The 144,179-nt window shown below is 44.5% G+C and overlaps 2 protein-coding genes across 3 annotated transcripts in view; one reads left to right on the top strand and one right to left on the bottom strand.

The window, feature by feature from the left end:
* Nucleotides 1–35,766: 35,766 nt before the first annotated feature.
* ARCN1 (archain 1) lies at nucleotides 35,767–104,018 on the bottom strand. The gene is made up of 10 exons (XM_073602511.1): nucleotides 103,869–104,018; nucleotides 72,171–72,434; nucleotides 66,442–66,621; nucleotides 61,085–61,296; nucleotides 56,435–56,599; nucleotides 56,114–56,279; nucleotides 55,413–55,560; nucleotides 54,005–54,113; nucleotides 39,219–39,423; nucleotides 35,767–36,443 (listed from the first exon to the last, which is right to left on the bottom strand). Exons 1-10 carry the CDS (start codon nucleotides 103,869–103,871, stop codon nucleotides 36,354–36,356), a joined length of 1,542 nt encoding a protein of 513 aa, XP_073458612.1. The 5' UTR covers nucleotides 103,872–104,018; the 3' UTR covers nucleotides 35,767–36,353.
* Nucleotides 104,019–125,355: 21,337 nt separating this feature from the next.
* Nucleotides 125,356–144,179, top strand: part of IFT46 (intraflagellar transport 46) — a 77,000-nt gene continuing 58,176 nt past the window's right edge. The window contains exon 1 of one of the 2 annotated variants that reach the window (XM_073602515.1): nucleotides 125,356–125,546. In XM_073602515.1, the coding sequence (XP_073458616.1) occupies nucleotides 125,517–125,546 (30 nt within the window). In that variant the 5' untranslated portion in view covers nucleotides 125,356–125,516. The remainder of the gene's footprint in view (nucleotides 125,547–144,179) is intronic. The other variant, XM_073602514.1, reaches the window with a different exon arrangement.

The following is a 144,179-nucleotide window of genomic DNA, read 5'->3' on the forward strand; positions in this document are numbered from 1 at the left end:
ATGGTGGGCACAGTACATGACATGGTGGGCAGTTACAGTAGATGACTTGGTGGGGACAGTACATGACATGGTGGACACAGTTACAGTACATGACATGGTGGTCACAGCACATTACACAGTGGGCACTATACAGCACATGACACAGTGGGCATAGCACAGCACATGACATGGTGGGCACAGCACATTTATACAGAGGGCACACCACTCCACATTACATGGTGGGCACAGCACATTACACGGTGGGCACTGTACAGCACATGACATGGTGGGCACAGCACATTACATAGAGAGCATACTACCCCGCATTACATGGTGGGCCATGTACAGCATAGCACATGACATGGTGGGAAGAGCACATTACACAGAGGGCACACTACTCCGCATTACATAGTGGGCACTGTACAGTACATGACATGGTGGGCACAGCACATTACATGGCGGGCACTGTATAGCACGACATGTTGGGCACACATGACATGGTGGGCACAGCACATTACATGGAGGGCACACCACTCCGCATTACATGGTGAGCACTGTACATTGCACGGTGGGCAGACCAAACCATATTACATATGAGTACACCCCACCACATGACATGCTGGGCACAGTACATGACACGGTGGGCACAGTTTCAGTACATGACATCATGAGCACAGTACATGACATGGTGGGCACAGTACATGACATAGTGGGCACTGCACTGCACATGACATGGGGGACCAGTAGTCTGTGTGTGTGTGCAGATCCTGTGATAGGAGACAGGCAACACTGACAGCTTTGGCGCCCCTCCTCTTCCTCTGCTTTTGGCGCCTGGTTGCAGTGCAGCCTGTGCACCTGCCCAGGATCGGCCCTACCTGTGTACCTGTGTATGACTCAGCTTGCCCTTGGACCTCACTTCTGCTCTTACCTTGCTCACCGGTAGTTATACTGCATCTGCAAGGTCTCTCTCAGGAAAAGACTTCAAAGCAGACTGGGTTTTGAAGATGTGCTGTTCAAGCTCTTTTGAAGAAGCACAAAGAAATGGGCAGTGTTGAGGACCATAGACGCAGTGATCTGCCGAGAAACTTAAAGTGGTTGTAAAGGCAGAAAGGCAGATTTTTTTTATCTTAACGCATTCTATGCATTAAGATAAAAAAAAACTTCAGTGTGCAGCAGCCCCCCTCAGCTCCCCTACTACTTACCTGAGCCCCCTCTCTATCCAGCGATATGCACAAGTGTTTCGGCCATCTGGAACTCTCCCTCCTGATTGGCTAAGACACAGCAGCGGCGCCATTGGATCCCGCTGCTGTCAATCAAAGTCAGTTAGCCAACCAGGAGTGAGGGGAGGACACACAGAGCTGTGGCTCAGCTTGGGTGCCTCCATAGCAAGCTGCTTGCTGTGGGGGCACTTGACAGGAGGGAGGGGCCAGGAGCACCAGCGAGGGAACTGAGAAGAGGAGGATCTGGGCTGCTCTGTGCAAAACCATTTCACCAAACAGGTAAGTATAACATGTTTGTTGTTTTTAAAGAAAAAAAAAAACAAGACTTTAGTATCACTTTAATGCAGCAGATGAAAGACACATCATGCTTACTTTCATTTGACATCAGAAGGTAACACCCATCTACTGTCTGGAGAAGTCTGGCCAGAATTGGTCGTCACTGAAGAATTGCGGCCAAAAAGTCATACCTCTGACCTGGAAAGAAAGTTAAGTGACTCAACTATGCAGGAAAACTGGGGCGCAGAAAAATGGCACCAGGTGCTCTGGACTGAAAAGTCAACATTTTAAATAATTTTTCTGTAGCAGAAAGCAGTTGGTTCACCGAAGGGCTGGAGAGCGGTATAATAAGGAGTGTCTGCAAGCAAAATTGAAGCATGGTAAAGGTTCCTTGGGACTGCATTTCTGCAAATGGAGTTGGCGATTTGGTAAGGATCAATGGTGTCCTCAATGCTGGGAAATACAGGCAGATACTTATTCATCATTCCATACCATCAGGGAGGTGTGTGATTGGCCCCAAATTATTTCTGCAGCATGTCATTAACCACTTAAAGGGGTTGTAAACCCTCAAGGTTTTTCACCTTAATGCATTCTATGCATTAAGGTGAAAAAGCCTTCTGTAGTGCAGCAGCCCCCCAGAGCCCCCCTTTTATTTACTTGAACCCGATCTTTCCAGCGATGAGAACAAGCCCAGCAGCTCCAGCCGCTGTCTTGGGTCCTCATTGGACAGATTGATAGCAGCAGGAGCCATTGGCTCCTGCTGCTGTCAATCAAATCCAGTAACACAGGGGGTGGGGGGGCGAGTTCTGCTGTCTGTGTCAATGGACACAGCAGCAGGACTCTGGAGCATGCCCACACAAGTGCCCCCTTGAAAAGCGGGTCTCCGAGGGGGCACTCGATGCGGGGAGGAGCCAGGAGCGCCGCTGGGGGACCCCAGAAGAGGAGGATTGGGGCCACTCTGTGCAAATTGCACAAAGGAGGTAAGTATACAATTTTTGTTATTTAACCAGTTCCCTACCGCCGTATAGTAAAATGACAGCGGCAGGAATCCTTCATCCCTCTGGGCGGGCGTCTTATGACGTCCTCGGCTTCCTGGCATTGTGGAGAGCCCGCGGGCCGCATCACTGGGGACCTGATGCTTGTGCCCGTCGGCCGCGATGTCTGCCGGGCACCGGTGATTGCTCATCACAGAGCAGCGACGTGGATCTGTGTGTGTAAACACACAGATCCACGTCCTGTCAGGGGAGAGGAGAACTGATCGTATGTTCCTTTTACAGAGGAACACCGATTGGTCTCCTCCCCTCATTAGTCTCCTCCCCCCACAGTTAGAATCACTCCCTAGGACACACATTTAACCCCTTCAGTGCCCCCTAGTGTTAACTCCTTCCCTGCCAGTCACATTTATACAGTAATCAGTGCATATTTACAGTACTGGTCGCTTTATAAATGTCAATGGTCCCAAAATAGTGACAAAAGTGTCCGATCTGTCCGCCGCAATGTCATAGTCACGATAAAAATCACAGATCACCGCCATTAGTAGTAAAAAAAAAAAATAATAATAATAAAAATGACAAATTTATCCCCTATTTTGTAGACGCTATAACTTTTGCGCAAACCAATCAATTTTTTACCAAAAATATGTAGAATACATATCAGCCTAAACTGAGGAATTTTTTTTTTTTTTTTTTTTTTTTTAAATGGGATATTTATTATAGCAAAAAGTAATAAATATTGTTTTTTTTCAAAATTGTCACTCTTTTTTTGTTTATAGAGCAAAAAATAAAAAACGCAGAGGTGATCAAATACCACCAAAAGAAAGCTCTATTTGTGGGGGAAAAAAAGATCAAAATTTAATTTGGGTACAACGTTGCAAGACCACGCAATTGTCATTCAAAATGTGACAGCGCTGAAAGCTGAAAATTGGCCTGGGCAGGAAGGGGGTGAAAATGCCCTGTATTGAAGTGGTTAAAAAAAAAAAAAAAAAGAACCTTTACAACCCCTTTAAGTTTTGGAGGATTTTACGCCTTTCATGACCAGGGCATTTTTTTCTATTCAGCACTGCTTTCCCGGCAATTGTGCAGTCATGCAACACTGCACCCAAATGAAATTTATACCTTTTTTTTACACAAATAAAGTCTTCTTTTGGTGGAATTTGATCAGCACTGTTTTTTTTTATTTCTTTTTTTTTTTTTTTTTTACCAAAAAGATTTTTATTTAAGAAAAGAACAATAACAATTCCAGCAGAAAGAGTCATCATACAATTGTCAAGGTATCATGGAACAATGATATTGGTATTAAGAACAGATGAGTCCAAGATAAGGTGGTTGTACAGGTCTCAAATGCATACATTTCAACACTTATAGAGTAGGTAAGAACCATATCTATTGGAGGAAGATAAACCCTGGGGATAATCTTAGGGAGCACGTTTCTATATATTGGAGCATATTATAATATTTTGAAGTATGTCTAGTGAGGAGAGGTTCCAGTCCTTGGGTTGGTTAAGTTTGTATGATAAGATATTCCATATAGGGTGTGCGGTTGTTATTCGGGTACTCATATTTGAGAACCCGAGCCGCGACGGATAGTAGGACGGGGTTTTAGTGGACTTCAGATACATGGGAATTGAGGAAAGATCAGAGTGTGAGAAAAAAGGGGGGGGTGGGGATGGAGACAAAGGAGGGAGGAAGGTAGGTAGCGGTATAGCGATTGTCTCCTCGATCTTGCAGCGTGGTTTCGATATGATGTTTTATGGTGAAGTAGGTTAAATATGTGGGACATTTCGTGTCGTGAAACTAAATAAGGAAGATGATGGTTTATGGAGGGAGAGAGGAAAAAAAAAAAAAAAGGGAGGGGGAGGTGTATGAGGGGGTGATCTGGAGAGATTGGTAGGAGTTTAACATATGTGTGTGCATCTTGGTCAGGGATTAGTTCAGTAGTGATAGATATCTGTCAGTTGTTCGAAAGTGAATCCAGCATGCCCAGGTCTTTGAAAATCTGGCTGGGGTGTCTCGTGAAATGGATATGAGTTCTTCCATTTCAACTATTTTGTTAATCTGTTCTGGTATAGTCGGTATGAGAGGGGAGCCCCAATGCCTCGGAATACACATTTTTGCTGCGTTGAGAAGGGGTAGGATCAATGTTTTACGATAGTGATGGGTAGGTACATCTGAATGATGGAAGATGCATTGGGCTGGTGAATGCTCTAAAGTGTAGGTGGATATTGATTCGGTGAGTTCTCGGACTTGGGTCCAGAATGGTTGAATTTTCGGACATGACCACATAATATGTAACAATGTGGCTGGTTCTTCGTCACACCTCCAGCATTTGTTGGGGTATGAGGGGTTAATTTTGTTCAGAATAGCTGGAGTTTTGTACCATCGTGTTAGGGTCTTGTAATTGTTTTCCTGGATAGATACGTTTAAGGAACCTTTGTGAGCAATCTTAAATATACGTTCCCATTGGTCTTCCGATAATTCTAGTTGTGTTTCTCTTTCCCATGTTTTGTAAGCTTTTCCGTCCTTAGGGGAAGTCCCCGCAAATAGCATGGTATATATATTGGAGATTGAGTGTTGTTGGGGATTGGTTTGGGAGCAGAGGTGTTCAAATGGAGTGAGTGACCTTTCGACGGAGGCATCGCGATTGATCTCCTGCAAGAAGTGGCGAATTTGAAAGTAGGTCCAGAGTGGGAGAGGGCTGTTTGTGGAGGTAGGTGTTAATGCTAGGCGTTCTAGGAGAGTCCCGTTGCGAAAGAAGTGGTGTGCTAATATGTCTGGGTGTTGCCATTGTTGTATTAGGAATTGTGTGGACATACCGGGAGGGAAGGCAGGATTGAGTCTTACGGGGGTTAAGGGTCCTGGACAGGAGGAGACGTGTAATTTTAGGCATGTTTCTCTGAAACATCGGAGTGTCGGTTCAATGAGAGGGTGTTTTCTAAGAGCGGGAGGGATGTGTTTAGGTAACAGCCAAGGTGTCATTCGTAGTGGTGAGGGGGATAATGAGTCTTCCAGTTTAACCCAATCCTTGTAATGACTATGTATTGACCAATCTACAATTCTATTAAGATGGCATGCCCAATAGTATTTTTGGAGATCTGGGAGACCTATACCCCCCTTCAATTTTGGTCGTGTTAGAAGGTTATATGAAATTCTCGGGCGTTTTTGTTTCCATAAAAATTCTGAGCACATCCTTCTGTAAGATAGGAAGAATGACAAGGGAAGTTTTATGGGAACAGTTTGTAGTATGTAGAGGATACGCGGAAGGATATTCATTTTGATAATTGCCGCACGACCGAACCACGAAAACTGTGGTTTGTTCCATTTTTTGAGGTCTTCAGATATGGTTTTGAGTATGGGTAAGTAATTTTTAGTGAAGAGGTCTGATAAGTTTGCTGTGAGATAGATCCCTAAGTATTTAATTGCGTCATGACGCCATTGGAAAGGGAAGTTATTTTCACATTGTGTAACTGTCTCTCGTGGGATGGTAACATTGAGGGCATGAGATTTAGCGAAATTGATTTTGAAATTAGAGAGGTGTTGGAAGAGTTCGAAGACTTTCAGTAGATTTGGGATTGAGATATGGGGTTTGCTAAGGGAAAGCAATATGTCGTCGGCAAAGGCTGTTAATTTATATGTATGACCTGCTATGGGTATGCCCTTAATATTTTCATTATTCCTGAGGCAGTTTAGAAGCGGTTCCAGGGTTAATACAAATAGGATGGGGGAGAGGGGGCATCCCTGTCTCGTCCCATCGGTTATGGAGAAGGCGCCCGACAGATGGCCATTCGTTCGAACTCTAGCAGTTGGTGTTGTGTATAGGGACATGATCGAGTTGAACATATAATCCTGAAGTCCTATGAGTCTTAGTACTGCTCCCATGTAATCCCAGGCCAATCTGTCGAACGCCTTCTCCGCATCCAACGACAGGAAGAATCCTTTATGTCCGCTGGTTGTCATCCAATGGTGAAGATTTATGGCTTTGATAGTGTTATCTCTTGCCTCTCTACCCAGAATAAAACCAACCTGGTCTAAACCTATTAGGGAGGGTAGAAGAGGAAGTAGGCGATTCGCGAGGATTTTGGCAAATAACTTTATGTCGACGTTTAGGAGGGAGATCGGCCTGTAATTGGTAACCAATGTCGTGTCCTTTCCTTCCTTTGGTATGACGGTAATGTGTGCTTCAAGAAGCCTGTGGGAAGGATGTGTGGCGGAAGACAGGGAGTTGAAAGCTTTGAGGAAGGAACTGGTAAGTACTTCTGTGAAGGTTTTGAAATAGGCGGCTGTGAGTCCATCTGGACCGAGGCTTTTGCCTGCTTTTAATTGTTTGATCGCAGTTTTTAGTTCCTCTTTGGAAAAGGGATTTTCTAATTGGTGGGCATCTTCTGTGTTGATGGGTTTGGGGCAATAGTCTTTCAAGAAGTTTTGAATAAGGGAGCGTCTAGTGTTGTCTGTAGTGGGGTTTTCTTTTTGCCTGTTCAGGTTGTATAGATTAGCGTAGTATGTTTCAAATTGGGAGGCTATATCTGGGGTATTGACTTTAGATCTGCCCTGGGAGTCTTTGATAGTGTGAATGTTGGTGTGAACTTTGTTCCTTTGAATGGCTTTGGCTAGGTATTTACCGCTTTTGTTTCCAAATTCATAAAATAATTTCTGTTGTAGGATAAATTTACGTTTTGTTTTGTGGGACAATTCTGCGCGTAGGAGTTCTCTAGTCTGCGTGAGATCTTGGTATGACTGCTGGGCGTGAGTTTGTTTATGTACTTGTTCTAGAGTTTTAATCTTGTGTATCAGATTTGTGATTTTGGCCTGGTGGGCCTTTTTCCGGGCCGTCTTAAGAGCAATGAATTTGCCTCTTAGGACACACTTATGAGCCTCCCATTGTATTAGTGGGGTTGTCTCTCCATTATCGTTATCTACAAAAAAGTTGTGTATGGTTTGCCTAATGTCTGTGATGTCTTCTTCCGAAGTCAATAAAGAGGAGTCCAATCGCCAAGTTTTCGAGACGGCGATGTGATCTGGGAAGGTCAATGTCATTGTGATTGGGTGGTGGTCGGATAGGAGCATCGGTTCAATTGTTGCGTGTGAAAGAAAAGGAAGATCAGTCTGCGAGAGGAAGAGGTAATCTATCCTCGAATATTTATTATGTGGGGCGGAGAAGAACGTGTAGTCTTTTTCATTTGGATGAAGAGTACGCCACGTGCCATGTAAGAGTAGTTCTTGAAATTGCATTTTGATATGGCGTAAGGTTCTGTAGGGTAATGATGTGGTGCCTGAGGACGTGTCCAGTAGTGGGTATAAAGCAACATTAAAGTCACCTCCGAGTATGGTTAGTCCTGTACAAAAACCTGCCAAGAGTTGGGATATTTGTTTGAAGAAGCTGGATTGTGCTGAGTTGGGGCTATAGATATTGGCCAAGGTTATGGGTCGACCGAGAGCTTTTCCTTTTAAGTAGATGTATCTGCCTTCCTTGTCGATAAGTGAGTCAGTGAGTTCCCAATTTAAGTTTTTGGAGATCAAAATTGATACTCCTTTAGTTTTAGCCTGTGTGTTTGTAGAGTGGTAAGAAATTCGGAACCATGGGTTAGTGAGTTTGGGAATTTTGTCAGTGCGGAAGTGCGTTTCTTGTAGGAAGGCTATATCGGTTTTCAGTTTGTGCATCTGTGAGAGAGTTTGGCTGCGTTTCTCTGGTATGTTGAGCCCTTTCACATTCAAGGATGTCACTTTCAACGTAGTATGTTTAGTGGTGTTTTTTATACGTGACATATTGATTGGTTGGGCCGGGTTTTGGCTAGGTGAGGGGGTCTTAACTTTTGGTCTGTAGGTACCCCTAAGTATTATACAGGGTGGGCTGTGGAACTTTGGTGTCTTTGTTGGAGCTATCGATATGAGAGTGGCGGAGACCGAGGAGGCGGGGTAGGAAAGAGAATCAGAAAGAAAGAAGGAGAATCAGAAAGAATGGGTATAGTAGGGGGGAGTGAAGGTGGTCAGGGAAGAGTACAGGGGGTATGAAGGGAGGTCAAAAGGGGAGGGGGAGCTTTTTCCTTTTTGGGGGGGGGGACGAACTAAGAAAAAGGAGGGGAAACGTTCCGGAGATAAGGAGGGATTCACGGACCCTCCTTACAGGGTGTTACGTATTCCGGTAGGGGTCGACAGGAAAGAAAGAATTCCTGTCTCGTGGAGAAGTGGGAGGCACCGGAGTGTCCTGAGTGTAATGGACTGTGGAGTCCTCTAGTCTTCAGAGGTGGAGGAATAATAGGGATGAGTAAGGAAGCCAGTAATTCATGTCTAAGCTCATTAGGACTATGGGTCGGCAGGGGGCAAGCTTATTCGTAACTTGTTAGGTAAATGTAAGATAGAATATCTAATGAGGTTGTAAGAGGGAGGAGGACATCTCAGTTTACTTTGTGGAATGTTGGAGTTGGTGTCATGGGGATAGTTACCAGTTGACTGTAAATACATTGTACATCTTACAGGAATTTATTGGCAACATGGGGGGATCCTGTGATAATAGGGATTGCTATGCTATACCGTCTGGGCAATCGGCTATAAGTGTGTATACCCTGTTGCAGCATCCAAACATTTCCTAGATGTACCTCTGGCGTGTGAGGCCGAGTCCCATTTGATTTTTGGATGAATTTTGAATGAGTTTCAGGGAGTTGATCTCAACAATGAACCAGCAGTAAACGCTTGGTTATATGTTTTGGATAAATGGTCCCCTGAGGTTCTGCTGTGTATTTGCTTAAGAAAAGTATCGTTAACCAAAAAAGAAAATTATTAAACAGATTAGTTGAGACCTTTTACAGAACAAGTAAACCATTTATGTCAGATAAAATATTCAGTGGATATCTGAGTACGGCAGGAGAGGGAGATACAACTTTCTCCATCAATACAAAACAACAAGAAACACCAAAAAATATAAAAAAGGGGAAACAATAGCAGAGAGTGCTACATCATGGTGTCCCTTCCTAGAATGTTCGGTTAGTCCGGGGGTTTTGTCTCACCTGGAGATCCTAGGTAGGTAACATGTGGAAACCAGTAACTAAGTACATATATACATTTGGCGACTCCGCATGGAACCCACATTTGCGTATGTATCTGTAATTAGAACATAGCTTTTTTATGGGATATGATATAGGTGTAGGAACCTCACGGTCTATACTCTTTTGTTGGTCAATTTTGGGGTGCGGTGGTAGTGAATTGATGAGCAGAGTGAGGGTCTCATTGTGAGGTTGCAGGGTTATTTGGGATTGAGCAATATAGGATAGGGTGGTAAAGGGAAATAATCTCGAGTTCCATGAGGAGTCGCCCCTCTGGAGGGAGGTCTGATTACATAGTATACATCTCTGGCATTCAGTCCTATAACAGATGGTTTCCGGCTGTAATGGGAGGACAAGGAGCCCTGTCTGGAGGGTCTTTTGTTTATGTTCCAGGGTGAGCAATAACCTTCTTACAGGGGGTAGAGTGGAGATTATAGGGAGTTAGATAAAGGGGTGTGGGGATGTGGAAGTAAAAGGGGTATGGGGATGTGGAAACTGAATATGGGCTGTTTGCAAGACTTAGGAATTTTTCCTCTCCTTGTAGTCGAGTAAATATACTTGCGTGATAATGTAATGTTCAGGCTGGCTGAAGTCTGTCGGCGATGTAAAGGTTACTGTTTGTTACCTTTGATGAGGGTGTTCGGTCGTCGTGAAGAATCTCATCGACTGGTTGCCTTTCATGTATCGAGTATGTGGAGGGCTTGAGGACTGGCTTTCGGTGAATCCTGGTGTCGAAGTGGGTGTCCACGGGTATATTCAGTATGAGAGGAAGCTGTGGATTGGTCATTTGAGATGGGATATGTATCCTCTCTGATGTTGAGGGCTCAAATGTGGATACCTTCTACACAATATCTTTGGGCGCAGAGCAGCTTTGTGGTTTATTTGTTGGGGGTTAGGTTTGGGGATTCCTGATGAAGAACAAAAAGGGGGGGTGAGCTGGTCTTTTATTCTGTATCACCATGTGAGTTGAGTTGGATCTGCGCCTTCTGATATGGAAGTCGTCACGTACTGGTATGGCATCCATTGAGGTAGATCTTCTGATCTGAGGGGTTCTGAGAGGTCTGTACCAGTCAGGTATATCAAAGCATGGTATATTCAATGTTTCGCAGAATGCGGGGAGATCTTCCGGGACCCTCAGATTTGCCGTGCGCCCTTGTGATGTGGCTGAGAGGCAGAAGGGGAATTTCCAACGGTATTGGATTCCGTTTGTGCGTAGTAGATCAAGGAGGGGGCGTAAGTCTCTTCTATTTTGGAGCGTAATGGGTGATAAATCTTGAAATATTTTAATCTCTGTGCCTTGAAACATTAGATTGCGGCGGTCTCTGGCCCTGCGCAGGATCTATTCTTTTAGTTTAAAGTTGACCAAGCAACATACTACATCCCTGGGAGGGTCAGTGTCTCTTCCCCTTGGCTTGAGGGCTCCGTGCAGGCGCTCGCAATCAATGGGGGTCTCTGGGGGTCTGCCTAAGAGATCGTTAAATACGGCTACGGTGGCCTGTGCAATTTGAGTGTGATCGATCGCATACCCCTTACTCACAAGTTATGACGCCTGCCGCGGTTGTCCAGGTCTTCCAGGTATCTGTGTAGGTCTCTGATCTGGGTATTTTGTGTCTGTGATGATAACTGGAGCTGTTGGATGTCATTTGCATTGCGGCCTGTTGTTTCTTCAATATCCTCCATGCGCACCGCCATAGATTGCATGTCCCTTCGGAGGTCCGTTATTGCTGTAGCAAGTGCAGCTTTTATGTCCTCTGCTACTGATCTCAGCTCCCCTATGTTAACAGGCTGTTGCACCGCTGTATCTGGCATGGAAGGCTGCTGAGGACTAGGCCCGAGATGAAGCCGGGGCCTCGCCTGGCTGTGTCCGGAAGATCTCCGGGATGCTGCGCGTTGGTTGCGAGTCGGGCCTCCTTGGGGATCGGGATGAGGATGTGTTCCCCTTCGTTTTCCCCATGTCTGCAGGTGTGTTTGGCTTCGCTCAGCTTCTGAAAAGACCTCTAAAGACCGGAGCACGGGGATTAGACGTCCATTAGAGTCCGGTGCCAGGCCACGCGCCCCTTTATTTCTTATTATAAAAACTAAAAAAGACAGAAATTTTTGGAAATATTTTTATTGACCATGTTTTAACCTACATATGAAATTGATGATCATTAGCACCTGCTTGGTATAATTGCCTTTGTCTTGCAGGTTTTTTTTTCTCCCCGTGGGTTTACAACAACTTTAAGTACCCATTACACTTTTAAGGATTTTTGCACCTATGTACTAGTAATCTATAAGCAAAGATCACAGTCTTATCCTGATCTTCTCATAACAGCTACATTTATTGTAAAGGATTTGGAACGTAACACATATCAGATAAACCCATACATAGTCATAACATACAAAAGTGATTAAAACTGATTGTATAAAAACAACAGTCCCACTCTCTAACTCAGAGCCTTAACGCATGAAAAGTGTAAAGTGGATCATCAGTATGATCTGAAACAAGTGTAAGTACAACCAGAATCTGCAAAACAATGAAATCATGTGATAATAAAGTCTGTAGTAGTAGTCACATTCAACTAGACTTGTTCTGTAATGTTAAACACATTTCATAGTTTATCCTAGCAACTTTGTCAGTTCCAGTGAGTGTCGAGGAGATACAGTGCATCGGAAAAGTATTCACAGTGCTTCATTTTTTCCACATTTTGTTATGTTACAGCCTTATTCCAAAATGCACTCAATTGATTATTTTCCTCAAAATTTTACAAACAATATCCCCTAATGACAACGTGAAAAAAGTTTGTTTTAAATTTTTGCAAATTTATTAAAAAATAAAAAACAAAAAAAATCCCATGTACATAAGTATTCACAGCCTTTGCTCAATATTTTGTTGAAGCACCTTTGGCACCAATTTCAGCCTCAAGTCTTTTTGGGTATGATGCTACAAGCTTGGCACACCTATTTCTGGGCAGTTTCTCTCATTCTCCTTTGCAGGACCTCTCAAGCTCCATCAGGTTGGATGGGGAGTGTCGGTGCATAGCCATTTTCAGATTTTTTCAGAGATGTTCAGTCGGGTTCAGGTCTGGGCTCTGGCTGGGCCACTCAAGGACATTCTCAGAGTTGTCCTGTAGCCACTCCTTTGTTATATTTGCTGTGTGCTTAGGATCATTGTCCTGTTGGAAGATGAACCTTCACCCTAGTCTGAGGTCCAGAGTACTCTGGAGCAGGTTTTCATCAAGGATGTCTCTGTACATTGCTGCATTAATCTTTCCCTTGATCCTGACTACTCTCCCAGTTCCTGACATTTAAAAACATCCCCAAAGCATGATGCTGCCACCACCATGCTTCACTGTAGGGATGGTACTGGCCAGGTGATGAGCGGTGCCTGGTTTCTTCCAGACATGATGCTTGCTATTCAGGCCAAAGAGTTCAATTTTTGTTTCATCAGACCAGAGAATTTTGTTTCTCTTGGTCTGAGAGTCCTTCAGGTGCCTTTTGGCAAACTCCAGGTGGGTTGTCATGTGCCTTTTACTGAGAAGTGGCATCCGCCTGGCCACTCCACCATACAGGCCTGATTGATAGAGTGCTGCAGAAATGTTTGTTCTTCTGGAACTTTCTCTTCTCTCCACAGAGAAATGCTGGAGGTCTGTCAGAGTGACTATTGGGTTCTTGGTCACCTCCCTGGCTAAGGCCCTTTTCCCCCGATCGCTCAGTTTGGCAGGGCGTCCTGCTCTAGGAGGAGTCCTGGTGGTTCCAAACTTCTTCCATTTACGGAATATGGAGGCTACTGTGCTCATTAGGACCTTCAATACTGCAGAAATTTTTCTGTACTCTTCCCCAGATCTGTGCCTCAATACAATCCTGTCTCTGTTGTCTACAGACAATTCCTTAGACTTCATTGGCTTGGTTTGTGCTCTTTAATGCACGGGTAACTGTAGGACCTTATATAGACAGGTGTGTGCCTTTCCAAATCATGTCCAATCATTTGAATATATCACAGGTGGACCAATCAAATTGTAGAAACATCTCAAGGATGATCAGTGGAAACAGGATGCACCTGAGCTCAATTTTTAGTGTCATGGCAAAGGTTGTTATGTATAAAAAGACAAAACCAGAACATTCCATAGCTCAACTAACCAACCAGTCTGCCAACCGACCAAATTAACCTGTCCAACAGTCTGCCTTAAAAACAGGGGTTTAGTTAGCACACATTTGCAAACGCTTGTGTAAGCCGCAAGGCTCTTCACAGCACCCTGTGTATGCTTGCAGTCCTAAATGCTACTGAATTTATGAGCATCTCCACAATAGGAGCACATGCGTTAAATCAGTGGTTCTCAACTCCAGTCCTCGGGACCCACCAACAGGTCAGATTTTAAGTATTACCTTGGGGAGTTGCAGAGTAGAATACTGCAATCACTGAGCAGCAAGTGATATCACCTGTGATGTATTTCAGCTATCTTGCAAACCTGGCCTGTTGGTGGGTCCTGAGGACTGGAGTTGAGAACCACTGCGTTAAATGGATAGATGAGGGGCAGGTGTGCCTAGAGGCAGCCCAATCCCTCTTAAAGGAACAGGAGCACACTGGACACCCAGGACGTAGCACAGTGGCAACGAAGGTGCCCAGTGTGTCCCCGGACCATATTTACACCAGTAACAAATGGCCCCTGCCCCCACCTATACTGGCCTTCACAGCAAGAAGCACATGGAAGGGCAAACGCATGAAAGACAAAAACAGAACATTTCATAGCTCAATACCTATGTACATGTTATTTTTTTTGTTTTTTATTTTTAATACATTTGCAAAGATTTCAAATAAACTTCTTTCATGCTGACATTATGGGGTATTGTTTGTAGAATTTTGAGGAAAGTAGTGAATTTAATCCATTTTGAAATAAGGCTGTAACATAATAAAATGTGGAAAAAGTGAAGCACCGTACCACAGCTATTATATCAACACAGGTAGTGTAGACATCTTAATCCAATCACCATTAATTGTGTCAAGGCAGATGTTGATTTATTTAAGAACAGAATGGGAAATGTAAAGCTGTGAAACCATTCTGTTCTAGCTACATAATCCCATCCTTGATGTCAGAAAGTCTGCAGAGGACTTAAAGTGATTGTAAAGTCTTGTTTTTTTGGTTAAAGATAACAAACATGTTATACTTACCTGCCCTGTGCAGTGATTTTGCACAGAGCAGCCTGGATCCTCCTCTTCTCGAGTCCCTCTTCTGCTCTTCTGGCACCAATGGAGCCACGTTGTCATCTCAGCCAATCAGGAGGGAGAATCTCGGGCAGAAAAGACACTCCTGCAAAATCGCTGGATAGAGATGGGCTCAGGTAAGTGTTAGGCGGGCTGGGGGGACTGCTGCACACAGAAGGCTTTTTAACGTAATGCATAGAGTGCATCTTCTTCTGCCTTTACAAATCACATAAAGCCTTCGATTCACATAGCTGAAGGTGTGAATTGTTGTCAGATTGCTGGGGTTCCATAGTCTCATATGGAAACTAAAAAAAAGTATATATATAATGACATCAACGGTAATTAGCTGTCTCTCTTCTGCTCTTCTGGCACCAATGGAGCCACGTTGTCATCTCAGCCAATCAGGAGGGAGAATCTTGGGCAGAAAAGACACTCCTGCAAAATCGCTGGATAGAGATGGGCTCAGGTAAGTGTTAGGCGGGCTGGGGGGACTGCTGCACACAGAAGGCTTTTTAACGTAATGCATAGAGTGCATCTTCTTCTGCCTTTACAAATCACATAAAGCCTTCGATTCACATAGCTGAAGGTGTGAATTGTTGTCAGATTGCTGGGGTTCCATAGTCTCATATGGAAACTAAAAAAAAGTATATATATAATGACATCAACGGTAATTAGCTGTACATATACAGAGGTTAAAGGGGTTGTAAAGGTAATTTTATTTTTTTTTTAAAATAACTAACATGTCATACTTACCTTCACTGTGCAGCTCGTTCTGCACAGAGTGGCCCCGAACCTGCTCTTCTGGGGTCCCTCGGCGGCTGTTTCAGCTCCTCCCCGCAAGAAATAACCACCTTAATGCGAGCTCCCTCGCATGGTGGTTAGTTGTTGCGGGCGCGCTCCTGTGATACAGCCGGCGGCTACAGCCGCTCGCTGTATCACTCGGCCCCGCCCCCCGGCGCGCCGCGTCATCGGATGTGATTGACAGCAGCGCGAGCCAATGGCTGCGCTGCTTTCAATCCATCCACTGCAGCCAATCAGCGACCAGGCTGAGCTGCAATAGAGATGACGAGAACGAGCAGCGGAGATTCGAGGTGTCAGGTAAGTAATACGGGGGGGCTGGGGGCGGCGGTATTGTCAAAAGTTTTTTCACCTTAATGCATGTAATGCATTAAGGTGAAAAAATTTTTACCTTTACAACCCCTTTAAAATACGTAGTCTGTAATGTACTGTACATTGCATATGGACATATGCATTTGCTGTAAGTTTGGACCCAGAGGTCCAAACTTACAGCAAAACTAGTTCATCCTAGATTGTAAGCTCTAACGAGCAGGGCCCTCTGATTCCTCCTGTATTGAATTGTATTGTACTTGTACTGTCTGCCCTAATGTTGTTGTAAAGCGCTGCGTAAACTGTCGGCGCTATATAAATCCTGTATAATAATAATAATAATAAATAATAGTTAAAAAAAATATTTTTCATTTATTATATAATCTGGCATATCAATAACATCAATGTTAGAGCCGACCTTTGAGCTATCTGAGCTGGGGCCATTTATGATATTACAGCACCATCTAGAGTATGGCAGCCAAACTATGACGTTAATACAAATACTGAAAGAGGATTGCTATTTATTTAGTTCAAGGTACTTGAGTGCTAGACTAAAATTTTAAGAAAAGTACTAGAAAGTGACCATGCATAGGGACTTCACCTAGAACAAAGTCCAACACCCTCAATGTGCTTGGACCAAAAACCATTCCTGTTACCTCTTATGTTCAGATTTGTGCTCACTGAAGGGATTATAGATTCAGCTGACAAAAGCTGAGTACTTTAGTTCACTGCTGTAAAAATTGCATATTTGCTATTATACAGTCAGGGTATCTAGCACAGATAGTATGTGTGTGTATTTTTTTTGTATTGCAAGTTTCTTGTAAAAGTAAGATTTGCACACAGTATTGTAAGGGTATATTAATGTCTTTTTTATGCTTCTTTGTGAAATGAATGTACAATTTAATGAACTGCTGTGCTGTGCCAAGCACTAGTTGGGAACTTGTAGTCTGGGATTGCACTCATTTCCAATGTGCTTAGTAAAAAAAATTTGCATAAACTGTTGGAAAAAAAAAAGGAGTCACCTAATAAAGAACAGGGAGCATCCAAGCTGCTTGCATGGGCCAATGGCTGTTTTAGTTAATGCATTTGCAAAAATTACATCTCTTTCAGTAGGACTTGGGGTGATTAGGACTGAGGTCAGGCTGTGGATATTGAAAGTTTCCATATATTTTTACCAATCAGTAAATAAACCTTAAAACAAGCCTGCCACTAGCCATTGTATCTGCTGTCTTCATCAAAGTAATACATAAAAAAATATTTTGAAAAATTACATTAGAATAACTTCTGTCCAGAATTTGACTTTATGATTTCATGTAACTTTTTGGAGTTCTATATACAGTATCTCACAAAAGTGAGTATACCCTTCACATTTTTGTAAATATTGTATTATAGCTTTTCATGTGACAACACTGAAGAAATGACACTTTGCTACAATGTAAAGTAGTGAGCGTACAGCTTGTATAACTTTGCACAGCTTTGAACAGCAGCTTGTATAACTAAATTGGCTGTCCCCTCAAAATAACTCAACACAGCCATTAATGTCTAAACCGCTGGCAACAAAAGTGAGTACACCCCTAAGTGAAAATGTCCAAATTGGGCCCAAAGTGTCAATATTTTGTGTGGCCACCATTATTTTCTAGCACTGCCTTAAAGGGGTTGTAAACCTTCAAGGTTTTTCACCTCACTGCATTCTATGTAATGCATTGAGGTGAAAAATGAATGACTCGGGAGCGCGCCCGCAAGGTAACCCCCCAGGAGAGCGCTTCTCCAAGGGGGTTTTCTAATGCGGGGAGGAGCCGTGAGAGCCGCCAAGGGACCCCAGAAGAGGATGTTCGGGGCCACTCTGTGCAAAACGAGCTGCACATTGGAGGCGAGTATGACATGTTTGTTATGTAAAAAAAAAAAAAAAAAAAAAGCTTTAGTGACACTTTAACCCTTTTGGGCATAAAGTTCACCAGAGCTTCACAGGTTGCCACTGAAGTCCTCTTCCACTCCTCCATGACTACTACATCACAGAGCTGGTGGATGTTAGAGACCTTGTACTCCTCCACCTTCCGTTTGAGGATGCCCCACAGATGCTCAATAGGGTTTAGGTCTGGAGACATGCTTGGCCAGTCCACCACCTTTACCCTCAGCTTCTTTAACAAGGCAGTAGTCGTCTTGGAGGTGTGTTTGGGGTCGTTATGTTGGAATTCTGCCCTACAGCCCAGTCTCTGAAGGGAGGGGATCATGCTCTGCTTTAGTATGACACAGTACATGTTGGCATTCATGGTTCCCTCAATGAACTGTAGCTCCCCAGTGCTGGCAGCACTCATGCAGCCCCAAACCACACACTCCCCCCACCATGCTTGACTGTAGGGCAAGACACACTTGTCTTTGTACTCCTCACCTGGTTGCCGCCACACATGCTTGACACCATCTGAACCAAATAAGTTTAACTTGGTCTCATCAGACCACAGGACATGGTTCTAGTAATCCATGTCCTTAGTCTGCTTGTCTTCAGCAAACTGTGGGCTTTCTTGTGCATCATCTTTAGAAGAGGCTTCCTTCTGGGATGACAGCCATGCAGACCAATTTGATGCAGTGTGCAGTGTAGGGTCTGAGCACTGACAGGCTGACCCCCCACCCCTTCAACCTCTGCAGCAATGCTAGCAGCATTCATACATCTATTTCCCAAAGACAATCTCTGGATTTGACGCTGAGCACGTCCACTCAACTTCTTTGGTCGACCACGGCGAGGCCTGTTCTGAGTGGAACCTGTCCTGTTAAACCGCTTTATGGTCTTGGCCACCGTGCTGCAGCTCAGTTTCAGGGTCTTGGCAATCTTCTTATAGCCTAGGTCATCTTTATGTAGAGCAATAATTCTTTTTTTTCAGCTCCTCAGTTCTTTGCCATGAGGTTGAACTTCCAGTGACCAGTATGAGAGCGATAACACCAAATTTAACAAACTTGCTCCCCATTCACACCTGAGACTTTCTAACACTGAGTCACATACCCCCAGGGAGGGAAAATGGCTAATTGGGCCCAATTTGGACCTTTTCACTAAGACCCCTTTCACACTGGAGGCGTTTTTCAGGCACTACAGCGCTAAAAATAGCGCCTGCATAGCGCCTGAAAAAAGCCTTGGCTGCAAACCCAGTGTGAAAGCCCGAGCGCTTTCACACTGGGGCGCTGCGCTGGCAGGGCGTCACAAAAAGTCCTGCCAGCAGCTTCTTTGCAGCGGTGGAGGAGCGGTGAATACACCGCTTCTCCACCGCTCCTGCCCATTAAAAACAATGGGGCAGCGCTGTGATACCGCCGGCAAAGCGCTGCTACAGTGGCGTTTTTCGGGCGGATTTAACCCCTTTTTGGCCGCTAGCAAAACCGCCCCGCTAGCGGCCGAACAGCACCGGTAAAAATAGCGCCACTGACGCCCGGTGTGACTCAGTGTGAAAAGGGTCTTAGGGGTGTACTCACTTTTGTTGCCAGTTGTTTAGACATTAATGGCTGTGTTGAGTTATTTTGAGGGGGCAGCAAATTTACACTGTTATACAAGCTGTACACTCACTACTTTACATTGTAGCAAAGTGTAATTTCTTCAGTGTTGTCACATAAAATGATATAATAAAATATTTACAAAAATGTGAGGGGTGTACTCCCTTTTGTGAGATACTGTACATTTCATTTTCAATGCTAAAGGGTATAAGATCAGGGCCAGCTCTACCTATAGGCAAGATAGGCGCCAGCCTAGAGCGCACATCGACCAGGAAGCGCCGCACTGGCAGGGACTGGGCCGGGGCTGACGGTAGGGTTGCCACTTGTCCGACTGTGACCTGGTCCTATCCATCAAGTTAATCTCTCCCGGGAATGGAGCTAGTGCCGGACCAAGTTCCGGCACTACACTCCACTCAACTCACCCTGTCGGCTACGCCTGCTTGTTTCTCTGCCCTTAGTTCTCCCCCCACCTGGTGTCTCTGTCTTTCCATGATGAACTTCTTTGCAGTCATTGGTTGCTGTCCTAGCAACCAATGACGCGCCTTCTCTGCTGTTCCTATCCTACGTTGCATAATGGGAGGAAAATAGCCCTAGAGCGGCTCCACCTCCGTGCCCCAGCTCAACCCTCACGCTTCCTTCCTTGCTTGCTTACAGCTGCTCCCAGGTCCCACTGGTAAGGAAATTTTGAATGGATATCTAAAGGGGGCAGGGGGTGCTGATATAAAAGAGGGGGTGTCTCTCTGATTTTTGGAGGTCTCTAAAGAGGGGGGAAGGGGCACTGATATAAGGGGACTATGAGCTAATGGGGGTCTCTAAAAGGGGTTGCTGACTGCTGATCTAATGCTTGATGATCAACCATTAGATCAGCAGCACCCCCCTTAGAGACCCCTATTCGCTCACAGTTCCCTTATATCAGTGCCCTCCTTCCTTATCAGTGATACCTATCAGTTCTGCCTATCAGTGCTCATCAGCATACATCAGTGAAGGAGAAAATGATTTATTACAAAATTTTATAACAGAAACGAAGCAAGCATTTTTTTTGCAAAAAAAATTGTACTTTTTTTTTATCTAGCAAAAAATAAAAACCCAGTGGTGATTAAATACCACCAAAAGCAAGCTCTATTTGTGTGAAAAAAAATAATGAAAATTGTCAAAGTTGTCAAAATTGTCAACAGCACTAAAAGCTGAAAATTGGCCTGGGCAGGAAGAGGGTGAAAGTACCCAGTAGGCAAGTGGTTATATTAGCATCCCCCCATTAGAGCAGAGTCCTCTTATATCAGTGACCCCCCTTACAGACTAATTGGTCTCTAAGGGGGGAGTGGGGGTCATCGATTCAACATTTCACTTCCTGCTTGTGTGATTGGCTCTCTTATTTTCCCAGAAGTCTGCACTAAGATACAAATCAGATTTTTGGCATCCCCTGCAACAAAATGTCAGTTTTGGTGAGATACTCTCAAATGGAAATCATATTTAAAGGGATGTAGGACCTTGCCAATTTCCTCATTAGAGCCCTACAGGTGCAGTAGCTGACTACTATAATATCACTCCAATACAGATTCACTTTGCACACTGGACACAGACAAACAGCTATTCCTTCAGAATAACAGAAGGTAGGAATCTGCAACAAAGTTTGTTAAAAACACTGCAATGTACATGGATAAGATCAAGTGTAGTATCTGTTCTTATCAGTATCCAGAGGAGGCGCTGTGCTACTCTCGTTGGGGAGGGCCAGCAAATCCAATAGCGTTATATTGCCTGGAAGGGCGGTTTCAGCAGGGACTATGCCGAGCTGCCCGACAGATATTGGGGGCCGGCTGATGGTTGAGTCTGAGCCGTCCGAAAGGGTGCTCCTGGTGAGGATGGGTGCTGCATCTGGGTCTGATCCAGAGGGTCGGGTCCCTGGCCTTCAGGCCTAGATTGGGGTAGTTCTAGCCCCGGACAGTTTTTCGGGAGGAAACGTCTGCTCGTCTATAGCACCGGGGTGGAGCGGTTAGTACTTCCCAAATGTAATTGGGTAGGAGTGATGGGAGCGAGGGTTGAGCTTGTTGAGGTCCGGGCTCTCCCCAAGCTACCAGAACTTCAGGCCTTCCTGCCTGGGGTGGAGGCTGCTGTGGTCTGGGTTGCTGGCCAGGGTTGATCACGAAAGCCTATGGTGTATGTGCCCCTGGAGTGGCAGTACAGGGGTACCTGAAGATCACTGTGAGTGAGGCTGTTTGATTTAAGGCACCATGGTCACTGCACCATTATACGCTTTTTTTGCACCTGCCTCCTAGGTCGGGACTTTTGGCTGGGGGAATTTTTTATTCCTGGCCATTGTATTGCACAATGGCCACCTTTTCACTCTCCCTTACTTCCTTCTCCCCCACTTTCTTTTAATTTATTCCCTTTGCGTGTCACTTTTTGTATTTTTGTGTTGTACACGTTTTGCACTGTGTGATGAGTAGGGTTGCAGGTACTCGGGCCTGCCCTGAAAGTCTTGGGAGGGGCTGGACATGGCCTTCTGGCTTGGTTCACCCTCTCTCATGGGGTCTCCCTTCGGGGGAGCCCCACCGAGTACTTGGGGGGGGGGTCTGTTTCGGCAGTCCCTCCAGAGAAAGGGGTCCGTCTGGTTTCAGCCAGATGGACCAAGTGTAAGTACCCTTGTCCTGTCAGGAGCCTAACTCCTTGGGGGATTCAGGGCAAGGCCCTCTGATTTTAGAGGGCTTGTGTACCCTTTGCACTTTTTGTGTTTCACTCTTTATGTGTGTGCACATTTGCTCCGCCCCCGACCATCCCACAGGACCACTTTAACTCTATAAATAAAAGAGTTGTTCCCCCCGCCGGTATTTTTTCTCTGTCCTCATTCCTGCAGAATCAACGATCAGCCCTGCCTCACTGCTTTATGGCGTGACCGTCGCAGGTTCATGCTCTCCTGCAGTATGGAGTCCCATTACTTGGGCTGCTAAAGGCACCAGATAAGTATGGGAGCCCGTTTTTCTGTGGATCTTTTTTTTGGGCCTTTATTAAGGGTTAACAGGAGCTTGTCATTCTCCTCTATGTTCCCTGACATATCTCTTATATACTTTTCATTTCACATAAGTAAGTTTCTACCTCCAGGAGCTCGGATGACCAGCAGCATTCCCTGCGTGTCTTCTTCTCCTTGCTTAAGGAGTGTGCGGCGCTCCATGCGCGCCGTGTAGCTCTGCTTTCCTGGCAGGGGGGCAGGGTCACGGGGCATGCTCAGTAGCACAGAGGCCATCGGCGGCCATCTTGGTACACCCAGGATGCTCTCAGAGATAAAAGAGAGCTTGATTTCATTAAGGGGCCAGCTACCAAAGAGAAGACATCTCTAATAAGGTGTCTTCTCTACCACTATTGTTTTTCCCTATATTATGGAGCCCAGCCAAGGTACTGGGGGGGGGGGGAGATTATATTTTATATATATATATATATATATATATATCTATATTCTTTTTTTTTGTGTGTGTATATGTATGTATGTATATATATATAATTTTTTTTTTTTAAACTTTTTTTTTTTGGGTCTTAAATGTAATTCCTAGTAGTCTAATGCCGCATCAAAAAGATCCTCAACATACCACTAGGTAAGGGCTGCAACAGTCAGGTAAGTTTAAAAACTGGTTGAAACATCTTTTTGTTTCTATTCTTTTTTTATTATAGCCCACATCATGGATCATCCCGCAGGTCGTCCCACAGAAACTCTCCAGCCAGGAGATCAAAGGGTCATAGGAGTTCGGGTCACTCTCACTCATCCTCGACCCATGCTTCCCGCAGTGGTCAGAGATCACCCCGACATACCGAAAGTAGACATGACTCCCAGCGCAGGCCTGTGTATCCAGGAGATAAAGCATGTTGGGTATGCGGGAAAACAAGCCCTACCTCATAAATTGGTATGTGGTCAGTGCGTTCTAGCAGCCTCAGGGGACAAGGAAAGAGATAAGCAAGAGTCCATGGAATCAATAAATAAAATATGATTAAGAATTCTATCCGGGAGTTGGCCTTATCCCAAGACCAAGTAACCCCACCCTCAGGCGAAACAACAGTAAACACACCCACCCCGCAACTTGATCTAGGTGCTGATACTGAAGACGAGACAGAAGTGGGGGAAAATGCTTCGGCATTCGACTATGCTTTAGTAGACCCTTTTATTATCACAGTAAAAGGATGCAATTCAATGGGAGGAAGAATCAGAGCCTCCATCCAAAAAGATTATTTTCCACACCTAAAGAAAAAATTATCAGCCTTCCCCTTGATGGAAGAAATCAAGGAAGTAGTGGCAGAAGGTAGACTTTAGGGCTGAAACAACTAATCGATTAATCGACAACTAATCGATTATAAAATTAATCGATTACTATTTTCATAATCGATTAATCGGCCAGTAACATAAGGGGGTTAAAAAAATAAAATGAGCCCTTTATAGTACAAAAAAAGCAAATAAACACTACTGTAAATATTACTTTTACTGTTCTACAGTACAAAAATGAACCCCTTACAGTAGCGATTATTTGCTTTTTTTGTACTATAAAGGGCTCATTTTAGTTTCTTTTAACCCCATTATGTTACTAAACGTCTTAGGCCTGGTTCACATCTTTGTGTTTTTTGGTACTTTTTGCAGAAACACACTGTAGTTCATTTAACATTCACATCTGTGCTTTTTTTCAGCCGCTGCGCATTTGGAAAGGGTCAAGGACTTTTTTTTTGTAACGCAAAACGGTGCTTTTTTGGTTCAATATACTTCAATAGAGAAGCTGCAGAAAAGCATGTAATGCGTTTTTGCAGCAATTTGTATTTTTTAATCTGCCCAACAACAAATTGGCCAAAAAAGAGTATTTGTCTTCTAATAGTATATACAGTATATCTCCTCTAATAGTGTATATACAGTATATCTCTTCTGTCTGTTATTCTCAGAGTGGATTCAATATTTTTCTCCCTAACCCTATAGTTGGTTGTTTATTCTTAAATATCTCTATGCAGTGGTAAATATAAATGGCCTTTTTTTTAAAACTTTACATATTAACTAAATTATACACCACATTTTTTTTTTAAGATTAACCGATTAATCGAAACAATAATCGGCCAACTAATCGATTATTAAAATAATCGTTAGTTTCAGCCCTAGTAGACTTATAACCGATTTCTCAAATTATACCCACTAGCAAAGGCAGATGCACAGCTCTTTAACTCTGTTCCGTCAGTGGATGCTTCAATTATGAGGTTAGCCTGAAATACAACACTACCTTTAGAAGACGCAGTCTCCTTTAAGGATGTCCTTCACCGAAAGATCGATTCAGATCCAAAGAAATATTATCACGCAGCAGGAGGGGCTTGTAAACCAGCGGTAGCTCTGACCTCGATCTCGAGGGCTACCAGGGTGTGGTCGGACAACATTGAATCAGCCCTCAGACAGGGTGTGGGCTCGGAGGAAATCATCAAGGCACTGGATGAACTGAAGATGGCCTCAGATTTCATGGCAGAAGCAGCCATTGATGTTTTAAAATGTTCCTCCAGAGCTATGCTGTATTCCATCACGGCCAGAAGGGCGTTATGGCTAAAGTCATGGTCGGCCAACCCAACATCAAAGCAATCATGGTGTCGTATTCCAAATAATGGAAAAGCTCAGCTTGGCGACAAAAACGGATGCAGCAATCACCAAAGTCACAGGGGGGAAAAGCAGCCTAATTCCCCAGGACAGAAGCAGGAGGAAGAAATTCGCTTCACGTCCAGCAGAGAACGAAGGATTCCAGAATGTACCGCCCAGGTAGGGAGTACAGAAGAGGCTGGAAAGGCTCGTAAGCCACTTTTTTGAAGGTGGGAAAACCTAAGGCCTCAACATCCATGGTTTGAAGGCCAGAAGTCCTTTTGACTCCCTATCCCCCTAAACCGGTCCAGTGGGAGCTCGACTCAGAGCGTTTGCCCAGGTTTGGGTGGAAAATTGCGTAGATCAGTGGGCAGTCTCCACTGTCCTTCAAGGGCATTTCTGGAAATTCAGAAGGTGCCCTCCACCCTTTTCCTTCCAGCCCACCAAAATTCCAACCTCCAAGGAGAAGAGGGAGGTCCTTCTTCAGTATGTGCAAATCCTTATTCTTCAACAAGCAGTAGTACTGGTTCCGGACTCGGAAAAACGCTCAGGATTTTATTCCCCAGTCTTTTTGGTCCCCAAGAAGTCAGGCGGTTGGAAGCCCGTACTGGACCTAAAGAGGTTGAACAGACACATTTGTGTAGAGCATTTCAAGATGGAATCATTAAACACAGTGATTCTATCGGTACAACCAGGGGAATGGATGGTCTCTATAGACCTCCAAGATGCATACCTTCATATACCTATCCAGCAGCAGTTTCAGCCATTCCTTCGATTCAAAATAGGCCACTTACATCTCCAATTCCAATGCCTTCCCTTCAGAATCTCAACAGCTCCCAGGATCTTCACCAAGGTGCTAGTAGCGATCTTAGCTCCTCTCAGAGAGAAAGGGATTCGAGTGCCACACTATTTAGACAACATTCTGATTTTATCCCAGCACAAAGTCTACAAATACATGTGCGATTGGTCCTAGACACACTGATCAGGTTCGGGTGGCTGATCAATTATTGCAAAAACCAACTCACACCTACGCAGAATATGACATATCTGGGCGCATTCTTCAACACTCCAAAGAAAGCAGTTTCACTCCCATCAGAGAAAATCCCTATTCTGATAGGGAAGGTGAAGAAAGTACTAGCGAGCCATTCCATGTCAGCATCAGACTGTCTGAGCCTGCTGGGATCCCTTTCTTCATGTATATCCATGGTAAAATGGGCCAGGTGGCATCGAGGGGGGTTCCAGCTGGGTTTCCTGTCTCAGTGGAGGAAGAAATCGCCTGGAACAGAGGATATTGATCACGCCCACAATGAAGTCCAGCCTCTGGAGGTGGACAAGACCATCCAACCTTCTGGTTCACTGTTCCCTGGGGCCCATCTCATGGACCATTCTTACGTCAGACACAGGCCGGTTGGGCTGGGGAGCACACTATCAAGACCAGTTAGTACAAGGAAGATGGCAATTCAATTCGAAGGAAGTAGTTTCAAATATCTTGGAACTAAGGGCAGCATGGATGGCAATCTTGCATCTAGCCACCTCCCACAGGGGCAAATCTATACTTCTTCAGATGGACAACAGAGCGGCAGTGGCCTATGTCCAGAACCAGGGGAGAACACACAGCAGGTCCCTATTCAGCGAAGTAACGCCCATTCTAACCTGGGCCGAGAGGAATTTGATCAATCTACGGGCCTCATATATCCCAGGGCCCGAGAATCAGTTAGCCGACCATCTGTCAAGATCATTCAGCAACAACGAATGGTCTCTGAATCCGAGGGTCTTCCTCTGGATATGCCAGCAATGGGGCAGTCCCCATATAGACCTTTTTGCATCCCCACTCAATGCAAAGACGCCTCTTTTCTTTTCAAGATTCCCTTCTCCGAGGTCAGGAGTGGATGCACTAGTCCAGCCATGGAATTTTCAGATGGGATATGCATTTCCTCCGACCCCTCTAATATTGAGGTTTCTCCAACGTCTGACAACAGAGAAAGTCACAATCTTGGCAGTGATCCCGTATTGGCCCAAAAGACTGTGGTTCATGCTCCTGGTCAGGTTGGCCCTGTGCAAGCTGCTTTCCCTTCCACGCATGGACAACTTCTCTTACCCACACCCGGAAATCCTAGACTTGAGCGGAAGAGGGTGGACGAGTTAGGATGTTCACATAGTGTTATCCAAACACTACTACAGGCAAGAAAGTCTTCCACTAATTCCACCTATTACAGGGTATGGAGAAAGTTTAGAGAGCTGGCAGAGGTTAACCATTTCGATCCCCTGGAACCTGGAGTTCAAAATATACTTCTTACAGAGTGGTTTGGACTTAGGTTTGGTGAAGGTCCAGGTATCAGCCCTTTCAGCTCTAACGCATACATGATGGGCATAAAACCCTCTGGTCGAACACTTTTTGAAGGCAGTCTTAAGATTACGACCTCCCAGGAAAACGTTATACCCCAAATGGGATTTGACTGTTGTACTTAATATCCTATCAAATCCTCCTTTTGCTCCCACAGAAGAGTGCACCTTGGAGGATATTTCCTTAAAGGCAGTGTTCCTGATCGCCATCACTTCGGGTCGCAGAGTGTCGGAGATCCAAGCTCTAGGATCACAGGAACCATACATCACCTTTTTCCCCAGACAGGGTGGTTTTGCAGCCTATCCATCAATTTGTTCCTAAAGTACCTTCGATCTCCCATCTCAACCAGGAATGGGTTCTTCCAGCATTCGGGGAGGACCCAGCCTCCTCAAGGCTACACGAGTTAGAGCTAGCTAGGTCCCTTAGGCACTATTTAAGTTCAACGCAACAATTCCGTAAAGCTCAACGACTGTTTATCATCCCAAAAGGCGCTAAAAAAGGAATGGCAGCATGAAAGACAACCTTGGCAAGCTGGATCGTGAAGTTAATCCAAAGAGCATATCGGGCTAGTGGTCTTCCAGTTCCAGATGCGATCATTGAGCATTTGACGCGGGGAATGGCCGCCTTGTGGGCAGCCTTGGCACGGGTCTCCCCTGAAACTATTTGCTGTGCGGCTAGTTGGTCATCCTTTAACACTTTCATGTTGCACTATAGTGTCAAGCCAGCTGTTCTTACTTCCCGAGAATTTGGGGAGAAGACCCTGCAGTTATTTGTACTGTAGTTTTCATTAAGTTTCTTATTGCAGTACCTTCCCTGTAAGCAAGTTATTTACCATTGGTATGCTGCCATGGAGGCACCAGGAAAACGGAAAATTGAATACTTACCTTTCCGTAATTTTCCTTTGCTGGTGCCTACCCATGACAGCATACACCCTCCCTTCAATAATCCTTAACGTTCTGAGGTCTAGTTACAAGAATACTGGCAGGGGGGAACTATTTTATTTATAGAGTTAAAGTGGTCCTGTGGGTTGGTCCGGGGAGGAGCAACCAACCACTGGTATGCTGCCATGGGTAGGCACCAGGAAAGGAAAAAAATTACGGAAAGGTAAGTATTCAATTCAGTTCTCAGTCTGTTGGCACTTATGCCTCGTACACAGGATTGGACTTTCCGCCAACAAAACCGTGGAGTTTTGTCCAAAGGGTATTGGCTCTAACTTGTCTTGCATACACACAAATGTTGGGCAACAATTACGAACGTAGTGACGTACTACGTGATTTTTCAGCTCTTTAGCGCCACCCTTTGGGCCCCTTCTGCTAATTTTGTGGTAGAAGTTTGGTGAGTGTTGATTCGCGCTTTTCTTTTCACGTTTTTCATTTAGAGCTTTTCAGTTCGTTTCTGAACGGCCGTTCGTCAACCAGCCATGTTGCTTCATAATTATTTCATAATTTGCCACATCACAAATGTTAATTCTCCATTACAAATGCTAGTTTACCGACCGACCGCTTCTGCTTCCGAGCATGTGTGTTTATACTTTGGACTTTTGTCCGACGGACTTGTGTACACGCGATCGGAAAATCCGACAACACACATTTGTTGGCGGAAAAGTTGAAGACATGCTAGCCAACATTTGTTGGTGGAAAGTCCAACAACAATTGTCCGATGGAGCATACACATGGTCGGATTTTCCGCCAACAGCCTGACATTCAACATTTCCAGTCGGAAAATCCGATCGTGTGTACAGGGCTTTAGATTATGGTCCCACAGGTTGGAAAATCTTTGTGCAGGGCGCAACTGAGAGAGTCATTGTTGCGCAAGTGACAGCGCGGGTGAGGTTGACCAGTCTTTTGTCTCAGGTTGGTGAGAAGGGCAGTGGTCTGGCCCCTGCGTTTCGTCACAGGGACATATGGACCCGTCTCTCAGGACCATGGCTTCAGCAGCCATGCTACTAAGGTCAGCAACTGAGAACCGTGATGGAACACTGGCCCTTGGGAACAAAGACCCAGACAATCCAGAAGAACCAATGTAGAGTCTGTCTTAGTATGTCCACATCCTTCTGGCCAAGTGTGAAGCAGTGAGAATCACTGGAATGTCTTGACTTGATCTTGCAGAGCAGGTAGAACAGAACCCACGTAGTCACCAGAGCATCCACTGTGAATGCCAGAGGGTCTCTGAATCTGGTGGTGTTTTTGAATCTGGATGCCAGGAGATCCACATCCAGCATTCCCCACTTGTGGCAAAGGGCTGGGAATACTTCCAGATGGGGCAACCATTGCCCCAAATCCAGACTCTGATGATTGAAAAAGTCCGCCTGCCAATTTTCCTTGCTTGGGATGTGGATGACAGACAGAGACAAACATGTAGGCAGAATCCGATAACCTAGACATCCTCCCTTCCCCCTCCCCCCATGCAATACCCTAAACAAGGGTGTAACATGTTACAAGAGGTGAACGTCTAATTAAGGAATACATGCCGGAGAACTTAAGGTGAGTCAACTTAGGATGCTCTAACACCAGGCATGAGCACACTGAAATGTGACTCACTTGCAGCCCCAGTGATCTACAGTCTCTAATAGGGCCAAAATTCTGCTCATAAAGTCAGACATGGTGGCTGAAATCTTCTCTCTAAATGGGTATGCGCCCGAGGAAGCAGCACAGTACCCAGAGGATTAGAGAAGAAAGGGCCAGGGCGATAGCGATCCCCCTTCAACAAAGCGGATAGCAACATCTGAGCTGGTGAGACCCTCTAACTCTTTGTCTCTGCATCTATTCTATGATCTGCAATGTGTGGTGTTAGGTGTCCCTGAAGAGATACACGCAGCCTTCACTTCTGTGGGGAGGGATGGACGAAGCCTTCTGTACTAGGCATTGCAGGATGTTGGAACCCAGGAAGAATCCCAGGATTGCTGTGCTTGTCTGTGGGAGCCACATTTGCTACTGGAGGGAGCATGCCAAGAAGAGAAAAATAGCACATGCAAGCACAGTAGGGTGAGGCTGCACAGATGCAAGTATGGCTCCCGTGAGACAGAAGGCCCAAAATGATGCCTAATTTAAAAGGCTGGCACTTACACTTTGTGGCTGCAACACTTCATTTAAATGTGCTGCAGCACAGGCCACGAGGGGATTAGGGCACATGCACACTGGGGAGCAGGAAGGGTGCCAAAACCACAGCTTACCACAGAAGCAGAATGTTGGGCATAAGCCATATTCTGGCTTTGACCTTCTTTATCGGCATACCATCAGAGGCATCTTTAGGGACAGGGCGCCACTGCTGATGGACCATGACCTGTATGGCATCTGGCTTCTTTATGTTGATGATGGCCAACAACAGGATTGAGTAATACCCACTTGTATCCCAGTTAGATGCAAGATCCAAAAGGATCCCCAAAAACAGCCAAACTGCTGCAGCCAGCCCAGGCGTTGGTCATTGACAGAAGACCAAAGGTTTTGGTGGTTTGATAAGGGACTCCAGAAGTAGTGTGTAATATTCAAAGGAATCTTTGTCTTTTGGGCTCTGACGTCTGGCCAGAGAGAGAGTGAAGATGTGATTGATCATCACTCCAAATCAGGACTAGCTTTGGGACCAGGTAACACTGGACAAAAGAAGAACTCCTAAAGTTACAGGCCTATCTGTGAGCTAAAACAGTTGAAGGATAGCTAAAATTCCTTAGTTTGTGTACAATATGGAGAACTCATGTGGTGTATAAATTTGCATAGGAAACTCCTATGAGAATTGTTTTGGACTGATACAGTCCTGAAATCAACAGGATGCACTGACCATGCTTTGTATGTCTATTCATTTGAGGCTGAACCACATACCAACAGGTTACACTTACCTGCTCTGTGCAATAGACTTGCACAGAGCAGCCCCGATCCTCCTCTTCTGGGGTCCCCCTTCAGCACTCCCGGCTTCGCCTCTTCTTGGTGTGTAACCATAGAAAGTCGCTTCCTTTTGTGGCACACCTGCGGGCTTGCGTCAAAGCTGTGCTGCCTGCATCCAGACACAGACCATGCAGCTCGGCCCCTACCCTCTGCTCCTTAGGCACAGGATTTGACTGACAGCAGCAGAAGCCAATGGCTCCCGCTGCCTCAGCAAAGCCTGTGAGAGCTGCTAAAGATGGGCACAGCACTGGATCAAGCGAGGGCTCAGGTAAGAATTGAGGGGGTGGATATATTAAAATCTAAACATTTACCTTAAGGCAGGAAATGCATTAAAGTGCTTTTTCTTTTTTTGGGGTTAACACATTCTGTAAAGCATGTTATACAGCACAGTACTTATGCTGTATAATTTGGCCCGTATTACCTGAAATACCTGGCTGACCCTACCTGGCTATGCCCCTCCCCCCTGTAAACTGACCAGGATATATCAGGGCTACTGAGCCCTGACATAGTGGTCAGTTTACATGATTTCGTCATACGCAACCCTGCTCTCCTGTGTCTCCTCCTCGCCCCCCTCTCTCCGCCTGTCTGCGTGGCAGCTGCTCTCTCATCCCATCCGTGCTGTAATATACCAATAAGTGTCCCTGTGCTTGTATTAAGTGTAAAAAAAAAAAAAAGAAAAAAAAAAAAGAAGGTCATTTGTATCAGCGTGGCTCCCAGCGATCAGCTGACGCGCGTGTCTCTCTCTCTTCTTACCAGCTGACGTCTGCAGGAGTGCTAGGCCCCGCCCACTGGAATGGAGAGCCGAAGAGTCAGCTGAGCGATTGGAACTGCGCTGATATAGATAAGCATATTTTTTACATCACATAGGCACAAGGACACTTATTGGTATATTACAGCATGCATGGGATGATTTTATATATGTGGGTTAACAACCACTTTAACACCAGGCACTTACACCCCCTTCCTGCCCAAGCCAATTTTTAGCTTTCAGCGCTGTCGCACTTTGAATGACAATTGCGCGATCATGCTACACTGTACCCAAACAAATTTTTTATAATTTTGTTCCCACAAATAGAGCTTTCTTTTGGTGGTATTTGATCACTGCCGGAGTTATTATTTGCACAACAAATAAAAAAACACTGAAAATGTTGAAGAAAAAAAAAGTTTTTCTCTTTTTGTAAATAAGTTTTCTCCTTCAATGAAGGGTACTGATAAGGCGGCACCAATGAGGTGGCACTGGTATGCAGCACTAATGGGCACTCATAGGCAGCACTGATGGGTACATATGGGTGGTACTGATGGGCATCACTGATCTGGCAGGCATTCATAATGGGCACTGACTGGCACCATTTGTGGGTATTGATTGGCATTATTGGGCACACCAGCATCCCTGGTGGCCATGGAGGACATGCTTGGCCATCCACGTGTTAGGGGCTTCGCTGATAAAGAAACAGCGCAGCCCCCCCACCAGGAGAGCCGCCGATCGGCACTCCTCACGTCTAAGACGCGAGTGAGGAAAAGACGGTTCTTTCTGTTCACATTGTGACCAGCAGTGATTGGACGCGGCTGATCACGTAGTAAAGAGCCTCCGGCCCAGTAAAAAGGTTTAGGTTTTAGAACCATTTTAAATAAAAATTCAGAAATTTAGAAAAGTTCACCTGCAATTTGTCATAAGGCATGTTGTGCTTTTATTCAAATGTGGCTTAATATATGTTCACAAAAACTATACAAAACCGTGAAGATTTCATTTTTTTCTCATAAATATGTGATTTTCAGTAAAATATTAGAACAGACGATCTAAACATTTTCATGAGGCTGGATATAATGCTGCTAAATTCCAGACAATCAACCAGAAAAAACAGTGACACAGGAAAGGAGATAGAAATAACCATCTGCCATTTAGGCAGGCCCAATAAATCAAGAGGTCTTGACAATACATTTGTGGGGCTCAAATAGGAAAAAAGGTTATTCCCTTTTCCAAATTACATGAATATATTGTATAGGAATACGGTGCTTGTCTTTTAGAAATAGAATACCAATCTGAGTTCTGTACATGTTATGCTGAACAAAATATATACACAAGAAAGTTTACATGTGTATTTTGTGATATTTGATAGAGGAAGTAGAAAATGTCCTTGTTAAGGATCTGAACTCTGAACTGAAAGCTGTGCCCAAAAAAGAAAGGCTGGAGTCAAATTACTATTTACCGATATTGGCTGTAGGCTCCCTGTGAATTAAGTCCCCCCACCCCTTGTACTTTGGATCTCACATTGCAGATATACAGCCATAAGGCTGTAGGCACACTTATGTACCAGGATGTGTACTGCAGTTTCTCAGAAGGAATGCAAGATACATCTTTCAGAGTCTAGCTTAGACACAAATTTACATTTTTGGATATTCCCTATAACAAAGCATGTCTTTACTTTTTCAGTTCAGGCCTGATTTAATAACATGCGGTTACAAATGGTTTTAAGCAAAAAGACGCAGATAACAGATTTTACGTTTATAAAATGGTTTTATTTTCAAAATGCTCTTCTCATTATTAAAAAAGGGTTGCAGAAAGGCGTAAAGAAAAATACTTAGCTATACTTCCCTAGTGTCAGAGAATTCCTGAAAGACGGCTGGCTCAAAGACATGTGCATGGTATTACTCATAGAACTGTGACCAGCCGCAAGCGTGTTCACAGTCCCTGTTGGTGCCAGACAGCCTTAAAAGGATGCTCTTATCCAGTGACAATGCTGACTGGTCTTCAGCTGTTCCTGTGTGCATCTTCAATTGCTGACCTGGCTTGTTTTTGACCCTGATCCTGGATTCTGCCCCTGGCTCTGCTTATGACCTTGATCCTGCCTACTCTTCTGTAGCTCATTGCACACCAGCTGCTGACCTCTGCTACCCATATTGACCACGCTCCTGTCTCTGATTCGGCTCTACGTTACTACCAAGTGCCTGACCTGGCTGTCACCTGCATCAACTATCACAGTGGGTTCATACCACAGGCTTGTTTTGGGAGCTCTGAGAAGCCACGCTTCTTGAACTTGCAGTGCAGATGGAGTTCCTCCCCAACTCAGGCTGGTCTGCCCTGCAGAATCTCTGTTACAGGCCTGATGTGCTCCCAGTTCGACCATCAAACTCTACTGGCACTTGTGTTTCTCCTGCCCCTTGGTACTGTTTTGCCCTCAGTGGGGCCTAGGCTGGAGAGGCAAAACTTGTCATCTCAGGCTTCTATCAGGTATACAACACCTAGCTGGAACAAAGCTACACCCCCCGAACTGGACTACATAATAGTTTATCATCAAGGTCAAATTCAGTGGAAAGTAAATGAGTTACTTGTATCACACTGTTTTGGAAGGAGATTGTATTGTTTAAGTAATGCACTGTAGTAAGTCAGGTTTGCTGTGATAAAGGAAAAATTTAAACATAATGCACGAGTGCTCCACTTATTCATAGAGCCCTAGTTTGCGGTCATGTGATATAGGAATCAGGATGGCCGATAAGAGTGGATTTTCAAGACCTCAGATAAAAAGGTTAGTTTGGTTGAGAAACAACTTAACGCTGCAGTTCCTCATTAGGTCCACATCCATGAAATGAGGAATATGGATTATTTGATACTTTAACTGCTGGTAGGTTATCCCAGGAATTAGGCTGATATAAGTATGCAACACTGGATGACGTTCTAAAAAAAAAAAGCAGTTTGCTGTGAGACATCACACACTTTCAGATTAGTTGTTAACACTAGAATTTACTAATGATTTTTTAAAATATCTATAATAAGGAGACAATGATACCTGCCTCCAGCTGTAATATGTAAAAGAGCAGTACTTTTTTTCAGAACCCCTTCCCATCTGTTCACTGCATTATCATACATTGGCAGTCAATTCTTAATAGGTTTCTTTATCCCAAAGCAACAGCCCAGAAAAAAAAAAAAATAAGGGGGCTTCCTTGCGTGCATCACTGTTTTTCACAGAAAAAGTTCTTAAATTCTAATCTGAAAGTTTTGGTATCTGGACAAAAATGATTAAGGGAAATATAAAGCGATCTATTTTTTACGTGGTCAGGATAAAGGTGTCTATAAATCTAAGATTATTATTGCCCAATCACACAGGGTATTATTTTGCCTAAGCTAAACATTTTAACCCTTCTATCACTGTTCGCTAACACAGCAAGCAATGAGTTTAAACATTAAATGCTCACATGAAATGCACTAATATTTTATGCACTATTCTGAGAAGAGATCATGAAAACATGACTGTTATTGGCCCCCAAGAACAGTTTTGAAAAGCACTGCTATTAACTTTTTTCACACCAAACACATCAATTAAACATGCTGTTCTGATGTGCATTGAACCCCAAATGCAGACTTCAAAAGAGCAGGCCAACACACCCAAAATGCAGATATTTTCCAAATGCAGGGCAACAAAATGGTAAAACAATGGATTTTCACGTCTTTGCATTTTCCTGGACTGGAAGTTACAGCAAAATGACAAGGAATCTGGTGTGATTGAGCCATGAATGAAAGTTTACACAACTACGGTTTGCTTCTACATAACAGTACAGTACTTAAGTAACAGAACTTCCTAAAAAGCTAAAATGATTAAGAATGGCCTTGCAACAAACTGGTTATTAGGAAGAAGTTGGAACAACAAATTTATAACCAATGTTTGGCAGAGATCACGGTATAAAAATAACACAACACACATTCCATCTCACCGCATTTATTTAATTACAGAACAGTATTTCAATGTGGTTTGGAATGTGTATATTCTCTATGAAGTTATACAGGGTTACAAAAGAAAAAAAAAATGTCCTGCCAATCCTTTGTCCCTGCTTTGGTTATCCACCCCTATATCATTTGGTAGGCTATGTCATCCTTTGCCTGCAAAAATCCTTCCTAAATTTTCCATCAAAATAAGCTATAGCATAAAAAAAAAAAAAAATCAAATATTCCAGAAAACAAAGACGCTTGTTGCTGACAACAGGACACAGGTGCATACATTTACTTTCTTTGAAATAGAAGCATCCCTCAAATATTTGGGTGCTTGAAGGAATATGGTCTTCATTCTTGCCAAAAGGAGAACATAAAATGTATTGCCCTAAAGTAAGGAATAAAAATATTAGAAATAACAAAATTCTGGATCCCCTTCTCTGGTAAAGGAGTGCACAGAATTTGCAGGATAGTTCGTATTTGGGATTTCTGCTCGCCTTCAAGACATACAGAAATATCCTATAGAAGCTTCTATCCAGAATCCTGAAGATAATTTGTGGAAAATACATACACCACCATCCTTACAGGATCTCATATTTGTCCACAAGGAAAGCCGTCTCAGTTGAAAACCTCACAGGACTGTTCCCATCCACATGAGTCACTTTGGCTACCTAAAAAATAAAAACAGAAAGTAACACTGTTTAAAAAAAAAATTGGGAAGATGCAAAAAAAAACAAAAACAAAAAAAACAAAAAACAAACAAACATTGATTAGCCATAAGAAATCCTAAAGTGTTACTAAACTCAGGACCCTGCATTCACTATCTTTCCAAATTCTTTATTTAAAATTATCCAACATACACAAACTGGCATGCCCATTTAATCCAATACATGAAAAGAGTGAACATGAAGCAAAACCTTTACAAGCCATATGTACAACCTCAATTATAATATAAAATGTATGGGCGACCATATCAGAGCACCCAATAATCATGAAATCTACCAGGCTTAACCTATTAAACAAGAAATCAACACTCTAGGTTCGAGTAATCATTGCTGCCATGTATGCAGAGATGAAGTATTTTTCTTTAACACCAGTAAAGTGAAAAGGTGGAACTAAAAAGTGTAAGAAGAAAAAAAAAAAGATACAGTGCAGGGTGGTGGTGGGGGGCTGGGGGAGATAGTGGGGAGGAAAGGTGTAGCCGCCGTCAGGGGGTTAGAGTTCCCCAGGGACATTCCCCTGCATTCACTATATCTGGTCTTCAACAGTACACAGAAATGCAAATATTTTAGTAAATATAAACTGCTAAATACAAATCTGCTATATACTGCTTATGAGAAAAGGTGACTTCCATCTGTCCGGCCGAGCACTGATTAAAGCTTGTAGGAGGAGTTTTCAGTCTCCTCCGACTGTCCTATGAGCCTGCATGATCCCTGACCTGTCTGAACAGTGCTGATTGACCATGTGCTGATGACATTGCGCCCTCCCAAAATAAACAAACACCACATTATCTAGCAATACACATCAACCTGAAAATGTGCAGAGTGCCTCCAAGGCTCTGTACTATCAGCAGATGGATTGGGGACTCTGGAAGAAGGGGAGGATCAGAGAAGACAGGATAAAACAGCCTTTTTACACAATGTGGAGGATTAACCACTTATGTTCCATTCTTGCATGTTTTAGATCTGTATTCTGTTTATTGCTTAATCATTTTAGCACAATAAATTAATCCACTTGTCTTACCTTGTGTTTTTATCATTACGGCTCATTGCTCTGTATTACCAATTCTAAAAATTAAAAACCTACCCAACAGGCTTGGGCTGCACACATTCTGCAAGCCACAGGCAAAAATTTCCACGCAAAATTAGAACTAGTGGCCAAAGGTTCTGAAATCAGTCCCATCAGTGAAAGCACCTGTACTGTACTATATTCTTTATGGGATAAACACAAACCACTGCATTAATATATAGACAATGTTTGGGGTTGACTTAATAAAAATAGAGACTGCACAAAATCTGGTGCAGCTCTGCATGGTAGCCAATCAGCTTCTTATTGCTGCTTGTTCAATAAAGCTTTGAGAGAAAAAAAAAAAATGGAAGCCGGTTGGTTTTTATGTAGAGCTGCACCAGATTTTGTACTCTGATTTTAGTAAAACAACCCCTTTGTGTCTATTTTAAAAGCCCAAATGCACGTTTTATACCCATATTTAGGGTGTAAAACATGGTCATGCACATCATCCCCAGAATCTACACTGCCCCCTTTACCTTAATTGCAGGAGAATCCAAATGTTTTTCTTCTTTTGGCACATGATATTACAAGTCCCAACTGCCATCATGGCAGAGGGAAGATATGCAGAGCATGCCAGCGATCGGTCCTCCCTCCCCACCATGAAGTTCAGCTTTGCTTCCTCCAACCAGGTCCATACCTCGCTACAGACCTGAGGCTGGAGGAAAGCTCTGCAAGAGCCTGTGCACTGAACTTGTGCTGCACTACTCACAGATGCAATACTCCGCAGGCTTCATAGCAAAATATTAGCAAATGCATTTTGGTTGCTGCATTACCTCCTACTTTGTAACGTTGATTAACAAAAACCAATTAGAAGATTTATAAATTCCTTGAACGCATTTTAATTTTTGTTTAATATGCTGCAGGTGTGATTTTGCATGCAATTTCTGTGTGCATTTTTCAGGTAGGGAACTTAGAGGGAACTTCCAGCTTTTCTTTCATTGCTTTGCACTGAAATGCATTGTTTATTTAAAAATGGGGTATATACATCTCGGAGAAGTCAGCATGATACACAGCAAAAATACTGGTGAGGAGTTTGCCGCTAAAAACAAGGACATACACTTTTTGTAGTTTGGATGGGGTTAAAGTAACTCGGTCGCTGAGCTACAAATATGTAACAAAGCAAAACATGCAAAAGAAGAGGCTCAACTGTCCTAGGCCTGTTTTCCTAACCATAGTCTCTAGAATTTCTCCACTGTGCACCGTTTTTTTCTTCTGCCAGCCCCTATGTCACTAGAGGATGTGTGGCACGGGAAACAGGCATTCAACACTCTCAGAAAGTGTTACATTTGAAGACTCTCCAGGTGGCTGGGGCTCCTCAACAGTATGAAGATCAGAGGAACAAGCCAGTGGACAGTCAAGTATAAGCCATCTACTTTTGCAACTAGTACTTTGCTGAGATGAAAAGAAGAGCACCTAAAATGTTGAAAAGCAAATGAGCGCTTGGACAAATATACAGTCATGTTTGGGGAAAAACTTTTCGTAAAAGAGATCCGACAGACATTTTTATAAATCTATTTCCCTTTTCAGACTTTGAGTACTCCAATGAACATCCTTACTCACCCGTAAAAATTTTAAGTCAGTGTCACAATATTAACATGCTTTCAAGAAGAATAAAAAAAAAAAAAAAAAAAAAAAAAAGCAGCGTGTGGAAATCTTACCTGTATGCTGCAGTAGTTTTTCTTGGACACAAAAGACACTGATACTGGGAAGAAATCATTAGGGTGACCAGCAATGCTGAATTCCAGACTTCCAGTTTTGTTTTTGCTGTCAATGACCGGAAGTGTCCACTCTAATATATTCCTTCGGTTGTCATGGTGGTAATCTCCATCTATGTCTCCAATCACTGGAGCCCCAACTCCTGACCTGCAATAAAGATAATAAATAACAAAAAAAAAAAAAAATTTAAACGGCTTCCCACCCGGCCTATTGTCAAATGACGTGAGAGCTCTCCCATCCTGTGTGGACATCATAACTTCCTCCCATAATTGCACCGCAGGAATCCACCGTACACAGCGGATGACTGATCACTGTACAGGCCAGTGACAGTACAGTGTGAGCACTGTGATTAATCACAGTGCTCACATGACAGTTGTACACAATGGCTTTCATTCATTGTGTACTGTTGCGTTGATCACTGTGATTGGTTGTAATTTGCCACGACTATTTGGGAAAAAGACTAAATAAAGTTTGTTATATACACTGTCACCGGAGCAGTACAGCATCACCATATGACTGGTGTGGCAGTGATGAAGGACACCGACTGGTGACAGTATGTGCTTGCCCAGCACAATGATCTGTTATGCGCTGTGTATGGTGGACACAGCAGTGACATTTTGTGCCACAGCGCAGCCCCTACAGCATGTGACTAGGATGATGTCATATGACGTCCACCCAGGATCGGAGAGCTCCTGCTTAGCAGCTATTTGGCTATAGGCAAGGCGGGAAACAGTTAATGACAAGACATTATAATTCAGGCTTTAATATACTAATATCTCTGTATTTTCAACATGTAGCCACTGGGGGCAGGCATAATGGAGTTAACGAAGTTTAGCTGAACTACGATAGTGATGGCAGAGCCTGTGGTGTAAATGGGTGGGGATGTTATTGTGCACTTCCTTGGCCAGGTTCAACTATCCATGTACAACATGCATATGGTCTCTTTTCTTTCTTACCTTGCTCCAGACATTCTTCTCAGACAGATTTCAAAAGGTATGCACTGCCCCTTTTTTTCCCACAGAGTAAAGCACAGATTTTAGACATGAGACTTGTTCAGCTAGTCACACAAGTCTAGATGATAACGTTTCTTTGCCATCAATGTTAGAAATATGCCAATACATTTAGTTTTAGAATTTTCCATCAAAAGATCTGGGCAGCACAACAAAGCTACCCTACTAGCCATTGCAGAACTAAAAGTTTTACCCTGGGTCATTCACTTTGCATAGGAAACATGTGCCACCATTTACTTCATGGAACATCAACAGTGACAGTGAGCTTATTTTGTGTCCTCATAGAACAGGTTAAAGCATGCCTTTTTAATATATAATTTTGCCTTTGTACTAGTACAAGTTCCATTCGGCCCCCCTGATATGGGTCTCATCTCTCTGAAACTAAAAGTCCCTATTTGCTTCAAAGGTCTCTTAAAGGATCTGTACAACTAGTCTGAGCATGTCTAACTTCAGACCATTTATGTCATAGTATGCTTCAATATCTCTCCTGTTTGTACAACAGCAAGTTTGTACATGCCTCACTGCTGTCTCTCCACTGTCTACAGAATTCTATGTTTTTAGCATACACACTGGTTACTCTTTTGGAGTTATTTATCAATATGCCCAGTAACGGCTAGTCATGCTCTGCAGTTCTACAATGTCTCATATCTCCCTTAAAAGTTTAGATTGTAAGCCCCATGCACACGAGACGCTGTTAAACGCGTGTTCAGAGGCAGTTGGGCACTTTTTTCAACTGCCCCTGAACTCAATTTTATCCTATGTGTCCATGTACACAGTCTCGTTTTTTGGCATTTTTAGGCAGTTGCATTTAACCTCGTTTTTTCCAGAAGCAAAAAAACGCGTTCAGATGCCAAATGTGGCTAAACGCCGGTACTGCTTTTATAAGCGTTTTTAAAAGGTGCCCTATTTTTTTACATTAAAAATCTCAAATAAGATGGCAAATGATGAAAAACCATTAAAAAAAATATTTTAAACAATTGTAATTGCTTGCAATGATTCATAGACCATTTATATACCCCGAGCCCTTGATCCAATCCAATACACCACTAGCATTTCTGTTATCAGAAGTATAATTGGAATTTCACCCATATGTTAGATTTGAACAAGCAACTTGTGGCAGGTGACGTGGCAAGTGGACAATCCACAACTTGTGGCAGGTGACGTGGCAAGTGGACAATCCACAACTTGTGGCAGGTGACGTGGCAAGTGGACAATCCACAACTTGTGGCAGGTGACGAGGCAAATGACAATCCAACTTGTGGCAGGTGACGTGGCAAGTGGACAATCCCCAACTTGTGGCAGGTGACGTGGGAAATGACAATCCCCAACTTGTGGCAGGTGACGTGGGAAATTACAATCCCCATCTTGTGGCAGGTGACGTGGCAAGTGACATGCTAAATACAAGTACACTGCTGCTCTCACAAAATGGCTGAAAGAGTTAAAGAATACTGTTTTTTGAGCTTGGAGAGGGTCTTGATGTTATCATAACTAAATGCTTCTAGACGCAAACGCGGTAAAATGCGGGCAAACGCAGCAAAACGGGTGTTTCTAAACGCTGGTTTCAGCTTTTAAAAACATGCTTTCAGCAGAGTTTGCACCAGCGTCTCGTGTGCATGGGGCCGTACTTGCAATACATCAAAGCTGAGAGCATAGGACTTGCATAGTGCAGGCTTCAGGATGCAGAAATCCATTCCACACGAGGAGCTCTATAATATCTGGCTGCAGTGGATTAGAGAAAGCTCCTTTTTTGGTAGGCTGTTTGTAGGACATTCTGACTTCAATATGGTATTGTCAATTATCTTTAGCAGGCATCTAACTAGTTGCATTTGCTGTCTGAAAGTTGCTCCTTAAGAGTTTATGCAGCAGTGTACTGTATAAGAAGTGTATATATAGTTATTTTTTCTCAGCTCTGGTCCTGTCACGTGATCTCACAGCTCCAGCTCCCCTATATGTCAGTGAAGGGTGGTTGCCACAGGGAAAAGGAGGGAGCACCGACAACGGCTGTGCCATGGAAGCCTATGAGTGACATCACAACTCCCAGAATTTACAGCTGTTGTCCAGCACTCCCTCTTCCTTTCAGCTGCCACTCACTGACACAGGGGATCATGTGAATGGACCAGACTAAAAATAGGCAAGTATAAACATCTATTTTACACAGGTTATGGGAGGATAGGTAGCAGGAGGGGGGGACATTTTTTAAGCATAGTTAGCGTTTGGCTGGAATTCTACTTTAAAGTGGATATAAACCCTCACATATACCCAGTGAAGTGAACAGCCTCAGATGATACACAGGGATTAAACAAATCTCCCTACATAAGTTTTAGATGTACAGTGCCTTGAAAAAGTACTCATACCCCTTGAAATTTCCCACATTTTGTCATGTTACAACCAAAAACAAATGTATTTTATTGGGATTTTATATGATAGACCAACAAAGTGGCAGAAAATAGTGAAGTGGAAGGAACTTTATAAATGGTTTTCAAATTTTTTTTACAAATAAATGTGAAAAAAGTGTGACGTGCATTTGTATTCACCCCCCCAAGTCAATACTTTGTAGAACCACCGTTCACTGCAATTACAGCTGCAAGTCTTTTTGGGGATGTCTCTACCAGTGTTGCACATCTAGAGTGACATTTTTGCCCATTCTTCTTTACAAAATAGCTCAAGCTCTGTCAGATTGGATGGCGAGTGTCTGAAGAGCAATTTCAAGTCTTGCCACAGATTCTCAACTGGATTTAGGTCTGGGCCATTCTAACCCATGAATATGCGTTGATCTAAACCATTCCATTGTAGCTCTGGCTGTATGTTTCAGGTCATTGTCCTACTGGAAGGTGAACCTCCGTCCCAGTCTCAAGTCTTTTGCAGACTCTTTACAGGTTTTCTTGTAAGATTGCCCTGTAATTGGTTCCATCCATCTTCCCATCAACTCTGACCAGCTTCCCTGTCCCTGCTGAAGAAAAGAATCTCCACAACATGATGCTGCCACCACCATGTTTCACAATGGGGATAGTGTGTTCAGGGTGATGTGCAGTATTAGTTTTCTGCCACACAGTTTTGCTTTTAGGCCAAAAAGTTAAATTTTGGTTTCATCTGACCAGAGCACCTTCTTCCACATGTTTGCTGTGCCCCCCACACATGGCTACTCGCAAACAGGACTTCTTATGGCTTGCTTCTTGCCACTCTTCCATGAAGGCCAGATTTGTGGAGTGCACGACTAATAGTTGTCCTGTGGACAGATTCTTCCACCTGAGCTGTGGATCACTGCAGCTCCTCCAGAGTTACCATGGGCCTCTTGGCTGCTTCTCTGATCAATGCTCTCCTTGCCCGGCCTGTCAGTTTAGGTGGATGCAACGTCTTGGTAGGTTTGCAGTTGTGCCATACTCTTTCCATTTTCGGATGATGAATTGAACAGTGCTCCGTGAGATGTTCAAAGCTTGGGATATTTTTCTTATAACTTAACCCTGCTTTATACTTCTCCACAACTTTATCCCCGGACCTGTCTGGTGTGTTCCTTGGCCTTCATGATTCAGTTTGTTCACCAAGGTTCTCTAACAAACCTCTGAGGGCTTTACAGAACAGCTGAATTTATACTGAGATTAAGTTACACACAGGTGGACGCTATTTACTAAATTAGGTGACTTCTGAAGGCAATTGGTTCCACTAGATTTTAGTTAAGGGTATCATCGTAAAGGGGGCTGAATAAAAATGCATGCCACACTTTTCAGATATTTATTTGTAAAAAAAATTGAAAACCATTTATCGTTTTCCTTTCACAATTATGTGCCACTTTGTGTTGGTCTATCACATAAAATCTCAATAAAATGCATTTACGTTTTTGGTTCCAACATGACAAAATATGACAAATGGAGTGAATACTTTTGCAAGGCACTATAAATCTGCTGTCTTCAGCTTATTCTTTAGATTAGATCACGTTAGATTTTCTCTTCCTGGTTAGCACTGCAGTGAAGCCTGGGGATACAGCCAAGACAGCTGATTGGAGGAAAGTAGGGATGCACCGAAAATTCAGCAGCTGTAACATATCGCCGAAAGAGAAATCACGCCGATAATGGCGCCGAAAATGGGGCGGGGCCTGGGCCCTGGTGCCACCCATTACGGAGGTGTCGTCAGGGCTGATTCTAGGCGGGTGCAGTCACACAGGCGCCACAGAGGTGGGGGCGCTAAAGCACCAGAGTGCTCCCCCTCCATCCTCCTCCTCCTCTCCTTGTCCGCGACAAAAGGCAGCTCTCCCAGCCGCTGCGTTTCCCAAGCCCGTCCCCCCTCTCTCCTCCAGTCAGAGGAGGAGAGCGAAGCAGCCTGAGATTGGAGCGGCTGTCTGTGTGGAGGGAGACTAGCCACGCAGTGACATCGCTGAGGGGGCGATCCGGGCCTGCAGTGACATGTGTTCTCCTGCTCCTCCTCTCTCTCAACTCCTGCCTGCTGCGATCTGTTCTCCACCCATTCTCCCATCTGTTTTTATGTACCATAATTGGGTGGGGGTATCCTGGGGGGGTCTGTACTAATGGAGGGGATGGTTTGTCCTGGGGGGTAATCGCTGGGTCAGATGAGAGGGCCGATTGGCCATTATCTAACGTCCATAGGAACGGCAGACTCTGACCATCTTCCTGTATGTACCATGTCCCCAGTCTCTGACCATCTTCCTGTACCATGTCCCCAGTCTCTGACCATCTTCCTGTACCATGTCCCCAGTCTCTGACCATCTCCTGTATAAAAATATTTTTTAAAAACAGTCATTTTTGGTATCGGTCAGTTTCGCCCTAGTGTATTTTTCATTTTTGGTATTGGTTTTGGCACCAAAAAACCCATTCAGTGCACACCTAGAGGAAAGGCACACACCCCCTCTCCCCATAGGTAGAGATTTTCAGCTCTGTTCGTTGAATCGTTCAGCACTCTGCTAATTTATAGCATCCTCCCCAACACAAAACTCAGGTTGCTTTCATCTCCTGTGACAGAATTGTCAGACCTTCTCATGCTGATAACCGAACTGGACAGGGAGACAGCTACGGGATATAGGGCTTTGACGAGAGATAAAACACTGCAATTATGTGTGCCCAGCTCAAATTTCATGAATCAGGTTTACATCCACTTTAATATAACCCAGTTACAGGGAATGGAAGAATGCAGCATTTGGTACTAGGGATTGACAGATTATCGGTACAGCTGATTATTGCGGGCCGATATGAGCATTTTTGATACATCAGTATCGGTTGCAAACAAACCGATATTGGTCTCCGCGGGCCGCGGCCATCTTTTTGGGGCCCAGAAGCCTGCAGGGGCCCATGGGACACGCACACGGCATCATTACGCTTCCGTGCACTGGACACACGTTCTGAGTCTGACAGGACGCCTCCTCCACACTTGGGGGGACACGCCAGTCACCCACCCACAGCAGGGTACCAACATTGTTTGTGCAACACATGCATAAACAATGTGAGCATGGAATCAACTGCAAAAACCAAAAATACGTCAAAATCTTTGGGCCCATCTAAGAGTTCATCATGTTGAATTATATAATAAAGCACAGAAAAAAAACTGAATCACAAAGTGAAATACCACAATCCCACCAAATAAAATAAAAGATATGTTTCAGAAAAAAGCTAAGTGGCTAAATTCAGATGCAAGATCCCAACAGCTGGACAAAACAATCACAGAGATGATGGTTACAAACAACCAGCCATTTACAAAGGTGTCTGACTCTGGATTTCAGCGGTTGATGTCCATAACTAAGCCAAGGTACCCACTGAAGTGTGAAAAGTATTATCGAACTGAAATGCCGGGAAAGATTCACCAAAAAGGTAGTTGAGAATGTAAAGGCCATGCTGCAACCAGAGAATGCTGGAAACTCACTCATTCACGACTGACTGCTGGTCAGGACCAAAAGAGTCACTAATGAGTCTTACATGCCACTTCATTGACAGCGGATGGACAAGGTGATGCAAGGATCCCACACTGGAGAGTATATTAAAGAAATGTTTGTAGGCATGCTTCAAGACTGGGGAATAAACAAAGACCGAGTGATGCTTGTGCTTTGTGACAGCGGCGCAAACATGGTGAAAGGAATGAGACTTGCTGAATTGTCCGACCTCAGTTGCATGGCACACACCCTGCAACTTGTGGTAAATGATGGCCTGTCAAGTCAGAGAGCTTTGATCGATCTAATCGGCATGCTGAGGAGGTGCGCAGGCCACATCCACCATTCAGTCCTTGCCAAGCAGCAACTGAGGTGCATTCAGGCAGACCTTGGCCTACCCAAAAACAGCCCAATTCAGGCTGTTCCAACACGATGGAATTCAACACTTCATATGCTGCAAAGAATGCTGGAACAGAAGCGAACTATGAGCATCTATTGAGGATATAGTTGTCCTACTGCTGATCAGTGGGACATTGTAGACAATGTCATTGAGACCCTCCTCCCCATAGAGGAAGTGACACTAGAGGTGAGTCATTACGACTCATCTGTGTCATCTGTCATCCCATGTGTGAGTGTGCTGAAGATGCTTCAAGAGAATGAAGGACCCAACACACATGGCATTAAAACATTCAAGCAGGTCATGAGGGACAGTCTCAAACCCTTAGAGAAGCATGAAGAAAATAAAAATGTTGTGCTGGCATGCCTTTTGGATCCTCGATACAATGCAAGCTCTCTCTTCTGATGAATAATTGGCCAAGGCAAAACAATGGCTGACAGAAGATCAACACGAGCTGCTGGAGGCTCCTGCAGAAAGGTCAAGTTTGGAAATGCATGTTACTAATCTGGAAGAGCAGGGGTATGGCTTGGTGCATGGAGGGATAGGACATGTCTCCTCTGAGCTCCCGCACCAGCCGTTATAATGGACATGGAAGCGTACATAAAAGCACTGCCTACTAAAAATGATATACAGTCCTATATCAACAGGCTGGAGAAATCAAACAAACAAGAGCTAAATGACCTCCACAGGGACATAGGTCACTACATTGAGGACATTGAACATACAGTGGAGGATTCAGTTGCACAAAATCGCTAAACACGAGGAGATTCTCCATGAACACACCATACAAATACAGCAACTGTTCTATGGACTGGACGACCAAGAGAGAGATGCAATAATATAAGAAACCGTGGTCTGCCAGAAACGGTGGAACCAAAAGACTTAGCAGTTGCAGTCACAGCCTTTTTCAACCAAATCCTTGTTAAACCTGGCTCCCCGATTGAAATTGATCGTGTCCACACATCACTGGGGCCTCGCAACCCAAATCCAGCCTACCCAAGGGACATTATTTGCAGGATCCATTTCTTCAACATCAAGGATGATATCATGCAAGCTGCATGCTCACAAGACTATTCTCTTTAATGACACTCCAGTCATGCTGCTGGCTGACCTGTCCAGGCAGACTCTGCTGATGAGAAAAGCCCTTAGACCCTTCACAGACGCACTGCAAGCTAAAAAAAAAAAAAAAAATATCAAGTACAGATGGGGATTTCCCTTGAGGCACAATGGTAAGACAGCTACCTTCTGCACACTTGGAGACCTGGCTAACTTCCTGGGAACTTTTGAACTCCTTCAAATCCACATTCCAGACTGGCCACTTGCAGGCAGCGACCCCTGGCCTGCCTCTTTCCACTGGATGGACAACCTTCACAAAGAAAACGCTCCCACGCATCCAAATCACCAGCAGCATGAACTCCTTCATCCCCCCCAGCGGCTGGTGGGAAATATTTTTCCTCTTCTCCTGACCCCAGGAGCCCCGACTAGGAGTGGCGACTCACGGTTGGTTGCTTGACCATAGTTGGACAAGGTCCCCTGGTATCTGCCGAGTGTGCTGCCAAGACAACCGTTATGTCTTATCTGCATTGTTACTAGTTGAAAACCATTTTTTAGCTATATGCCTTATTTAATAGATGCTTGTTATTGCGTTATCTCTGCAATGTCCTCCCATTAGGGGCCGCCCCTCCCGAGCCACTCGGGTTACCCCCAGGATGTCTCTTTTGGGCTCCTGGGGTCCCCACCGGTTTACCAGTTATCGTGTTTAAACTGTTTCTCATCTTTAGGCTGGGGCGGGTAGCCCCCCTAAATGCGCTGCCACGTCCTCCACATTAGGACTTGCAGAGTCTTCACTGACTGTTTTCAGTGCTTACTTTAGTTCTGCCATTTTCTAGAGACCTCTGTTATATCCCCCCTATGGCCGCTAGAGGGCGCTGTTTTACCACAAATAAGGGCTCAGTCCCCAGATCTCCAACAGTGTGGCAGAACCTGCTGCTCTCCCTCACCAGCTTGCTCAATCGGGACAGTAAACCTAAGAGAGCAGCTGCCCCATTACTGTTGGTAATCCCTATAATTTTCTATATCCTCTCTTCTCCCTCTTCCCTCCTTTCCCTTACCCTCCTATGTCTGATGTCTTATTTACAGATTTCGTGAAGTACAGTGGTCGATACTCTATCACAGCCTGCTACTCCACTCTCCCTGTCCCATAGCGTCCCCCTTAGCTCTTCAGATTTCCTCGCTTAACTGTCGAGGCTTCAACACCCCAGAGAAACGCAGACAGCTGCTATATCACTTCCACAAATCCCACACTCAGATACTTTTGCTCCAGGAAACTCACTTTCGATCATAGCAGGAATCCTTCCGCCAAAACGAAAAGAGTCTCAATTGCATTCCATAGCTCCTTCACCCCGGAGGTTCTTGACTCACGTGTTAATCCACTAGGGCGCTACTTATGCCTGAAGTTGAAACACATGCCAAACGGTATTTACACTGGCTAACATTTATCTCCCTAACAAGGATCAACTCACCTTCCTATCCTCTGACAGCACATCTAGAAACATTCGGGACCCTCAATTCGATCTTAAGGGGTGACCTAATCGTTCCATTGGTACCGAGACTAAGTCCCACATCTCACAGACTACATTAACTAAAATATGCTGCATGTTCACCAACCTATCCTTGGTGGATACCTGGAGAATACTCAATCCTACTGGTAAGGACTACACATTTCTCCTCGGCACATGGGTCCTACAGCAGAATAAATTACTTCCTGTTATCACAATCACTGTTAGACTTTGACTCCTCCTGTCATATTGGGATCAAGCTCTGGTCAGACCATGCCCCGGTACACCTCACCTTGGGCAGGCTTCACAGATTCACACACAGACACACATGGCGACTGAATGACAACTTACTATCTGACCTAGCGTGCAAGACGGCGATCTCTGATGCGATTAGAGACTTCACACACACTCATGTTAATGATGTGACATCTGCCATGAATAAATGGGAGACGTTGAAATGCATCCTATGGGGAATCTTTATCCAGCATGGCTCTAGACTAAAAAATCCCGCGTAGCAGACATTAAGCGTCTATTTGCTCTCATTGCTTCCCTTGAAGCAACACACAAAAACGCACACTGGAACCTAAGACCCTAGCGGAACTCTCCATTGCACGTCGTGACCACCTCCGCCTTTTCACAGAGCGATCCCTAACTGCCCGCCATAAAAAGGAAGACACTATTATGTTCAGGCCAACAAGTGTGGCAAACACCTAGCACAAACTCTTCACCCACAGCAGACAACATATCCCATACATCCTTGCACATCCTAACCGTAAGCTCCATAAGAACTCGGAGATTGTTTCCGAATTCCGAGATTATTACTCCTCACTATACAACCTACCCACCCGAAAAAGAATACACTCACCTGTCCAGACGATCCTGACATGTCCGCATACATCCAAGACACAGCCCTGCCCATGATCTCTGCCAGTGCTATTGAGGATCTTGAAGCACCCATTACTACAGTGGACTATTTACTGGCGATCAAGAGCCTCAAAAATGGCCTGACGGTTACAGACCACGCTTCTAGCAGACATTTGCTCCTCAGCTGGCCCCAATCATGGCACGGGCATTCGAGGAAGTAGACGACACCCCCCTATCCTCTCACTTACTTCAAGCCAAATAGTCGTAATTCCCAAACCATGGAAAGCTCACGCGACCTGCGGTAACTACAGACTCATATCGCTACTAAATGTTGACCTAAAAATTGTTTTCGAAGATCATTGCAAACCCGCTTGGCCCCATACTCTCCGATTTGATACACAGTGATCAGGTAGGCTTTATCCCGGACCGCGAGGCCAGGGATAACACTACGAAGACCCTTTATCTGATTTCCTATGCTCAGCGTAAGCATATCCCTGCCTGTCTGCTTGCATGCGACACGGAGAAAACATTCGATAGGGTCAGCTGACAATTCCTCCAACTATCACTACAGCAGATTGGATTTGGCTAAAATGATGTCCCTCTACTCTAAAACTTTGGCGAAAGTTACGGCTAACGGTGAACACTCGAAGACATTTGAGATTAACAATAGGACCAGACAGGGCTGCCCTCTATCCCCCCTCCTTTTTGCTATAACCATTGAACACCTAGCCCAGGCAATTTGTAACGACGAATGCATAAAGGGTATCCCCACCCCATCGGCCCACTGTAAGCTCTCCCTATATGCAGACAACCTACTACTGTACGTGACACAACCACACATTACCATCCCCTCCTTCATGAGCTTGATCGATTCGGCTCCCACAGAAAAACTTTAAATTAAACATAGCTAAAACTGAAGCCCTGAACATATCCTTACCCACCCATGTCCTAACAACAGTCCAATAAAACTGACTCCCTTTCATTGGCAGACTAAATCTATCAAATATCTGGGGACAGAGATCCCTCTGAATTTCCATGATGTATACCCCCTAAACGTCAGCCCTTTACTAACTAAAATCTGACAATCACTAGAATCCTGGCACCACCTTAAGTTGCCATGGCTTGGTCGCATAAATGTCCTTAAGATGGATATCCTCCCCAAACTGCTCTGCTTGTTCCAGGCCCTCCCATTTACCCTCCCGATGTCCTACTACCGAATGCTCTGCTCCCTAGTGATTAAATACGTATGTCAACACTATCCCTCCAGATTAAAACAAAAAACGTTATGCTCCCGCAAACACACCGGAGGCATTGGTCTCCCTGATTTCAAAATATATCATGCTTTGGCCATATTCTCCAGACTGCTTAAATGGTTCCCACGCCCGCTGACCAAACCATCAACGCTGATCGAACAAGATATGACGCAGGTAGACCTGCAGGCCCTGCTCTGGGGGTACAATCTCCAATTCCGCACCATGCCTATGCTTTCCCTATTGACTGAGGTGGCACTAGTTTTGTGGTACCGTCGACATACAGCATTTGCACTTTCTACTGACCTCAGCCCCTTAACCCCTTTGACAACCCAACACTTCCGGACTACGATGGGACGGGTGGGTGGCTATGAGAGAGCAGGCTGGCCAACGGCATGCTCATTTGTTCACACAACGGGCAGATTTATACCACTTGAGGGACACCAACCCCCCATGACAAACTGGTTATCCATGATGTCCTTGACAAAATTTTGCTCTACCCTTCACTTATCGGGCCGGATACATAGGGCCCCAACGACCTTTGAGGAAATGTGCGGTCTCTCCCAGGTCACTAGACACACGTTATCTTTAATATACAAAGAAATTCACACACATACACACCACCCTACCCACCTTTACACGAAAGTGGTCCAATGACCTAGAAACGGAAATCTCTCTGGGAGAATAGCAAACCACCTTCACATTTACCCACAAGTCTTCGATCTCCAGAACTACAAACTACTCTCTAGATGGTACAGAGATCCAGTCTTGGTCCACGGACTGTTCCCCAACCCTCAGATACCTGCTGGCGCTGTCACAGAGGAAGAGGAACATCTCCATATCTGGTGGGAGTGTGCTTGTGTCCGTCCCTTCTGGAAAGGAATATTTGAGGTATATAACGAAATGTATGATGACTCTCTCGCCCTCCCCCTAAGGTGGCCCTACTGTCCATCCTCCCGGGTTCATTCAGATCCCAGAAAAATAACCTCCTCAGGTTTTTTCTGTCAGCAGCCCATCAGCTGATTGCGAAATCCTGGAAATCAGAGGTAGTACCCCCCCCCCCCCCCTTCATAGGTGGGCTGATATCCTCAATGATGTCATGCTTATGGAGGAGATGCAGGCTAGAGAGGGAGACAACTAGGACTAACCACTAACTGTGGTAGGTTTGGGTTCACAATTCCGACTCAGATTGTTACACAGGCTAAATAGAGGATGAGCTGAGGGAAACCCTAGGTGTTCAATCCCGGAATATCACTGGGGAACGTGGTCCCAGTGAGTTGATGTCCACGCTCCAGTGAACGGCTTTCCAATCATTTTGTTTCAGTTACACTAAGAACGAATTATAAAACAGACACACTGTATGTATACCTTTACCTTCCCCCATACCCTATAATACCCCTTCTCTTCTCCCCCTCCCACCCGGTTTCATGGATACATATGTCCAACTATGAGGACACACAGAATGTTTATGACGCTGATTGCAACAAACTAATACTATGTACCGATTGTTTGGTGGTATCTGTTTACCACTACTCCCCACCCCCCTTTTTCTTTATTTTGTACCCTCTATTGCTCTACTTAGAAAATGTTTAAAACATATTCAACTGTAATCTGAAAGAACAGGATGCTGCAAAACGTCAAAAGAGACAACGAGCAGAAGAGAATCTTCATCATGGTTGAATTGATGCCACGTTCAGTATGTTATTGGGCCTCATGTGGAGTATTCTTCTGAATGTGCATCATTAATCAGCTTGGATGATGAACTTCATCTCTATTTGAAGGAACCAGTAATTGACAAGTGGTGATCCTCTTCAGTGGTGGAAAGAAAATGAGTCATGCTACAAAAGACTTGCCATTCACGTTAGAAGATACCTCTCTGCTCCTCCATTTGTACCAAGTGAGCATGTTTTCAGTGAAGTGGCAGCAATTTATGAAAAAAACAGAACCTGTTTAACAGGTGAACATGCTGAAATGTTATGCTCTTTGCACTATAATAGTGTCAGCGTGTCCTGTCCACTGTCTAGCTTTTTGCACTGCAGTAGTGATTTAAATTTAATCAGTGCAATGCACTAGTAACAGTTATACTTTTTCTATGTTTTGGGAAGCCATTTAAGAAGTTATTGTTTTTCAAGCACTTTATTTTTCCCAGTTGTTTACTTTTAGACCTCGTCCATCACACCATGGTGCACTGCAGACAGATGTCAGTTTTGAAATCTGTGTGTGTTTTTTTTCCCATCAGTTTTCATGTGAAGAACGAGCCCTTAATATTTAATTTTAATAAACATTAACATGTTCAGTTTATACCAGATATGTACATAAAATTGGTGTTATTTTTTGAAAAGTTCAAATAAAACAATAATCGGTCGATCCCTATTTGGTACTGCTTGAAATAATATGGTTACCAAACATCAACGATTGCAACACAGTTGTTTGCCAGTTTGATCATTCAAAATGCAAAGTTTAAAAGTTCATAAGTGTGGGGTGTATAACTTTTACCAGTCATGAAAGAGGTACAAAGCTGATGACAATTGCAAGGCTGTCCTTCTGACTCCAAATAAGTATGCATATATGTCAGAAGTTCCTATCTGAATACTTGTTCTGGGTCAGGGACTCCTAAGTTAAGCCAGAGGGTCAGCATAACATCCAGGCAAATAACATTTTAAATATGGGGGGGGCGGGGGGTCGGTTGTCAACAATGGCAGTATACATGTTCCTCTCACAACTGGTTGCTTTTGATCACTTAACAGATTGGACTTAAATTCATATGGTACATCACTTACGGCAGTGGGATTGTAATGACAACATCGTTCAGTTCTAGCTTGTCTTCCTGAAGTTCATATTCTATATTTACATCACAACCACTTCCACTTTCTGAAGGCCAACAGTTAACTGTTAAGGAAGACAAAAAACAAAAACAGTGTTTACATGAGGGGTACATTTTGTTAAAGGTGTTGTAAACCCTCATTTTTTTTTTACCTTAATGCATCGTATGGATTAAGATGAAAAAACACCTGGCAGTGACCAGCCCCCCCGTTTTACTTACCTGAGCCCCGTATTTCAATTGGCGAGGACGCACTGTCCCTCTCTCCACAGGGTCCTGACTCTTGATTGGATAGACTGATAGCAGCACAGCCATTGGCTCCCGCTGCTGTCTATGCCGAGCCAGGCATTCGTGTCTATGGACGCTAATGCTGAACTCAGGAGCGCGCCCGCAATGTAACCCCCCAGGATAGCACTTATCCTAGGGGGTTATCTGATGCGGGGAGGAGCCACAAGAGCCACCGAGGGACCCCAGAAATGGACGATCGGGGCCACTCTGTGCAAAACGAGCTGCACAGTGGAGGTATGTTTTTTTGTTTTTTTTTTTAAAACAAACAAGCCTTTACAATCAATCACTTTAAATTCAAACAGCATAGAATTCTGCCTAAAGTGGTTTGGTGAAAATAAATGATATTTTCTATATTTTTTCCATTTTAAAAAGAGCAGGTTGTCCTCATTTCTGCTTCACTACCTAGTCTAAGCTGGAATATGTAGGGTCCAGGTAAGGCAACAATTATCTAGGTAGGTAGCAGTTGTTTGTCACATTAAACCTGACTTGTTCTGTAATCTTATTAAAGCTTAGGAAGCAGCTGGATGAGTGTCAGGAACATACCCCAGCATTTAAAGCCACAAGGTTAACTCATTTGTCTTAATCTAACCACCATGGAAAGCGTCAATGTGGTGAGTGGTTAGAACAATGCTTGTATCAAAGTGACAAAGTTACAGGTGTGGCTTTAACTGTTAGGGAATGTTGTATATACCTGTAGCAGCCTCCAAACTTTCCCATCCTCTGCCATTCTGACAGTCAAAGCTTTAGCACTTCCTGATGCTGAAGTACCAAAGACTGTCCACTCACTGGCTGCTGCACAATGCCTTTTGGCAAGAGAGACATTCCATTACAGTTATGCTCAGGTCCAACCAAAATTGTTATTTTAGTCAAGGTGGTGTCAAGTTCTCATGCTAGAGTACCCAAGTTCAAAAGTCTGTACATCTGTAATGTGCATACTTATCACATATAACAAAAAACACTGGAAGAATACACATTTTAATTGAATCTTGTGGACTTTAGCATTGGACAAGTCTGTGAAAATAGTGGAAATAAAAAAAAATCTATATATAATCCATAAATAAATAATTCTACAATCTTACTGGTGAGAGGAATTGAGGCCTCATCTGTTGTCTGCAGTCGCCATTTTAAGACTCCAACATCATTATTAAGAGGGAAAGATTTTTCTGGGTTTTTCAGTCCAATAACAGAATCTGACGTAAAAAGTTTTTTGTCCACATTGGGATGGGTCTATGGAAAAAAAAAAAAAAAAAGTAATGGGTGAATTATTTGTTTAAAAATGTGTGTGTGTAATATATTATATATATATATATATATATATATATATATATATATATATATATAAGTTTTTTTTTTTACTTCGAGCTTGGCAAATCTTGCTATGAACAATGTTATGTGAATGAAAAAAAACACCTTTAACCTTGCCTGAGCCTGCGATATAATTTCTTTCTTTGCCTTGATGGCATATTTTTCAAGGTGCAAATTCTGGGGATCTTTACTCACTATAAACTTATCTGAGAAAAAAAAAAAAAGCCACATTACGCTTCCATGTTCAGGTATAAGAGATAAAAAGGACTCTTGGTAACCTATTCACAAGGTTAGACAAAGCTTTTCAAAACACCAATAGTAAAAAAATCACCCCAACAGGTTATTCGTTTCCTAGTGTAATGCACTAGGAAACGAATAACCGGCTGGGGTGATAAAAGACGAAAAAAAAAAAACCTACAACATCTCTTGGTGAGGTTCATTACTTCATTCAGAACAGTTCTTCCTCGAGACTTACCTGGAGCTGCACACCTTTCTTGTCCTCATTGTCCACATATACACGGATTCTTCCAAATTTATCATCAGCCACTCTAAGCATAATGAGACCGTGGACTTCCATATTTTGCAGACCACCATCCCTACTGCAGGTTAAGGTGATCTTCTCTTCAATCTTCAAATGAACGCTACAATTTAAGATCAATATATCTAGTAAATAAGACTGAATGTTCTGTGGTCTTGGATGTTTGGGCAAGTCAGTGAAAGCTGGTAACACAAGAAAAGACAAAGCTCTTCTATAAGTGAACAGAAACATGAAGGAAAGACTTTGCAAAGTACTGACCTATCTATGTGAGCTGGTGGAGGAAGGACTTTTGCTGCTTCGTGTTGTTTCTTTCCAGCAGATGAAGTAACAATAGTTTCTCCTTCGGATTTCAATTTGTCCACAAAGTTATCTACTTCTTTTCCTTTAGCTCCAAGTTTTAGTGCTTTGTTGGAACCAGATGGCCTAAAATGATACATCAACAAATGCAACTAATTCATTTTCAGAATACAAGTCCTTTGTATACCATTATTCACATACAGTATACTCAATGCAAAATATTAGATTGCAAATGCACCTGCACTGCAATTAGATGCGAGAACACCCAACATGTCCATTTAGAAATGAGTGGAAAAGTGTTAGCAACCCTGTCAGTTTTTATTGCTAAAGCACAAAATTTACCAGCACACCAGTAGGTAAAAATCTCAAATCAAAAGGTCTTAATTGTAATAACAGCATATTTAGCACCTGGAAGACATCAAAATACCAATGGTTTCAGAAAAACTATGGCCTACTTCCTTAAAGGTGACACATGAAGTATGCGGTTATTGCAAGTCTTTGTGACCACTGTCACCAGGACTTAAAATGAGAAAATCCAAAATCCAAAATGCAGAGTTGTCCCCAGAATAAGAATAAAGGGAAAGCTTTTCAGTGGTGACACTTGTTGCAGTAACCACCATCTAGGGGAGGATGTCTCTCACTTAGGAGAGATTTCCTTTTGCTTCCTGTCCCGTAGGCAAAACGGGAAGTGAAAGCAAATCTCTACCATGGCTTATTATGTTTATTACCAATTCTGATATACCATTACATCATTATAAAAAGTTCATTAACTATCCAGCTTCTCAATTCTGCCAAAACATTGATTCCTATACACTGGAAATAGAGTTCAATCCCCTAAGTAAAAGAGTTGTACAAAATTGATTCCATGTGTGTCATAGAAGAAACTACATTACAGCTTTGAAAACTTAGGTAAAGTGGTACCTATTCAAGGATTAACTTGGTATAAAGCACTTTATTCTGAACAGCTTTATCTATAGCTTATTTGTGATTGCCACCATGTTCTCCTATCTTTATTTTCTAACTCACTATATTTCTCGCTTCCTTTCTTACACACATCCTACTTTCTCTTTATTTTTGTAATTTATAAAATCTTCAGCTCTAAACCTGTGGCCTACATACACAATTAAAAACGAGCATTAAGAATACAGCACGAAATTTAGGTAAACAAGCTCTTTATTGTGGCAATTGTATGATAAACGAGCCTGGCCCTACAGATTGTGTGTTATTGCACAAATGCATTAGACAAAATTTATGACTATAATTTGTATTATATCATATCGATATGTAATCTTATTTAATGTCCACATTTTTTATACTGGATTTAGTTTTATTTTTTGTTAAATGTTTTACACCGGATCTTTCTTTGATAAAATTTTATAATATATCGATCACACTCACCAGCCACTTTATTAGGTACACCTGTTGAATTGCTTGGTAACAAAAACTGCTAATTAGCCAATCGCATGGCAGCAACTCAATGCATTTAGGCATCTAGATGTGGTGAAGACAACTTGAAGTTCAACCGAGCATCAGAATGGGGAAAAAAAGGGATTTAAGTGACTTTGAATGTGGCATAGTTGTTGGTGCCAGACAGGTTGGTTGAGCATTTCAAAAACTGCTGATCTACTGGGATTTTCACACACAACCATCTCTAGGGTTTACAGAGACTGGTACAAAAAATAGAAAATATCCAGTGAGCAGCAGTTGTGTGGATGAAAGTGCCTTGTTGATGTCAGAGGAGAATGGGCAGATTGGTCCAAGATGATAAAAAAGTAACAGTAAATAAAAATATGCAGAACACCATCTCTGAATGCACAACACCTTGAAGCAGATGGGCTACAGCAGCAGAAGACCACATCGGGTGCTATTCCTGTCAGCTAAGACCAGGAAACTGAGGCTACAATTCGCACAGGCTCACCAAAATTGGACAATAAAAGATTGGAAAAACGTTGCTTGGTCTGATTTGTCTCGATTTCAGCTGCGACATTCAGATGTTAGGGTCAGAATTTAACGTAAACAGCATGAAAGCATAGATTCTTCCTGCCTTGCATCAATGATTCAGGTTGGTGGTGGTATAATGGTGTGGGGGGATATTTTCTTAGCACACTTTGGGCCCCTTAGTACCAATATGGCATTGTTTAAACACCACGGCCTACCTGAGTATTGTTGCCGACCATGTTCATCCCTTTATGACTACAGTGTACCCATCTTCTTAAGGCTACTTCCAGCAGGATAATGCACCATGTCACAAAGCTCAAATAATCTCACCACTGGTTTCTTGAACATGACACAGTCACCAGATCTCAATCCAATAGATAATCTTTGGGATGTGGTGTAACAGGAGATTTGCATCATGGAGGTGCAGTCGACAAATCAGCAGCAACTGTGTGATGCCATCATGTAAATATGGACCAAAATCTGAGGCATGTGTCCAACACCTTTTTGAATCTATGCCACGAAGAACTAAGGCAGTTCTGAAGGCAAAAGGGCGTCCAACCCAGTACTAGCAAGGTGTACCTAATAAAGTGCCGGATATATACAGTATCTCACAAAAGTGAATGAGTACACCCCTCACATTTTTGTAAATATTTTATTATATCTTTTCATGTGACAACGCTGAAGAGATAACACTTTGGTACAATGTAAAGTAGTGAGTGTACAGCTTGAATAATGGTGTAAATTTGCTGTCCCCTCAAAATAACTCAACACAGCCATTAATGTCTAAACCGCTGGCAAAATAAGCGAGTACACCCCTAAGTGAAAAATGTCCAAATTGGGCCCAATTAGCCATTTTTCCTCTCTGGTGTCATGTGACTCGTTAGTGTTACAAGGTCTCAGGTATGAATAGGGAGCAGGTGTGTTAAATTTGGTGTTATTGTTCTCACCGGAAGTTCAACATGGCACCTCATGGCAAAGAACTCTCTAAGGATCTGAGAAAAAGAATTGTTGGTCTACATGAAGATGGCCTAGGCTATAAGATTTCCAAGACCCTAAGGCTGAACTGCAACACGGTGGCCAAGACCATACATACAGCGGGTTACCTGGACAGGTTCCACTCAGAACAGGTCTCGCCATGGTCGACCAAAGTTGAGTGCACATGCTCAGCGTCCTATCCAGAGGTTGTCATTGGGAAATAGACAAATGAGTGCTGCCAGCAATGCTGCAGAGGTTGAAGGGTCAGCTTGTCAGTGCTCAGACCATACGCCACACACTGCATCAAATTGGTCTGCATGGCTGTCATCCCAGAAGGAAGCCTCTTCTAAAGCTGATGCACAAGAAAGCCTGCAAACAGTTTGCTGAAGACAAGCAGTTTAAGGACATGGATTACTGGAACCATGTCCTGTGGTCTGATGAGACCAAGATAAACTTATTTGGTTCAGATGGTGTTAAGCGTGTGTGGCGGCAACCAGGTGAGGAGTACAAAGACAAGTGTGTCTTGCCTACAGTCAAGCATGGTGGGAGTGTCATGGTCAGGGGCTGCTGGCACTGGGGAGCTACAGTTCATTGAGGGAACCATGAATGCCAACATCTACTGCGACATACTGAAGCAGAGCATGATCCCCTCCCTTCGGAGACTGGGCTGTAGGACAGTATTCCAACATGATAACGACCCCAAAACACACCTCCAAGAGGACCACTGCCTTGCTAAAGAAGACAAGGGTAAAAAGGTGATGGACTGGCCAAGCATGTCTCCAGGCCTAAACCCTATTGAGTGGAAGGTCTCCAACATCCATCAGCTCCGTGATGTCGTCATGGAGGAGTGGAAGAGGACCCCAGTGGCAACCTGTGAAGCTCTGGTAAACTCCATTCCCAATAGGGTTAGGGCAGTACTGGAAACTAATGGAGGCCATACAAAACACTTTGGGCCCAATTTGGACATTTTCACTTAGGGGTGTACTCACTTTTGTTGCCAGCAGTTTAGACATTAATGGCTGTGTGTTGAGTTATTTTGAGGGGACAGTAAATTTACACTGTTATACAAGCTGTACACTCACTACTTTACATTGTAGCAAAGTATAATTTCTTCAGTGTTGTCACATGAAAAGATAATATATTTACAAAAATGTGAGGGGTGTACTCACTTTTGTGAGATCATTTTGTTTAGATGCATTACACGCAGAGCGATATTTTTCAAACATTTTTCTTTTAAGTTTTTTTTATTTATCCCCAACGGGACACAGACAGCAAAAAACACCTGACAGGTGTTTTAGCCCTTCCCTATGGTCCCATTGAAACCTGAGTGTTTTGTAGCGCATAGCTCCAAAACGCTGAAAAATCTATTATTTCCTATGGGCATAGTGGTGTGTGTGTGTGTTTTTTTTTTTTTTAAAGCAGCTGAAAGCAGAAACATAGCCAAAAATGATTTGACAGATGCTAGTTTTCTCTATTGTCTAATACAAAAACACCAAAGCTCCAAAACAAGTGGAAAATGCTTTACAAAATCTCTCATAAACATGCATATAAAACGTGCAACAAAATGCCAGAAAACATGTGCAAACACGCAGTGCTCAGGTTTGAATGCAGCCTAAATTAAGTTTTGTCTTTAAATTTACCTAATAATGCAAATTCTCACAATGACAATGAATATATGTAAAATGAAATAAATATTACCTGGTTGATACAGGAGCGGTCTTTGTTTTCTCTGATTCAATAATGTTCTCTGTAATCAGGGCTGCAGCATTACTGGAAATAGATGAACTACCAGAACTTCCAAAACCTCCGAATCCTGGAGCTTTCTTACCCTGACGCTCAGCATCCCTCCTAGCCTGCTGTAGCTCTTTTGCTTTACGTCTCATCTCAGCCTTTGCCTCTCGTTCCTGAGTCTATTAAAAAAAAAAAAAAAAGTGTTTACTTCCTCCATCACAAGAAATATGAGACATCTCAGTAATTATTATAACACAGGAACTGAAAATGTAATGCATAATTCAGAGGATAAGTGATTCCACTCACAATAAAAGTAAGGTGCCACTGACTGCCTGACTTCCTTGTGTTTTTATAATGCTGTCAAAGCTCACTGCAAGATTTTTCACTTCTGAAGGAAAGTATACATACATGTATAATCCTTGGAGGATAGCTGTAGTGCAATATTAGCAGTCACAGCTCCCTTAATATAAAACACACACAAAAAGACTGTTTGAACTTTTAGTAACACATTTAACAAAGTGGGTTTGAAAGCTCCTAAGCTATGGAAGACATGTTCAAGAAACCGGGAAAACAAAACCCCAGCGACACAGTTATTATTTATCATTTAGGCCACAGCACTATTTTTCAGCAAGCGTGAGACCATATTCCAGAACCTCATCCCTTAACCTTTCAGCATTAAACCCTGGTTCACACTGATGAGAGAGACCAGGCCATAAATCAAATTAACTGCTGCTGCACTCAAATTTCATTGCAAACGCATAGGAATCGCTGATGAGTGTGAAAGAAGTTGCACTGCATGTGTTCCTTCAAAATCGCAGTATGGGAATTGAAAAAAAAAAAGTCAGCACAAGCCAGATCATTGGATTAGCTCCAAGCACAGCTAGAAAACTGACCAGGCTGTGCTCACCTGCCTAGTGTGGTCAGTTTTTAATAGGAAAGCAGAGGGACTAGCAGGAACACCAGTTTACATAATAAAAAGCTTAGGGTGTTGAAAATGCATCTAGATTATGCCTCTAGGTAGCCTTTCATATCTTCAAAAATCATAGCAAAAAAAAAAAAAAAAAAAAAAAAAAAAAAAAACAACAACAACCAAAAACAACAAACAAAAACAAAACAAAACAAACCCACACCACATCATGAGGTGTACGGATACAAATCTACACTGACAAACATTTGTGTATACTCAATTTTTAATTCATAATATGGAAGATTAAAAACTATTACAATAATCGCCTGTTTTTATTGGAACTAGATAGGGCTGCAATAACTCTTTTTTTGGTTGCCACTGAACAACTTCACTAGGTAATCTGTACTAATATAAAAGGCTTCAATGTAGGGTAACAGGAGCAGAGCATATATGACAATTTGGTATATTTGGCAGATTTAAAATTTAATTCATTCCTTCCTGCATTTCTGGTGCTGATGTGTTTGATGTTCATTGTGTATTTTGAGTAAACTGGTTTAAGACTAATATTCTTCCCTACAGGCATAAATATCAGTGCCCTCATGCCCTTAAAACATAGTCAAGTCAAGAATTTTAAGGCTGAATTTGGACATGAAAAACAGACCAAAAGACGCACAGGACCCCTGTGCAAATTCGCACCAGAGCCACAGAAGATATGTAAACCGGCTCTCTATGGAGGCGGTTTACATATCTCCTACCATGTGAATTGGATACAGGGAAACACATCCAATTTGCATAGGTGTGAGCCCAGCCTAAAGGATAGGTGCACTTTACATAAACTATTCTTCCTGCCTTCCCCCTTGACTTAAAAGTAGAAGTTAACCCTCCTATTGTTTTCAACCAAGGATGCTGCCATCTTAGCCTCTGTTTAATCTGCAACTGCACATGTGATCCGTTATGAAGCCAGACATTGGATGGTTTGACAGTTTGGTTGCGAGCACAAGCAAATGTGACAGCTATGTTAACTGTTTTTTGAAACTATCAAATCGATGGGTTTACTTCCGCTTTAAAAGGGGTTGTAAGGTTTCATGGTTTAATTTATTTATTTTTTTTTTTTTTAAACCACCATTTTATACTTACCTCCTCTGTGCAAGGCTTTTGTACAAAGTGGCCTCAATCCACCTCTTCTGGGGTGCCCTGGTGGCGCTCCTGGCTCCTCTTCTTTTCAAGTACCCCCACGGAGAGCCGCTATCCATGGGGGCATTCGTGTGGGTGCGCTGCCGAGTCCTACTGCCGCGTCCACTGACACAGACATCAGGACCCCCCCCCCCCTCCAGATTCTGTATCACTGGATTTGATTGACAGCAGCGGGAGCCAATGGCTCCTGCTGCCATCAATCTATCCAACGAGGACACAAGACAGCGGCTGAAGCTGCTGTGCTCGTCCCCGACGCTGGAAATATCGGGTTCAGGTAAGTATAAGGGGGCCCTGGGGGCTGCATTTTTCACCTTAATGCATAGAATGCATTAAGGTGAAAAACCTTGAGGGTTTACAACCCCTCAGCTTGTTTAGCTTACCAAACCCCAGATGCATACTTGCCTCAATTTCAGAGCGACATTCTGCCACAACATTGACACCTGTAGCCATAATCTTCTTCTCATAGGGCCCTTGGAAACCAACCTGGATCTAATGTGCAGGTGTACCTAGAGGTAAGAAGATTTTGCCACAGAAGTCAACACTATGGCAAGCTGCAGCTCTGAATTTAAAGTGATTAACCCGCAGATGTGCGTACTCGGCTTTCGGGGGTTATACCGGGATGATGCCCGCAGCTGCAGGCATCATCCCAGTACCGTTGTTTTGAGCGGGCGATCAGCTATCCGTATATAACAACCGATGCGGCTAAAAGCCGCTCGGCTGTTATACCGGAGGAGCGGGAGGGGACTCCCCCCCCCCCCTCCCGCCGCTCTTACCGGCCTTCCTGTGCGATCGGGAGGCCCGGTGTCCAATCAGGTGCCTCCGGCGGCAGTGGGCGGGCTGGAACGAAGCCATGAATGGCTTCGTTCCAGCCTTCTAATTGTAAACGCGGAAGCGACGTCATGACGTCACTTCCAGTTTACTCGGCTGCCAATGGCGCCGAATTTAAAAAAATACACAGTATTCAGAATCGCCATTTTCGGCGATCTGAATACTTTGAAGTGCAGAGGAGGGATCGGGGGTCTTTTAGACCCCCGATCCCTCCATAAAGAGTACCTGTCACCACCTATTACTGTCACAAGGGATGTTTACATTCCTTGTGACAGCAATAAAAAGGAAAAAAAAAAAAAAAAAACATTTTTTTTTTAAACACAATTTATAAGTATAAAAATAAATAAAATAAAAAAAAAATTTTTTAAAGCGCCCCCGTCCCCGCGAGCTCGCGCAGTGAAGAAAACGCATACGGAAGTCGCGCCCGCATATGTAAACGGTGTTCAAATCACACATGTGAGGTATCGCCACGATCGTCAGAGCGAGAGCAATAATTCTAGCCCTAGACCTCCTCTAACTCTAACGTGGTAACCGTAAAAAAAATTAAAAGTGTCACCTATGTAAATTCATAGCTACCATAGTTTGTCACCATTCCACGAGTGCGTGCAATTATAAAGCGTGACATGTTTGGTATCTATTTACTCGGCGTAACATCATCTTTCACATTATACAAAAAAATTGGGGTAACTTTACTGTTTGTATTTTTTAACATTCATGGAAGTGTCCCTTTTCCAAAAATTTGCGTTTAAAACACCGCTGCACAAATACCATGTGGTATAAAATATAGCAACAATCGCCATTTTATTCTCTAGATGCTCTGCTAAAAAAATATATATATAATGTTTGGGGGTTCTAAGTAATTTTCTAGCAAAAAATATGGATTTTAACTTGTAAACACCAAATTTCAAAAATAGGCTTAGTCATGAAAGGGTTAAAAAGGAAAAAAAAAAAAAAAACAAAAAAAAAACCAAACATGTTCTTACCTGCTCTGTGCAATGGATTTGCCCAGAGCCTACTCTTCTTGGATCCTCTTCTGGCGATTTTGGCTCCTCTTTTCTGAGTGTTCCCATACCAAGCCACTTGCAATGGTGGCACTTGTGTGGGCTCGATCCCAAGCTATGCTGTGTGTGTCCATAGACACACAGAGCGCATCTCAGCCTCATCCCGCCCCCCACTCCCTCACAGGCTTAGACCAAATGGTTCCTGCCGCTGAGCGTCCTGTGAGAAGAGAAAGAGGGGTGAAGAGATGCTGCAGATGCGAACATCGCCGGATCAAGATCGTGCTCATGTAAGTGTTTAGGGAGGCTGGGGGAGCAGATTTTGAAAGGTTTTTTACCTGAATGCAGAGAATGCATAAATAACATATGCATTCTTTTTTACCACCTTTCTTACCACGTGACATCCATATGCAGGGTGTAACATGGTGCCAAGCTGACATTTGCCATGTTAGAGAGAAAAAAAAAAAAAGGCCTCTAATGATGGGTGTCCCGTGTGTGGATGGTGCTGCATTATGTAAAACTATTAGTTTCATCAATCTCAGTCAGTGCTGAACTTTATATTGGGCCGCTCACTCTCCAACTCCCTCTCCACTTGCCCAAATGTCTTGTTATCTTTTCACAAAATACAAGGAATTCTTCAGATGAACAAATTGAAAAGGAGGGACTGACAAATGTGATATCCAAAAATAAATAAAAATAAAAAGTAGCAGCTTACATACAAGGGCTGAAGGAGGTTTTTGGGTTGTTTACTTTATTATAGGAGAGAAAAAGTATTAAAGCAGGTGGTTGACAGACACCAAGCCAGGAATGCTAAAAATGGAGAGAGGTTATGAATTACAGAGTTACTTTTTTTTTCCTTCTTTTTAATAAAGTCAGCAGCTACAAACACGGTAGCTGCTGACTTTTAAAAATATTGTTGTTTCCAGTGCCTGGAGTCCAGCGCTGTCTCCCCACTGCAGGTCCCAGGCACTGCCATCTTGGATATGGCAGCCATCTTTGGCTTCCTGAGGGACCCCAACTGGCTCCCCAGTGTGCAAGCGCACACCACTCTGAATGTTTCTGCAGCTTCGTGGGACATCTGAGGTGTCCCAGGAGGTTATGGGAGGGAAGGGGTGGGGCCAATGGCTTCATCCTCCCCTAAAAAAAAACAACAAAAAAAACACCTGTACCTCAGTTACAGGCTGTTGGGAAGCACCGAACCAGCATTACTTCACTCTGAGTGAAGTCCCGATTAAAGCAAGAATAAATAAAGTAAGAAGGTACTGAAATATTATATCTAAAGAAAGAAAAAAAATATATCAATCATACACTTTTGCCACAAAGCTTACAAACAAACATACAGCCTCTTACATCAGTACAAACAGCTGTTTAAAAAAAATAGATACACTGGATCTCACCTCTCTGACAGCTCTGAACACTTTCTCTTCATGAGAATCCATCTCAGTGAATGTTCTAATTTGGGCCAAGTTCACATTTTCTCTATATCCCAAAGCCACAATTTCATCAAATGCAAATATTAGATCAAAACAGTGATCAGAGATTTCAGTCTCTTCCAAGGCTCGACAGTATTCTGGAATCTGAAAAAGGTCACAATGTGTTACAAACATTACTCAGCATATTTGAGGCCCCCTCCCAAAGTATCAAACATTACCATTTTGCCAATTCAGGACTGCTATAATAAAAAAAAAAAAAAAAAAAAAAAAAAAAAAGAAGAAGGACTACAGAATAATCAATGGTGCTATGAATATTGCTCATTGACCTTGTATCCTATGTGTGCAAACTCAGATTAGGACTGCTGTCGTATGAGCGCAACAGGCAAAGGGGAAAGCTGTAGCTGTTGTGAATAACTAAATAAAGCTCCATAGTGAAAGGTAAACTATGGCTATTGAAGCAATGTATCTATAACATTCAAACTGTACCTCACTGTTTAGGGGTCTGATTCACAAAAAGCTGGGAAAAGAAAATGAAAGCTAAAGTGGAGTTGCTGCTAAAAGCAACCAAACTGCATTCTTGTTTAATTTTGCCCTAAAAATCAAATAAATTCTCAGCTAGGCGAGTTACATAGGTGAGATTGAAAAAAGACACAAGTCCATCAAGTCCAAACTATGTGTGTGATTGTCAGTATTACATTGTATATCCATGTATGTTGTGGTCATTCAGGTGCTTATCTAATAGTTTTTTTAAACCAAATCGATTCCCCTCCGCTGAGACCACACCACCTATGGAAGGGAATTCCACATCCTTGCCGCTCTAAGTGGCCTTTCACACTGGGGCGATTTGCAGGCGCTATTGCGCTAATAATAGCGCCTGCAAACCGTCCCGAAAGTGCCGCTGCTTTGATTAAAGTATGAAAGCCCCGAGGGCTTTCACACTGGAGTGGTGCGCTGGCAGGACGGTAAAAAAAGTCCTGCTAGCAGCATCTTCGGAGCGGTGAAGGAGCAGAGTGTATACCGCTCCTGCCCATTGAAATCAATGGGACAGCGCGGCTATACCGCCGGCAAAGTGCCTCTGCAGAGGCGCTTTGCGGTGGTTTTTAACCCTTTCTTGGCCGCTAGCAGGGCGGTAAAACCGCCCCGCTAGGGGCCGAATATAGACGGTAAAGTGCCGCTTACAATAGCGGCGCTTTACCGCCGACGCCGCCCCAGTGTGAAAGGGCCCTTACAATAAAAGAACCCTCTATGCAGTTTAAGATTAAGAGCCGGTTTACACAGGGGCAGCACAACTTGCAGCGCGCCTGCCTTAGACGACCTGCACACGACTTCAGCGGCGGCTTGCAAAATGACTTCTGTATAGACGTCAATGCAAGTCGCCTTGAAGTCATCCCGAAGTAGTACAGGAACCTTTTTCGAAGTCGGAGCGACTTGAGTCATTCCTATTAGAATGGTTCCATAGTACAGAACGGAACACGACTTGAAATCATATCCCCTCTCAAGCGTCTCTTCTCCAGAGGGAATAAGTTCAGTGCTCACAACCTTTCCTCATAACTAATATCCTTCAGACCCTTTATTAACTTTGTTACCCTTCTTTGTACTCCCTCCATTTCCTGTATATCCTTCCTGCGAACTGGTGCCCAGAACTGGACAGCATACTCCAGGTGAGGCCGGACCAGAGTCTTGTAGAGTGGACGAATTATCGCTTTATGTCTGGAGTTGATCCCCTTTTTAATGCATGCCAATATTGATTGCTTTGTTAGCAGCAGCTTGGCATTGCATGCCATTGCTGAGCCTATCATCTACTAGGTCCCCCAGGTCCTTTTCCATCTTTGATTCCCCCAGAGGTTCTCTCCCCAGTGAGTAGATTGCATTATTTTGCATTTTTCCACATTACACCTCATTTGCCATGTAGTTGCCCACCCCATTAATTTGTTCAGATCTTCATTGAAAGGTTTCCACATCCTGCGGAGAAGTTATTTCCCTGCTTAGCTTAGTATAATCCGCAAATACTGAGATTGAACTGTTTATCCCATCTTCTGGGTCGTTTATGAACAAAATAAATAGGATTGGTCCCAGGACAGAACCCTGGGGGACCCCACTACCCACCTCTGACCATTCCGAGTACTCCCCATTTATCACTACCCTCTGAACTCTCTCTTGTAGCCAGTTTTCAATCCATGTACTCCCCCTATGGTCCATGCCAACGGACCTTACTTTGTACAGTAAACCTTTATGGGGAACTGTCAAATGCTTTTGCAAAATCCAGATACACCATGTCTACGGGCCTTCCTTTATCTAGATGACAGCTCACCTCCTTGTAGAAGGTTAATAGATTGGTTTGGCAAGAACAAGGCTGCCATTTCAATTTCTTTTTCTGCAAATTCCAGTTTCTGGTGTCATGCTGATCCTCTTGTTTCAAATCAAGAATATGTATGCAGATAAGGACCACTGACTTTATCCAGATCTGCATCTTGCTCCAGGTCAGGAACAATTTAGCTACATACACCTTCACCAGTACAATTTAATTATATATATATATATATATATATATATATATATATATATATATATATATATATATATATATATATATATATATATATATATATATATATATATATATATATATATATATATATATATATATATATACATACATACATACATATACCAAAAATCGTGTTTCTGGCATTTTGCAGATAGAGAAATAAGGTGCTCATGTGTGGTTTTCATAGATCATATGTGACTCAAAAACTTCATCAAAAACTTAACACGTGCGTTATTGATGCGTTTTCAATGCATGTCAAATGAGGAGGTGTTTTTGGTGCGTATTTTTTTTAAACTGACCAAAAATGCAGCAAGAATTTTTAATGCCACAAAGGAAACGCAATAGACCAGTGTGAAGACATACATGAAATTTAAAGGGATGCATTTTGCCTTCGCTAAAAAAGGTGCCGATAAAGATATTTATATATACACACACAATATTGTGTGTTTTGACTGATCTAAGGAAGGGCGCGTGTAACCTTTTTCTAAAGATTCGATGGAATAAAGCAACACATTTTTAAGTGCAGCAACCTTCGGAAATAATATTATAATATTATAATATATATATATATATATATAATTTTCACACACACCTCAGAAAATTAGAATATCAAAAAAGTTAATTTATTTCAGTAATTCTAGTCATAAAAAACTAATTTTGTTTAGATGCATTACACGCAGAGCGATATATTTCAAACATTTCTTTCTTTTAATTTTGACGCTTATGGCTTACAGCTAGTAAAAACCCCAAATTCATTATCTCAGAAAATCTGATTACTACATAAGACCAATAAAAAAAAAAAAAAAAAAAAAAGAAAAAAAGTTTATTACAGAAATGTTGGCTTACTGAAAAGTATGTTCGTGTACAGTATAGTATGCAGTTAATATTTGGTCAGAGCTCCTTTTGCATGAATTACTCCATCAATGCTGCATGGCATGGAGGCGATCAGCCTGTGGCACTGCTGATGTGTTTGGAATCCCAGGTTGCTTTGATAGTGAAGAAGTCCAGATGAAGCTACGCCTATCAATCTAGCGAAACACGTGACGTCACAACGGTCATGTCATGCCAGTTCACGCTGTGCCCTCGTTCAAGCTGAACCGCAGGATCGGAGACGGGATTGGTGACGCCTGTTCAACCTCCATTAGAATAACACATGGAGCATGTCTTAAACAAATAAGCGGTGGGGATTAGCTCGTCCATGAAGATTAGAGCCGCCCTGGAGATATTGTTACAGAGCTGACTGAGCCCGCACTAGACTGAGAAGGGGACCCAGTAACTATGACACCCGACAGAGTGGTAATGTATTGACACACTCTATTGCTTGCTTCTCTTGAATTACAAGACGACACCTAGTGGTGAAAAGACTGTATGATTTGATAATCCAGCAGCAATATGATTATCATCCCGGCTTGGGACTCTTAGTTAACATACTGAAGTCATTAAATCCACCTTTGGCTGTCTGCGATCCAATAGCCGCTTTGCGGATGTACTCTTGGTTACAGGACATTACATCTTATTCCCCATTCAGAACAGATATCGGCAACCGGCTGTTGCGCCCACACTTATGATAATTTGATCACCATTCAGAAGGACATTTCTCTGAAGTTAAGAGATTATGTATGGAGACATTTAGTGTTTGTGGTTAAATACATTGCTAACCGCCTGAGGATACTATGCCATGTCTGGCAATTCAAGGACATTCTCCTTCTGCATTGAAATCAGCGCAGGCCTTTAAAATCAAGAGTCAGTCAGTGAGATCCATCCCATTATTTTCTTATCAACTTTATTTAATTTAGGGCAGGACTTAAGTATCATCCTTTATCCCTTCCCCTGGGGGCTATTCACAGGAAATTTGCACGGTATTTTTTCCTTATTGGAATAAGATGAACACCTTTTTCAAAGATATATATATTTTTTAATGTGATTTTGTCGCTTGGCAGTTTTCCTGTGAATATGTACAAGCTGCTGTCCAGACTTTGTGTATTTGTGTGGGGGGTTTTTTGTTTACATCTTTGTGTAGTGTTGTACATGTGTCGTTCTCATTTTCTGTGTGTCCACAAGCATCGAATTCTTTCAGGGTTATTCCTCCTATGGAGGGGACCCGGAAAGTATGATGCGTGAAGTTGTATGCACTTTTGTACTTTGCGGATTTCAGAAGGCTTTGCCTCTATTGGTATTAGTGTATTGAATAAATTTTGTAATTTTAATAGAACCAACTTGATTTAGATTTTCTGTTGCAGAAGTAGCAATCTTTTGAATCATGGTAGGAATACTTGGGTTCCTTTTTTTCTATGTATGCTTTGATAGTGGCCTTCAGCTCCTCTGCATTGCTGGGTCTGGTGTCTCATCTTCCTCTTGACAATACCCCGCAGACTCTCTAGACAATCAAACACAGTGATACCACGATAATTACACCAGGTATTGGTACTTTTGGCAGTGTGGGCAGTTGCAAAGTCCTGCTGGAAAATGAAATCAGCATCTCCATAAAGCTGGTCAGCAGAGGGAAGCATGAAGTGCACTAGAATTTCTAGCTAGAGGGCTGCACTGACTTTGGATTTGATAAAACACAGTGGACCAACATCAGCAGATGACATGGCTTCCTAAATTATCAAGGGCTGTGGAAACTTTTGCATTTCATTTGGAAATCAAGGTCCCAGAGTCTGGAGGAAGAGTGGAGAGGCACAGAATCCAAGTTGCATGAGGTCCAGTGTGATGTTTCCACAGTCAGTGATGATCGCTTCCATGCCATGCCGCATTGATGCAGTAATATGTGCAAAAGGAGCTCCGACCAAGTATTGAGTGCATACTATACCGTACATGGACTCACTTTTCAGTAAGCCAAGATTTCTGTATTAAAAATCATTTTTTATTCTAACTTTCTAAGATACTGAATTTTGGGATTTCACTAGCTGTAAGCCATAATCATCAGAATTAAAAGAAAGAAACGCTCAAAATATATCACTCTGTGTGTAACGCACTAAATAAAATATGAGCTTCACTTTTTGAATAGAATTACTGAAATAAATTAACTTTTTGATGATATTCTAATTTGTGTGTGGGTGTTTTTGAGTGCGTGTGGGTGTTTTTGAGTGCGTGTGTTGGTTTAGGATGATGGGCTCAAGTTCTGTATTAAGGTACCACTTACCACTCTAGAGAAAAGTCTGAGAGTTTCAAGGTCCTCAAGGATGTTGCTGTTTTTTGTAGTAATTAGAACCATGTATAGTTTTTCCATGGGCTGGTACACATAGCGAACACTTTCGGTTTCCACAAAGGTGTGCTGTTTTCCAGTATTCATTAATTTTGGGAAAGCAGCCAACAGTCCCTCAATCCGTGTCCGAGTCATCTCCACAAACTGCCTTGATACTATGGCCTTCCCTGCCTTCGTACAGACCGCAGCAGCCAGTAGCACCTGAAAAGAAAAAGCGGGAAAAGTTGAAAAGCCAGCACTTCCAATTCTAAAGAAAGCTGTACAAAGAACTTGGTAGTATACAAAAAGTAAATCTTAAAAACAAACACACCCCCCCCCCCACACACACACACACACACATTTTCATGTAGGGGTAGTGATCAACAGTCAAATGTCTATTTGACTGAGAAATATAGCAATGAGACAATGGACTGGTAACTGGTGACGCTTATATCAGTATTATTCATCTTTGTTTAAGCCATGCCCCTACTGAGATGTGCAACGAAAATCTCCCTGAAAACACCACTGAAATCTCTCCAAACGTCAGACATTCTGAAGAGTAGAGAGGGTAAGGATCCCTCCACCACTGATACAAAAATGCAATGCTCATGAGCGCTGTCAAGGTGGGAATGCCCAGTTACCAACTGTGAAGAACAGTAATAAAAGCAATGCAATCAGCACCCTTATGACGTGTTAAACTTATTTAAAGTTTAATGGGAGTTTTACATAGGGAGGATTAGACCCCTTCCACTCTCCACCTCGTACAAGTGCTCCTTTTTAGGTGGGTCTCATTGGGTGCCTGCATTTGTGTAGTCTACAGCTGTGTTATGCCAAGTTTTAGCTTTTAACTTACATTTCAATTAAAGCTTTATATACATTCCATTGCTAGCGGTATCCCTGTTCAGTGTAGTGCTGCATAATGCAGAAGCATCTCATCACAGCTACAGAGCTTTTACACAGAATTACAAAAAATAAAAATATGATAGAGAATATAATTATATATATATTTATTTATTGTGCGTGGGGACGGAAAGTATTCAAACGCTCTTAACTTTTTCACTGTTTGTTATAGTGCAGCCATTTTCAAAAATAATTTAGTTCATTTTTTTTCCTTATTAATGTACACACAGCACCCCATATTGACAGAAAAATACAGAAATGTTGACATTTTTGCAGATTTATTAAAAAAGAAAAACTGAAATATCACATGGTCCTAAGTATTCAGACCCTTTGGCTCAGTATTTAGTAGAAGTACCCTTTTGATCTAATACAGCCATGAGTCTTTTTGGGAAAGATGCAAAAAGTTTTTCACACCTGGATTTGGGGATCCTCTGCCATTCCTCTTTGCAGATCCTCTCCAGTTCTGTCAGGTTGGATGGTAAACGTTGGTGGACAGACATTTTTAGGTCTCTCCAGAAATGCTCAATTGGGTTTAAGTCAGGGCTCTGGCTGGGCCATTCAAGAACAGTCACGGAGTTGTTGTGAAGCCACTCCTTCATTTTAGCTGTGTGCTTAGGGTCATTGTCTTGTTGGAAGGTAAACCTTCTGCCCAGTATGAGGTCCTAAGCACTCTGGAGAAGGTTTTCGTCCAGGATATCCCTGTACTTGGCCGCATTCATCTTTCCCTTGATTGCAACCAGTCGTCCTGTCCCTGCAGCTGAAAAACACCCCCGCAGCATGATGCTGCCACCACCATGCTTCCCTGTTGGGACTGTATTGGACAGGGGATGAGCAGTGCCTGGTTTTCTCCATATACTGCTTAGAATTAAGGCCAAAAAGTTCTATCTTGGCCTCATCAGACCAGAGAATCTTATTTCTCACCATCTTGGAGTCCTTCAGGTGTTTTTTAGCAAACTACATGCGGGATTTCATGTGTCTTGCAATGAGGAGAGGCTTCCGTCGGGCCACTCTGTCATAAAGCCCTAATTGGTGGAGGGCTGCAGTGATGGTTGACTTTCTACAACGTTCTCCCATCTCCCGACTGCATCTCTGGAGCTCAGCCACAGTGATCTTTGGGGTCTTCTTTACCTCTCTCACCAAGGCTCTTCTCCCCTGATAGCTCAGTTTGGATGGACGGCCAGCCACAGGAAGGGTTCTGGTCATCCCAAACGTCTTCCATTTAAGGATTATGGAAGCCACTGTGCTCTTAGGAACCTTAAGTGCAGCAGAAATTTTTTTGTAACCTTGGCCAGATCTGTGCCTTGCCATAATTCTGTCTCTGAGCTCTTCAGGCAGTTCCTTTGACCTCATGATTCTCATTTGCTCTGACATGCACTGTGAGCTGTAAGGTCTTATATAGACAGGTGTGTGGCTTTCCTAATCAAGTCCAATCAGTATAATCAAACACAGCTGGACTCAAATGAAGGTGTAGAACCATCTCAAGGACGATCAGAATAAATGGACAGCACCTGAGTTAAATATATGAGTGTCACAGCAAAGGGTCTGAATACTTAGGACCATGTGATATTTCAGTTTTTCTTTTTAATAAATCTGCAAAAATGTCAACAATTCTGTGTTTTTCTGTCAATATGGGGTGCTATGTGTATATTAATGAGGAAAAAAATTAACTTAAATGATTTTAGAAAATGGCTGCAATATAACAAAGAATGAAAAATTTAATTCTGAATACTTTCCGTCCCGTGTGTGTGTGTGTGTGTGTGTGTGTGTGTGTGTGTGTGTGTGTGTGTGTGTGTGTGTGTTTGTGTGTGTGTGTGTGTGTGTGTGTGTGTATATATATATATTTATATTAATTATATTTCTGACTGGCAGGGCATGGGTTGATTGCTTACACAGCATATTACTGCTTATTATGCAGTGATGTGCTTATCCTAATATGTTTATTAGCAACAAGGAAGGAATTCAACCACCTCCCCACAGTTGCATTGTACAAAAAGGGAGGGTAGTGTATTTCTGAAGTGCCAACTCAAAACAGCACTGCAGAAAGAAGGCGAGGGCAGCCTGTGCAGTGATCGAGCTTTCATTAGATCAGCTAACACAGACACAATAGACGCAAAGCCAATCCGATTGACTATGAGCCTTTTTAATAGCCATTATGGTCAATCATAGAGATTACAAATGTTAATACCATTTCCTCTTCCTCTCTCAGCAACTCTCTCGTCTGCAAGTAATACTACTCACATTGGCCACCAACAACAGGGGGCACACTCACCACCACTGAGTAGCAAAAAAAAAAAAAAAAAAAGACAGCGAGGGCATATGGACCACAGAGGCAGCAAACCGACCACCAAAATTATAGGGCAAAACACCACGGACCACCAACCAACAGTTATGTGGCACTCGCCACTGAATACCCTTATTTAACCACTTCAGCCCCGGAAGGTTTTACCCCCTTTCTGACCAGAGCACTTTTTACAATTTGGCACTGCGTCGCTCTAACTGCTAATTGCGCGGTCATGCAATGTTGTACCCAAACGAAATTTGCGTCCTTTTCTTCCCACAAATAGAGCTTTCTTTTGATGGTATTTGATCACCTCTGCGGTTTTTATTTTTTGCGCTATAAAACGGAAATGACCAACATTTAAAAAAAAAAAAAAAATAATATTTTCAGCTTTTAGTTATAAAAAAAATCCAATAAACTCAATTTTAGTCATACATTTAGGCCAACATTTATTCAGCCACATGTCTTTGGTAAAAAAAAAAAAAAAAAAAAAAGGTCAATAAAAACGTATATTTATTGGTTTGCGTAAAATTTATAGCGTCTACAAACTAGGGTACATTTTCTGGAATTTACACAGCTTTTAGTTTATGACGGCCTATCTCATTTCTTGAGGTGCTAAAATGGCAGGGCAGTACAAACCGCCCCCCCCAAATGGCCCCATTTTGGAAAGTAGACACCCCAAGGAAGTTGCAGAGAGGCATGTTGAGCCCATTGAATATTTTATTTTTTTGTCCCAAGTGATTGAATGATGACAAAAAAAAAAAAAAAAAAATTTTACAAAAAGTTGTCACTAAATGATATATTGCTCACACATGCCATGGTTATATGCGGAATTGCACCCCAAAATACATTTTGCTGCTTCTCCCGAGTACGGGGATACCACATGTGTGGGACTTTTTGGGAGTCTAGCCGCGTACGGGACCCCGAAAACCAATCACCGCCTTCAGGATTTCTAAGGGTGTAAATTTATTTCACTCCTCACTATCTATCACAGTTTTGAAGGCCATAAAATGCCAAGATGACACAAAACCCCCCAAATGACCCCATTTTGGAAAGTAGACACCCCAAGCTATTTGCTGAGAGGCACCCTTGATCTTTGCTCTGCCCTCAAAGCATCTGACCACACCAAGATCGGTGTGATAAAATGCTTTCCCAATGGCGCTGTTTACATCCGGCGAAATCTAAGTCATGAAATGCTTGTAGCTTCCGGTTTCCTAGGCCATAGAGATGATTGGAGCCATTCTGGTCTCTGATCAGCTCTATGGGCAGCTGCCGAATCACCGGCCGCATTCTCGGGTTCCCTGTTGGGACAGGAGAGCCAGAGAAAACCATGGAAGACGGTGGGGGGTGGGACATTCCTTCCCACTGCTTCTGAAAGCAGTCTAGAGGCTAATTAGCCCCTAGGATTGCTTTTACATGAAAGCCGACTGCAGGCTGAAAAGAATGATATCAAGATGATACCTAAACCTGCAGGCATCATTCTGGTATAACCACTCAAAGTTCAGCAACATACCAGTACATTGCTGGTCCTTGTTGGGCATATATTGTAATTTTTTTTTCATGCAGCCTGTGGGCTGAACGAAAAAAAGATTGATCGGTGGGAATGCCCACCATTAGAATACCTCCCTTCATCCATCCACTTCTAATGATGGGCATACATGCACCATTTATATATGCCGAAGCATGGGGGCATCCACCCCAAACGTTAGGAGCAAATCGCTCCTCCGCCCCTGCTGCCCCCATGCTTCGGCATATATGCTCTTTTTTTAACTGTGGTGGTGAAATCACCTCCGACAGCGATGGAGTCACGGCTTTATGTATCGTGGGAGCAAACGCTGTTGCTGTCAAGATAAATAAATCCACGCTGCAACTGAATGGCATACCTGCTAAGCAAATGATGGTTAACAATAAAACAAAGTAACATTACAGTATAACAGTAAGACGTACCATACCTGCAAAGCAAATACAAAAAAAAACATAGTAAAAAAATAAAAAAAACATTTTTTAACACAACCTGTGCCTAAAATATATATATATGCCGAAGCATGGGGGCATCCACCCGCAAAAGGTAGGAGCAAATCGCTCCTCCGCCCCTGCTGCCCCCATGCTTCGGCATATATGCTCTTTTTTTATTTTTAACTGTGGTGGTGAAATCACCTCCGACAGCGATGGAGTCACGGCTTTATGTATCGTGGGAGCAAACGCTGTTGCTGTCAAGATAAATAAATCTGCGCTGCAGCTGAATGGCGTACCTGAAAACAAAAAAATTGTTAACAATAAAACACAGTAAACAGTAAAGTATAAAAAAAAATTACATACCTGAAAAGCAAACATGATAAAACATTGCAGAATAGAATACAGTAAAAAAAGAGCAGAACAATAGAGAGAATAGAGAAGAGAGAAGAGAGAACAATAAAAAAACAACTATTTTTGTTTTTTTATTTTATATTTTTTTGTGCATTTTTTTTTTTTTTTTTTTTTATAACTAACTTTTGTAACTGTAACCGGTTCCAGGTTTGGGTCTCTCAAATGGTATCTTTGGGAGACCCTGTGAAAGTGTGGCTAGTCTATGCAATGCTGTACCCTACGCTAAAACTCAACTAGTATATGGTAGCGCTCAAAACATTCACCAATGCAAAGACCAGGATTGTCAGGACAGAAGGGACAATAATAGCGGGTGTCACACCTATAGCCGCGCTTTCTACAGAAACAGCATTTTCTTTAGGGGGCTCGTTGGGTAGGGGTACTCGGGAGGACAGAAGGAAAATGCCTCTCATGCAGCCGGCTTACTGCATTTAGTTGGGGAAGGTGAGGTGGAGCACCGTCTGGAAAAAGAAGGGCTCCGACGATCTCTTCCTGGAATTTAAGGAAGGATCCAGTCCATCCTGAAGCTCTGTATAGCACATTTTTATTATTGTATTTATTTCAGGTACTTATATAGCGCCGTCAATTTACGCAGCGCTTTACATATACATTGTACATTCACATCAGTCCCTGCCCTCAAGGAGCTTACAATCTAAGGTCCCTAACTCACATTCATACATACTAGGGACAATTTTGACAGGATCCAATTAACCTATCAGCATGTCTTTGGAGCGTTTAGCAAAGCCAATTGAAATAAGTATAGACACACTTTTTTATATCAGCGTCTGGCCTTACGGGCAACTAGGTATGGCGCTAAGAACTGGTCATTGAGGTCCACCCCTCCCATATTTTGGTTATATTCGTGGACACAGAGGGGTTTCTCCACAACACCAGTCACCGTAGTAATTTGGACAGTCGTATCTGCATGAAGGGAGGTAAGAATTAAAACATTCTTATTATCTCTCCACTTCATAGCGAGCAAATTATTACACTGCAAGCAGGCTCTCTCCCCCAGCCTAAGACGGCAATCTACAAGCCGCTGGGGAAAGCCCCAGCAACTAGGTCGCACGGTGCCACATGCTCCAATCTGATGATCAAAAAGGTGACTAAAAAGTGGCACGCTCGTGTAATAATAGTCCACATATAAGTGGTACCCCTTTCCGAATAATGTGAATAAATAGAATAGGAAGGAACCAGTGTTTGAGTTTTTCCGGGGATTTCTGCCACATCCCATATATAAGGAAGAAAACCAAAATAGGTGTGTGCCCCAAGGGGGATATTATGGGCAGTATATCACCAGGAAAGAAATATAAGGTGCAAAAATAGAGTACAGTAGTATTGTTTAAAAAATTATCAAAAGGTCTTTATTGTTTACAAAATACATACAACATAGAATAAATATAAGATCAAAAAGGTGGAAGAGACAGTAATCGATTATATTCCAACTGCTATAGTGTTGTAAAAGACCACCCCAGTAGACTCAAGGGTCAACTGACTGGAGTGGAAATAAAACAACACAAGGCACTCTACATGTTTCGGAATGACATAGAAAGATTCAGTTCTTTCTATAGTGTGTTTCCTTCCTCATGAGTTTCAAAGAAGCAGTTTGATGTATTTCTAAAAAAGGAAAAGTATATATAAATGTGTGTAAGTAAATATATTTGGCACCTACATATAACATAAAAAAAAAAAAAAAAAAAAAAATTATATACACAACTAAGAATTTTAGAGACTGTTATCTTCCAACAAAGCACAAGGACATCATAGAATCCCAATCTGAACAAATATATATGTATACTCACAAAACATTTGTCTCTTCATTGTAAATACTGTACATAGAAATGTTAAGAGATGGGCTCCCACCTCCTTGAGTCCAAGGGGTTAATTTGGTTTTCACAAATCACTGACACAGGCAATAGTTGTTATTAAAAGGGATGGAAAGAAAGTGTGGGTGCTGTGCTGAATTAGCTTTGATGTTACCACCAACAAAGACGGCAGGCCAGGGCTCACAAGAGCCACCACTGATAGGTGGACTTGGCGTATGTCTAAAAGAGTAATAAAAAGGAAAATGCCTCGTCAGGAACACTGAGCTTTAAAAGATCCCTTCTTTTTGTCTTGTGACAGAAAAAAGTATATAGGCGTATATCATCTTACAAAAAAAAAAAAAAACAGCAAGTATCAAGAGGCATAGATATTAGAAAAAAGTGAGGGGGATTTGAATTCCATAACTGACCTTTGATAGTTGGTTTGGCTGAAACACACTGCAGGGAAAGCGAGCTCCTCTCAGCTATGTAACAGAGGAGTATGTGTGTTAGATTGGAATTATATACCCTGTGTGTTGGAGGGTGGATGGGCTAAACAGCCAATCAATAACATTGGGGATGGGAAAGGCTCAGGTGAAAGTAATAGGCTCGACTTCGAGATAGGTAAAAAGTTCCTAAAGACAATCAGCTGTGTGTAAACATTATAAAGCCAGCCCATCGTGGCTCCTCGGCCAGAGCGGCGTCCAACGTCAGCGCGTCCCTTTCCGAATAAGGGTGACATCAAGTCCCACACAAAATTGCCAGCGTTTCCTATGTAGTCAGGGCAGTTTGTCAGCTCTACGTGGCTATCTCTTCCCTCGTAAACCATAAAACTATATGTATAGCCTGTGGCCCTGTCACAGAGCTTATACATCTTGACCCGGTATCTGGCACGCTTGCTGGGAAGGTACCGTTTGAATGACAAGTGGCAGAAAACTTAATCAGGGACTCATCAACGCAGACAACTTGATGGGGAGTAAACAAGTCTGCAAAACATTGGTTGAAGTGGTTTACGAGGGGCCGAATTTTGTAGAGCCGATCGTATCCAGGGTCTCCCCGAGGACTACAGAGTTCATTGTCATTGAAGTGCATGAACCGCAAAATCTGCTCGTATCGTGCCCTGGCCATGGAAGCAGAGAACAAGGGCATATGGTGAATTGGGTCAGTGGACCACTATGACCGCAACTCACTCTTTTTGGTTATGCCCATGAGGAGGGAAAGGCCCAGAAAGATCTTAAATTCGGAAACCGTAATTGGTTTCCAATCTCTGGCAAGGGAGGACTGGGGAATAGAGGCGATGTGTTGACCAGCGTACAAATTGCTTTGGTTCACAACAGATCTATAGAGATCTTCCGTGAAAAACAGCGAATAAAAATCAAGTGACGTAAAATCAACTGTTTCCACATGAATGCCGGGTTGGCCAGTGAATAGGGGAAGTACGGGTGCTGCAGAAGTGGTGGGTTCCCAATTAGGATTGGCAAATGCAGCAGGAAGGGCACGACGGGCCTTTGTTCGTCTTCTTGGTGGCAGCGGGACACTACTTGTGCTTGCCACCTCGCCAGCTTGAACTGCACTTATGGGACCCGCCACGTCACCAAGTGTTACTGCAGTGCTGGATGTACGACCCGGGTGTACTGGGCCGCTGGTGCTTGCCAGTTCACCAGAAGGAATAGGCGCTAGTACTTCTCTGCTCCATACGAGAGCCCTGTGGTTCTTGCATCTCGACAGCAAAAGAAGATTGGGGTCTGGTACACCTGACCTTGGCAGGGACCACAACTCCGTCGTCAGAGCTATCTGTCATGGAGCCGCTGCGGTCTATAGGTTCGTATCTGAATCTGACAGATGAGTGACTTCCTCTTCACTATCTGTCATGCTCAGAAATGTGTAGGCCTCTTCACTATTGTACCTTCGATTTGCCATTTTGGTCTCTAATTTTAGTGGTACACTAGTGAGACTCACAGGCAAAAAAGCTCCTGACTGTTAGCGACTGTATCTAAACGCTACCAAAAAACTATTAGCGATCGCAGGGATCAGGCCTGACTCTGCGAACGCTGCAGTTATGTGTTTAGTGTTTTGTAAGTGACAGTGATCAATTGATACTGCACTTGGGTGGGCTGGGCAAAGGGGCAAAACGCTGCTAGGTGCTAGCAGGTATCTGGGCTGATCCCGCTAACACTGCGTTTTTGGGAACCCTAGTATAGATCTGATCGGCTCAGATATTGATCCGTTCAAATACTATACCACTAAGGGAGGTGTATGCTGCGTGCGTGGGCGTTAGCGGTACTGGCACTAATCCGACACTGCCTGGGGCGACGCAGACCCTATCTGACCCCAAAACTTAACTTATATCACCGCCGGGCGATTAGGGGGTTAAACCTTTATTAGGTAATAAACGGCGGGTGCCCTGACACTATAAAAAAATAAAACTAACCAGTGTCACCCGTAACAGTTTTACGGTGATCACTGGTGAAAGGGTTAACTAGGGGGCAATCAGGGGGTTAAAACCTTTATTAGGTAGTTTATGGGGGTCCCTAACGCTATAAAACGCTGACAGAAAACCTAAATACTTACCTCCCTAACTAGCGTCACCTGTGACACTAATACAGCGATCAGATAAACGATCGCTTAGTGACACTGGCGACGGGGAGGGGATGTGATCACAGGGTTAAAACTTTAGTGGGGGGGTTAGAGGGGTACCCTTGACCTAAAGGGGCCTACCACTTATAACTGTCACAAAATGACACCAATGCAATAATCAGGGGAAAAAAAAAAAAAAAAAAACTGCTATTGGTTTCACTGTGACCGAAGGGTGATGGGGGGTAAAATGTGTGCCTACAGTGTTCTACTGTACGTGTAGTGTTTGGTGCACTTACTTGGGCGTCTTCTCTCCTCGGAAGCCGGAACGAAAAGGCTTCCCAAGGAGCGATGACATCACTTCCTCCGCTTCTGTTTACAGTTCAGAAGCCGAGGAAGCCTGTCATTCACCAGGAGCGATTGTGAGGGGTGGCCATGTGTTCTTGGCAGAATGTGTGTGATTATATATATATATATATATATATATATATATATATATATATATATATATATATATATATATATATATATATGTGTGTAAAAAGGTCAGAGTTTCTGGACTCCTAACAGACCCTTGCATCTTTCATCCAGTGCTGCACTGACTTTTCTGGATTCTGAGTCATGGGGAAAGCAAAAGAATTGTCAAAGGATCTGCGGGAAAAGGTAGTTGAACTGTATAAAATAGGAAAGGGATATAAAAAGATATCCAAGAAACTGAGAATGCCAATCAGCAGTGTTCAAAGTAACTAATCAAGAAGTGGAAAATGAGGGGTTCTGTGGAAACCAAACCACGGTAAGGTAGACCAACTAATATTTCAACCACAACTGCCAGGAAAATTGTTCGGGATGCAAATAAAAACCTACAAATAACTTCAGGTGAAATACTGGACTCTGAAAACATGTGGTGTGGTGCTTCAAGAGGCACAATAAGGAGGTACTTGAATAAAAATGGGCTGCATGGTCGAGTCGCCAGAAGAAAACCATCACTACGCAAATGCCACAAATTGTTCCCCTTACAATACGCCAAACAGCACAGAGACAAGCCTCAAACCTTCTGGCACAGTCATTTGGAGTGATGAGACCAAAATTGAGCTTTTTGCCCACAACCATCACTGATGTTTTGGGGGATGTGTGAGCTACAAAAGGAACAGGAAATTTGGTCAAAATTGTTGGCAAGATGAATGCAGTATGTTATCAAAAAATACTGGAGGAACATTTGCATTCATCAGCCAGGAAGCTGCGCATGGGATGTACTTGGACATTCCAAAATGACAATGATCCAAAACACAAGGCCAAGTCGACCTGTCATTGGCTACAGCAGAAAAAAAAAAAAAAAAAGAAGAAGTAAATGTTCTGAAGTGGCCATCTCACTCTCTTGATCTCAATATCATTGAGCCACTCTGGGCAGATCTCAAAACGTGCAGTTCATGCAAGACAGCCCAAGAATTTACAGGAACCGGAGGCTTTTTGCCAAGAAGAATGGGCAGATTTACCACCAAAGATAAAGAGCCTCATCCACAAAAACCACAAAAGACTTCAAGCTGTCATTGATGTTAAAGGGGGCAATACACAGTATTAAGAACTAGGGTATGTCAACTTTTGATCATTTGAGTCATTTGGGTAGTTTCTGTTGTGATCATAATTTAAAAAGAGTAAACACAGTTGATTGATAATAAATGGCTTCAGCCAAACACTAACCATGAGTGAAAGAAAAGTTTGTGTTATCATTCATATTCTCTGAAAAACGGCCCAGAAATCATAAATTCTGCCAGGGTATGTAAACTTATGAGCACAACTGCATATATACACACACTTTTTTTTTTTTTTTTTTTTTTTTTTTTTTTACACACGCAGTAATAGTTCATATATATTTGGAAACGGGCACAATTTCCATATTTTTGGCTCTGTGTGCCGCCAAAAAATAAAATAAACCCAAACGAATTTGAAGTGCAGACTTTCAGCTTTATTTCAAGGGGTTGAACATGAATATCAAGTACAAATTTTAGGAACTGCAACCATTTTTATACACAGCCCCCCCATTTTCAGGGGCTCAAATGTAATTGGACAAATAAAATGTTCATTTGCAATACTTTGAGAAACCAAAGACTGTGTTTCTTCCTTTCTAATGCTTTGCCAGGCTCTAACTACAGATGTCTTCAGTTGTTCTTTGTGGGTCTTTCTGGCTTTAGTTTTGCCTTCAGCAAGTGAAATGCATGCTCAATTGGGTTAAGATCAGGTGATTGACTCAACCATTGCAGAATAATCCAGTTCATTTTCTTCAAGAGCCCCTGGGTTTCTTTTGCAGTGTGTTTTGGATCATTGCCCATCTGTACTGTGAAGCGCCGTCCAATCAACTTTGCTGCATTTGGCTGAATCTGGGCTGACTGTACATCTCTAAATACTGCAGAATTCATCCGGCTGCTGCGGTCACATCAATAAACACCAATGACCCAGTGCCACTGGAAGCCATGCATGCCCATTCCATCACACTGCCTCCACCATGTTTTACAGATGACATTGTGTGCTTTGGATCATGAGCTGTTCCAAGCCTTCTCCACATCATTCTGGTACAGATTAATCTTCGTTTCATCCGTCCAAAGAATGCTTTTCCAGAACAGGTCTGGCTTTTTAAATGTTTTTTTGGCAAAGTCTAATCTGGCTTTTCTATTCTTCAGGCTTATGAATGGTTTGCACCTTATGGTGAACCCTCTGTATTTGCTCTCTTGATGGTAGACTTTGACAATGATACGCCCACCTCCTGGAGAATGCTCTTCACTCTGCTGGATTGCAGACCCCTTGGGGGTGGGGACCGGTGTTGGTGGAGCGCTGTGTAGATTGACGGCGCTACATGGCTTAAATATATATAAAAATAATAATATAATGGATGGGCATCTTGATAGGATGCAGTGTGCGGGGATGGGGACAATTGTAGGTGCTCACTTAGGTTGAACTGGTGTCTTTATTCAACCTTACTATGTAACTTGTCTGGATGTTGTGAAGGGGTTTTTCTTTACCATAGAGAGGATCCTGCGATCATCCACCACGGTTGTCTTTCATGGGCGTCCAGGCCTTTTTATGTTGCTTTAGTCACCAGCGAGTTCTTCTTTCCTCAGAATATACTAAACTGTTGATTTGGCCACTCCTAATGTTGCTGCTATCTCTCTGATGGATTTGTTTTTGAAGCCTTACAATGGCCTGTTTCACTTGTATGGATAGCTCCTTTGAACGCATGATGTAGGTTCACAGCAATAGTTTCCAATTGCAAATACCACACTTAGAATAAACTACAGACTTTATACCTGCTTAAATTGATGAAGAAATAATGGCCCATATCTGGCCATGAAACAGCTTTTGTTTCAACTGTCCAATTACTTTTGGTCCCTTGAAAAAGGGGCGCTGGGGTGGCTATTCTTAAGAGCTGTAATTCCTAAACCCTTTCTCCGATTTGGACCTATACACCCTCAAATTAAACTTGAAATTGGGCACTTTCATTATCCATTATATAACTATAGCTTGAATAGATTTTAAAAAATACCCGAAAAAACAAAAAATTGTGCCCATGTCCAAATATATATTTATATATTAATAATTATATCTATTTATATCAGACCTGCGCAAATCATTTCGCCCGGGACATGCAGTTCTGGGCACCAATCAGGTGATTTTTATTCACATTTAGCACTGGACAAGTAACAGGGTTTACTCTTTTTTTTTTTTTTTTTTTTGCACCTTAAGCCTCATTTCACACATATGCGTGCTAAAATAGCTCAGTTTTCTAGTGCAATTCAGGCACGCATTGCTGTGTGAATGCCATAGCAGTTTAAATGGGGTGCAGTTTTGGATATTGAAATGGATTTTGAATAGTGGAGCACACACCCTGTACAGGTAGTACAGATAGCATCAACAATCTGCTGACATTACTCCGCTCTACACTGCTCTGTCGCTTCTCTAGTCCCGCCCTCCTCCTCTCCTGGCCTCTGCTGGACTTGCTGTACCCTCCGCCGGGGTATTCCTGGAGGACAGGAAAGGCTCCTAGCTGCTCCCTGATGACATGGTGCAGGTGAGGGATATCTCTAGGGTCCAGACAGATCAGGTGCAGACCTCCCCTGTGATACCAACCTCCGCTTCCCTCCTCTCCAGTGGCAGAACTACCAGGGAACGGGCCCTGGCATTCGCCACTGTTGGGGGGGTTGGCATAGGCCCCTCCCCCAGTATAAACTGGCTTAGGGACTCTGTGCTAATTTCTAGAGCCCAGTGCCGGAACAAGTTACGGCTCTGGTTACTTGCTAAACGGGGCGTGCCAGCATGGTCCCTCGGGAGGGACACCTGCGCCTCATCTCTTGTGGGGTAACCGGGGTCCAACACGTGGCGAACACACCCTCTGAGGCAGCCGGCATGTCTCCTAATTCCTGCACAGTGCACACCTTACAGACCTCACTGAAGCTGGCTCCTCCTCCTTGGCCCCGATGTTCTGGTGTACAGGAGGAGCCGGGGAGGAGAAACTGTGAACTGGAAGGGCCGCGCTGATGATCTGAGGTCTCTGTTTATTGCTGTATACAGAGGAGGGCACAGTAACTGAGAAAAAGGGGCGGCGGGTAATAAGAATATACACCTAGACGAGTAATGGGGGTACTTTGGGAAGGAAGCGGACTTGAGCTGGAAAAGGGGGGGGGTGGTCAGATTTCAAATCCCCACCACCAAACCTTCTAGCACAAGTCCTCTCCACTCCCAAAGCACCCCCCCCAGCACATATCCTCTTCTTAACACCCCTCAATAAAAGAAATGCCGCCTGCCACAGAGGGGGCAATCACAGCATACGAGACGCCTGGAACCCTGTAAGAGATGCGGAGCAATTGCTCCGGGTGCCCACTCTGGAAGATTGGGGGGGGGGGGAGCGCGAAGTGGGAATTTGTGCTGGAGAGGATTAGGGGCATACGTACAGGGAGTCGCAATGGCGGCATATACAGGAGGGGTGGCATATAAAACCGATTCCCTCCATTTTACTCCTGCACTTTCAGCGGTTGCAGGAGGAAAATGGAGGGAATCGGTTCCTCTACACGTTGCCCCTACCTCCTCCTATCCACCTCCTACTGCCCCCAGGCCAGTGTACTCCCCCGCAATGCTGCCAGCTTCCTCCCTCCCCTTTCCCACCAGCTGCTGTGGGGGATGTGTCAGGATAGAGAACGGGGGGGGGGGGGGGATGTGTCATTTACTAGTCCCCTTCCTTGAGTTAATGATTCCTACCAATCACTGACTGTTCATTCATAACTGAAGCATAGTAAACTTTACTATGCTTCAGGTTAAGAATGAATGGGAAGCTCTGTGCAGATGTATTTCTGTCCATTCTTTCTGTGCAGTTGAGAATGCACAGATGGAGATTGAGGGCTTTGACCTTAGTCTCTGTTTTCTGTCTAAAAAGGTGAAACATTAGAGGCCTGTTTTGACCCCTGATTTCTCAACAAAGCCCCCCAACTGGCTTCTAAAAGAGCAACTGTCCGCCTACCACCCCCCAAGGGGTGCTGGTCTGTAGGAGATCCACAGGACACAACTGGCCAAGCTAAAATCATCAGACCAACCCCAATGTGTGCATCATGTGTGTATAAAACTGTTTCCTATGTCTCTTAACTTTGGTATGCTCTTTTGCTTAAACATCTGTAGACATTGCTATTGTTTCCTCCCTATGCCTTTCCTTTAAATTATGGCCTCCTTATCTTTATTAACTATGCACCTATAAGTCTGCTCTAAAGTGAGAATTTTGCCATGTTAACCAGCCAACCCTTATAACCTGCTAATTGAAATGCACCCACCCCTCCCATCCCTATCAGTATAAATATAAGCTTCTTTTGGGGGAAGCATTTGCAACTGGGGCTATTTCTATAAGTGGGAGCACGTCTGACTCTGCACTTCAGCAAATGCACTTCAGCAAAGGAACACAAGAAAACACCTTGAAAAATACAATACAGGTGACCTTGTTTACACTTTCAGCTCTTCCTTCCCCTTCTAAAATGAAAAAAAAAAGAAGAATATATATATATATATATATATATATATATATATATATATATATATATATATATATATATATATATATATATATATATAATCTCACTTCTGTCCTCTCCATATTACTGCACTCACCAACTCTGGCTAATTCTAAATTCACACTCCCAGTACTCCAAACCACTGGGGCATGTCCCTTCATATAAATCACACTCCCACAATACCTCCCTCATCCTTCTGCTTCTCCTATCTTCTGGTGATGTTTCTACAAACCCTGGGCCTCCTTCATCTAACTGTACTCAACACGCCCATTATCGTACACACTCTGGCTGCAGCCGCAATGCACACAATCTACTTCCCAAGACCAGACTCCCCTTCTCTTGCGTCCTTTGGAATGCTTGCTCTGTCTGTAACAAACTCACCTCCCTCCATGATCTCTTTATTGCTAACTCATTTAATCTACTCGCCATTACTGAAACCTGGCTTCACGAATCCGACACTGCGTCTTCTGCTGCTCTATTCCATGGTGGTCTTCTTTGGACTCACTCCTCCAGACCCAGTGGACACAAAATAGGGAGTGTTGGAATCCTTTTAGACCCACATAGCACCTTTCAAGTACTTCACCCACCTCCCTGTCACTCTCCTCATTTGAGGCGCATTGCATTCGGCTCTTCTCCCCAGTTTAAGGATAGCTGTGATCTACCGGACCCCTGGTCCAGTATCATCCTTTCTTGATGACTTCTCTGCCTGGCTACCCTACTTTCTTTCTTCTGAAATCCCCACAATCATTCTTGGGCACTTCAACATCCCTACTAATACTAACTTTCCTGCAACTTCCAAAACTTCTTAGTCTAACCTCCTCCTTTGACCTGAAGCAATGGATACATGCTCCTACTCACTCTGAAGGCAACACCCTTGACCTCATCTTTTGCCATCTATGCACTCCATGCAACCTCTTCCATTATCCTTATCCTCTCTCTGATCACTACCTTATTAACTTCACTCTCTCCCTCACCTCTGCCTCCTCATCCCCCATACACCCATTACCCGTAGAAACCTTCGCCATCTCAACCCGTCTCTTCTCTGCTACTGACCACCTCTATCACAAAAATCGCACCTCTGTCCTCCACCAACCTAGCCTCTTCTGTTTACAACACTTCACTTCTAGCCTCACTGGACACACTGGCCCCCCTCACTACACACAGAATCAGGCCCCACCCCCCTTCAACCCTGGCAAACAGATCACACTAGAAGTCTGAAAAAACACAGCCGTGCTCTCGAGCGCCTGTGGCGTAAGACAAAGTCCCAGAAAGATTTCAGCCAGTATACAGTGGGGACGGAAAGTATTTAGACCCCCTTAAAATTTTTCACTGTTATATTGCAGCCATTTGCTAAAATCATTTAAGTTAATTTTTTTCCTCAATGTACACACAGCACCCCATATTGACAGAAACACACAGAATTGTTGACATTTTTGCAGATTAAAAAAGAAAAACTGGAATATCACATGGTCCTAAGTATTCAGACCCTTTGCTCAGTATTTAGTAGAAGCACCCTTTTGATCTAATACAGCCATGAGCCTTTTTGGGAGAGATGCAACAATTTTTTCACACCTGGATTTGGGGATCCTCTGACATTCCTCCTCGCAGATCCTCTTCAGTTCTGTCAGGTCGGATGGTAAACATTGGTGGACAGCCATTTTTAGGTCTCTCCAGAGATGCTTAATTGGGTTTAAGTCAGGGCTCTGCCTGGGCCATTCAAGAACAGTCACAGAGTTGTTGTGAAGCCACTCCTTCGTTGTTTTAGCTGTGTGCTTAGGGTCACTGTCGTGTTGGAAGGTAAACCTTCGGGCCAGTCTGAGGTCCTGAGCACTCTGGAGAAGGTTTTCATCCAGGACATCCCTGTACTTGACCACATCCATCTTTCCCTTGATTGCAACCAGTCGTCCTGTCCCTGCAGCTGAAAAACACCCCCACAGCATGATGCTGCCACCATCATGCTTCACTGTTGGGACTGTATTGGACAGGTGATGAGCAGTGCCTGGTTTTATCCACACATAGCGCTTAGAATTAAAAGGCCAAAACGTTCTATCTTGGTCTCATCAGACCAAAAGAATCTTATTTCTCACCATCTTGGAGTCCTTCAGGTGTTTTTTTTTTTTTTTTTTTTTTAGCAAACTCCATGCAGGCTTTCATGTGTCTTGCACTGAGGAGATGCTTCCGTCGGGCCACTCTGCTATAAAGCCCCGACTGGTGGAGGGCTGCAGTGATGGTTGACTTTCTACAACTTTCTCCCATCTCCCAACTGTATCTCTGGAGCTCAGCCACAGTGATATTTGGGTTCTTCTTCACCTCTCTCACCAAAGCTCTTCTCCCCCGATAGCTCAGTTTGGCCGGTCGTCCCAAACGTCTTCCATTTAAGGATTATGGGGGTCACTGTGCTCTTAAGAACCTTAAGTGCAGCAGAAATTTTTTTGTAACCTTGGCCAGATCTGTGCCTTGCCACAATCCTGTCTGAGTTCTTCAGGCAGTTCCTTTGACCTCATGATTCTCATTTGCTCTGACATGCACTGTGAGCTGTAAGGTCTTATATAGACAGGTGTGTGGCTTTCCTAATCAAGTCCAATCAGTATAATCAAACACAGCTGGACTCAAATGAAGGTGTAGAACCATCTCAAAAGATGATCAGAAGAAATGGACAGCACCTAAGTTAAATATATGAGTGTCACAGCAAAGAGTCTGAATACTTAGGACCATGTGATCTTTCAGTTTTTCTTTTTTAATAAATCTGCAAAAATGTCAACAATTCTGTGTTTTTCTGTCAATATGGGGTGCTGTGTGTACATTAATGAGGAAAAAAAAATGAACTTAAATGATTTTAGCAAATGGCTGCAATATAACAAAGTGAAAAATGTAAGGGGGTCTGAATACTTTCCGACCCCACTGCAAATCTGCCCTCCAAAAATACAATTCCAGCCTCCACACTGCCAAGCAGACCTATTTCACCACCCTCATTAAAAACTTATCATACCGTCCCTGTCAACTCTTCTCTACCTTCAACTCTCTACTTCGCCCTCCACTGCCTCCACCCACTGCCCAGGAGATCGCCAATCACTTCAAACAGAAGATTGATACAATTCGCAAGGAGATCTCTACTATTCAGCCACCCTCCATGCCTTACACCTCATGTCTACAGGTACAATCATTACTTCCCTCTTTCAACCCCACTATAGAAGAGGTTGCTAAATTACTTGCTAACCATCTTACCACCTTCCCTCTGGATCCTGTTCTCTCGCAAATGCTACAGTCACCCTCTAGCTCTATTCTACACTCTAACACACACCTTCAATCTCTCCCTCTCTTCTGGCATCTTCCCCAACTCCTTAAAACATGCACTTGTCCGCCCCATACTTAAAAAGCCCTCACTGGACCCATCCAATCTTAACAACCTATGCCCCATCTCCTTACTCCCCTTTTTATCCAAACTCCTTGAACGTCTAGTCTACAACTGACAGTGTCCATCTTGCTGATAATAGCCTTCTTGATCCACTTCAGTCTGGATTTTGTCCTCAACATTCCACAGATACTGCTCTCCTAAAACTAACAAACGATCTACTAATGGCCAACACTAAGGGACATTATTCTGTACCTCTCTGCTGTCTTCGATACGGTTAACCACCCCCTCCTCCTCAAAAAACTCCATGCCTTTGGTCTCTGTGACTGTACTCTTTGCTGGTTTTCTACCTACCTATTTAACTACACCTTTAGCATTACCTACAATTCTACTGCCTCCTCTCCTCTTCCTTTGTCTGTTGGGGTCCCCCCAAGGTTCTGTTCTTGGACCTCTACTATTTTCAATCTACACCTCCTCCCTAGGTCAGCTGATAATGCAATCTCTACGCCGACGACACTCAAATCTATTTCTCTACCCCTCAACTCACTCCTTCAGTCTCCTCAGGTATCGCTATTTTACTATCAGATATATCAGTCTGGATGTCACACCACTTCCTCAAACTTACTCTATCCAAAACAGAACTTATCATTTTTCCTCCCCCATGTGCCCCTTTCCCCTGATCTGTCAAAATTGATGGCACAACTATCAGCCCATCCCAAGTTACTAGGAGTAGTCCTGGACTCTGAACTCTCCTTTAAGCCCCATGTCCAATCACTGTCCAATTCTTGCCGCCTCAACCTCCGGAACATCTCCAAAATACGTCCCTCTCTAACCAAGGACACAACAAAGCTCTTAATTCACTCCCTGTTCATCTCTCGCCTCGTTTACTGCAACTCCCTCCTCATTGGCCTACCTCTGCATACTCTATCCCCCCTTCAGGCCATCATGAATGCTGCTGTCAGACTTCTGCACCTTACCAACCGCTCTGTCTCTGCTACTCCTCTCTGTCAACCCCTCCACTGGCTTCTGCTCACCCAACAAATTAAATTCAAAATACTAACAACTACCTACAAAACCACCCACAACTCTGCCCCCAGCTACATCACTGACCTATTCTCAAAATACCAACCTAATTGTTCTCTTCGTTCTTCTCAAGGACCTCCTGCTCTCTAGCTCTCTCATCACCTCCTCCCATGCTCATCTCCAAGCCTATGGAACTCCTTACCCCAATCTGTCCGTCTATCTCCTACTCTATTAGCTTTCAAATGATGCCCGAAAACCCTCCTCTTGAGAGAAGCCTATCCTACCCACACCTAACAACTGTATTTTCATTTTGTCCATCTGATCATCCCCCACAGCTACTACCCTTTGTTCTACTTGACCCTCCCTTTTAGATTGTAAGCTCTAAACGAGCAGGGTCCTCTGATCCCACCTGTATAGAATTGTAATTGTACTGTCTTCCCTCATGTTGTAAAGCGCTGCGCAAACTGTTGGCGCTATATGAATCCTGTATAATAATAATAATAATAATAATAATAATAATAATAATAATAATAAGGGCTTCCGTGCAAAAAAAAAAAAAAAAAAAATGTAATAAAATAAAAGCTTCTCCACCACTTCTAGGCAAAATCGCAGTGATAAGTGAACAGTCGGTTCCCAATGTTATTTTACTCCATGAGCTGCGAATCTGGAATGCGTCAGTCCAGCCACTTTCACAAGGCATGGACATCAGCAGATCCACCTGCTCAGTGTGGTAGCTGTCCAATTAAAGGTTCATGTCATCTCTGCTCATAGGAAGTGGATACGGACACAGCCCACTTTCCTCTCTAGGCTGTCAGATATAAAAACGGACCTATGTCCGTTCACAACCAAATGTCCCCCATCCATCTGTTTTTAATGGATCAGATGCAGGCGGTTGTAAACGGACACATTAAACATGTTAAAATAATAAACATGTCCTACTTACCTGCTTTGTGCTATGGTTTAGCACAGAGCAGCCCTAAACCTCCTCTTCTCAGGTTCCTGCTGGCGCATCTGGCTCCTCTTCCCTGCCAGCTCCAGACTCTTCCTCTTCTCAGTGTGCCCCCAAAGCAAGCCAGTTCCTATGAAAGCACATCTGCAGTTCACTCCTGAGCCACGCTGTGTGTGATGATAGACACACAGTGTGGCTCGGCCCCACCACCCACTCTGTGCTCACAGATTTAACGGATGGCAGCAGCAGTCAATGGCTCCTGCTACTGCCCGAGTCCCTGTGAGAAGAGGAAGAGAGGAGAGAAGACTGCAGCCGGGCACAGCACTGGGTTCCTGGCAGGCTCTGGGAAGTGTCTCAAGAAGTGGGGTGTTTTTTTTTTTTTTTTGCAAGGAATTAAGGTTAAACAAAAAAACAAACAAAAAAAACACACCAAGGATTTAGAACCACATTTCGCTTTAGAGATAGAATCTTGTAAATGGATATCAAATATGTAATGCTTCAAAACTGTGTAGACCTGTAAGTACTACAATAACCCAAGGGCAACACTAATACCTTTAGAGCTCACCAGTCTACCAGCATTCTAAAAAACCTTCTGCAAGCAGCTCCCCAAAGCCTCCCAGAATCTTACCTGAGCCCAATCTCGATCCACTTATGTGCAGGAGAGCAGAGGCTCTCCTGACACTCTCTCCTCATTGGCTCACACACAGTGTTGCGGGAGCCACTGGCTCCCACTCAAGTCCGATACAGCCAGTGAGGAGGGAGAGGGGGCGGGGCCAAGCCATGCTCTCTATGTCTTATGGACACATAAAGTCGGCTCAGGAGCAGCACGCACAAGTGCCCCCATAGCAAGCGGCTTGTTATGGGGGCACTTGGCAGGGAAGAGGAGCCAGGAGCGCCAGCAGGGACCTGAGAGGAGGATCGGGGCTGCTCTGAGCAAAACCATTACACAGAGCAGGTCAGTCAGACAGGTTTGTGATAAAAGAAAAAAAGTTTGGCTTTATAATTACTTTAGTACATCACCATAGTACAAGAAAATACAAAACCACACAGGTTTGTGCAGCTATTAGAGCCCCCACCCTCTAACACAGGAGGCTGCTGCAACTGAAACCATAGTTCTCCAAGATCCAAGATATTATGGGGAGAACAAGAAAGCTTCCAAGTACCAGGAAATAATTTATTTTTAATTTTATGGTTATTGAGCAACATTACCACTGAATCTCATATTTACCCACCTATCCCTGACCATACAATAATAGCTTCTGCCAAAACCTGGCACAAATTTTTCTAATCCAAACTCCAGGCCCTAATATGATACCTTTACGCATACTGTTAACTATCTTAAATCTCCTTGGTCATCTAGCACTTCATTTCCCTCTATGTACTATTATCATGAATTGTTATTTATATAAAATCAGCAGTGTCCTCTAGGCACTGCGATCACAAAGCTCGCCCAGAGCGATCACGACACGCCATCATATGATGCTGCCCCAGTAATAGTGAACGGTGTCTGTGTGTGTGTTTTTGTTTTGGTTTTTTTCATTTACATTTATTATTTTTTACAATTTTTTTTTTATTCTTTATTGCACTATGTGTGTGTTTTTTTTTTTTTTTTAATCAGCCCTGTTGGGGGGCTTTGGTGAGATATCAGGGGTCTTAACAGACCTCTGATATCTCCCCCTTGAGACAGAGAAATAGACAGAGGATAGAGATTCCCCAGTCCCTTTCTCTGCAGCGTCAGCTGCACTGAGAATGAATGGAGAGAACACAGCAGCTTCTCTCCATTCATAAACTGACACATCGTAATCACAGGAGATTACAATGTTTCAGTTATGTGAATGGAAAGAGTCAGCTGACTCTCTCCATACACACAGCGGAGAGACAGCAGAACGGAGGGGACAGACGAAGAGAGAGGGGGACAACGGAAAGCCGGAACGGATGGGGACAGCGGAGGGGGACAGAGGAACGGATGGGGACAGCGGAGGGGGACAGAGCAAAGAAGAAGGACAGCGGGAGGTGGACAGAGGAACGGAGGAGGACAGCGGAGGGGGACAGAGCAAAGAAGGAGGACAGCAGGGGGGGGACAGAGGAACGGAGGGGGACACAGCAATGGAGCAGGACAGCGGAGGGGGACAGAGGAACGGTGGAGGACTAAGGAGGAGGAGGTGACAGTCAGTGGTGATCGCGTGTGGGGGAATTACAAGCACCGATCACCGCTGTATGTCACTAAGCAGCTGAAAGCCGCAGGGGGAGAAGCTTGTAACTCCCCCACACGTCCATCACCGCTGACAGTCAAGGTATCGGGGAAGCATCGGGAGCATTTGCCCGAGTACAAGTACTTGGGCAAATGCTTGGTATCGGTGCCGATACCGATACTAGTATCGGTATCGGGACAACCCTAGTTTGTGACATGGTGCATTATCCTGCTGGAAGTAGCCATCAGAAGAGGAGTACACTGTAGTCAAAGGGATGGACATGGTCAGCAACAATACTGAGGTAGGCCATGGCATTTTAACGACGCTCAAAGGGCCCTAAGTGCGCCAAGAAAATATCCCCCACACCATTACCACTACCACCAGCCTGAACCATTGATACAAGGCAGGATGGCTCCATGCTTTCAAAGTTGTTTACGCCAAATTCTGACCCTCCATCTGAATGTCGCCGCTGAAATCACAACTCAGACCAGGCATTTTTATACAATCTTCTCTTGTCCAATTTTGGTAAGCTTGTGAGAATTGTAGCCTCAGTATCCTGTTCTTCACTGACAGAATTAGCACCCAGTGTGGTCTTGTGCTGCTGTAGCCCATCTGCTCCAAGGTTCAATGTGTTGTGCATTCAGAGATGGTATTCTGCATACCGTGGTTGTAACCAGTGTTTTTTTTTTTAGTTATTGTTGCCTTTCTATCATCTCCAACCAGTCTGCCCATTCTCCTCTGACATCAAAGCATTTTCCTCCACACAACTGCCACTCACTGGATATTTTCTCTTTTTCGGGCAATTCTCTGCAAACCCTAGAGATGGTTGTGTGAAAATCCCAGTAGATCAGCCATTTTTTAAATCCTCAGACCAGCCTGTCTGGCACCAACAACCATTCCACGTTCAAAGTCACTTAAATCGCCTTTCTTTCCCACCCTGATTCTAGGTTTGAACTACAGAAAGTCATCCTTACCACGTCTAGATGTCTAAATGCATTGAGCTGCTGCCATGCGATTGGCTGGTTAGAAATTTATGATACAAAGCAATTGAACAGGTGTACCTAATAAAGTGGCCAGTGAGTGTATATATCTAATCAATGCTTAATAGTCCTTCAGAATATCTTCTTGTGTAACATCTGGAGTTTTTACACCACCATGTAGTTTTCAACAATGGTGAAATCTTCCACCTTCAATATCCCTTTTGGATGTATTGTATGTATACCTTTGTTGATGAACCCCTTTCTAGATGATCAAATCAGCATATGTTTTCCAATAGCGTTAAGTATCAGATCTCTGCTCTACATTGTATTACCATTCCAACTTAAGATCAACATAAAGGAATCATAGTGCCTTCCATTTTAAAACCAAAATAAAATAAAAATATTACTCAAATAAAACCGCTGTGTAGAGCTCTGCAGCATGAGGCATAATTATATAACAAATCCTCCTAGCAAGTAACACTGTCGCTGCCCCCCCGGGCTCCAACTTATACATTATGTCCATCTGGACTTCAGGAGGTACCCGCCGGAGGATTTACTAAAGGGAGCAGCTTTAGGTTTGCCTGGATATGCAGAGGATTTGTCAGTTTATGTCTCTGGAGCCCTACACAGCACTTTCATGCTAGTAGTTCTCTTTTTATTTTAATACATTGTTTTTTAAATGGATCTGCTGATCCTCCTCCTCCCCTCCTCTGCAGTTTTCAAAACTTTTGTTTTTGGAGCTGGTAGCCATTTGTGACCTGTATCCTCTTATGCTCTGTTTACCTTGAACAAAACCCTTCAATTTAATAGTTTCAAACTGTTTCATTTCTAGCAGGGTGGATAGAAAAAAAAATAAATTCGGATTTTTGATAAATTATTTTGATAAAATGTTTTTGGAGTAAAAATCTATCTAAAATATACATTAATTTATTCAGCATGAAATGGAGCTTAGTTATGTAGCATGAGGCTGTATATTCTGAAATATTTATATGTTTTGGTAAACTTATTCAGTGAATTCAAGCTCTGCAAGCAGAGATAAAATGCATTGCATTGATGCATTCACACAAATTTCACAGTAATCATGAGTTCAAACAAAGTTCAGGAATACTCCTTTATCCCATTGTTTTGCAAATCTATGTACTACAAACGGTTGAATCGGTTCTGATATCGCTGTTTTACTAACCTGACCACTTATTCTAAATAGGAAACCTTCATTTTGTTTGCAAATATTAAAGATTCTAACTACCAGCAAGAATAAGTCCTTGCATTTAAAGAGCACCCGTCATTTCAGATCAATCATGGCAGCACCTGTTAGCGGGCATCCACTCACCTGCTGCCACCACGTCCCCCACCTTGTTGTGTCACTGCCCCATCACCAGCCGTCCCATTAAAGTGAATGAGACCGTCAGTGAGTTAACAGCGGGTCAGAGGAGGAGCCACTGCGGGACAGAGATGACAGCTACTCTTTAAAAATGATGATTTAAATCAACTTGATTTTTAATCAAATCCGCCCCGATTTCTAGCATGATGGGAATGTTAATTGTCACATTTGCTTGGGCTCTCAACCAAAGTCAAACAATTAAATGGCTGGTGTCATAACTGATCACATGTGTAGCACCATTGCAGTTAAATATCAGAGGCTAAAATTGCAGATTTCTTGGCTGAAAAAGATTAAAAGGGTTTAGTTTCCCTTTAACAGATCAAGCTCTCTAGAGAAAAATTGGTAAAAGGTTGAGAAAAAACAAACAAGATTAGCACTGTCAGGGGTGCTTACAATAGTCAGCTTTTATTCATTCATGTAAAATCAGTCACACAAAAAAAAAAAAAAAAAAAAAAAAAAAAAAAAACACACCTGTTTACGTAAAATGTCAGATAATGAAATCATGCTACAGGGGAGCTTTAAAAAACGAAAAATATCGCTTTCAAAGCAATCGTACGATAATTGGATCGCTAGTACAGGGCCAATCTGAAATTATTTGATCGGACATGCACGAAAAAACATTTTGTACAATTTTCATTTAAGCAGTACAGTTGTCGATCGAGAGAGAGATCCTGCTAATCAGGAACACAGATGTCTCTTCCTCCAGTCAGTCCATTCCCCCCACAGTTAGAAAGCATTCCCTAGGAGCACACTTAACCCTATGATCGCCCCTGATGTTAACCCCTTCCCTGCCAGTATCATTTATACAGCGAAAGTGCATTCTTTTTTTCGGACTGATCTCTGTATTGGAATCACTGGTCCTCAAAAAGTGTCACTTAGATTTGTTTGCCGTAATCCCGCTACAAAATCGCTGATCACCACCATTACTAGTAAAAATAAATCAAGTCCATAAATATATCCCATAGTTTGTAGACGCTATAACTTTTGTGCAAACCAATCAATATGCGCTTTTTGGGATTTTATTTTTTTTTTACCAAAAGTAATATGCAGAATATAAATTGGCCTAAATTGCCGAAGAAATGTGATTATTTTATTGGATGCGTTTTATAGCAGAATGTAAAAAAATAGTGTTTTTCTTCAAAATTGTTAGTCCTTGGTTATAGCGCAAAAAAAAAAAAAAAAAAAGGAAAAGGGGGGGAGGGGGTGTTAATACCACCAAAAGAAAGCTCTATTTGTGGGGGAAAAAAAAAAGACATCAAATTTTATTTTGGTACAGTGTCGCACGTCCACGCAATTGTCAGTTAAAGCAACGCAGTGCCGTATCGAAAAAAATGGCCTGGTCAAGAAGGGGGTAAAACCTGTCAGAGCTGAAGTGGTTAACAGCCACGGACACTGTCATCTAAGGCTCGATTCACACCTATGCATGTTGCTTTTGAGCGTTTTTGGAGGTTTTTTTTTCATGCTTGGCACGTTTTTGAGCAGCGTTTTTATAGCGTTTTTGCCGCGTTTTTGCGTTTTTTTTTTTTTTTATTTTTTTTTACAGTCTTAAAAAAAAATTACAAAAAAAAAAAAAAAAAAAAACGGCAAAAACGCTGCAAAAACGCTGCACTTGAGTTTTTGATGCTTGTCCATTGAAATCCATTACATGCAAAACGCTGCTTTTTGCATGAAAAAAAGTCCCCGACCCTTTCCAAAAACGCAGAGATACAAAAAAGCATTGATGTGAACATGTTCCATAGGAACCCATGTTAAAAAATTCCCATGCATTTCTGCAAAATGCAAAATGCATCAAAAAACGCGCTAGTGTGAATGGAGCCTTAGCCTCTGATCTGCAGTTGCCCTGGGGCTCATATGTGATCAGTTATGACAAGCCATTTGATGGCTGACAGTTCAGTTGAGTACACAAGCAACTTTGACAGTTGCTCTGCTCTGGGAAACAATTAAATTGATGTGTTTAGTTTTGCTTTAATTTGTTAATCAAGTCCATCTAAATCTGCTAGTTCATCTAACACTACCCTCTTCCCAGACTGACAATACGGCTGTACAAAAGGTGTGTCCGTTACCCCAAGACAGGAAGTTAGTAACTGGTCAGATCCCCAGGTGAAAATAACAAAAAAAAAAAAAAAAAAAAAAAAAAAAAAAAAAAAAAGAAGAAGAGGGAGAATTGGTATACTGCAATATATTAAATGTTTGTTAAACCACTGTAACTCTGAAAATTAATTTCCCATCAGGTCCGCCTTATCTGTCAATCACAAGGAGGGCGGGCAGACCTGATTGGGAATTAGTCTCTTGGAGTTCTCTGTCAGGCTCCGCCCACTATCAGTGTTCAGCCTGCACTACTGGTTGCTAGGATGCTGGTGGCCTGTATCCTAGAAACCAATGAAGGAAATACAATAATGAAGTGAAACACACAGCCCCCCCCAAAACAACTCTGGACTATCTGTATCCCAACTTAGAGTTGGCATAAATTACCTCCAGGTTTATTATCTATGAATTGGAAGCAAATCTTTTGAACTGTCTCAACCACAATGGCCCATTGAAAATGCAACAAAAGTTGCCAAATGGATTTACGAATTTGGCACAGGAAACTTTAAAACAAATCTTCACCACCCCTCCTACCAGCTGCTCGGGTCCTGTGCCGCCACGTTGTGATGTCTTAGGGAAGCTGCTGGCTCTTTCAGGTTTAGCCGATGGGCCTCCTGATGATGCACTGCTAGGCCTGCCCCCTCCTCCTTTGTGAATGAAATACTCTAGGCCTCCTGGGATATTTGACATTCATACCCCAGGACCCCAGGAGGCACAGTGCACGTCATTTGCCAAGGCAAATGTAGTTGAGCAGAGGAGGGAATTTTGATTTGAGGGTGAAGATCTACTTTAAAGTGATTGTTATTTTAAAAAAATAAAACACAAAGGTTTACAAACATGTCATACTTACCTCCACTGTACAGCTCGTTTTGCACAGAGTGGCCCCGATCCTCCTCTTCTGGGGTACCTCGGCGGCTCTTCCTTGCATCAGATAACCCCCTGGGAGAAGCGCTCCATAGACATGAGTGCCGGACTCGGCCCCGCCCCCCCGCGCCATTGGATTTGATTGACAGAAGTGGGAGCCAATGGATGCGCTGCCATCAATCTATCCAATCAAGAGCCGGAACCCCGTGCAGAGAGGGGACGATGGAATGAAGGGGCTCAGGTAAATAAAAACGGGGTGGGAAGAGGGCAGTCACAGACAGAAGTTTTTAAAGGTGAAAAAAAAACAACAGGAGGGTTTACAACCCCTTTAAGACCGCCCCATACCAGTTTTACTGCTACAGTACAGAAACACAGAAAAGTGACGACAGAAAAAGACTGGGTAGTCCAACGGGTTTTTGTTAACTTTTTTGTCTGACTATAGATCTATGTTTGTCTCAAGCATGTTTAAAGCCATTTACTGTCTCACTACCTCTGCTGGTAGTTTATTCCAAGCATCAACTACCCTTTTAGTAATATAATACTTTCTAAGATTAGTTTTGAACTTTCCTCCAGTTTGAGGTCATGTCCCCATGTTTTTGATTTTGGTTTCATATTGAAAAAAACTGCCCTCCTGAACCTTATTCACCACCTTGGGTGTATTTAAAGGTTTCAATCATGTCTCCCCTCTCCCTTCTTTCCTCCAGACTGTACATATTAAAGTTCCTGAAGTCACTTGTTAAGAAAATCCCTTCAATAAAAATCTATTGTTAAAAAAAAAAAAAAAAAAAAAAAAAAAAAAAAAAAAAGTTCCTCAAGTCGCTCTGGATATGTTTTATCCCCCAGATTTTTCATAGTTTTTGTTACCAGTCTCTGGACTCGTTCTATTTTTATCAATATCTTATATAGGTGACTCTGCGCTTACGTCTGCAGGGGGTGCGCACGCCACTGGTGGACCACTTCTGCTCTGATTATTCACAGCAGAAGGTAATCTGCGGGTGCCAGGCATTGGATGTCCGCCAGCACCCGCTGATCGCTGGTAATACACACAAAACTGAGATCTGCCTATGTAAACAAGGCAGATCTGTTCTTCCCCTAATAAAAGCACCTCACATAGTACACAAAACACACATTGTTAGGCACACAGTTACCCTTTGATTGCCCCTGATGTTAACCCCTTCCCAGCCAGTGTCATTAGTACAGTGACAGTGCAGGTTTTTAGCACTAATCACTGTATTAGTGTCACTGGTTCCCACTATATCGCTGTCCTGCTATAAAAGTCACTGATCGCCACCATTACTAGTATACAAAAAAAATTTTTTTTTTAATTTTTAAAAAAAATCCATAAATATATCCTATAGTTTGTAGACGATATAACATTCATGTAAACCAATCAACATACGCTTATTGAGATTTTGTTTACCAAAAACATGTATTAAAATATATATTGGCCTAAATTTATGAAGATTTTTTTTTCTATTGGATACATTTTAAAGCAAAATAAAAAATGTTTTTTTTCCCCCCCAAATTGTCGCTCTTTTTTTTGTTTATAGCGCAAAAACAAAAAAAAAACAAAAAAAAACAAAAACAAAAAAAAACACAGGTGGTGATCAAATACCACCAAAAGAAAGCTCCATTTGTGGGAAAAGATGCCAAATTTTGTGTACAGTGTTGCATGACTGCACAATTATCAGTTAGGGCTCAGGCACACAGGGCGTTTTTAGCCTATGTGTCCATGCACACAAACTGTCAGAGGCGTTTGGAGGCATAAGCGTTTAGGGGCATTAGGAAGAAAAAAAAAAAAAAAAAAAAAAAAAACACAACAGCCAGTGCTTCAAGGAGCAGTAAAAATGAAAAACGCAGCTAAACGCGTCAAGCCGCGTTTGACGTTTTTACATTACATTGTTCTTAATGAAAAAAATGCCCAAAAACGCAAACGCTAACACCAAACAATGCAGGAAAACGTGCAATAACGCTAATGTAAAAATGTGGCTAAACGTCCCGTGTGCATGAGCTCTTAAAGTAACGCTAAGCCATATTGCAATAAATGGCCTGGTCGCAAAGGCGGGGGGTAAATCTTCCAGAGGTCAAGTGATAAGAGGGCCCATACTTTCAGAAAAGTTTTACCAACGCTTGAATTGCCCCTCCCCTGCATGCTAAACCAATCTGCGCCCAAAATCTGTCCCCAATGACATTGAGCCATACACGCTGTATATAGTGCCCCATACATTAGGTCCCACTCGCGCTTATGTAGATTTTGTTTTGTTTTTTGTGCGCACTTGTGCGGCAGCACAGAGCAACCGAATCACATGATTGGCCTGTCCTACACTCAAACGCACCAAAGTACCTCCCGCACCTTTTTTGGGTGGTGAGCCTCTCATGTTCTGATGTATGTCAGGGGTGGCATTGAGAAATAATGGCAGTGGAAGTGATATGTACACTTTTAGGGATGTGTGAAAAAAAATAAAATAAAAACCACACACGTTTCTGTGAACATTCCTGGAACACCCAGGTGTGAATGAATGTAGAAGAAAAGGTGACGAATATTTGAGTTGCCCTCATAGGTAGGTATGCTGTGTGAATGGTATAGTGAGGGGCCTCAGGTGAGGCCGCCATGGTGAAGTGTAGTAATGAAGTATGGAGAACCTGACCAGAGGAGAAGACTCCCTCCCCTCCCCCGATGTCAGGCCTGTCCTGGGGCCCCCTTCTACACTAAGTATATGAGGGGCCCCTGTACTCTCCTGTACCGGGCCAGCTGACAGGACTCAGCCAGTGACAGTTCATGCGCTCCGGACGGCTGTGGCCCCCGGGCCCCCCAAGAGGATGTCCGCTCCCCTAGCCGTACCCTAGAACACCCCCGAATCCCCTCCTCACCATGTTTACAGTTCTCGCGGCCGGTTATTACGCCTTTCTGCCCGTTCTTTGGACTCCAACAGCCCTCTCCACAATATGGCAGTCCCGGGGCCACGTCTTCAACAGGAAGAGACGTAACGTCCGGGGGAAAGAAACCTAGTAATGGCACGTCTGACAGGGGGATGCGGGAGCGGCCATTTTGGATGAGGGCAGTGCGTTCTCTCAATGACGTGTGTTCCGAAGTCCGTGATTGTGTGTGGAACACGTAGACGGTTTATACGTTCCGAGCTGGGTGTTTACAGGAGGAATACAAATATATACTGTACTCTGTGTGTAACCGCGGGACGAGGTTTTATATCATGTCCATTAGAACAACAAAACCTGAGAGAGAAGTCATTTGTGAAGGAGGAATCTACATTCCCTGGAATCCTCACTCACTTACTTTTGTAGCTAAAATTGGGCAGATTTGCGCATTATTTGGCACATTTTTATTTCCTTAGAAATTAATGGAAACGCGTCGTTTGGGCGTTTTGTGTGTATTTGTGCATTTTGTTGCAGGCTTTGCGCGATTTTCTGCTCAAATGAAAAAAATGTAAAAAAAAAAAAAAAATTGTAATATATGAATAAAGAAATATAAAATAAATACATGAATAACTAAAAATCATCATAAATAAAATAAATTCATTATGTTTAATAATACATGAATAGATAATAATTAAACCCTAACCTTAAAAAAAGAAAAATGTATATTGTTAATAATAAAATAATAATAACCACCCAAACCCGAACAGAAAAAAAAATATTAATAATTATTTATATTGTGTTAGGGTGTTTATTTATTATTATTATTATTTTTTTTTTTAAAGGGTTAGGGGTTCATTATTTATTGATTATTACAGAGTATTCATTTATTGTATTCATTTATTATTTATTTGTAATTAATTTTATTTATTTGTGTATTTATTTTACATTTATTTATTCATTTATTATTAGTAGGCGTAGTAGTACTATTAACACCCTAACTCTAACAAAATAAATAAATAACCCTAACCCCAACCCCTACTCCTAACCCAAACATAAGTTTAAAGTGATTGTAATGCTCCGTTTCTGATGACGGAGGAAAACCCTACTTTTCCATCCATCTGCGGATCGGATGAAAACGGACTCTGCAGTCCGTCTTCATCCGATCCCCCATAGAGGAGAGCGTCGCTCTGACAGGTCGGTCCCTGCACAGTGTGGAGAGACCGACCTGTCATCTGCCTGCTCAGCGGGGATCAGGGGAGCGATCCCCCGCTGAGCAGAGCGGAGCCTGTACACGGACACATGCGTGTGAAAGGGCCCTTAACCACTGGAGTCTCGGACCATTTGGCTGCCCAAAGACCAGAGCACTTTTTGCGATTTGGCACTGCTTCGCTTTAACTGACAATTGCGTAGTCCTACAACATGGCTACCAGACAAAATTGACATCCTTTTTTCCCCACAAATAGAGCTTTCTTTTGGTGGTATTTGATCACCTCTGCGGTTTTTATTTTTTGCGCTATAAACAAAAGAAGCGTCAATTTTGAAAAAAAAAAGTATTATTTTTTACTATAATAAATATCCCTAAAAAATATATAAAAAAATTTTTTTTTTCCCTCAGTTTAGGCCGATACGTATTCTTCTACATATGTTTGGTAAAAAAAAATCGCAATAAGCCTTTATTGATTGGTTTGCGCAAAAGTTATAGCGTCTACAAAATTGGGGATTGTTTTATGGCATTTTTATTATTTTTTTTTTTTTTTTACTAGTAATGGTGGAAATCTGCGATTTTTATCGTGACTGCCAACATTATGGCGGACCCATCGGACACTTTTGGCGCAATTTCGGCACCATTCACATTTAAACAGCGATCAGTGCAATTAAAAATGCATTGATGTGTAAATGTGACTGGCAGTGAAGGGGTTAACCACTAGGGGGCAGTGAAGGGGTTAAGTGTGTCCTAGGGAGTGATTCTAACTGTGGGGGGATGGGCTATGTGTGACATGACACAGATCGCCGCTCCCAATTACAGGGAGCGGTGATCAGTGTCCTGTCACTAGGCAGAATGGAGAAATGCGTGTTTACATAAGCATTTCCCCGTTCTTCCTCTCCGTGAGACGATCGTTGGTGGCCCCGCAGACATCAGGTCCGCGGGTCCCACGATCTCACTCATGGAGGTCGCGGCAGGCGCGCGCCTGCAAACCGCTTCTTAAAGGGCAACTTACAGGTACGTTAATCTGCCTGTACGTGCCCTTCTGCCAACGTATATCGGTGTGAGACAGTCGGCAAGCGGTTAAGCTTCGTTTTTTTAAAATAACAAACATGTCATACTTACCTCCACTGTGCAGTTCGTTTTGCACAGAGTGGCCCTGATCCTCGACTTCTGGGGTCCCTTGGCGGCTCTCACGACTCCTCCCCGCATCGTATAACCCTCTAGGAGAAGCGCTGTCCCAAGGGGTTACCTTGTAGGCACGCTCCCGAGTCCAGCATTCGCGTCCATAGATGCAGAATGCCAGACTCGGCTCCGCCCCTCGGCGCCCATGTCATTGGATTTGATTGACAGCAGTGGGAGCCAATAGCTGCGCTGCTATCAATCTATCCAATCAAGAGCTGAGACAACGGGCAGAGGGGAAAAGCGTGTCTCTGCCGTGGGAACGAACGGGCTCAGGTGAGTAAAACTGGGGGACTGGTCAGTGACAGAAGTTTTTTCATACTAATGCATAGGATGCATTTAGGTGAAAAAACACAAGGGTTTACAACCCCTTTAAGCCTAACCCCTTACCCTAAAAAAAATAAAACTAATAATAAATGAATAATAATAAAAAAAAAAAAAGCTGTTAAACCTAACAACAAATGATGGAACAGATGATAGTTTTCTCCATTGGCTAATAAAAAAATGCCAAAGCTCAAAAACGCTGTATAAAACCATGACATAATCGCACATGAAAATGTGCAGAAAAAAAACCAACGCTACACTCAGGTGTGAATGCAGCCTAAGGGTTCATTCACACATGATGTTCGGGGTTGGTAAAACCCCATGGTTGAGCTGTAATTTCACTGCCGCCTAAGGGTGCATTAACAACTGCGCATTTTCTAGATGTGCGTTTTGAAAACACGCTGCAATCGCGGGTCACATCTGTGGAGCCATTAATTGGCAATGATAAAACAAAACAAGGTGCAGCAGTACAAGACTTTAATAGCCCAAAAGGGTTAAAAACACTTACTAGACATAAGATAAAAGGGGGCTCAACATGGTGAGTGAATGGGATGGTGGTCCAACGTTCAGCATTAGGTTGGTCCCAATCAGGTAGTCCTGGAGGTGGTCTGGTGTGCGGCAGGGGTTCCAGCCGACCAGCAGAGGGAAGCCGCAGTGGAAGAAAGCTCCAGAAGGATCAGCTGACCTGCCAGGAACAGCGTGGAACGTTGGACCCAGAGATGACGTCAGCACAAGGGGACCAGAACCAGCGAGGAACGCATGGACTGGAAGTGATGTGAAAAGGCATGACGCATTTCGGAACATCTATTGGTTTCTTCTTCAATTTGGTATGAAGAAGGAACTAATAGACGTTTCAAAATGCATCCTGCCCCTTCAGGTCACTACCAGTCCATGCATTCCATGCTGGTTCTGGTCCCCTTCCGCTGACGTCATCTCCGGGTCCTGTGCGCCACGCTGATCCCGGCAGCCCGACTGCTAAAGTAAAGTTGAGGAAAGGGTGTAGAATAGGTGATGGCCAAAGAGTGCCACATTCTGTCAGACTGTGTGAACAGGGTGCAGACATGTTCATGTTTCCCTGGAAAAGAGCCTCAGAGGATGGTGTTAAGCTCCGCATATCTCTACCCATAAGTCAGGGAACAACAGTTGATATGGGCCTATGAACGAGCCTGGACTTGAACCTGGGACGTCTACTGTGTCTGGCAATGACTCTTCTCGCTGAGCTACCTGCTGGACAATTCCTTGAATGATCCTGCCTTGAACTTTGTTTGTCGTGAACCTTAAACTCTTTGCTCCTCTTGTGAACTTCCCGATTTAAAGCGGAGTTCCACCCATATAAAAGTCAGCAGCTACAAAAAGTGTAGCTACTGACTTTTAATAATCGGACACTCACCTGTCCTACGGTCCAGCGATGTGGGCGAACGAAGCCCCGCTCCTCTCCCCCTCCTCTCCTCATTGCCAGAATTGTGACTGTGGGCTCCCGGCTGTGGCTTCACAGCAGGGCACGCACTGCGCATGCGCGAGCCGCGTTGTACGATGTGATTGGCCGGGCAATCTTCTGGGACCTGTGACGTGTCCCAGAAGATTGCACAGAGGGAGGGGGGAGAGGTGAACTTCCTTTCGGCTCCGCTGAGCCCGGGAGGAAATGGGAGCTGGATGCCCCTAAAAAGAGGGTATCCGCCCCCCCCCCCCCAAAAAAAATGACATGCCAATTGTGGCATGTCAGGGGGTCACCTTCACTTAAAGCAGGAGTTCCATTTTTGGGTGGAACTCTGTTTTAAGCCATGTCTGCACTTCCTTTTTACCAGATTATTGTGCTCTCTCCAGTCAGTATCTCACTTCCATCCAAATCCATCTCCACCATCAAAAGCTTTGGTGAAAACTTGTCAATACTTAGACTCCGCACCTCATGTGAGCCTGCGTTATTTGCCAGGGTGACCTGCTTGTATACTAATCCCGCTGGTCAGTGGGAGCCCCCCTACTGCTATAACTACTGGTCTATGAGCCTGACCCTAGTCTGTGACAGGTGCCACGGAAGGGGTTTTCCCTTTACTGCTAAATCATCTTAGGTGGGACACTGGTGCCCATCTGCCCAAATTGTCCCCTCTGACCCCTGGGCTCTCCTGGCCCCAATATATAAACAAAAAAGTCAGTGCTACTACCCATACATCACATAGAAAGCAGAGATCCCAGGTGCTCAATCCACATTCGCTGGCTGAGTAGGTAAATGAGGAAAAGATGATCCGCACTCCGGTGATTGCTTTTAAGAAGTATAATATTTATTGACAAGCCACAGTGACCAAACGCAAATAAGAACAGTTTCAGCCTATAAGGCCTTAGTCATAACCACATTACAGACATGAAACTTTGAAAATAAATAGTAGCTCCGAGGATCACTGGCTCCACCCATTAATTGTCTTAATTGACTACAGGCAATTATCCAAAAAAGGGGAATCAGCTATACTGCATATTGAGAGATCCATATGTATGCCACTATTTGTCACACACCTTATTGTGATAATAAGTGCATGTGTGCACACACTCATGCATGCACCCATGCATATATACATGATTAAAACACATCATGAAATACAAAAAACATTAGATACAAAAAATAAAAAATGAAATAAAAATAACAATTCAGGTATGTGAAAAAGACACCAGAGGAGGAAAAGAGAGAAAGAGAGAGGAGGCTCTGGGGAGAGGCATGCTTAATGTAAGTGCAAATCCAGATCCCACCTCAGGTTTAACCCCTGAGGCGATCTAGTTTTTAATCTAAAAATCCACCATGCTTCTCTCCCCAGTAGCCTTCTCTCCCTGTCACCTCCTCTGGGCAAGTGAGACAATCGTTCTATTCCTCTAAAGCAGAAAGAGGAGAGATCACCCTGGTGACATTCCCTAAAGTGATGTGTTGCATTCGAAATATTTCTAGCATTTGGGTTAATTGTGTCACAGTAATGTTCCCCTATACGGGCTCTCAAAGGACGTGTGGTACAGCCTACATATTGGAGGCTGCATGAAATACAGGTGATCAGGTAAATTACATAGTTTGTGCCACAGTTGATGTATTGCTGTATAGTAAACTCTTCACCTGTAGCTGCGGCAACAAATGTTTTACCCAGATCACACAAGTTACAGTACCTACAGGTTTTTATATTACAAGGGTAACTGCCAGGATGGGAGAGCCAGGTGGGTTGGCATTGTTTGGATGAAAATAGACTAGGAGATAGTGCAGTCCCCAGTGTGGGCGCACGTCGGCTAGAAAAAAGGCAACCTGCTTGCAGAATTTCATTTAAATCATTATCTGTATGTAATATTGACAATTCTTTTTTATTATTCTGACTATTTGATTATATTCTTGGGAAAATGTGGTTACAAATGTGATAGGTTAACCCATTTTTCTATTTCTAGAGTTGTAAGATTGATGAGGTTTGTTATTATTTTTATTTTTATGCTCTCTCTCAGTTTTAGACTTATCTGACAGTAATTCCTCTCTGTCCATCATCAAAACCCTTTCTAGCCCTTGGTGTATAACAGATTCGTTATAACCTCGGTCCAATAAGCGCTGATGGATGACCTTACATTCTAGTTCAAAGGTTGAGTTTGTTGAACAATTACGTTTAGCTCGAATAAACTCCCCATAAGGGATGGCATTGATGGTGTGGGATGGATGACAACTGGTTGCAAAAAGCGTAGTGTTACCAGAGCAAGGTTTCCTATAGATGCATGTTGAAACATCAGCTGTGGTTGGATGGCCCTTCAAGGTTTCATGTCTGTAATGTTGTTATGACTAAGGCCTTATAGGCTGAAACGCGTCAACTTTTCTTATTTGCGTTTGGTCACTGTGGCTTGTCAATAAATATTATACTTCTTAAGAGCAATCACCGGAGTGCGGATCATCTTTTCCTCATCTCTCCTGGCCCCAACCAGTCATGGATGGAGTAGCTGTGGGCAGGCTCCCCCAATGAGCCAACCAAGAGAGAGCCCATGACAGCAGAATTGGAAGATCCATCATCCCTTCCAGTGACACCCAGACAATCAGTTCCAAGTAAGACACTGATTGTGAGGGCTGCTGCATGCTGTGCTATCTAGGTGTCTTGAGAGTCGGAGCAAGAGTGGGAGACAGGAGATCCTGCCAGATCAGTAGGAGGAGTTCAGGAAGGGGGAACTTCCTCAACATCTGGATCAGTATCTGATGTGGCTTATAAAGCGGCAGAGTTGGAGCTGGATTGTGGAGATGGGTCAACACTTAGTAACGCACCAGGAGTGCTTTGGGAGTGCAGTTTTGCTTCAAGAGAATGAACATTAACAAAATGTAATACTTAATTACCAAAAGCGTTATACTACATGTTGGAAGGTGCAACATGGTTAATACCCAACATTTATTAATTTTACTCTCTAGTTATCACAGAGCCATATAGCCTGCTGGAGGTCATCTTGGAGCACCAGGCGAATCAGTTTACATAGCAGCGTGTTTGTAACAAGGGGTCGCAAATGGGAATTCATCTCCAGAAGGATAGGCCTCCTGATGTAATGTATTGGGGTAGAAGACCATCAACTCAAACCTGCTGGTGAGGTGAAAATTAAAAACACTGATTTCCTGACTTGCAACAACATCAAAAGCACCAGATGTGGATGGGAATGCTGACCTGGGTCAAGGCAGGTGTTCACAGAGTAAGGCCCCTTTCACACGCCCGGACCGGTCAGATCCGCCTGTCAGTTTTTTCATCTGAACGGTCACTCTATACATCTCTAGGGAGCGACGGATGTCAGCGGTGACATGTCCACTGACATCCGATCCGCCCCGATCCGCTCTGCAAAATCCAGATGGATGAATGCCCTATTTTCCATGTCTGGCGGATCGGATAAAAACGGACAGGCGGTCCGTAATCATCGGATCCCCCATAGTGGAGAGCGGTCTCTCTGACAGGTCCGTCCCTGCACAGTGTGCAGAGACGGACTTGTCATCCGTCGGCTCAGTGGGGATCAACAGTTTGGCCGGACGGCCAGATCTATGAAGGGTTCTGGCCATCCCAAACGTCTTCCATTTAAGGATTATGGAGGCCACTGTGCTCTTAGGAACCTTAAGTGCAGCCGAAATTTTTTTTGTAACCTTGGCCAGATCTGTGTCTTGCCACAATTCTGTCTCTGAGCTCTTCAGGCAGTTCCTTTGACCTCATGATTCTCATTTGCTCTGACATGCACTGTGAGCTGTAAGGTCTTATATAGTCAGGTGTGTGGCTTTCCTAATCAAGTCCAATCAGTATGATCAAACACAGCTGGACTCAAATGAAGGTGTAGAACCATCTCAAGGATCATCAGAAGTAGGGATGAGCCGAACACCCCCCTGTTCGGTTCGCACCAGAACATGCGAACAGGAAAAAAGTTCGTTCGAACATGCGAACACCGTTAAAGTCTATGGGACACGAACATGAATAATCAAAAGTGCTAATTTTAAAGGCTTATATGCAAGTTATTGTCATAAAAAGTGTTTGGGGACCTGGGTCCTGCCCCAGGGGACATGGATCAATGCAAAAAAAAGTTTTAAAAACGGCCGTTTTTTCAGGAGCAGTGATTTTAATAATGCTTAAAGTCAAACAATAAAAGTGTAATATCCCTTTAAATTTCGTACCTGGGGGGTGTCTATAGTATGCCTGTAAAGGGGCGCATGTTTCCTGTGTTTAGAACAGTCTGACAGCAAAATGACATTTTGAAGGAAAAAACTCATTTAAAACTACCCGCGGCTATTGCATTGCCGACAATACACATAGAAGTTCATTGATAAAAACGGCATGGGAATTCCCCAAAGGGGAACCCCGAACCAAAATTAAAAAAAAAATATGACGTGGGAGTCCTCCTAAATTCCATACCAGGCCCTTCAGGTCTGGTATGGATATTAAGGGGAACCCCGGCCAAAATTAAAAAAAAAAAATGACGTGGGGTTCCCCCTAAATTCCATACCAGACCCTTCAGGTCTGGTATGGATTTTAAGGGGAACCCCGCGCCAAAAAAAAAAAAAAAAAACGGCGTGGGGTCCCCCCAAAAATCCATACCAGACCCTTATCCGAGCACGCAACCTGGCAGGCCGCAGGAAAAGAGGGGGGGACGAGAGTGCGGCCCCCCCTCCCTCCTGAACCGTACCAGGCCACATGCCCTCAACATTGGGAGGGTGCTTTGGGGTAGCCCCCCAAAACACCTTGTCCCCATGTTGATGAGGACAAGGGCCTCATCCCCACAACCCTGGCCGGTGGTTGTGGGGGTCTGCGGGCGGGGGGCTTATCGGAATCTGGAAGCCCCCTTTAACAAGGTGACCCCCAGATCCCGGCCCCCCCCCTGTGTGAAATGGTAAGGGGGTACATAAGTACCCCTACCATTTCACGAAAAAAGTGTCAAAAATGTTAAAAATGACAAGAGACAGTTTTTGACAATTCCTTTATTTAAATGCTTCTTCTTTCTTCTATCTTCCTTCATCTTCTGGTTCTTCTGGTTCTTCTGGCTCTTCTGGTTCTTCCTCCGGCGTTCTCGTCCAGCATCTCCTCCACGGCGTCTTCTATCTTCTTCTCCTCGGGCCGCTCCGCACCCATGGCATGGGGGGGAGGCTCCCGCTCTTCTCTTCTTCTTTTCTTCTCTTCTTCTCTTCTTCATTTTCTTCTCCGGGCCGCTCCGCAATCCATGCTGGCATGGAGGGAGGCTCCCGCTGTGTGACGGCGCTCCTCGTCTGACAGTTCTTAAATAACCGGGTGGGCGGGGCCACCCGGTGAACCCCGCCCCCCTCTGACGCACGGTGACTTGACGGGACTTCCCTGTGACGTCACGGGGAATGCCACAGGGAAGTCCCGTCAAGTCACCGTGCGTCAGAGGGGGGCGGGGTCACCGGGTGGCCCCGCCCCCGTTATTTAAGAACTGTCAGACGAGGAGCGCCGTCACACAGCGGGAGCCTCCCTCCATGCCAGCATGGATTGCGGAGCGGCCCGGAGAAGAAAATGAAGAAGAACAGAAGAGAAGAAAAGAAGAAGAGAAGAGCGGGAGCCTCCCCCCTATGCCATGGGTGCGGAGCGGCCCGAGGAGAAGAAGATAGAAGACGCCGCGGAGGAGATGCTGGACGAGAACGCCGGAGGAAGAACCAGAAGAGCCAGAAGAACCAGAAGAACCAGAAGATGAAGGAAGATAGAAGAAAGAAGAAGCATTTAAATAAAGGAATTGTCAAAAACTGTCTCTTGTCATTTTTAACATTTTTGACACTTTTTTCGTGAAATGGTAGGGGTACTTATGTACCCCCTTACCATTTCACACAGGGGGGGGGCCGGGATCTGGGGGTCACCTTGTTAAAGGGGGCTTCCAGATTCCGATAAGCCCCCCGCCCGCAGACCCCCACAACCACCGGCCAGGGTTGTGGGGATGAGGCCCTTGTCCTCATCAACATGGGGACAAGGTGTTTTGGGGGGCTACCCCAAAGCACCCTCCCAATGTTGAGGGCATGTGGCCTGGTACGGTTCAGGAGGGAGGGGGGGCCGCACTCTCGTCCCCCCCTCTTTTCCTGCGGCCTGCCAGGTTGCGTGCTCGGATAAGGGTCTGGTATGGATTTTTGGGGGGACCCCACGCCGTTTTTTTTTTTTTTTTTGGCGCGGGGTTCCCCTTAAAATCCATACCAGACCTGAAGGGTCTGGTATGGAATTTAGGGGGAACCCCACGTCATTTTTTTTTTTAAATTTTGGCCGGGGTTCCCCTTAATATCCATACCAGACCTGAAGGGCCTGGTATGGAATTTAGGGGGACTCCCACGTCATTTTTTTTTTTAATTTTGGTTCGGGGTTCCCCTTTGGGGAATTCCCATGCCGTTTTTATCAATGAACTTCTATGTGTATTGTCGGCAATGCAATAGCCGCGGGTAGTTTTAAATGAGTTTTTTCCTTCAAAATGTCATTTTGCTGTCAGACTGTTCTAAACACAGGAAACATGCGCCCCTTTACAGACACACTATAGACACCCCCCAGGTACGAAATTTAAAGGGATATTACACTTTTATTGATTGACTTTAAGCATTATTAAAATCACTGCTCCTGAAAAAACGGCCGTTTTTAAAACTTTTTTTTGCATTGATCCATGTCCCCTGGGGCAGGACCCAGGTCCCCAAACACTTTTTATGACAATAACTTGCATATTAGCCTTTAAAATTAGCACTTTTGATTTCTCCCATAGACTTTTAAAGGGTGTTCCGCGGCATTCGAATTTGCCGCGAACACCCCAAATTGTTCGCTGTTCGGTGAACTTGCGAACAGCCAATGTTCGAGTCGAACATGAGTTCGACTCGAACTCGAAGCTCATCCCTAATCAGAAGAAATGGACAGCAGTTAAATATATGCGTGTCACAGCAAAGGGTCTGAATACTTAGGACCATGTGATATTTCAGTTTTTCTTTTTGAATAAATCTGCAAAAATGTCAACAATTCTGTGTTTTTCTGTCAACATGGGGTGCTGTGTGTACATTAATGAGGAAAAAAATGAACTTAAATGATTTTAGCAAATGGCTGCAATATAACAAAGAGTGAAAAATGTAAGGGGGGGTCTGAATACTTTCCGTTCCCACTGTATGTGCCTAGGTCAAATTTCATTATTTGGGTTTACATCCACTTTAATGTTGTTATATCATTACCATTAATATTATCAGAGCTTTGATAGACTAGCTAATTATAGGAACAGACAAGATAATGCATATTTACAATTCAAATAGGGGGAATCCAAAACCACCCCCTATTTATTTAATTACACAAAAAACATTTCATCCAGTCTTCCTATTATTGCATATTTTATTTTTCGAAGCCACCCTTTTTAGATAATAATGGGGAAAAAGGCACTTTTTCCTACATACATTGTGCCAAAACATGTTCCTCTTTGTTATCTCGCAAAGTTGGAAGGTGTGAGTGTCAGATTCCACATCCTCCTGTGATCTAAGGTTTCACCTGGTTGCTATAGTCACAGTAGTGACATAGCAGCTAGAAGGCGGAACCAGAGCATGCAACAAAGAGACTCGGAATCCACCGGTCCCGGAAGTGTTGAATATCATCAGTGGCTGCAACAAGATAATGAAGATTGATATAATTTGTCTTCTTTGAAACGTCGCTTCCATGTCAGGATTTTTTTCTTGGGACAGAATCACTTGACAATAACACTTAACGATATCCAATCAATACATATCCACTACTTAATGGCTCTGTAATCTAGCAAAGCAAGTGTTAGTATCACTTTAAGGGCCCATTCATGCCATAGACATTGGGCATCTTTGCCCAAATCATTATACAAAGCAAAACGCGTGCCCACTGGTTTGAATCAAAGACAAAACAGAAGAGAGTGCAATCTCCCTAGTGGAAAACCATTTATTTAAACAAGTGTCAAAAACAACTTCCAATGCACTCACATTTCGTAGAAAGGATCAGGCAGATCAACACAATCCTTGCCGCCTCTCCTGGATGGTTCAGTATTCAGCTCTTAGGGAAGATGCCTGTGCAAACAAGCGGCTGCTAAACAGCAACCTCGGTCTTCCAGCCACTGCTCGTAACACTGCCGTCACTCTACAGAGCAGGCAGGACCTAGTGTGGTCGCTTGTTTGCAAAATAGTGGGTTAACGTGGTTTGTAGTGCACCGGGGTGCCATTTAAAATGAATGCTATGCAATGTGACTTGCAGTGCAAAGGTGTGGTTCATCCCAGGGCTGAGACAAGGTCACGCGGTGCCCAGGACAAAGATGGGTACCTGTTTCCCTCCCAGCCGGGTGGAGAACTAGCATGTGAAATTAATCTTTGTGGTACACTACAGCAAATTGAAGAGTTTAAAACGGTTTACAAATATGAGGCTAACAGTGGCAAAGGTGATGTCACTGAAAGGAAAAAAAGTCTCTGTGTTATTGTTGTCACAGAAATGAAAAAGTGTCCCTGCATTGGTGGTGAGACTGAAATGAAAAAATTTCCCTGCGTCATCGGTGTCACTGAAAAGTAAAAATGTCCCCGCGTCAGCGGTTAAACAGTGTTACTGAAAGGCGAAAAATGTCCCTGCATCTGTAGTGTCATTGGATGGAAAAAAAATGCCTCTGTGTTAGTGATGTAACTAAGAGGAAACATGGTGCTGCATCATGGTCAGTGGGGAAAAAAATGCCTAAAAATGCCTTGCATTAGTGGTGTCACTTGAAGGAAAAAAGTCCCTGTGTTGGTGGTGTCATTGGAAGGAAAAAATGTTCCTGTGTCAGGGTTGGCACTGAAAAGCTAAAAATGCCCCTGCATCCGTGGTGTTGCTAAGAGCAAAAATGCTGCTGCATCAGTGTCAGTGAGGAAAAAAGGCACTACTCTCTGACCATTGAGCAGGCTATGATGGTATAACTCCTGCAAATGCACGGCATCTGTTTTACATGGAAGGCACCAATTGTCCCTAAAACTCAGCCCATCTGCACAAGCTGCTTGGTATCTACAGTGTGGCAAATGCCTCTGTGTAAAAGCAGTGATCTCTCCGTAGAGGTCCAATGTTCCTTTTGGAGACAAGACCTGTAGCTCAGAAATCAGTAAAGCTCACACTCCCAGCTGATTGGAGATTTCTGGCTCTGACTCGGCGAGGGGGGTGTTGCACCTCTGCAGAGAGACCACCAATTCCACGGAGACAGCAAGAGTGTTTAAGAGTGTTGCAAGAGCATGCTGGCAGGGGTCAGGCTTTTCTACTCAGGCTGTGGCTGCTTTAGATAGAAACCAAACTGTAAGACGTTAAAGCGGAGTGCCACCCACTTTTGACAACTTTGCGCCTTCCCGCTCATTATTGCAGTATAAATCCGCATTGGCCATTTTTACATTTTTTTTTAGTCTATTTACCTTCTTTCTGCAGGTAGTTGCTGTCCTTCCGGTGTACCCCCGCTGGTAGCATCACGTTATTTACAATAGAATGCGTGCACCACGCTATTGTTTATGAACATACGTGAGTTTAGGGGGTGCATGCTGGGTAGCCAGCAGCGCCATATCCCGGAAGAAGATACGAGTGTGCTTCACATGCCCACAATGAAGATGGGAGCATGCTCGGAAAGAAAAAAACAAGGTTAGTTTAAAAAAAAAAAAAAAAGTATTTAGAAGACCCACATTACATAGTAATACAGTTTGTTAATAATTTAGGTACAAAATTCACGGGGGTGAAAAAAAAAAGTGGAACTCTGCTTTAAAGACGAAGTACGACCAAAGCTCTTTGGCCATACTGCTCATGTGGGTCACAGGAATGCACTTAGTTCTACACTCCTGTGACCCAGATTCAGCTGACAGCAGGCTAAAGTCCACTGTTGGCTGATGTCACAGAACTCCAGGCTCTGCATGGATCCTGACCAGTAGCGGTGGCTCCATTAATGGAGCAGGGGCGCCGCCCCCCTAATCCAATGCGCCCGGCCCCTAATCTAAATGCAGGGTGTCAGACACATGGATTTTAATGGGAGGGTTTTTTTTTAAGCACATGATTAGAGCCTGAGACTATAATTGGTTTTAAAAAAGGGTGGGCTTGAGGCGCAGAGCACTGAGCCCACCCAGTTGTGTAACAATAGCTAATTAATATCCGCTATTGTGTTCCTGCTTCTCCTTCCAGCCAATCAGGAAGCAGGTCTTAATACCCGATTGGCCGAGAGGAGAAGCAACCGTATTGGCCACCGAGGAGGAGATGCAGGGGGAAGCCGCAGAGGAGGAGACACAGGGGGAAGCCGCCGAAGCTGGCAGTGACCTAGATAGGGTAAGTGCACGGCTGGTGGGCAGATGGGCAAAGGTGGGGGGGGAGTGGTTTGTCGATTGACCGAGCGATGGGGGGATTTTGACTGACCGACCAAACGGGGGTGGGGGTTTCGCTGGTGGACCAGCCATACAAGGGGGAGGGGGGGTTTCAGGTGGAAAAATGAAGCACCAGCCACTGATCCTGACCTTAATGCCTGCATATGACAGGCTGAGCCAGCTACTCCCATCTTCTCCACAGCCTGCTGCTCCAGTGAGCGTTGGAGGGGCTATGCTTAGAGCAGACCGGAGAACTAAGCTATCAGCGGTTTTTGATGGCCTAGTAAGCCCACATTCACATTGGGCCGATTTGACATGCGATTTGACATGTCGAATTGCATGCCATATCGGAGCCTATTGCCAGCAATGGCACCGTCCGAATCAGTGTAACACAGCACCGATTCCCAAAAATAGTTTCTGCACTACTTTTGGTGACTTCGGGCGCGATTTCAATAGACATCTGTGCATGAACTCACACAGATGTCTGTCAAATCGGCCCCAAATTCGGACAGAAATGCCGGTTTGTGTGAGCCCAAGTTAAAGAAGCGATGCATCTACATAGGTAAGTACGAATGTTTATTTTTTTTTAGAATCCTGTACTTGGAATATAACTGGAATATATTTAACTGATTTAAATTGAGGGTTCAATTAGGCTTTAAAGGTACATCAGCACACTAGATGTTCTGGTCTGTACTGGGGGACAGAGGTCTGTACTTAGCGGAGGAGGTCTGTACTGAGGGACAGAGGTCTGTGCTTAGTGGAAGAGGTCTGTACTGAGGGACAGAGGTCTGTACTTAGTGGAAGAGGTCTGTACTGAGGGACAGAGGTCTGTACTTAGTGAAGGAGGTCTGTACAGAGGGACAGAGGTCTGTACTTAGTGGAAGAGGTCTGTACTTAGTGGAAGAGGTCTGTACTGAGGGACAGAGGTCTGTACTTAGTGGAGGAGGTCTGTATTGAGGGACAGAGGTCTGTACTTAGTGGAGGAGGCCTGTATTGAGGGACAGAGGTCTGTACTTAGTGGAGGGGGTCTGTACTGAGGGACAGAGGTATGTGCTTAGTGGAAGAGGTCTGTACTGAGGGACAGAGGTCTGTACTTAGTGAAGGAGGTCTCTACAGAGGGACAGAGGTCTGTACTTAGTACAGGAGGTCTGTACAGAGGGACAGAGGACTGTACTTAGTGGAGGAGGTCTGTACTGAGGGACAGAGGTCTGTACTTAGTGAAGGAGGTCTGTACAGAGGGACAGGGGTCTGTACTTAGTGAAGGAGGTCTGTACAGAGGGACAGAGGTCTGTACTTAGTGCAGGAGGTCTGTACTGAGGGACAGGGGTCTGTACTTAGTGAAGGAGGTCTGTACAGAGGGACAGAGGTCTGTACTTAGTGAAGGAGGTCTGTACAGAGGGACAGAGGTCTGTACTTAGTGAAGGAGGTCTGTACTGAGCGACAAAGGTCTGTACAGAGGGACAGAGGTCTGTACTTAGTGGAGGAGGTCTGTACTGAGGGACAGAGGTCTGTACAGAGGGACAGAGGTCTGTACTTAGTGGAGGAGGTCTGTACTGAGGGACAGAGGCCTGTACTTAGTAAAGGAGGTCTGTACTGAGGGACAGGGGTCTGTACAGAGGGACAGAGGTCTGTACTTAGTGGAGGAGGTCTGTACTGAGGGACAGAGGTCTATACTTAGTGGAGGAGGACTGTACTGAGGGACAGAGGCCTGTACTTAGTGAAGGAGGTCTGTACTGAGGGACAGAGGTCTGTACAGAGGGACAGAGGTCTGTACAGAGGGACAGAGGTCTGCACTGAGGGACAGAGGTCTGTACTTAGTGGAGGGGGGCTGTACTGAGGGACAGAGGTCTGTACTTAGTGAAGGAGGTCTGTACAGAGGGACAGAGATCTGTACAGAGGGACAGAGGCCTGTACTTAGTGGAGGAGGTCTGTACTGAGGGACAGGGGTCTGTACAGAGGGACAGAGGTCTGTACTTAGTGGAGGAGGTCTGTACTGAGGGACAGAGGTCTGTACTTAGTGGAGGAGGTCTGTCCTGAGGGACAGAGGTCTGTACTTAGTGGAGGAGGTCTGTGCAGAGGGACAGAAGTCTGTACTTAGTGGTGGGGGTCTGTACTGAGGGACAGAGGTCTGTACTTAGTGGAGGAGGTCTGTACAGAGGGACAGAGGTCTGTACTTAGTGGAAGAGGTCTGTACAGAGGGACAGAGGTCTGTACAGAGGGACAGAGGTCTGTACTTAGTGGAGGGGGTCTGTACTGAGGGACAGAGGTCTGTACTTAGTGAAGGAGGTCTGTACAGAAGGACAGAGGTCTGTACTTAGTGGAGGAGGTCTGTACAGAGGGACAGAGGTCTGTACTTAGTGGAGGAGGTCTGTACAGAGGGACAGAGGTCTGTACTTAGTGGAGGGGGTCTGTACTGAGGGACAGAGGTCTGTACTTAGTGAAGGAGGTCTGTACAGAAGGACAGAGGTCTGTACTTAGTGAAGGAGGTCTGTACAGGGGGACAGAGGTCTGTACTTAGTGGAGGAGGTCTGTACTGAGGGACAGAGGTCCATACTTAGTGGAGGAGGTCTGTACCAAGGGACAGAGGTCTGTACTTAGTGAAGGAGGTCTGTACAGAGGGACAGAGGTCTGTACTTAGTGAAGGAGATCTGTACAGAGGGACAGGGGTCTGTACTTAGTGGAGGAGGTCTGTACTGAGGGACAGAAGTCTGTACTTAGTGAAGGAGGTCTGTACAGAGGGACAGAGGTCTGTACTTAGTGGAGGAGGTCTGTACTGAGGGACAGAGGTCTGTACTTAGTGAAGGAGGTCTGTACAGAGGGACAAAGGTCTGTACTTATTGGAGGAGGTCTGTACTGAGGGACAGAGATCTGTACTTAGTGAAGGAGGTCTGTACAGAGGGACAGAGGTCTGTACTTAGTGGAGGAGGTCTGTACTGAGGGACAGAGATCTGTACTTAGGCCCCTTTCACACTAGGGCGGTTTGCAGGCGCTTTTGCACTAATAATAGCGCCTGCAAACCGACCCGAAACAGCCGCTGCTGTCTCTCCAGCGTGAAAGCCCCGAGGGCTTTCACACTGGAGTGGTGCGCTAGCAGGATGGGAAAAAAAGTCCTGCTAGCAGCATCTTCGGAGCAGTGTATACACCGCTCCTTCACCGCTCCTGCCCATTGAAATCTATGGCACAGCGCGGCTATACAGCCGGCAAAGCGCCTCTGCAGAGACGCTTTGCTGTGGTTTTGAACCCTTTCTCGGCCGCTAGTAGGGGTAAAACTGCCCCGCTAGCAGCCGAATACTGGCGGTAAAACGCCGCTAACAATAGCGGCGCTTTACCGCCGACACCGCCCCTGCCCCTGTGTGAAAGGGGCCTTAGTGAAGGAGGTCTGTACAGAGGGACAGAGGTCTGTACTTAGTGAAGGAGGTCTGTACTGAGGGACAGAGGTCTGTACTTTGTGAAGGAGGTCTGTACAGAGGGACAGAGGTCTGTGCTTAGTGGAGGGGGTCTGTACTGAGGGACAGAGGTCTGTACTTAGTGAAGGAGGTCTGTACAGAAGGACAGAGGTCTGTACTTAGTGGAGGAGGTCTGTACTGAGGGACAGAGATCTGTACTTAGTGAAGGAGGTCTGTACAGAGGGACAGAGGTCTGTACTTAGTGGAGGAGGTCTGTACTGAGGGACAGAGATCTGTACTTAGGCCCCTTTCACACTGGGGCGGTTTGCAGGCGCTTTTGCACTAATAATAGCGCCTGCAAACCGACCCGAAACAGCCGCTGCTGTCTCTCCAGTGTGAAAGCCCCGAGGGCTTTCACACTGGAGTGGTGCGCTAGCAGGATGGGAAAAAAAGTCCTGCTAGCAGCATCTTTGGAGCAGTGTATACACCGCTCCTTCACCGCTCCTGCCCATTGAAATCTATGGCACAGCGCGGCTATACAGCCGGCAAAGCGCCTCTGCAGAGACGCTTTGCTGTGGTTTTGAACCCTTTCTCGGCCGCTAGCGGGGGTAAAACTGCCCTACTAGCAGCCGAATACTGGCGGTAAAACGCCGCTAACAATAGCGGCGCTTTACTGCCGACACCGCCCCTGCCCCTGTGTGAAAGGGGCCTTAGTGAAGGAGGTCTGTACAGAGGGACAGAGGTCTGTACTTAGTGAAGGAGGTCTGTACTGAGGGACAGAGGTCTGTACTTTGTGAAGGAGGTCTGTACAGAGGGACAGAGGTCTGTGCTTAGTGGAGGAGGTCTGTACTGAGGGACAGAGGTCTGTACTTAGTGAAGGAGGTCTGTACTGAGGGACAGAGGTCTGTACTTAGTGGAGGAGGTCTGTACTGAGGGACAGAGGTCTGTACTTAGTGGAGGAGGTCTGTACAGAGGGACAGAGGTCTGTACTTAGTGGAGGGGATCTGTACTGAGGGACAGAGGTCTGTACTTAGTGGAGGAGGTCTGTACTGAGGGACAGAGGTCTGTACTTAGTGGAGGAGGTCTGTACTGAGGGACAGAGGTCTGTACTTAGTGAAGGAGGTCTGTACAGAGGGACAACGGTCTGTACTTATTGGAGGAGGTCTGTACTCAGGGACAGAGGTCTGTACTTAGTGAAGGAGGTCTGTACAGAGGGACAGAGGTCTGTACTTAGTGGAGGAGGTCTGTACTGAGGGACAAGGGTCTGTACTGAGTGGGGAGGGAGGTCTGTACTGAGTGGGGAGGGAGGACTGTACGGTGGGAGGGGGTCTGTAGTGAGGGACAGAGGTCTGTACTTAGTGAAGGAGGTCTGTACTGAGGGACAGAGGTCTGTACTTAGTGGAGGAGGTCTGTACTGAGGGACAGAGGTCTGTACTTAGTGAAGGAGGTCTGTACTGAGGGACAGAGGTCTGTACTTAGTGGAGGAGGTCTGTACTGAGGGACAGAGGTCTGTACTTAGTGGAGGAGGTCTGTACAGAGGGACAGAGGTCTGTACTTAGTGGAGGGGATCTGTACTGAGGGACAGAGGTCTGTACTTAGTGGAGGAGGTCTGTACTGAGGGACAGAGGTCTGTACTTAGTGGAGGAGGTCTGTACTGAGGGACAGAGGTCTGTACTTAGTGAAGGAGGTCTGTACAGAGGGACAACGGTCTGTACTTATTGGAGGAGGTCTGTACTCAGGGACAGAGGTCTGTACTTAGTGAAGGAGGTCTGTACAGAGGGACAGAGGTCTGTACTTAGTGGAGGAGGTCTGTACTGAGGGACAAGGGTCTGTACTGAGTGGGGAGGGAGGTCTGTACTGAGTGGGGAGGGAGGACTGTACGGTGGGAGGGGGTCTGTAGTGACTTATACATCAAGTGTGTTTCTAGGTATACAGAGGTTGTGTATCTCCAGAATAAGAAAAAGGGTCTCCAGAATAGCAGACTTTGGGCACTCGGGGAGGTTTTGTGTTGCAGTTTGGGCACTCAGGTTCAAAAAGGTTCACCATCACTGCCCTAGATTAACCACTTGCCACCCGCCATATAGCAGAATGATGGCGGCAAAGTGGTTTCAACATCCTGACTAGGTGTCATATGAGGTCCGCAGGATATTGAGGCGCTGCGGCGATTATTGTTCCGGGGTGTCAGTCTGACACCCCGCAACACCGATCTAGGTAAAGAGTCTCTGACGGAGACTCTTTACCACGTGATCAGCCGTGTCCAATCACGGCTGACCACGATGTAAATAGGAAGAGCCGGTGATCGGCTTTTCCTCACTCGCGTCTGACAGATGCGAGTAGAGGAGAGCCGATCGGCTGCTCTCCTGACAGGGGGGGTCTGTGCTGATTGTTTATCAGCACAGCCCCCCCTCGGATCCCACCCAGGACCACCAGAGAAGCCATCCACATTGGACCACCAGGTATGCCCCCTAGACCCCCAGGGAAATACTAATCTGTGCCCAGGCAGCTGCCAATCAATGCCCAGGCAGCTGCCAATCTGTGCCCACTCACAATGCCTACCACTGCCAGTGCCACCAGGGATGGCTATCAGTGCCGCGTATCAGTGCCACTGATCAGTGCCGCCTATCAGTGCCACCCATAAGAACCCATCTTTGCAGCCTTTCAGTGCCGCCTATCAGTGCCCACCAGTACCACCCATGAGTGCCCATCAGTGCCGCCTATCAATGCCCATCAGTGCTGCATATCAGTGCCACCCATCAGTGCCCATCGTCAGTGCCCACTCATTGGTGCCACCCTATCGGTGCCGCCTTATCAGTGCCCATCAGTGAAAGAGAAAACTTACTTATTTACAATTTTTTTTTTTAACACAAACAAAAGCAAAACTTTAATTTTTTTCTAAATTTTCGGTCTTTTTTTATTTGTTTAGCAAAAAATAAAAACCGCAGAGGTGATCAAATACCACCAAAAGAAAGCGCTATTTGTGGGAAGAAAATGATAAATATTTAGTTTGGGTACAGTGATGGATGACTGCGCAATTGTCATTCAAACTGCGACAGCACTGAAAGCTGAAAATTGGTCTGGGCAGGAAGGTGTATAAGTGCCCTGTATTGAAGTGGTTAATATTCGCCCCCAACCATTGACACCCCAAACTGACACCGATGCCAACCAACGCCACCCTAGATAATTGTTACCCCCCCAATCATTGACACTCCTGACTGACACCCACCTACTGTCAACCACCCAGACTGACGCCCCCCCTCTGGTAGAGGGCAGGTAGCAGCAGATCTGATGATTGTGGTGTATATGTAGTACAATGGTGTGAAATGTCAGTGTACAGGTACAGAGTTCTTTTGAGTGCAAACTGCAACAGGGGGGAAAGGATGTATAAACACGTCTCCCCTGTGCGATGACATCTGTCAGATAACCACCCCCTTTTTTACATAGTACAGTTGTCCGGCGGGCACACACAGAACTCATGTATATACTTTCGCCGTTCGGCCCCCTGCGCTGCTACTTGCAAGTAAAGGAAATGGCGCATGCCCAGTAAGTAGGTAGGTACAGGTACAGCTTTTCATTGGATACAGAAGAAGAGGAGACGAATGTGTCACATGGCATAACTCTCCGCACACCTCACATCGCCCTCCTCATCCGCAACGTCACTTCCGGCCATCTCTCCCCTTGTGTAGCATCCGCCGTCTCCATAGTGATTGATCGGCGATCTGATAGAGGACTGTGACTGGGGAACCGGAGAGCCGCCTTACCTGTACGAGGCGGGCGGGATGGACAAGAGGGACACAGAGGGGCTGCAGGTAATTGTACAGAGATTACAGGATAGGATGGTGCAGTGCTGGGACAAGGCCATCTGGTGCCCATAACGAAGATGGCAAACTGCGCCCCCCCTATAAAGAAAGAGTCTGTGTCCTTTCAAAACCAGAAAACATTTAAAACAATACAATACTGTAGCTGCAGCCCCAGGTCAGCAAATGGTTAATTTGTAAGTTCACTTTACAGAAAATCTGTAAGGTGAGCTTACATTGGACCCCCTCCCCATCCCCCCCCCCCCAGTCATGCTAACCTGGAGTCCAGCGATCCCCCGCACCCACCACTTTACATTACACAGCCCCCTGCACCTCTGGGCCCTTTTACATTACAAAGCCCCCTGCGCCTCAGGGCCCCTTTACATTACACAGTCCCCTGCACCTCTGGACCCCTTTACATTACACAGTCCCCTGCACCTCTGGACCCCTTTACATTACACAGCCCCTGGACCCCTTTACATGACACAGCCCCTGCACCCTTTTACATTACACAACACCTCTGGGCCCCTTTACATTACACAGCCCCCTGCACCTCTGGGCCCTTTTACATTACAAAGCCCCCTGCGCCTCAGGGCCCCTTTACATTACACAGTCCCCTGCACCTCTGGACCCCTTTACATTACACAGTCCCCTGCACCTCTGGACCCCTTTACATTACACAGCCCCTGGACCCCTTTACATGACACAGCCCCTGCACCCTTTTACATTACACAACACCTCTGGGCCCCTTTACATTACACAGCCCCCTGCACCTCTGGGCCCTTTTACATTACAAAGCCCCCTGCGCCTCAGGGCCCCTTTACATTACACAGTCCCCTGCACCCCTGGACCCCTTTACATTACACAGTCCCCTGCACCTCTGGACCCCTTTACATTACACAGCCCCTGGACCCCTTTACATTACACAGCCCCTGCACCCTTTTACATTACACAACACCTCTGGGCCCCTTTACAATACACAGCCCCCTGCACCTCTGGGCCCCTTTACATTACACAGCACCCTGCATCCCTTTACATTACACATCCCCCTGCATCTCTGGGCCCCTTTACATTACACAGTCCCCTGCGCCTCTGGGCCCCTTTACATTACACAGCCCCCTGCATCTCTGGGCCCCTTTACATTACACAGCACCCTGCACCCCTTTATATTACACGGCACTCTGGACCCCTTTGCATTAAACAGCCCCCTGCACCTCTGGGCCCCTTTACATTACACAACACCCTGCACCTCTGGACCCCTTTACATTACACAGCACCCTGGACCTCTGGGCCCCTTTACATTACACAGCCTCCTGTGCTCCTTTACATTACACAGCACCCCGCACCTCTGGTCTACTTCAGTGTATCCTCCCCCTTCAGTGTATCCTCCCCGTTCAGTGCAGACACCCCCCTTCGGTGCAGACACCCCCCTTCAGTGTAGCCCCCCCATTTAGTGCAGACGCCCCCCTTCAGTGTAGCCCCCCGTTCAGTGCAGACACCCCCTGTTCAGTGTAGCCCCCCGTTCAGTGTAGCCCCTCGTTCAGTGCAGACGCCCCCCTTCAGTGCAGACGCCCCTCTTCAGTGTAGCCCCCTGTTTAGTGCACACACCCCGGTTCAGTGCAGATGCCCCCTTTCAGTGTAGCCCCCCCGTTCAGTGCAGATGCCCGCCTTCAGTGTAGCCCCCCCATTCAGTGCAGACGCCCCCGTTCAGTGCAGATGTCCCCCTTCAGTGTAGCCCCCCGTTCAGTGCAGATGCCCCCCTTCAGTGTAGCCCCCCCATTCAGTGTAGCCCTCGTTCAGTGCAGTGTGCAGCCCCCCCCCCATTCAGTACCTCAGATCAGCGCGGCGGCACATGCTCAGCAAATCGCCTCCCCCGGTTTACACACGAACAGAGAGGAGGGTGAGGCGGCTTCACTCTGCTGCTCGGCTGTACCTGTGTGACATCTGGGATCGCACAGACAGCCTGTGGCCACGAGAGGAGGGGATGGTAGGTGCAGTGGTGTCACCCTGCACACCCCCTCCCCCTTGCATTACAATGTAGATCGTCCTCCCTGCCTGTGCCTGCCACTGTGCCGCTGCCTAAATCCGCAGCACTGCCACCGCTTCAATCCCTGGGGGGGGGGGGGGGGGGGCGGCCTGACACCCCCCCCCCCCCAGTGTGTGGTATCTGGGGCGGCCCGCCCCCCCACTTAGTACGCCTCTGCACAGCTTTGCAAGCAGGTGCAGCGCTGCAGTGTGATAGTCACTTGTTGCCCACAAAGTTTAAGAACACACTGCCTGCCAGCACTGCGCCCCCTTCCTACAATAAATTGATCCGTCCAGGGCATCTGCCCCTTCCGTCCACCCCTTGTACCAGCCCTGGGATGGTGACACCTTATACTGATCTATAGGAGTGAGAGAGAGGAGGAAGTCTTGTCTGCATAGCAGTCTAGTGCCAGCTGTCCTTCCTCTCTCAGTTTACCTTCTTTCCCTCTCGGTCGTCGCTTTTTTCACCCCTCGATCGTCACTTTTTTCCCTCTCGGTCATCAGTCTTTCCCCCTCGGCCGTCGTTCTTTCCCCCTCGGCCGTCGTTCTTTCCCCCTCGGCCGTCGTTCTTTCCCCCTCGGCCGTCGTTCTTTCCCCCTCGGCCGTCGTTCTTTCCCCCTCGGCCGTCGTTGGTTTTCCCCTCGGCCGTCGTTGGTTTTGCCCTCGGCCGTCGTTCTTTTCCCCGTCGTTCTTTTCCCGTCGTTCTTTTTCCCCTCGGCTGTCGTTCTTTTTCCCCTCGGCTGTCGTTCTTTTTCCCCTCGGCCGTCGTTCTTTTTCCCCTCGGCCGTCGTTCTTTTTCCCCTCGGCCGTCGTTCTTTTTCCCCTCGGCCGTCGTTCTTTTTCCCCTCGGCCGTCGTTCTTTTTCCCCTCGGCCGTCGTTCTTTTTCCCCTCGGCCGTCGTTCTTTTTCCCCTCGGCCGTCGTTCTTTTTCCCCTCGGCCGTCGTTCTTTTTCCCCTCGGCCGTCGTTCTTTTCCCCTCGGCCAGGGCTGTCTTTAAGGCAGGGCAAAAGGATCAGCTGCCCTGAGCCCTGTCATTGTTGTGGGGCCCAAAGCAGCTACTTCATACTTGCTAACTATCCTGGTTTAAATAACTCCTGCCCCTTGAAGTTTTAGTCCCGTGCTGTGTCCTGATATCTCAGTGTGAAGTGCTGCTGCTGCTAAGGCTGCACAGCTCTGCCCTAGTGTGTACAGATGACTCACCTGTAGACCCTGTGTTTATATGTAAATAACCGGCATTGATATGTAAACAGCGGCTGCATTCATTTGTAAATAGTCCATAGTGTTTGCTCGGCGATTTGATAGAGGTCGGTAACCGGGGAGCCGCCTTACCTGTACGAGGCGGGCAGGATGGACAAGAGGGACACAGAGAGGCTGCAGGTAAGTGTACAAAGATAACGGGATAGGATGGTGACACCTTATACTGATCTATGGGAGTAAGAGAGAGGAGGAAGTCTTGTCTGCATAGCAGTCTAGTGCCAGCTGTTCTTCTTCCTCTGTTTACCTTCTTTCCCTCTCTGTCATCGCTTCCCCCCCCCTCGATCGTCGCTTTTTTCCCTCTCGGTCATTTCCTCATCAGGCTTTCCCCCTCGGCCGTCGTTCTTTTCCCCCTCGGCCGTCGTTCTTTTCCCCCTCGGCCGTCGTTCTTTTCCCCCTCGGCCGTCGTTCTTTTCCCCCTCCTTCTTTTCACCTCGGTCGTCGTTCTTTTCCCTGTCATTCTTTTCCCCTCGGCCATCGTTCTTTTCCCCGTCGTTCTTTTCCCCTCAGTCATCGTTCTGGAATTGATATGTAAATAGCGGCTGCATTCATTTGTAAAAAAACGCAGACAGGAGGCATTCATATGTATACCATGCCCCCCTGAGGTCATATCCACTATCACCTATACTGAATGCTGCCCACGGGGGAGATGAAGGGGCATGCTTGAAAGTCCTGCCTGCAATGGTGGTCATTCAGCTTAACATCAGCCTGTTCTGCAAAAGCAAGCAAATTGATGGTGGGGGGGGGGGGGGGTAGTGTGGGGTTTGCAGAGGAAGGCTGAGAAGTAATTATAGTTTTGGGATGCACAGGACACTGGACAAAGAGGGGATGTATGGAGGTAAGGAAGGTGGGTGCAAAGATGAGCAGAGGAGGCAGGTAGCGTTAAAGGGGTGGAGGGTTGGAATGGAGAGGATGGGGGAGGTTTGGGGTGCAGAGGTTAGCAGGGGTTTTAGGATGCAAAGGTGTATTGACAGGGTGGATAAAGATGTAGGTCGCGTGTAGGGCAGCCCAATTATTTCAATGGGCTGCTCTATGTGCTAGAAATGAGGAAGAAAGTCCCTAACCCTTTTTCAAAATCACACGTCACATGTCAGCAGATGTGTGAGGGTGTCATTAACAATTTTTTTTTAACAAAAACAGTGGTGCTTTATTGTTGTAATAGATAATCAGTTACAGAATACCATTCAACAGAGTACAATACATTACATATTACATTTTTGAGGATAGGGAAATTAATATGCAAAACCCGCAAACAATACGTAAGGTTAATAGTACCATTCTCAACAAGTACCCTCCACCCTCCAAAGCCCTTCCCTATTGGGGCAAATAAACGTAGTGAACTGAATGTTTCTCTACGAGGCCATCCACGGAGCCCAAACTTTTTCGAATTTCCACGGACAGCCACGGTTTATATATGTCATTTTATACATGGGGATCACTGCCTCAATCTGTGCCTCCCAGGCTGAAAAGGATGGAGGGGAAGAATCTATCCATTTCATGAGTATTTCTTTTTTGGCATAGAAAAGAAGGAAGGAAATCAGTAATTTAAGATGATATGGCCTTTGCTCATCATCATGTATCCCCAGCAACGCCATGGCCGGCAAGAGCGGAATAGAGGTCTGCAATCTGGAGTTGATTTCACCTATAATCTTAGTCCAAAACAGTGCAACAACTGGGCACTCCCAGAACATATGTATAAATGTGCCTATTTGGACTTTGCATTTAGGACACATGGGGTCTCTCTCAGGAAATATGCGATGGAGTCTCTGCGGGGTATAGTAGACCCTGTGTATAAATTTAACTTGAATCAGTTTGTCCTTGGATGCTATCACTAATTTCGGGCCATACTCTAGACAGTCCTCCCATCCCTCCCTATCCAGCGACGGGATATCAGCCCGCCATCTTTCCCATAATTCATTAATCTTAGGGGAATCTCTTCCCAGCAACGCATTATATAGAGAGGATAGGGGTTTAGACAAGTCTCCAGGAGATAGGAGATCTTCGATGGGGTCCGTCTGTAACAGGGGAGTTTGCGGGAATTGAGCCCTGGCCGCATGTCTCAGCTGTAGGTACCGGAACCCCATCCAATGGGGCAGTCCAAATTTAGCCGTAAGCTCATGCAAGGAGAGCAGTTGACCCCCAGACATTACGTGTTCCAACAAGGTTACACCATATCTGGCCCACACCTGTGGGTCCGGTATCTTACGGAAGTGTTTAAGTCGTGGATTCCCCCATAGGGGATGAGCTGGAGACAATTGGCCAGGTCTCAAGTATCTGCGCCTAGCCGCTTCCCATACTCTCAAAGTTGCTCTAGTAGGCCCAGGGGTCTCACAATATGCCTTGGGTCCTCTATAGGGAAAATTCCGAAGGTCCATCAGGGAACCCAAAATATTCGCTTCGAGACAGGTTGCCACATTGAATCTAGAACCCTGGAACCACCAGTGTACCGTCACCAACATGGCTGCCCAAAAATATAACTGGAAATTTGGGAGGGCAAGTCCACCCAAGTCTGCAGGTAAACATAGCGTAGTACGTGCCAACCTAGGGTTTCTCCCCGACCAAATAAAGGATCCCACTATACGGTCAATTTCCCTAAAAAATGAGGCGGGGACCCAGACCGGGCAGTTCCTAAACAGATAGTTGAATTTGGGCAGGATCATCATCTTAAGGAGACTAATGCGACCCAGAAGATTCAGAGGAAGATTCTCCCAGGCAGCACATTTCGAACGTAAGGTGTTCAGGACAGGGGTCAGGTTTTTAACGATAAAATCAGAGAGATTCCTAGTGATCACAACTCCAAGATATTTAAATTCCCTAACCCTTTGTAGTGGGGAGGAGAGGGGTCCAGAGTTAACCTCATCATCTATAAAAAATAGGACTGATTTGGTCCAATTTATCTTAACTCCCGAGAGTCCACCAAAACTGTCAAAAATACGCAGGGCAGCTTGAAGAGAGGGTCCAGCATCATTAAGGTACAATAATGCGTCGTCGGCATAGAGGGAGAGGCGCTCTTCCATCATACCCACCCGCAGGCCCAGAACATCCGGTGCACTCCTAATGGCAATTGCCAGAGGCTCCAGCGCCAGGGCGAACAGGCTGGGGGAGAGCGGGCATCCCTGCCTCGTACCACGAAACAGAGCAAAGGAGTCTGAGACCCAATTGTTGGTGCGAACCCGTGCCCGGGGGGATCGGTACAACAAACGTACGCCGTGAATAAATTTAGGGCCGAATCCAAATCTACGCAAAGTTTCCCATAAGAATTTCCACTCAACAGAGTCGAAAGCCTTTTCGGCATCTAAAGAGGCAACAACCCTGGACCCTGTGTTGTCATGCGATGTTGCTAAGTTAAGGAATAGGCGCCTAATATTAATATCTGTGCCCTTGCCTGGCATAAATCCCGTCTGGTCTATACCCACTAGGTCTTCTATTACATGGGATAGTCGGGTGGCCAAGACCTTAGCAAAAATCTTGGCATCAACATTAAGCAACGAGATGGGCCTATACGATGCGCAGTCAAGAGGGTCCTTTCCTGGTTTAGGAACCAGTACAATAACCGCCTCATTCATTGAGTCAGGTAGGGCTGGCAGATTTGCAAATTTAGAAAGCAGTGAAGTCAACTTAGGGGCCAGTAGTTCAGAAAAATTGGAGTAAAATTCAGATGGTAACCCATCTGCACCCGGGGCCTTCCCTCCCTTGAGATGTCCTATGGCAACCTGAATCTCTTCAAGTGTGATGTCAGCCTCCAGCCCCTCCCTTGCTTCCTCAGACAACACAGGGATAGACAGGGAGTCAAAAAAGGAGGACATGGATGAATCCGATGCAACATCTCTAGAGGAGTAAACCTCCTGAAAGTATTCTCGGAAACGGTCGTTAATATTAGCAGGGGCAGTAAGGATCTGGTCAGTATGGTCTCTAATGGAACCTATGGGGGTTGAAGGTATGTTTCCCTTAGCCAGCCACGCAAGAAGCTTCCCATTTTTACCACCATGCTCGAACACGCGTTGAGCGGAGTATAACAAAGCCTTGTCTGTCTGGGCCATCCTAGTGGTGGATAGGTCACGCAGTGCCTTTTTCCACGCCCTATACCGGTCCTCCCCAGGAGCGGAAACGTATTCAGCCTCCAACCTGCCCGCCAGCGCCTCCAGCTCACTCAGGGAGCGAGTAGATTCACGTTTGAGCCGAGTGATACTATGCCCATACTCCCCTCGTATCCAAGCTTTAAATGAGTCCCATATAACAGGAGGGGCAGCTGATTCAGCATTGTCCGTCCAGAAATTGCAGATAGAGGCCATTAGGGGTCCCAACAGTCTCTCATCATTAGCCCAAAATCTGGATAAACGCCACAGGCGAGTCCCTGGTGGAACAGACAGCGTCAGTGTCAAGCACAATGGTGCGTGACCTGAAATTCCCCTGGGAAGCACAGATAGGTCATGCACATACTGCAATGCAGGGCCTGAAGCATATACAAGATCAATTCTAGATAGCGTTTTGTGTGAGGCTGAGTGGCAAGTGAAAACTTTCAATGTCGGGTACAAGTGCCTCCATACGTCAGTGAGGGCAAAAGTTTCAGCCCACTGCCTGAGGTCCGGAGTGTCCCGAGCCGAGGATTGCAGCCGATCAAGTTCCACCAGTGGAACCATGTTAAAGTCCCCCATGAGGTATACCAATGCGGTATCAAATTGCACCGCTATTTGCATGATCTCGTGAAGGACCCTGCCAGATGCTGGCGGAGGAACATAAAGCCCAACTAGTACCACATTCTTATCAAATATATTAGCATGTATAACAACAAATCTCCCTTCTTTATCTGTTTTAACCTCAATCAGCCTAAACGGTAGTGTCTTGTGAACCAGGATGCTAACCCCTCGGGCATAGGTGGAAAAGGTGGAATGATAATTAAGGCCCACCCAGGCTTTCCTAAGGCAAACCGTTTTTTTTTTGCGGCAGATGTGTCTCCTGGAGAATACAGATTTGTGGATTGTGGGAGCGAAGGAAACAAAACACCAGGGAACGCTTAACAGCAGTATTAAGCCCCCGAACGTTCCATGAAATTACCTTTATCTCAGCCATGGAGTGTGATGTGTAATGGATATGCAGTCATGTAACATACCAGACAGGCAGCATCCCAGTCCAGCCACACATGTATTGTTCTACATAGTACTGTGTAAATGGTTCTGTTCAAACATACGTCATATCTAAAGCACCCGAAACAACAAAATAGTGTTAACAAAAACAAACCCAGCATTGAACCCTGCCCCCCACCCCGAATCCCCCACCCCAACCTAGGAATGCCTTGTTCCCCAAACATCAAAAAAGAAAAATAAAACCCCAAGTTCAGGGAGCGTGAACCAGTGGGTATAGACCCTTAGTGGAGAGGATTGTCCACGTAAGGTAACGAGAAACTCCGCCGCCAATAAGAATTAGGAGAGAAATAGCGTTCCAACCAACAAAGGTTATTTCGGACCGTCTCATTTCGGACCAATGTGGGTGAGTAGATATGTGGATTAAACTAGCAGCACATGAAGAATAGAAAAAATGAAAATAAAATAAAATATGTTCTCTGTTTAGGATAGATGAGGAGGGTCATCCTGCAGCTCAGAAATACAGGGTATGCCATACTCTAGGCAGACAATCTGGCAAAACGCTCTCTCCTTCTAATGCAGTTATCAATTGATTGTCTCCCAGATTGGAATTCCAGCATTAGGCAGTCATAATGAAAGGTATATATCACATGCAAGTGAAAAAAGAGGGAGAAGTGAACCTGCACCATGTGTAATGGTCACTAGAGTCCGCCAGTGACCCTCCTTCAGGAATTACTGAAATCTGAGCTTCCAAAAGAGCCAAACAGGTCATTGCTGCAGTAAGTCAGTAAACATAGGTAATCTTCATCTCTAAAAGGTCCCAACATCTCAGGAACATCTTGTAAGGGGCAAAAGAGGTTATCCCACAGTAGATTCAAACAATGGCAAGCTTGAGAGTAGATATCTCCTGGCACAGCCAGGGGCACAACACTTATATTGTATACTGACAGGGAGTACAAAAGGCACAACGGGTGCAAGATTAAGTCCCCTGTCAAAGTTTGAACAATCAGCGGCCAATATTCAGAGCAGAAGAACTGAAGAACATGTTGCAGCGTTTAGTGGTTGGGGGGCAATGATTCCAGCCATGCGTTAGCATCCCTGGGGGAGGTAAAAAATCTGGTAGTTTCCCCGTCTTGAACCCTCAATCGTGCTGGAAACAGAACACTGTATCGAATGCCCTTAAGACGCATGGCTGCCTTCACCTGGTCAAAGGAGCGTCTGAGCTTTTGAGTTTCTACAGAGTAGTCAGGGAAGATGAGCAGCTTGTTATTTTGATGGCGTATTTCTCCCTGCACTCTAGCAGCCCGGAGCACTTCATCCCTGTCACGGAAGTTCAGAAACTTTAGGATAAATGTGCGTGGCGGTGCTCCAGGGGGGCCCGGCTTGGGAGGAATCCGGTGAGCCCGCTCCACCGCATAGAAAGGTGAAAATTGAGCCCCTGGTAGGAGGGAACGTAGTAGGCCTTCAATAAACTCCGTCGGGCATTTCCCCTCAGCTCCTTCCGCCAGACCTACAATACGGAGGTTGTTCCTCCTATTACGGTTTTCCGCATCCTCGGATTTATATTCCAGTGCTCTAATTTTGGTTTGCAGGGCCCTTAAGTCTGTTCCATGAGACTCCACAGTGTCCTCCACTTGCCCCAGATGCTGTTCGGCATCAGAAAGTCTGCCCCTTATTTTATCCATGTCCAGTCTTATTAGACCGACATCTAATTGCACGGCATCTACCTTGGAGGTAAGGGTAGTAAGGGAGGCTTGGCAATTTCCTATAGCAGCCAAGACCTCAGCCAGGCCTGGCTGTGTAGAGGGGGACTGCTCTGGCTGCTCTGTCTGGGACGCCATGCCGCCACTGGCTCGCCTCCCGGGCCCCACGCGGCCTACACAGGCCGCCTCCGCCTCCACCGGTTCGGGGGGAAATTTCAACTTCTTACCCCTTCCTCTGGCTGGCCGGGATGATCGGCGGTGCATGTGAAGAAGTCCGTCGGCTTAAAGACCCGCTGCTGATACTGCTTTAAGAATCTTCCACAAGTGAGTTGCAGGGGCAGAGGTGATCCTAGGTGCAGCAAGATGGCCGCTGCTCTAGAGACCAGGTCGGGGCCCCAGACCCTCCAGCCAGCCGCCACAGGGCGTAGGAAATCCCTGGCAGTGCCCACAGGCAATCCGGTGTCCAGGACAGGCAGCCCGGGGTCTCCGGGGAGCAAGCTGTGGCAGGGAAATGTGCAGGAGCCGCCGCCGGGTGTACCAAGATGGCCGCCGCTCCAGGCAGCAGGTCGGGCCTCAGACCCTCCAGCCAGCCTCTATAGGGCACAAAGTTGCTGTGGTAATGTCCTTAGGTGGTCCGGTGGCCAAGGCAGCTACTCAGGGGTCTTTGGGGAGCAGGATGCGGCCAGGAATTGTGATGGAGCCGCCGCCGGGTGAAGCAAGATGGCCGCCGCTCCATAGACTAGGCCAAAGCCGCGGTCTATCCTACAGGCCGTCCCCGGGCGGGGAGATCCGGCGATCGCGGCCGCGGATGGTGCTCCAAACGGCCGGATCAGTCCGATGGCCAGGTCGGGAACAAAGCTGGCCTGCTGATGACCGCAGAGAGGTTAGGATCGCCCGGATTGTAGCAGGATTGTATGGGCAGCGGAGCTCTCATCAAATCCGTCCTACCCCATCACTCTCCAGGCCACGCCCCCGTGTCATTAACAATTAATGGCACTGCTGTGTATCTGCCAAAGGGCAGCACGTTTCTGTGGTGTCAGGAGAGCGATTTTGCATGCGTTCCCAACACACACAAATGTGAACGTAGGCTGAATGTCTCAGTTACATTGGTGGTCAGTGTAAATCTTCTCATTACATTGGTGCTTGGTGTAGAATCCTTTCATTCACACTAGTGGCCAGTGGGAAGGACCCCCTTACATTAGTGGTCAATGTAAGTCCCTCCTTACATTGGTGGTTACTGTGAATGCTCCTATTACATTAGTGGTCAGTGTAAATCCCCTTACATTGGTGGTCATTGTAATGCCGTGTACACACGGTCGGAATTTCCGACAACAAATGTTCGATGGGAGCTTGTTGTCGGAAATTCCGACCATGTGTAGGCACCATCGGACATTTTCCGTTGGAATTTCTGACAAACAAAATTTGAGATCTGGATCTCAAATTTTCCGACAACAAAATTCTTTGTCGTAAATTCTGAGCGTGTGTACACAATTCCGATGCACAAAATTCCACTCATGCTCTGAATCAAGTACAAGACGGGAGCTCTCGTTCTGGTAAAACTAGCGTTTGTAATGGAGATACAGTATCTCACAAAAGTGAGTACACCCCTCACATTTTTGTAAATATTTTATTCTATCTTTTCATGTGACAACACTGAAGCAATGACACTTTGCTACAATATAAAGTAGTGAGTGTACAGCTTGTATAACAGTGTAAATTTGCTGTGCCCTTAAAATAACTCAACACACAGCCAATAATGTCTAAATCGCTGGCAACAACAGTGAGTACACCCCTAAGTGAAAATGTCCAAATTGGACCCAATTAGCCATTTTCCCTCCCCCGGTGTCATGTGACTCGTTAGTGTTACAAGATCTCAGGTGTGAATGGGGAGCAGGTGTGTTAAATTTGGTGTTATCACTCTCATTCTCTCATACTGGTCACTGGAAGTTCAACATGGCACCTCATTGCCAAGAAGAAGAAAAATAATTGTTGCTGTACATAAAGATGACCTAGGCTATAGGAAGATTCCCAAGGCCCTGAAACTGAGCTGCAGCATGGTGGCCAAGACCATACAGCGGTTTAATAGGACAGGTTCCACTCAGAACAGGCCTCGCCATGGTCGACCAAAGAAGCCGAGTGCACATGCTCAGCATCATATCCAGATGTCTTTGGGAAATAGACGTATGAGTGCTGCCGCATTGCTGCTGAGGTTAAAGGGGTGGGGGGGGGGGTCAGCCTGTCAGTGCTCAGACCATACACTACACACTGCATCAAATTGGTCTGCATGGCTGTCGTCTCAGAAGGAAGCCTCTTCTAAAGATGATGCACAAGAAACCCCGCAGACAGTTTGTTGAAGACAAGCAGACTAAGGACATGGATTACTGGAACCATGTCCTGTGGTCTGATGAGACCAAGATCAACCTATTTGGTTGAGATAGTGTCAAGCATGTGTGCCGGCAACCAGGTGAGGAGTACAAAGACAAGTGTGTCTTGCCTACAGTCAAGCATGGTGGTGGTAGTGTCATGGTCTTGGGCTGCATGAGTGCTGCTGACACTGGGGAGCTAGAGTTCATTGAGGAAACCATAAATGCCAACATGTACTTTGACATACTGAAGCAGAGCATGATCCCCTCCCTTCAGAGACTGGGCCACAGGGCAGTATTCCAACATGATACCGACCCCAAACACACCTCCAAGATGACCACTGCCTTGCTAAAGAAGCTGAGGGTAAAGGTGATAGACTGGCCAAGCATGTCTCCAGACCTAAACCCTATTGAGCATCTGTGGGGCATCCAAGGTCACTAACATCCGCCGGCTCCGTGATGTCGTCATGGAGGAGTGGAAGAGGCGAAGAGGTGGCAACCTGTGAAGCTCTGGTGAACTCTATACCCAAGAGGGTTAAGGCAGTGCTGGAAAATAATGGTGGCCTCACAAAATATTAACACTTTGGGCCCAATTTGGACAATTTCACTTAGGGGTGTACTCACTTTTGTTGCCAGCGGTTTAGACATTAATGGCTGTGTGTTGAATTATTTTGAGGGGACAGCAAATTTACACTGTTATACAAGCTGTACACTCACTACTTTACATTGTAGCAAAGTGTAATTTCTTCAGTTTTGCCACATGAAAGATGTAGTAAAATATTTACAAAAATGTGAGGGGTGTACTCACTTTTGTGCGATACTGTAGCACATTTGTCACACTGCAAATTTTAAAATCTTTTAATGCAGCGCATTCTCTTCTTCTTTATAATGCTAGAATAATGAAGTTGTTTTGCTGCTGATATTCACACAGAATTCTGACAAACTGATTTCTTTATTATTTCTCGTTATCTCCTGAATAATATTAGTTATTTTTTTGGTCAGATCTCCATAATAATGTTTTGTATTTATTTTTATAGTGATTTTTTTTATCAAGATCTCCTTTTATTTATTTATTTTTTCTAGTAATCTTCATACTATTTTTTTTTTTTTTCGTTTTGTGTGTCAAGTTACCACAACACCATTATTATCTTGTATTTTTTAAACCTCAAGGAGGTTGGTTGGTGTCCCTTGTTAATTTGACATTGTATTTTTGAAATGTACCTGCCTACTCACAAACAAACTGTCCTTTTTGAACTAAAACACACAGGCAAGTATTTGTGAATCAAAAATAGCCATTTATTATGTGTCATAAGAAAATAAAGAGGAAGGCAACGCTGGGGAAACTGGTGAAATTGGTGAAGCCTTTGTAACCCAGGGCACACATCACCTATTTTACAGGCAAAATTGGGAGCCTGAGGAGTCCATATAATAGTGAGCACAATCCGGTCCAGGACTCCAAGAGATCAGGAACAGCAGCAGATGACCTATATGTCCCCAGGCTGTGCTCATACAACAACCTGCGTCTTTTGTCAGACCAGACTGAACCCAGGCCATCACACTCTTTTCTTCCTTCCACTCTTCCTTCCAGGCTGTGGCTGTGGTGTTGGAGTTGTGGCAGGAGGTGGAGGAGGAGGAGGAGGAGGATGATGGTCGAACTCACACAGGTGGGCTTTGTTTGTGAGTTGGCCCCTCAAGCCCCTATTTAGGGTCAGATACATAATTTCCTCACAGATGAGGCGTTGGCCCTCTTCCATTTCCTGCATTTTGCATGCAGCCATGGAGGCAAATGCCTCTTGAAGAGTGGGGGTGGTTCTGAGGGCAGCATTAGCCTCCCGAATCAGCCCAAGCGCTGCCTCCTCCACATTCCTCCCCTTCCTGGGCCTTTTGGTTGGAAGGTGGAGGGGAGGGACCTGGGATTCGGTTAGGCTGCTGGGCCGTGCCACCTCCTGGCTCCCACATTCCACACCCTCCTCCTGGCTGAGGCTTTCCTGTGTATGAAAAAGGGACATAGTTTTAGTTTTTTGTTCATCAATCACACACAATTTTCAGCTCATGACTGTTGCAAATTGAATGTTAACAAATAGAAAAGACATCATCATTCTGAGCCCAGCATTTTTTATTCTTGTCCCAAACATTTTTGGCCACTACTGTCCATTGCTATGTAAAACACTTTATTAAATCAGAAATTAGTGATCGATAATAACATCTAGTTAACATCATTAATTTTATGATAAGAAATATGTAGAACAATGCTATACCTGGCTCAAGCTGGGCTCCTCCACTTCTTCCTGGCTGGAAGGCCCACAGGAAACAAAGTCTCTCATAGTACCAGAGCCTGGGTACATAAATGTAATCTGCTGCTGCTCCTGATCTCTGGGAATCCTGGATCTTATTGCTCTCCCTATTATAAGTGCTCCTCAGACCACCAGTTTTGGCCTTCAAATAGGGGATGATTGCCGTGGGGATCTGCGGCTTCACAAACTCAGTTTCTCCAGTGCTGCCTGCCTCTTTTGTTTGATTATAATGCGAGTGTTTCACCTGCCACAGACAGGGCAGCTCCCTGTACTTGTCTATGAATAGGGGGAGGAAGATGTGATTATTGAAGCCATCCATTTTCTCACAAGACAAACCCTAATGTCAGGCTAAACTCTCCTAATCTTGTCCCAATATAAGCCTCATTCTATAAGCAGTATAGGCCACTGATGCACCAAGTTAAAACTGTACCTTCGTTATCACGATCGGCGCTTCAGCTACTCCTTCCTCCGCTGGCAGAGCGTACATACGATGCACGCGTGTTGCACTTTATATACATGGCGCATGCGTGAAACTCTGCCCACCCCTGACCTTCTATCTAGTATATTCCCCGCCCCTTCTCTTTTGGCGCAGTGGGAGAGCACATGGCGGAGAAAGTGCATGCAGACAGCAGCAGCAACAACGAAAGCCCGGAGCCACGAACGTCCCGGTCCCGGAGGAGATTTAAGGTCTCAAATATGTCCTTTGTAGAGATGGTGGAGATGGTGGACATCTTGAAGAGGGCCTACTATGATGGGAAGCATGGACCTTACCCATACCCAAATGTGAGAGAGGCCAAGATCATGGCTAAAGTTGTGAAAAGTCTGCACAGGAATTTTGGGGTACGACGATCCAAGGATCAACTGAGGAAACGATGGTCAGACCTGAAATTGAGGGAGCAGGATCAGTACAGAAAGATCAGGAAACTGCTTCTAAAAAGTATTTGTCCTGTGTTTCTATTATTATTATTACGTTTGTGCTGCTCCATGTGTTTTTCTTTACTGTTGTACAGTTTAAAATGTCAACTTTCAGGTTTGTGGGCACAGTAATCGTGCATAGTAAACATCATTCGTTTACTCACTAATAAGATGTTTTTGGCAGATCCAGGTTAACTACATTTGTTCAGGCCTATTTATATTAAAAGAAGTTTAGTACATTGTTGTCTAGATGGGTTTGTAACTAGAATGAAATGTAAACTTGATTCAGTGTAAGGAGAGGACACTCAGCAGCTGTTTACACATCTGGACGCAGAAGCACTAGTGTGGGACACCAGAACAAACTTTTTAGGGTGTCCCACACAGGTGCTCCAGTGGATACTAAGGTTGTCTCCATGTGTGAAAATTGTACAAAAAAAGTTAAGTATTCCAACTTTAGAAAGGGAAAAAAAATGTCTTCAGTTTGGAACTCTGCCCAAAAAGACAATTGTACGACACATCCAAGCAATGTTTCAGATTCCTATGTGCTAAGTATACCTTTTTTTTATTCACATAGGGGAGAAAAGAATCAGGACATCAGAAGACACCAGGGATCCCCAACCTCATAAAGAAGGGGCAAAACCAACACCACAACCAGAGGCTGTGGAGGAAGGAGAGGTTTATGAAGTGGGCGAAATAGTGACCACAACAGGTGAGTGTCTGAGACAACAGCTTCAGGTAATAGATGTATGCCTGCATATTTATAATACATGGTGTGTTTTTTTTATTTTAGGTGATGTGGATGTTGTGGAAGAAGAAACTAATTTCACAAGTGCAAGTGCACACGTCCTCATCGAGATCATGGTGTGCAATCGGGATTTACAGAAGATCAAGGAAGACATCAATGATGTTTAAAAAAGACTCAAAAACATCATTGATGTTTTAGGCAGAATATAAAACACACCGAAATTCTTCCAATTGTTGATATTTTTAAAATTTTTGAATCTTTTTATGAAGTATATTGAAAGCCAAATTTTAAAGATGCACACAGTGTGTCAACATGTGTTATCTGCCATCACGGGATATCACTGTACGCGTTTTGTGGGTGCAACCCCTTCCTCGCAACTTAAGTAGTTGAGAGGAAGGGGTTGTACCCCCGAAACACATCCATTGATCCCCCATGATGGGAGCTAGCACATGTTGACATTAGGCATGGGATCAGGAGCGAAATACACATTTTGACTCTCAATTTGTGTGCATCTTCAAAATTTGTCTTTCACAGGGGTGACATCACCCCATTTGATGAAGCACTATCAACACAGTTTGGACATACTAATGTCTGATATTGCCTTCAAATTATCAAAGTTGAACTTTGTAAGTTCCTGTTGTAAGTTGTGTATTTTTTTTATGGTTTTAAACATGCCTGTTTAACACAAAAAAGGCTATTTGTACTGTCAAAACCAAAAATGTTATTACAACAATATGTTGGTTTGTTCAAAAACCTTTTTCGAACGCACATGTGAATGTGCACAGAGTAAAAAGTTTTCTACTCAACAATGTGTGGCTTCTTCTTTCAATGCTCAATAGCAGTTTTTGGACTAAGTTGGTGTTTACAGTGATAGTGGAGGTTATTTACTAAAGGTAAATCCACTGTGCACTCCAAGTGCACTTTCAAGTGCACTTGGAGTGCAAAGTGGATTTTCCTTTAGTAAATAACCCCCACAGTGCTTTATAATTTGCAACAATCAGGGCATTTTTGTGACTCCCAAAAATTAATTCATGGTGTTGAAAATGATGAATATTTTTATCAGTAATGCATTACATACATTAACAACAAAAACAAGGTATGTGTGTAGCAGACCCACGACATAATAGTTCGCTGAAGAAGAGATTGTCACCTCATGTATCAAATAAATTATATTTGCACTATGGAAGAAAATGGGCAAAAAGAAAAGCCCATTGGATAACCTAGGAGACAGCTAAAAGAAACACAAGCAGTAAATCAAAGAAAATCTTATTTCAGTTTAACTAAAAAAATTATTTTTAAAATGTTTCTTAAACATTTTCTGGCATATCGATGGCCCCACTACCCACAAAGTACTCTACATTCTTCTGTCTTCGTGGGCACTTTGGGGGGGCAAGCCAGGACGGCCAGCTTCAAGCTCCATCAGGGTTTCTTCTTGAAGTCCGGCCTCAGGCCCAACTGAGGCCACATAGTTCATTGAATTTCTCCTTAAATAGTTGTGGAGAATGCAGCATGCAAGGATTATATGGTTAAGTTTATATTCTGCCATGTTGATTGTTGTAAGGAATAGGCAGAACCGGCTGGCCATTATCACAAAAGCGTTCTCCACCACTCTTCTGGCTCTGGCCAGCCGGTAGTTAAAAACCCTCTGGTCCGGGGTGAGGGTCTTCATGGCTTCAAAACGGTCAGCTGGTTAGAACGAACTAACAGAAAGCACTGAAAGACAGAAAGGCCTGAGAAGAGCGAGCTGAAAATCAGAAACGAGCGGACAAGAACGCACTGGGAATCAAATACGTACTATAAAGTACGCACTGAATTACAAATGCGAACTGACTACACACACTGAAAACAAGATACAAACCCACAAGCACAAACTGAAGAGCATTGGTGGCCAGTGTTGAAACTCCTTGGTAAAAAAAAAATCAGCATTGCCATTGATCACACACTTCCCTCCCCCCAGCACTGCCACTGATCCCAGGAGTTCTAGGATCCCTAGGAGTTTTCTGTCTATTGATGGATCCCCTCGCCACCCCAGTCCATAGTGTGCAGGCAGGTGGAGAGCGAAATTGCATGATGATGGGGGGGCAAGAAAATGTTTGCCCAGGGTCCAATCAATATTAAAGATGGCCCTGCCCTCGGCCTTCATTCTTTTCCCCTCGGTCGTCTCTTGTCTCTCTTTCCTTCTTGTTTGTCTGTCTTTCCCCGTCGATCTTCACTCTTCCCTCCTCAGTCTTCATTTTTTCCCTCTCGGTTGTTACTCTTTTCTCC

This window comes from Aquarana catesbeiana, linkage group LG10 (genome assembly GCF_042186555.1).
Source record: "Aquarana catesbeiana isolate 2022-GZ linkage group LG10, ASM4218655v1, whole genome shotgun sequence".
NCBI classification, from domain to species: domain Eukaryota; kingdom Metazoa; phylum Chordata; class Amphibia; order Anura; family Ranidae; genus Aquarana; species Aquarana catesbeiana.

Coding starts and splice junctions, on each gene's coding strand:
- ARCN1 (XM_073602511.1), bottom strand. Junction 55,561..56,113: donor AGAAAGGTGTGCAGCTCCAG/GTAAGTCTCGAG, acceptor TTTTTTCCATAG/ACCCATCCCAATGTGGACAA. Junction 54,114..55,412: donor GGCCTCAATTCCTCTCACCA/GTAAGATTGTAG, acceptor CTTCCTTAACAG/TTAACTGTTGGCCTTCAGAA.